Raw genomic sequence first — 144,179 nt, forward strand, 5'->3', positions numbered from 1 at the left:
AATATAAATGCATTATATTTTAAGATTAATTTTTAATTAAGTCCTGCTAAGGCATTATTACATTATGGATGCTTTGCCATTAGCTAATGACTCTCACATGCACGTGTATGAATTTTAAATGTATTCATGTTGTACAATTAGAATAATTTGGAGTTAGGCAAAGAAGGAAAAAGAAAAAGAAAAGAAAAATCTACAATAAGAAAATGCAAGCTACTGTATCAAAAAAAGAAAAAGAAAATGCAAGCTACAGACACTATCATCCAAATCCTCCATTTCCTATGTAAAACTTTATTCTCAATAATTTTTTAACACTTTTATAAAATAACCAAGGATTTTTTTGGTGAGTAATAAGAGGGAATAAAAGTACATATTAACAAGAATAAATAAGCTTACCACACCATAAGGAATCTATGGTTACAGAATAATAGATAAGAACACTTATCACTTTAAGAAATCTACCTAAGAATCAGAGTTTAATAAGAGAAGAAATCTTCTTAAAACCTAAAGGCCAAAAATAATACTCAATATTCTCTGATTTCCATCTATATATATGAGATTGACCTTATATATAGAATCAACTTGGAATAACAAATACAACTAATTAACAAGACCCGTTAATAAGAGTTAGGAATTGAAAAGGAAACTTTAGAAAACAAGTAGACACAACTAGAAGCAAAAGAATACAAATCTTGCTATTTTTGGAGTGCATTCTATCAACTCAGAAAGTTTGCAGTAAAATGATCATAACATCCACCAAAAAACAAATTGAACAGTTTGATGTGTAGAAACTAGAGACACAAAACCTTTCAATGATATATAACTTGCTACAGGCTAATTTTTCGGGATAATTCTAGAATTTAGTTTGAAACTAACCCAAAAATGCTAAAACAAGTTTTGTTAAGACTTTACCAATTTGATGTTCAATTTTACCTAAAGTTTTTAACACTTTTACAAAATCATTCTATGTCTAACACTATCCCTAAATAATTGAAAAGCACCTTCCTTTGTCATAACTTTTGTGCTGAGCATTCGAGCATTTCGTTGTTGTACCCACAAAATAGTATGAGAAGTAGCCTTGGCCAGCTTGTAGGGGTTGTTTTGAAAATTTTACCTTTTAGCTTGTGATTATGACACAATGCATGACATCAATGTAATTTTTTATATATACCAGCTATCAACCATACAGTTGCTTGCTAAATCCTTTCAGTAAATGAACATTCAAAGATCATACGATTACAACTTTTTTTGTTGGGGCCAAAGAAACACCAAAGATTACCATTGTATCCCTTCTTGTCTTTCTTGTTTAAGGTGTTTAGTCTTCCCTACAATCCAACATATATATAAGAGGACACTATAAGAAAAAATGTTTAGTATAATGAAAAAAAATCGTTGCAATAATATTGGAGTCATTACAATAGTTGATGTAATGTGTTACAATAAAATATGTGATAATATATTTGTACAAAAAAAAAATTCCATTGCAATAAATTATATAAATTTTAATGAAACTTTTGATATAATAATATATATGTTGTTGCAATAAACAATTTATTGCTTCTAATGTACCTTTTAGCAATAGGTTATTACTACACAAATCTTATTGTAATGGATTACAAATAATCAAAAATAATAATTTGATCAAATTATTGCAACGAAACTTTTGTTGTAATAGATAATTATTTTTTATTTGTCATTACAATAGATTGTAAAATAATTAATATTAGGTTATTCTTCTTCTTCTTCCTCAAAAAAAGATTATTGCAATAATATCTTCGTTGTAGCTTCATATTTGACATTGTAATAGATTGTAAAATAATTTATATCAAGTTATTGCATTGATAACTTTGTTTCAATGAGCTATCATTTCAAAATTTTCATTGCAATAAACTGCAAAAATAATTGGCATTAATTTATTACAACAATTTCTTCATTTTAAGTTATTGTAACAAATTTTTCTAATGCAGTATGGTATTAAATCCTCTATTACAACAAAAAATTATAAGTTCTTGTAACTAATTATTATTGATTTAATAATTTATCAATTTTGAGTTACTATTACAACAACTTTTAACTTGTAGATGCAATCAATATGGAATTGCCTAAATAATTTAAATAACATGTTGTTAGGATTAAGACATTAATAATTATGTTATTTGGTTCAATAGTTTACCATCTGATGTCGATCAATTAAATCAGTTGTAATGTGTTTTCTTTTTTCATCTTTTTAATAAAACTAATTGCCAGCTTCTCAAAAAAGTTAGTGTAATAATATTTGAGATGTTATATTTCTTTCGCAGGTCACAACATGTTTGACAAACCATTTGTCAATATATATCCACCATCTTACCTTATGGTACCATCTATCTCTACGGAAAAATATATTATGCATCGGATACATGAGTCCTTCATCTCACATAAGGGTCCACCCTCATATGAGAGGAAGAACTCAAGCACTCGATGCATGATATACCTTCTCCATCTCCACATCACTATTCCATGCTCCACCATCCCACCTTTACATTGAACCATCTTGTACCACTCACCTCCACGTCGCCATCTCATCCTGGCCACCATGGGAGCTTCATGTGGGTGGTGGTCTTACTGCTTATTTTGGTGCGCTATTTGTATGGGTAATTTTTCACCCATGCAAATAGTGGTTGCATACCACCTTCAGCCGTGAAGCTTTATGAGGATATATATGTCATATCTAGTTGCCCAACATCTCCGGTGTTTGATTTTTTTTAATTTTCTTACGATAAATAAAATTCAATTGTACAAAACGATGGTTAAATAACAAAAACTACCCTTTGCGGATGCAACATCTTATAGCGTTTCATTTATTTATAAATTTTATAACTTTATAAGTTTGGTAGTCATGTACCACTATAAGAAAAAAAAAGTTTATTACAATGTGAAAAATCGTTACAATAATATCAAATTCATTACAATAGTTGATGTGAGGTGTTGCAATAAAATTTAAAGTAATAGGTTTGTGCAACAAAAAATTTTGTTGCAATAAACATTAAATATTTTTAATGATAACTTTGATGCAATGATATAAATGTTGTTGCAATAAATAATTTATTAATTTGAATATCTTGTAGCAATAGGTTATTACTTGACAAATCTTATTACAATAGATTGTAAATAATTGACAAAAATAATTCGGTTAAGTTATTGCAATGATATATTCATTGTAATAGATAATTGTTTGATGTATGTGAAGCAAAATTGAAATAAAACTCAAATTGAAATAGAAATCTTATTCAACTAAAACACTAAGAGAGTAAATATCTGAAATGTATATTCAAATGGAAAGATAAGAGTGAAATAGTGTTTGGGTTGCATTGGGTTTTTTCACTCTGCAGGATTTTTGTGTGGTTCACTTATCTAAAGATCTCAAGTGGGATATTTAAAGACTCACAAAAGTTGTCAACGTTCATTTCAGTTCCTACAAATTAGGACATGAACGTTAAAGTTTCTAACATTTATTTAGACGTTAAAATCAGATCTCTTATCCACCTCACTGCCCTCATTCGAAAAGAAATCTCAACTGCATATTTGACTAAGTCAAACGCCACACAGCCAATCATAGCCAAAACATGCAATTCCATTATTCAAACAATTTTATTAATAATAATCATCTCATATAGAATATTGTGTAAAGTAATTTCTTTTGAGAATTACACACATACACATTGTGGGTTATTTAACCACACAGTTCAACATCCATATTGTGGGCTATTTGGCCACACAATCCAACAGTATGTCATTATAATATGTTGTAAAATAATTGATATTAAATTATTACAATGATATCTTTATTGTAGTTTTATGTTTGTCATTCCAATAGATTGTAAAATAATTGATATTAAGTTATTACAATGATATCTTCATTACAATAAGTTATCAATTTGAAATATTTGTTGTAATAGATTGCAAAAATAATTGGTATCAAATAATCAAGTTATTACAATGATTTTTTCATTTTAAATTATTGCAAAAAAAATTTCCTAATGCAGTACGGTATTAAAGTCTCTATTGCAACTGATAATTATAAGTTATTGCAAGCAATTATAAGTTATTTTGGTGTAGTGATTGCTGATAAAAATCAAACTCGTTTACCTTATTCAATTTGTTAGGTTTAAGAGGGGAAAATTCTCTGATAATGTAATTTAAATAGAGTTTGTAACATGTCCTCAAGTGTTCAAGATCTAATTGTGGTAAAGCAGCTCAAGAAGTTCGTTCTATCTAGTTTCGATAGCCACTTGATCAAGTCTAGATTGTTCAAATTTTAGAATTTGACATTTCCTCGAATGATGTACGATCAATTGACAAATGGTGTTTGGCAGTGGTGTTTGGCAGTTTCTCAATTGATCGTGATTCACATAGTTAGTCTATAGTTACTGGTTTTAATTAAAAGATAGTGCCTTTGTTTTTAAACCCAACACATGTTTACTAAACAAAGAGAAAAATATATACTCCATCCCAAGTTAGAATAGACATATTCATTGGGTGTACATCAAATATGTGTGATTAAAGAGTTTGAAACCACATCCTACTAAAGTTCATTGCGGTATCAAATCATTGAGGAAGTGCCTTAGAGTCAATTAGAGGTTCAACCGTTAACACAATCGCGTTGTTCATGAAAGGGTTCATGTATGAGAAGTTCCGAAATTTGAAAGCTATTGCAGGTCACAACAATGAGTTCTCATGGTGATTTTTCCTTGAGGAGACGTGCTGCATCGATTTTTCACTTTGTCACCAAGTGTTTATTACTTTATTTGGCTAAAAGCATAGCTTTTTTTTTTTTGGATAATTTTAAAATTATAATATTAATAAAAAAAACTAGCTTTTAAAAATTTTTAAAAAAAGATGAAACTTTTGGTTTTTTGTCATATAGTCAACAATCTTTTGATAAACACTAAACAAATAAGTTATCAAAAACTACAAGGTTTTGCACACCAAATTCTATATGTTCATTATTTTATGTTTATTTCTTTATGATTTGATGTGCTGCGCGCTATTTGTGGTCTATTGTATTGAAATTGTGATTGCAAAATTTTGAGATAATTGAAGATTAATTCATAAACCCTCTGCATAATCAATTAGGGTCTATATATCGGTCTTCTCACAATCTGTCCTAGCTTACTTCTTGTCTCATTTTCCAAGGTAAATGAACTTCCTAGATTTTAGATGGAATTCAAATATCCAGTTAATTGTATTTGCCTAAGCCAGCTTAAATGGCCATTAACTCTTCTAATCTAGCATGTTACTAATGCCATACTCTCTTGAATGGCGTTTGATACTTTGATAAACATAGAGCTTGTAATACCAATCATCCTATCACCAAACCCGAATTTTAGCTTTAAGAGATTAAAGCATGAATAATAAAAAAAGGCTTTTAGAAGTCAAGAATGAAAATTTATTAAAATTCAAGACTAAATATACTATAAAATAAAAATAGAACTAGTATCCATGTAGCTTTTTTTTTTAAAAAAAAATTAACAAAGTTACAAATAGAGAGAGAAAAAGAGAGAGAGATAGAGAGCATTTTGCAAATGGCAAATATAGAGGATCTAGTGCGCTGTCGTGTTTTTCATGCAAAACAAAGTATATCTTGATGCGTTTTTGTCCTCTATATATAATAATGTAGCACTTTGTTTATGTTTTCTACTGTACGTTCTCATACAACTTGGTGTTAATATATTATAATATGACCAGTACATAATTGAGCTGGCCGGTGTCACTCTTTGATTGGTGAGGTGTTTAGTAGTTTCTATATATATACACATATACATACTAGCCTCATCACACGTATGATGAATTTTTTTTTTTTTTTTTGGGTCTAGTGTCATAATTTTATTTTTATTTAAATTTTGAATATTTTTATTTTAAAAACATGGATTAATAGTAGAGTGTCTTATTTTGTAAGCATTTTAAGTGTTGAAAATTTATTTTTACCAGGTGGTTCTCAAGTTTTGTCTTTAAAGTTTAGAACCTTAAGGTTTAGAAGTCTAAACCATATAAAAATCCCATCCAAAGAGGAAAATTGTTATATATATATATATATATATGTATGTATATGTCATGTAATGCATGGGATGGATGCTTGCATGAGAAAGCTCTCATATAATTGGGTTTGTTTCCATTACCGTTCATTTCAAATCTTATTATCCCCCAAACATAAATGTGGTGGTTGAGAATTCAGAGAGAGATTTTCTAGGATTCATCATCAGAATAAGAACAATAGATTAATACACAGAAAATAAATTTATTAGGATTTTATTTAATTGCAGGAAAATTGAGCTTTAAAAGTAAGAGAAAGAAGAAAATGAAAAATTCTTATCCGTGTTGATCTAAAAGCGCGGAGAAATCGCTCTGTTTAGGTGGGCCCACCTAATTCCAAATCGCTCCATGTATCCAAATTCCAAATCTGAAGGCCCACCTAATAGCATTAATTGTGATTTGAGTGTCATCCGATCCAATTATAGAGCTTCACTTTTTCTTGTTTGTATACATTTCATTTTCAATTTTCCTTTATTTATACATTTAATATTTTAAGTACCTTAATAAAGGCTTTAAATCTCCTTAAAAGGGTGAGGTTGTAGGAATATTGATTTAGTTCTCTTATTATTACACATTTGGTTACAATTTGATTATATGTGCAATGTGATTGGTAAACCATCATTTTCATATGAATCTATTGTTTTTTTCTATAATTTTCAGTTACACGTGTCAGAGTTATGGCACAAAAATTTTGTATTTTTCATCTAAATTATTGAGGGTGTTCTTCATCTTCCACGCTGAATGCTTCTAGTTTTATTAAATAGTACAATAATTAGTACATTTCTAGTTCAGGAAAAGAGTGCATGACTTGCCACACCATACTAAGTACAATATTCTTAAGTTAAATGTTAACTTCAAATAAGAACAAGATGAGTAGAAGACAAACATTGATCTTCTGCAGCGCAATTCTCGGACCAACTTCAGAAATTGTCAAATAAGTCAAAACAAGGTCCATGTCCAATCTAACCAATATCAACATATTTAGTTCATAGGGTACAGATTCCTCGTCCTCACCCTCCTATCTTCCTCTTCTTCCTTGAGTGTTTTCACACTTTTTGTGGGTTCACTGTATCCTGGTGCAATAATTTCCCATGCATCACAATATATACTATGTAGTTCTTACATCAAGGTAGAATACTAGACTTCACATATTTAAAGAGAAATTTTGTATATACCAAATGCATGAGATACACCACATAGTACTATCTCATGGAAAACATTCGGGTCAAGCCCATTCAAATAGCTTTTGACTCCCATGGAACCCATCTGATTTTGCAAGATAAGATTGTGACAATTGGATATATCATCGAGCTTGAACAGTGTTGGAGTGACACCAAAAAGCTGGCTTATTGAGCCACATATTCCTCCCCCCATCGCTGTATTGGCAATATCTCTTTCCAGTTGATGATGATTAGCACTACTGTAACATAATATCACCACTATAATCAGTTTTGCCTTTTCTATGTAACTTCACTGTTGCTTGACAGGATCCATTTCCTTTGCTTGGTCAATAATATTTGAGCCTTGTAGAAGAAATTTTCTTTTCATTTGCATTGCTTCAATAAACAAGATCACAATTGATGTCTTCCTCGCTGAGTCTATGAGTAGATTACGACAGATTAATTTTCATTCGTCCTATCTGCAATAGACAAGTCTCATTCCCATGATATACACACTCAGTGTAAAGGGTGGACATCCTTGAAAAAAAGTGGATATCTGGCTTTACAAATGTGGACATTGTGCAAACTCGTGTACATCAAGTAGTGTAAAACAACAATTAGTGTTTAAGAAAAGGGCAGCGAGAACATATCTGAATGCTAGCCCAGTACAAAAAATCTCACCCTCAATAGCTCATTGTAATCAGAATACCAGACTAGAGCAACCACAACCTCTCTTCTACCCAATGGGCCAGACTAAGATCCGGATATGCGTGATACGGAAGACTTCAAGCCTGTCTCCACACTCTTATGACAAACCATGTTGTCAAGGACTAGTGCAAATTCAGACTCTAATTTATGCAGGCAATACATGTTCCATTATTAATTTGTTCCACTATAAAAATTATAGGAATCAGCAGAAGTGCATTATAGCTACACAATTATATCCGCACCTCAATTTCTCCCATTCCTAAACCTCTTTACAACACCTCTCATAAGCCTCCTAACATAAATTACTACAGTATAATGGCAGTAGCACTTACCCCCATAAACGAAGGGTAATGAGCAAACAATACAGAATGATATAAAGTAAAATAAAAACTATTAACTTATACCCCCATAAACGAAGGGTAATGAGTAAACAATACAAAATGATATAAAGTAAAATAAAAACTATTAACTTAGCTATCCCCTGTCCCAACATCTGTGCCACTTGCTACAAATGGCAAATGTGACACCTGAGCCTGAGGCTGGGCATCAGCTTGCATCTGAGTTTGTGCATGATTCTCTTCGGAGCAACCTATAATCTCAAGCAACTGAACAGCCTTCCGCTTACCCCTTTCTGTGCCACTTTCGGCGAGGTCCGACAGGAGAGTCATCACACCAAGTTCCTTGGCCTCAGAGAGATGCTGAGGATCAGCACAAAGGTGCACCAGCACTGCAGTTGCATTCTCCCTATTCCTAGGAGATCCATTCCCAATTAACTCCACCAAAGTTGGCACAGCATTCAAAGCTCCAATTGCCATTTTTCCATCAGGGTGACTGGCCAGTATTGCCAATATGGCCAATGCCTCGCCCACCATGTCACCACTAGGTTCTGTAAGCAGTTTCATCAGCATGGGCACCACTCCAGCCCTGATTGCCCGGCCCTTGTTCCCTTGAAAAATGCATAAATTGAAAAGTGCTGTAGCAGCATCCACCTTCCCCCTTTGGCTACCTTCACTCAAGAGTGTTACCAGTGCTGGGATTGCTCCAGAATCACCAAGAGTCACCTTGTACTCATCCACCACAGACAGGCTGAAAACAGTGGCAGCTGCATTTTCGCGTGCCTGCATATTCCCATTCTTAAGTACATGAAGGATTCCAGGAACAGCCTCAGAAGATATGATGCACCCTTTGTTATCCTGACATATTGACAGGTTCAGGAGAGCAGTAACCGCATGCTCTTGGGTGCGAGAGTCAGGTGAAAAGAGGAGACCAACAAGGAGGGGTATGGCACCAGCCTCAGCAATTAACACACGGTTGTCACCATTGTGCTTGGCAAGAAGACGGAGCTCAGCTACAACAAGATTAGGATTTGTCAGAAAGTAATTATAGTTGTAACAAAAGGACCTGTGTTTCTGAGATCCAAGAGAAGAATTTAAAATCCTAATCCTGACATACTGGGTACAAAATAAAATTGACAAAGAAAATCACTTTATCTACATAGATTACAGTAATCATATTTTGAACCTATCCATCTTTTGTAAACAAAGAGAGAATGAATTCACTGACAGGAAAATATCAACTGAAGTGTCCAATCATATAAGCTTGGAGAGATATTTGGAATCCCAAGAGGTGAAGTACATAGTATCGGGATCCTCTCCATTTGAGATGGTTCCGTTTTATGATTCAGATTAATTATTACAAATCTAAAGGTTTATCTAGAGTCACGTCATTTAAAATTTGAAATGACATGGCATTCAGATTCTATACACTGTCAAATTTAGCAAATAAAACTTTAGCCATGAAATGGACTCTTTCCATTCCATAGGATACTGTTCCATGTGGTTACAACCCAAAATTAAAGAATCTAAAATTACACTAGAACCAACGAAATAAAACCCTGTTGTAAGCACCTTTCAAGTCTACCGACAAAGAAAGAAATTGCAACTATATGTCAGTGAAAGTTGCAGAAGAAGATAGAGAATTCTTTCTGGAATAGAAATTGCAACTATACAAAGAAAATTACAATATTCAAAATTATTAAGACTTCAACAAAATAAAAAAGGAACTAGATTAGGAAAAGGGAGAAAGGGGGGGGGGGGGGCACTAAGATCCCAATATGCAGCAATGTATTCTTTTTTTATTTCCCCTTTCATTCTGAAATGAATAAATTTTTGTTTCTATTGTCACCTGCAGCAGATCGCTGGTCCTCAATGTTGTCAGAGGTGAGCTTGCTCAGAAGAATATCTAGCTCCACACCTTCAGCAGAACCAGTAGACACAACCCTTCCTTGGTGCGAATTGCCTGGCCGTTTAGAGGGTTCCACCCCATTCATCTCACACCAATTGGATATTAGACTCGATAAAACATAGTTGGGAGTGAGGTTAGTTCTGGAAAGGATCTGTTGTGTCTTTGGACATGTTCCATGTCCTCCTTCAAGCCATTTCTTAATGCAAGCTCGTTCATAAGTCTACAAAATGGAAAGACCCTTGTAAGAAATTTATACTTAAAATTAGCACTCTCCTAACAGGCTGTTTTTGGGGGGGGGGGGGAAGATGATGGGAATGGAATGGTGGCATCCCCGTTGGGAAGTTTTTTGGGAGGAAATGGAATGAGTCTCATTCCTTTCCATTGCCCTCAAGCCTACTTTTTGGGTCCCCCCAAAAGTGGGTGGAACACAAGGAAATAGGGAGCACATTAAGTGCTTTACTTACAAAATTACCTTTATAACCTTTAAATTTCATAACAAAACAATCTGTCTACATTTTAGAAAAGGGTATAATAATTACATTGTTCTAATCATGCTACAAAACAAGAGATACTGATTTTCTTTACAAATATCCAAACAGCAGAGGATCTGAAAGGAACAGAACTATAATCCTTCTGTTCCTTTCCATTCCCTCTTCATTTTAATTTCTCATCCTTTTCTACTCTCTTATTAACTTCCAAACACACCATAAATCAGACACTGGAAGTTTACAATCAACAATTTTTTTTTCTTTTTTTCAATTGGTAAATTACACAAGTAGATGGGATTTCATTAGCACCGGCTTCCTACTAGTTCTCTCAAAACTTAATATAGAAGGCAAAACCTTTCCTAAACATCCAAAAGAATGTTATGAGGAACCCATTAATCGATGACTCAAATGATTGTTTTAAGAACAAACCTGCCCTGTGGAAATAATTACATAAGGAAATAGAAAGCACATTAAGAGCTTTACTTACAAAATTACCTTTCTAACCCTTAAATTTCATGACAAAACAATCTCTACATTTTAGAAAAGGGTATAATAATTATATTGTTCTATTCATGCTTCAAAACAGGAGATACTAATTTATTTTCTTTACAAATATCAAAACAACAGAGAAACTGAAAGGAACAGAACTACAATCCTTCTGTTCCTTACCATTCCCTCTTCATCTTAATTTCCCATCCTTTTCTACTCTCTTATTAACTTCCAAACACACAATAAATCAAACACTGGAACTTTACAATTGACAATATTTATTTATTTTTTAATTTTTTCAATTGGTAAGTTACACAAGTACCCAATTGGGTCTTGAACCCATGACCTCACTCTCTAGCTAAAACTTATAAGGTAAGGTGGTGCCAGTTGAGCTCATTGGTAGGGAGAGATGAGAATTTATTAGGATTAACTAAGACTTGTTAAATCTCCTAGATGGAACCCATTGGGGACAAGGTATTGGACAAAGAAGTTCAACATTAGCACTGGTTTCCTATTAGCAATTTTCTCAAAACTAAATATAGAAGACAAAAAATTTCCAAAACATCCAAAAGAATATAGCGAGAAAGCCATCTAATCAATGTCTCAAAATGATTCTTTTAAGAACAAACCTGCCCTGTGGAAATAATGACAGGATCTTTCATCAACTCAAGTGATATTGGGCAACGAAAATCATCTGGGACAACTGGTGATTGGGAACACTGATCAGTGCATGCCTGATCACCGCAACAGGGAGAACAATCATTACTTGCAGAAACACCCATGTTGCTGTATCCTGCTTGCACAAAGTTTTCAAATTTTTTGAGCAGCATTGACATCTTCTTTACACTTTCCTCCAGATTTTCACCCCCTGAACCAATTATCTCCTGCAGAGCTAGTGATTCTTGTTTGATGTCTTTAACTTCCCTAAACTTTAGTTTTTTGCATAATATACATAGAATCCCAGGGTCAGTGTCCACATCATTGCTCTGGTTGTACATGGATAACAGATCCTCATACAGCTCCAAGTCAGGAGCATCAATCCGTTCCTTGCATCTTTTAAATTGAGTATGAACAAGCTCAACCTGAAAATAGCAACATTTATACAACTAACATTAAACATCAACAGAATAACCTGAGCAAAACTCTAATAGAGCATCATTTTATAGGTGACTGCAAATTCTAAAGTGAATACAAACAGGAAATGAGTGCTTCCAAGATTCACTTATGGCCTATTTGGATGGAGGGAGGAAGGAGGGGGAGTGGAGGGTAGTAGAGTAGTGTTGGCTAAAAATAAGCTAATTTTGTGCTAAATCTACCCTACTCCCCCTCCCTCCCCCTCAATCCAAACGGACCATTAAGCTCCACACTAAAAAAAAGGGGACTTAAGCACGTTGTTGGTCGCTAAAGTATAGCACTCGAGGAATTTTAGTCCCTAAAGTTTAAAGGGATTGCTTTTAATCATTTAGATGACATCACCAATCTAAAAACTGACACATTATCACTCTATAGGACTAAAGCAATCACTTTAAATTAGGGGTGTCAATTCGGGTTAGTGTGTCGGATTCGTGTCGGGTTCGTGTCGTGTCGTGTCGAGGAAGGGGTATTCGACCAAATGACTCAACCCTAACCCGACCCATTTAATAATCGTGTCATGATCCTTCAACCCTAACCCGACCTATTAATAAGGCGGGTTGACCTGACCCAACCCATTTGACACACTTAATAAACGAGTCGTGTTGGGTTGACATGAATGTGACATAATCCATTTCAACCTGCATAATATTAAATATAACATCCACCTAGAAATAATTTTTTTTTACATCCCAAAAAGCAGTGCATACACTTCAAGTCTTCAACTCACATTCAAAATAATATAGTTCAACAAAGATATAACATTCATCTAGAAAATAAGTTCTTTACATTCCAACAGAAGTGCATACACTTCAACCCAAATTCAAAATAACAAAGTTTAACAAAAATAAAATAACATAGTTCAACAAAAATATAATATCCTTGGAACTCGCCAAATGCGAAGCATCAATATTGAAAGAATTTGAGCAAACAGTAGACTAATCTGACTATGACCACGATTATCATTCATAGATTCTTTGTTGATGTCCAAATTCATAACATCTTTCACAAGCTCATCCAATTTCATTTGTGCAAGTTCTATGGCAAAAAAAAAATATATATATATATATTAGTAGTTCTAGGGTCTGTAAAGTTTCAATTTCCAATTATATCCATTGTAAATTTTTGTAATTACTCAATTTTTTTTTTGAATTTAAAATATATGTTGGATATAAAAGGTATTTGACAAATCTAAAATAAAATAAATATTTATTTGTTATACGAGTTAAACGGGTTGTGTTAAGTGGGTCATTTCGGGTTGACACAAATAAATTAACGTGTCAAACGTGTCTATTGCGGGTTGCGCGGGTTGACCCACTTATGACATGTTTCTTTTCGTGTCGCTTTTGGGTCGACTCGTTTAAGACCCAAACCCATTAAGGCCCAACCCTAACCCGATAAAAACCCGTGTTGGGTTTGTGTCGTGTTCGCGGGTTGGGTCGAACATTGACACCCCTACTTTAAATTTGTTAGGAACTAAAATCGATCACTTCAAATTTTTTTGGGGCTAAAAATGATAACTTTATGTTTGTAGGGAGTACAAGTTATCACTTGAAGTTTGTTAGGAACTACAAGCAATCACTTTAAACTTAAAAGTACTAAAATTGCTCGTGAGCTAAATACCAACAATTTATTTTGGCCATAAGAAAGATATATGAAAAACGTTGTACCCAGTACGCAAATACCCAAAAAAAAAAAAATTGCAATTATGTTTAAAAAAGGTCATACCCCCAAAATTATTAATAAAAAAAAATGTTTTATTAACGGGTGCCCTTAAGAGTTTAGGAAAGTTTTAACACCACTTTCATGGGAAATATAAAAGGTTGTCAAAAAAATTAATTACTTTTTTCTTTTCCCATCAAAAGTTTCTAAAAATATTTCCTAAACATTAGCTTAGGCATACATTAACTTTTTCCATAAAAAACTCCCTGGTTAGGTCTTTTATGACAAGAAAACATAGTTCCTACAAGATAACTGCACTCTGTTTGATGCTGTTAGACGTATTATGACCCAAGTGGCCCAAATCAATTGTAGGCTCATGTACTTGTAGAACAAGCAAATTAACCTTAAGTTAGTCTATGGTTAGCCTAGGGTTAATATTCTCTAGCATATAAACCCTACATTGGGCTCGTTGTAACATCAAGAGCTTTCTCACTATAGGAGTAAGCCGAACCAGGAAAACCTTTTGTGTGCTTTCTCTTTCATGCTTCCGCTCATTATTCAATTATCACACACAATCACACAACAAGTTTAATAGATGCAAAGAGCTCCTTCTTTTTATGGTTCCCCTAATCAATTTTATATATATAGTACATTACTAAATTCTGTATAGAAGAATGAAACATAAGCGAGCTATTTCTCACTAGAGCAAAGAAACTTGCAATTATGAATAATTACCTGCTCCTTAACTTCATCTGAAATGTCAAATTTGTCATAGGAAATATCACTTAATGCTCTTTCAAAATGAATTGTAACCTCCTCAAATTTACAGTTTATTTCTTCTCTCTTCAGCACCTGTAACCACATAAAAGCCATTCATACCTCAGAGAATTGAAAAAACACAAACAGCATTAATTTTTTTTTAAAGGAAAGGTAAGAAATTGGTGGTGACCATGTGAAGCTTGCTGCCTCGGCTTCCAAATAGAAGCAAATCCTTGGCTTTGTCCAAAGCTTCCGTTAAAAAAACGAGAGCTTTGACAGTGTCTTCGGAGATTTGGAGCTCGATCTCTTCCAAATCTTCGAACAAAGGCTTCAGGAGCCTCAATCTCCTGCTGAGATCGTGACACTGCTTCCTGAAAACGCATCTGAAGTCTGAGATCTCGGAGATCTCGTCCACGACGTCAATGAGGTTCTTGAGTAGCACAGCTTTTTGGTCCTCCATGAGGAATAGGAATAGGAGTAGTAGCTTTGCTTGGTGCCATTTTTGTTTTTTGTTTTTTCCAGTTGTAAAATACTAAAAGTTTGTACTTGTTGTAATTTGGGTTAAGCTTAAGCACAGTATTATTATTATTATTATTAAGGTTGTAGTTGGGCTAATTAAGGTGGGTTTAATTACTTGTTTACCGTATTAACTACTATGGTGACTTTGTGTGCGGCTTTGGTAATGACTAAGTCGTCGCTATCAAGGATTCAAGGTCGCTGCACGGACAACCTACCTAAGATCTAAAGCCGTGTCCATAACTACACCACGTTTAATATTATGAAGGTTAGAAACAGAATAGTTAAATTAGTATAGTAAGATCTATAAAAAGTACCAAAACATGCAATAGAATTCATAAAATAGTAGTAAAAATAAACTAAATAATAAAAAAAATTTGATTTTTTAAGCTAATGTCAAACACAACCTATACCATATACACGACAAGTAATTTACTGCTATTGAGTTTATGTCCTTAAGAGGAGGCAAAAAAAAAAAAATTTGCTCAAAAAAAAAAAAAGAGTAGGCAAAAATGGCTTAATAGTTTAATTTTTAAATTATATAGTGAAACAACCCATTTTCAAACTATATAGTAAAATACTACTACTTTGGAATCCAACATTGTTAATATCGAGTCCTAGGCAGAACTCAATATAAGCAATGGAGTTTTATATGTATTTTGCCACTTTAATTTTTTTGAAAATTTTGTGTAGAATTCGACATTAGAGAATGTCGAGTTCTACTTAAAAATATGTATAAAACTTAACATTGCTAATATTGAGTTGCAATCGGAACTCAATATTAGCAATGTCAAGTTCCAAAAGAGTGGTATTTTTGTTAGATGGTTTTGAAAAGGGGGTTGTTTGGTTACATAGTTTAAAAATTAAAGTTATTTAGCCATTTCCCCCTTATAAGGATGTGAGTGGAGTACTAGATTTGGGAGCTAATCTAGCGGGCCTTTTAAGTAGAATTGATGCTCATATAATTATGGAAAAAGTTTGGCTCCAAATTCCAAGAATGTTATATTTTATCATCTTAAACTATACCCTAGATTACAATTAGCACCATAAACTTTTCGAATGCGCATTTTGCACTATAAACAATGACTCTTGTTACACTTTGCACCCCAACATTAAGTTTGCTATTAACTTGGATGGAAATTTAAAGTTTATAATGCAAAGTATAATCAGGAGTATAGTTTAGGGTGGTAAAGTATAATTTATTCTTTATTTTTAAGGGATTGAGAAGGGTGCAAATGGGTCTTTTCACATAATGTCATACTTTTCCATCCAAGTCAACCGAAAACTTAACATCCGAGTGCAAAGTGTAACAAATGTTATAGTTTATGGTGCAAACTATAATCTTAAATATAGTTTAGAGAGTTAAAATGTAATTCCCCTCCAAATTCCTTTTGAGCTATCTTGATATGGCGATTGAAGAGATCATTCATGAGTAATTTGGAGTTATCTTTTCCAACTTACTATATGGCAATTTTATAAAACAATCCATTTGTATTATTTAAACAAGCCACATAATTTTATTAAAAAAATGTTGTGTATTGAAATATTTATCCTATTTAGTAAATTATTTATATTTTGAATAACTTTGTTTATGTTATGATACGTAAACTGTGGTTTTTTTTTTGCAAATTAGCCTACTCACAGTTTAGTATGTCAGACTATGTTATGTGTAAGACCCCTTACCATTAGGATTAAAATGATGTACCACTAAAAAAGCAATATGGAAACTTACTCTATTTATGTGTGTATGAACAAAACAACATAATTTGAACACATTATAATTACGTTATTTTGAGCTGATATGACACTTACCAGATACATAATTAGTGAGTATGGACGGAAGAGCTATTTTCCAAACATTAGAGGTACAAATTTAAAATTTAAAATTTAAGTGAAAAAATCAAAATTAGCCCTAAATTTGAAGAGTGCAAATTACATTTAGTTGAATAAAAAATTAAAAAAAAAAGTTTAAACTTCCTTTCTACCATACTCAAGAAGAACAAAGCGTTGCATAACACAACTATTCATTGCTTGCCTTCTTCAGGAATGAAAAAAATTCTACTATTTGAAGTGATAGTGAATCCTTTTTTTACTATTATTTGAACAAAAAATCATTTCTTCTATATTTAGATGAAAGAAAATGAGGGAAGAGTAAAGGAGAAGAGAATAGAACATGACTAAAATGTACTAAATTTTAGTATATTCCAACTACCTTTCTGATACTGGAATCATATGAGGTAACCCAAATTTATCTTATTTGATAAATGAGGGCAAGGTAGATGTATATATTTTTATATTTTCTAGTTATATGAAATAAGAAAACACTCAAAAACTAAAATGATAAATAAGCTCACCACCAAAGCAAATTCAAAGGGATATAGATATTACTACCTAAAGGAATTTAGCTAAAGATACATAACTAGATTGGCTCACCAGTCACCACTTAATGGGATACAGAATATCACTACCCAAAGAGATACAAAAACTGAAACTCGCCACTCAAAAGAATCCACCTAAGGGATAAGAGTTAATTTAGAAGAAATCCATCTTCTGAAAAGCACAAAGGCTAGTTCTGAGAACACTCTATAATATGATTTTATTCAATTCAGTCAAATGGCTTACATAACGCTTAGAACAACCCTTAAAGCATGGGAGAACAAAATTATCACTTAAAAACATTACATTTTTAAGACCTTAACTCATAGGAACTATAACAAAGTAAATGACTTGTCTGCCAAGGAGAACTAAAACATAAAAGCTAAATATTCCCCAATTAAATGTTATTTGACTTCTTGGACAAAATAACCTATTAATCTTCAAATTATCTTCTAAAAGTGTGGGAAAATTCATTCAAAATAATGGCCTTATTTGCTGCCACTTTATTCCTGTGTCACTTTGCCTCTAGTCTCCCCTCTCCTTTCCCTCTATCTCCAATTCTCCACATGTTCTAAACATTGTTATCGGTAGCCAAAGCTTGAGGGCTTCTGGTAGCCGCAGAAAGATACTACATGAGCATGGTCGGTCTTTGTGCAAGGAAGATTAGGTTCTATCTCGTTTCATTTATTTAATCCGTTTGCTTTGCAAGGAATGAAGGCATATTGATGTGACAGTTAAAAGTTTCGGGTCAAGTTATGGGCACACGAGGTCTCAAGTAGCATCATATACTAGAGAAGGTGAGTCACTTGAAAGAGGGAGGGCTTCTGTAACCGACAGTTGGGGGCTGAACTAAGAGATCTGTGCAAATTTACAAAATACATCAAGCAAAATTTGTGATCAACCGCAATAAAATTTGCAGAAGAAACTGTTAAATAAACCAGTGAATAAGATAAATTCAAATCATATCATTTATCAAATAGTAACATCCCTCCAAAATCTCCCACTAGAATTGTTAAGTTCCATCTTACAAGAATGGTTTTGAGGTCAGATGATAGAGGTCATGGCACAATTGAGAATGCAAACTTTTTTATTTTTAGTTAAATTGAGAATGCAAACTTTAAAAAAGTGATCATGCAGACACACCTTCACTAAAGACAGTCCCATATATGGACTCGAGGGTCATGGGCATTCCTCTGTTTCTCCCTTACCTGTTCCCGTGTTCAGGAACCAAGTTGGTCATTTTTAAAAAATCTTGAATCTAGTATTAGCCCAAATCTTAGGGTAATTTATTAGAATTTACCCTTGATTATATAATGCACTGCTGTACCATTAGATCAGATACCCAACACAATAAATAAAAGGATGTTAGAAACTGTATTTCGAGAAGATCATGACATAGTACAGTTTTAAGGTTTTAACTTACAACTACCCAGAACCATAAACAAAGATTGGCAAACTTGCCAGTCCCCTTCTATGCAAGCAATACCAAAGCCCAACTGGCCCTATGGAGGAGCACCCATTTGAGCTTTCTTGATCTTTTTTACGAGCCAACAAGATTATTATCCAGCATATATTGAGTATATAAATGCTTCAACCTAAAGCTAACATTCTAGTGACAAATGATCACTAGCAAATTAGATAAGCTAATCAATCATGGAGACAAAACCAAAGTTAATCTTTCCTCATTTCAAGCACAAACTACTTCCATTCTTTGGCAAGTTATTTTTAAACAAACACATCAAATAAAAGTGCCCATACTATAAACTAAATTTTGTAGCAGATATCACACGTGTTACTAGAAAGAGTAATCAAACCTTCCTTGTTCAAAAATAAGTCTCAAAATAAATGCTGATTATAATAAATTAACAATATCAAATTAAAGGGAGAAAACAGCCTACCAGGCAGAGCTAAATACCAAAAAGTAGGCCTCCAGAATGTTACAGAAACCATGCAGTACTCATTGCAGATTGTAAGAAACACAGCATATTTAAGAGTTCCGCCAATTGAAAACCAATATCAAAATCCTTTCATTTATTCTTCTTCTGCATCTTTATTCTTGTTTCTTCTTGCTAATATAAGCAACACCATCACCAGCACCATCAACAATGGCAGTGGACTATGCAGCATTAAAATGCTCAGCCTCTGTTTTTATTCCCCATCTTCCTTTAAATCTTAAGGTCTAGTCCTCTCTAATGTCATTTATTGGTTTGCTCAGTTCACTTTGCAAGAAAGGGAAGGCATTGCAGAAGGAAGTTAAAGGTTGGGGTCAAGCTATGGGCACAAGGAACTAACATGTAAGAGAAAATGTGATTTGAAGAGGGATTGCCTATATTCACAAAACAATTTGAACTCACTCAAGGTATGCGAAATTACAAATGAAAACAAGCTGCTTCTTTTTTCTTTTTTTTATAAGTACAAATGCAACCAAGCAAATTTTGCAATCATTAGTAACATAATTTGCAGGAAAAAAAATATAAAATAAAAAAGTTAAGAAGATAAAGTTAAAGCCAATCAAGTTGAAACAGCACACAAGTCTCCAACTATTACTGGGAAGTTCATCTTACCAAAAAGGTAGAAAGAGGTGTGAAGTCAGATGAGAGAGCTCGTGGCATAATCTAATATTCAAATTCTAAGAATCATTTCTTCACACAACTTACCTAGGAGCTGTCCCATGCCATGACTCATGAAAGTCTGATGTTTTGAGAAGAAATTCGAACAACAAACACAATTAAAACTAAGAAAAAGATAATTGGATTGAAATTGGGACAATCAAATATCAATTTCTAGGCTCAAAGAGCTCAAAAAATTATTCAAGTTTGAAACTCCATAAAATAGATTAGAAAAGGCTTCATACAATGACCCAAAAGAGGCTTATTTATAATAGCCTTTAATAATCCTAGAATCCTGAGCTTTCATCTTACATATAAGAATTAAATCCTAGCCATCCAACTTCATTAAAATTCATATACTCACATGACCTAATAAAATATTGAAGACAAGTAGACAACTATAAATTTAACATAACATAGAGAGATTAAAGACAATAAACCAATGAGTGTCTTTTTTTTATTTTGGGCTTAAATTTTCCTACATCAGCCAGGGTCCATATACCTCTCTCCTGTTTCTGCTCTTCTCCCGTCTATGTTCATGACTTTAGAATCAAGACTCCACTAGTAGAGAGAAGGCATTTCTTAGCTAGCTCAGATGTCCCACAGAGTAAATAAAATGGAGGAAACCAAATTTCATGGAGATCAAAGATGAATTAGAAATAAGCTCTCACATAGAAGACCACATGTTATGATGTTACAAATTCACTCCCATACCAAAAATCAACTGCAAAAATCAGCAAACTCGGCAGCACTTTATGCAGGCACTAACAAATTTCAATCCAGAGAGTGAGCATCCATTTGAGTTTCCTCATTCTTTAAGGCCAGGAAAGATTATTAACCAGAATACATAAGGGGGTATAGATGCCTTGACTCAAAGAAAACATTCCCAATGGCAACCGACACTTGCTGACTAGATAAGCCAATCAATCTTAGAGCCACAAAAATCCAACTTATTTTTCATTTCAAATACATACCAATTGCATCCATACGCAAGCTAATTTGAAACCATATGAGCATACATTTCGACTAGACATGCCCATTTCTAGAGACTAAACCAGGAAAAATTGGCATATGTTCCTAGTTAGGGGGGAAAATTTGACATATATTTAAATAATGAAGAATTAACAAAACCAAAATTAGAAAGAGAAAACAGCCTCAAAGCTAAACTGTGGAAATTAGGTCTTGGAAATGCATAAAAGAGTTACAAAAACTATAATAAAAATACTCATTACAGATAAGATGGGAGACAGATGGTCATACATCCATTTCTTCCACCTATTCTTCATCTGCCTCTTTATTCTTCTTCTTCTTCTTTTTCTTCTTCTCACTCAAATCAGCCTCACCATCACCATTAGCAATGCCAGTGGGCAAAGCTGCATCACCATCCTCAGCCTCTTTGCTCTTTTTCTTCTTTTTCTTCTTCTCAGACTTCTCTGCTTCAGGAGAACCAGCTTCAGCCTTATCTTTATGCTCCTTTTTCTTCTTCTTCTTCTCAGCCTTCTCATCACCTAAAGGCTCCGCATTACCGTCCTCTTTGTCCTTTTTCTTTTTCTTCTTCTCTTTCTTTCCAACTTCAACATCCACATCCTCTTCATTGATCTTCTTAACCTTCACGCTCTCTTCCTTCTCAACTTCTTGGACCTCGGCAACTTTAGCTTTCTTGGAAGATACAGGAGCAGGGCCATCAGTGCTTTCATCCAACTTCCGCTTTCGCCCTTCCCCATTTTCATCATCCTTACTTGTAATCTTCTCTTTCTTTACTTTCTCCACTAAAGCAGGTTCAGTAGTGGCGGCAAGCCCTGCAACCACAGAATCACCACCAGCTGGTAAAACTAGATTCCTTGCCCACTCCTGAGGTGTATTATCAATCGGCTTCCCATGCTTATCCAACTTCCCCTCTGCAATCAACTTCTTCTTCATCGACGCCCTTGGCCCCAACCCCCATTTCCTCGGGTAGATATCCCGATCCATCACCACCCTCTTAATCTTTGCCACCACACCATGATCACAAGTAGCCATCACAGCAGTAGTCATTTCCGCAATCCCCAATGCAATTGCTTCTCCTTTAGTAGTCATAAGCACCACTTCCTCCCCAACCTCAATATCATTCTCAAACCTCAACAATCCAGGAATCATCAACTTGGCACCATAACAAATAGCATTGACAGCCGAATCCTTCACAACCAACCTCTTATAACTCGTCAAAAGCACTTCAAGTGGCATAATCACCCTCCTCAGATAAGTCTCATCCCTATAATTCTCATAAACCCATTGTGCATCCATCACATCATGCATCGTTACCATATTATCCTTCTCCCCCGAAATCCCAGACCTCACTCTCCTCAACTCCTGCATGTGCCCCCCAACCCCAAGAATCAAACCCAAATGCACACACATAGTCCTCACATAAGTCCCAGCCTCACAAGAAATCCAAAAAACAACCAAATGCTTATCTGAGTCATACTCAAGAAGCTTACTTTCATAAATAGTCCTAATCCTAAGCTGCCTTTTCACAGCAGAAATCAAAGGGGGCCGCTGAAACACGGCCCCAGTAAGCGTCTCAAGCGCCCGGGCCACCTTAGACACATCAGGCACAGCAGAATGCAATCTAGCAACACAAACATACTCTTTCCCAGCACCCTGTTGGGATTTAACAAGCCTAGTAGCTCTATCAATACAAACAATAAGATTTCCAGTGACTTTGGGATCCAAAGTACCACTGTGACCGGTTTTCTCAACCTTAAGAATACGTTTAATCCAAGCAACAACTTCGTGAGAAGAAGGGTTAGCGGGTTTATCAAGGTTGAGAACACCATACTTGATATACTGATCGAGAGGGCGCTTGAGAGGAGAGTAACCGGAGGGAAGAGGAGTGTAGTGTCCGGTTCGCACGTTGAGGCGGTCGTAGTTTTTGAGGAGGATCGGCCACTGTGAGGTGTCGATGGAAGGAGTGAAGCTCTGGGGTTTGATCACGAAGTCCTTGTTGTCGTCGGGAACATCGTCGAGTGGAGCTAGTGGTTCTGGTAAGATTATTGGGGTTTCGTCTTTGGACTTGTGCTTCTTCTTTTTCTTCTCCGACCGTGAAAGCTCTACCTCGGACATGGTATTTGGGGTTTGGTTCGGTGGTTGCTGTGTGACTGTGTGACTCTGTGTGTGTGTGTGTTAGTGTTAATGTGAGTGTGAGAGAAAATGAGGGTTTCTAGGGTTTTAGTGAAAAATGAGGCTTTATAGGGGTTTTTGGGGTTTGGGACTAATAGTACTGATAGAGACTAGAGACTAGAGAGGCCTCTCTTCTCTTTCTTTCTGTATAATATCGGGATGGGGATGACGAGCTAGGGTTTCAACTTTCAAATTGGAGGATTGGGTCGGATTGATAGTTTAGCCGAAGCTCAAAAACTTTGATTGGTGACTCAAGATAACCCTGGCCCATGTAAAGCCCACCTCCAGTTAGGACTTGGGAAGACTCAAACTTTTTTTTTTTTTGGATTAAAAACTAGAAATATTATTTAAATACAATTATATGAATTATAGTTTTGTTCTTCTTTTTTTTTTTTTTTTAGGGTTTTAATCTTCACGCCCCAAACCCCAAAGAATCCAAAGCATGAGAAAGACATCTCAAAGTACCTGTAGATTTTTTTTTTTTTTTTTTTTGTCTGACTGACTGGGGCGTTACATTCTTCCCCTCTTACAAAATTTCATCCTCGAAATTTTACATACCTTGATTTTGAAAAAGACTTGGGTATCTCAACAACATATCATCCTCACGCTCCCAATATGCCTCTTTCACTGAATGATTCTTCCAAAGTACTTTTATCCAAGATATTATTCTATTGCATAGCACTTGCTCCTTATGATCTAAAATCTCTATCGGAACTTTTTCATATGACAAATCATCTCTAATTTGAAGAGGCTGCTCAAAACATGTGAAGAATCAGGAATGTAATTCCTTAACATAGATTCATGGAAAACATTATGAATTCCTGAATTATGAAATCTGCTTTTGATAATGGCATTCTTTATCATCAGACCAAACTTCAATCGGTTTTTAATGTAGGCGGTGTTTTTTGAATTAAAAAAAAAACTAGAAATATTATTTAAATACAAGTATAAGAATTTTTTTTCAATTATTATTATTTTTTTTAAAGAATTTCAACTTATGAAATCTGCTTTTGATGTTTGCGTTCTTTATAAGACACCAATCATTTTTTGTGTAGGAGAAAATTAAATCTCAAATCTCTTATTCAACCATAAGAAATTTTACCAATTGAGTTAATTGGATCCTATTTTGTTCCTGTTATTTAGTCTTTATTATGTTTATATGTCCAAATCAATCTCATTAATGGCCTTTTAGAGTTTTTAGACTAACTCTACCATTAGGTTCTCAAAATTCTCTTGATCCATTTTGAAACGAGTAGATAGGATTTTACCACATTATTAAAATTTAAAATAATATTTACTATCATTGTTTTGGTTTCTATTTAAATAATTAATAATATGGTAAAATTCAATTAGCTCATTTCAAAATAAATGGATAATATCCTAGGAACTTCGTGGTGGAATTAAACTAAGAACTTTGGAGGATCATAATCTATCAAATGCAACTTTCATTTATTACACCAATGACATGGTTAATGAAATTAAGGATTAGCGTACAAAAATTATGAGTTGACCTATATTTTATTTGAACTAGGAATATTTATAAAAATAATCAATTCAATCAGTTTTTATATATATATATATATATATATATATATATATAATATGAAACTTGAAATTTGTATAACTTATTTAATTATAGAAACATTGTCATTAAAATCGTGAATATAAATTTAATATTATTTTTACCTGTTTATACTTTATTGTCTATTTATACTTTGATTGAAGATTATTATTTTATAGTGTCAACATTTTCCCAGCTTGATCTAGAAGCGGGGTCAAATTTGTTAACCTTTACATTCTTTAGGTGAAAAGTTAATATTTTGATCCTTTTGATTACGAGTTTTTGTATAACATTCGAAATTCTCGATACTATATATAATAACAAGCTAGAATGCTATATGCATTTCAAGGAATCCTGCAATCCGATCAGATTACTTTTGTTATCTTCTCTTGTTTATCTTTCCTCTGACATAGCTCACACCAAAATGGACACAAATATTCAATAGCTCAAATTCCATAGTAGTAGATGATGTAATCATGCCACTGCGTACTTAAAAGTTGAGGTTGAGTGGTTTAAGACCATAAACTAGTTCACAATTTTTTTGTTACAACTCTAAGAACAACCGCATTAGATAGTGCATAATTTCAATCTATCTTACAAGAAAAAACATTTTTATTTTTATTTTATACACTCATTTTTACAAAACACCCACATCAGTTTATCTATTATACACTTTATTTTATATAAATAATATTTTTTTTATTCTACTTTCTCCTAACCCACAAAGTCTCTCCGCCTCTCACTTTCCCCTAACCCACAAAGTCTCTGCCTCTCTCATCCCTCAAAGTCTTTGCATCTCTTTTTTTTTCTTTGATAGTTCGAAAGCTACAAGGAAGAGAGAAGATGATTATGATGATGAAAAAGAAGAAGCTAAAAATGATTGAAACATAAGGAAATCATTGACTCCACATGCATTCAAAGAGAAAAGAGGGGTTACGGATTTCAAAGAGATCTCCACCCCTCTTCTCTTCCTCTAAGAGCAGAACCTCATTAAAGTCTCTACATCTTAAATCCCTCATCTCTTTTCTTAATTCTCAAATCCCTTAAGTCTCTGTTACCATTGGGTTTGTATTTGATTTTAATTTTGGGTTTGGGTTATGGGTTTTCAGTTAATGGTTTAATTTTGAGTTGATTTTCTGTGGATTTTGCGTTGATTTTGGGTTTTCGTTATTTTAATGGGTTTTGGTGGTGGTGGTGGTTGGGTGGTGATGGTTGGACAGTGTGGGGTGGATGGTGGGATTTGTGTTTTAATGGTGGTGCTCTTGTAGGTTCTATGAGACGAGATGGTGGGTTTTGAGTTTTGTGCATCTCTGTGTTAGTTTGTCTGTGTGGGTGTATTTGTGTGTATTAAAGGAAGAAGAATATGATGAGAGAGAGAAGTATGAGTTGGTTTTGCAGATAGAGAAGAGAGAAAAAAAGGAGCGAAATGATAAATTAATAAAATAATATGATACGCAACTACTGTAATCGTGTATATATGCACAATTACTGTAACAAATGTATAAATATGTATAGTTTAGAAGGATTGATATAGAAGATTTTTAGGATAAAATGTGTATAATTGGTTACTTTTTGTATTTTACAAATGTTTACATCCACTGATGTGGATGCTCTAAAATGTCAGAATAATTACCTATTACTTAAATAGTTGTATAATTAGCTTGTGCCATTGTTGGTAGTACCAGATTTATTCTTAAAAGTTACAGGATACTAAATCTAAAAAAATACCAAAAATTGCACAATTTTAGTCACAACTCTCCACTCTTGGTTGGCTGTGATTAGTGAAAAAAAATTAACACGTTCATATGAAAGTGACATGCAACCAGTCACAACAACTTGCTGCGAAAAGTTGTGAAATTGTTTGTAGTGCCCAAGAACTCAAAAAAGTAAGCTACTAGGATACCAGAAATAGAAGTGCATATCACAGGTTCTCCATAAGGGAAATACCAGATCAGGCAGAATTCCTAACTTCTGCAGAACCTCATGTAAAACACTTCATGTTCATCTGTTAAACAAGTCTATTGGAATATGTCTGGTTAGTGAAATCTATAATTTTTATTTAATTGTGAATTTCTGAAATTTCTGCCAAACCTGAGTTTAACATCTTGCTAAACAACACGGAGGATTTGCGCTTTTGGGTAGAGGACAAGTAGCATCAACATTCTCAGGAAGCAACATTTGGATGGTTTTGTACAACTAAACGTACAATTTAAATTGTTTCGTTGCATTCCATAAAAGCATTAAGCAAGACCATGAGGAAAGCATTCACCAATTAAGCAGCACCCATTACAATTCCATGGCACAAAATAATCAAAGCACATACATATCCAAGGCTCCAAAGTCCAAAATTTGGTGTTGTAGCTAACATGAAAAGAGCATGATATTGCAATCACTCAGCACAGCAGAGGTTAAAAAATATCAGAATAAACAAAAATGATTGCAACGTAAGTAGGGATACAACAGAATAAAGTAAGAACAAAGATCAGATCATGCGTGCCTAATGCCTATTCCAGTAGAGACAGGAAACCTTCTGCAGAGTAAGTCCCGCGCGCGCACGCGGGGGGGTGGGGGATAGAGGAATTTTGTCACCATCAATAATGAGAGATTAAAGGGTGAGACTAGTGTTTTTGAAATGACAATATATATAGACATATGTGTGTGTGTGCATGCATGCTCATGTCAGGCCAAGCAAAACCCATCCCTGCCCCATCCATTCTTCAAGATGAGGAAAACCCACACAGGCAAAATAAGGGAAGACAGCTCAGCCCACCCTTTACATAAGCATTAAAATCACTTTAAAAAACACTGCAGCCTCCACTCCCCTATCCCCTCCAAATGAATGATAATCATCATAGTAAAAGACGACAACACCTAGCATCTATATAGATAGACTAGGCTTACGCAACCAAACCAAAGCCGATAATGAATGGCAACAAAATTTGACATTCACATCTAAGACTCACCTTGTAGCATGGTGATCCTTCCATAGCCATAAGATTTCTTCAGGCACATAATCCAAACACCCTTTATAAATCAGATCAATCTTAGACAGCTGGCAAACAAGTACTAGATGCAATAGAAATTCCAGTGATCTCAAAGGTTTCAAAAATTACAAAATTCTACCATCTTTATAGAGGTTTTAGCAAAATGCATAATCAAAATAGAAAGCATAATTGAGCTACAAAAATAATTCCAGCCACTTTATGAGGTCAAAATTTCAAATGCTATGTTCTTCCCTCATTTCTTCTTATCGGAAGCTCCACCAGACCTGCACATGGCAAAAATCCGAAACCATGCATCAAGACAAAACACCATAAAAAAATCCATCAATGCCCACCTATGTCAATGGGATGACCAAACAATCAATTTCTAGTTGAATCTAGTATCTTCAATTATGTAGAGTGAAAATTTAAATTGACTACTATCCCAATCATGGCCGAAGCAAAAATCACCATGGAAACAGACTATTTAAATCCTGAATAGCTAAGGCTATGCTACCAGCAGTATAAAATTCTAAATTTATTTAAATTTAGATCACAAATGCTGAATTCAACTTTAGATTTATTCAATCATTTCAATGACCCGGTAAACTTAAGATTTCTTTGCAATTATCTTCCTAATATACATTGAGTGCGATTCACATAAGAAGCAGATATGACTAAAACTCAAATATAGCCACATTGAAAAAGTTACAAAACAAGGCAGAACAAACAAAACCAGAAAAAGGTAAGAGAAGGGCAGAATGAACAGCTCACCTCATCTTGCGAAGAACATTGGACATCTCCTCTCTCTTCCTCTTTGCCCTCTTGTGGGTACCCAACTTTCTCTTAGCCACTTTCAGAGCACGCTTATCCTTACCCACCTTCAAAAGCTCAGTGATCCTCTTCTCATATGGAGCTAAACCCGCAACTTCCCTAATAAGATTCCTCACAAAGAGCACCCTCTTGCTAGTTTTCTTCAAATCAAAATCCCAAACCAACAAATTATCACATTTTCACACCAAAATATCCATACAATCAACCCCGTATAATACGAAACAAAATTATAGAGCAACCTATTCAATGTATTTGGCACTAACTCACTAGATATATGGTTCAAATAAACCCATTTATTTCTATAATCAACAATTTGAAAATCTCTATTAATCAAAAAATGCATACCCCTTTTCGGTCAGATGGGCGAGGAGCCAATTCACGCCTGGTGACAATGTGCCCTTTGTTCTGTCCAACAGAGAGACCACTTTTGACTGGTAGAGGAGCCATTACCTGCACATAGCATAACAAAATTCAACACCATGTTCTCCCACGCTTACAACAACAAAGAAAGCGAAAAAAAAAAATGAAAACAACAAAACTATTAACGAAATGGGTTTTATATATATTTGATTATGGTTTTTACTTTCTAGAGCTTCTCAACTGCAAGCTTTGTAACAGTACTAATAGGATGCTAAAAACTTAGACAAAAATCAAGAACACCAACACACAGTGCCATAGTGATTCAGAGTGATAAATAAATTCTGGGTAGCTTTGATTTGATCATACCTTTGGCTCTGTCTGGACCAAACCCTAGATTTCAGCAGCAGCTAGCTGGGAGAGAGAGCCACCAAGAGTCCACACGAAGAAAAAACCCTAATGCTTTGTGTTTTATGAGCTCCAAAGACACGCGGTTTATTAAAAACTACGTAGTTTTGGAAGCCCTTCCTATGTTTTTTGGGCTTGGGTTTTTGTGCACTTGCTATTGAGGAGTTTTGCTTTATGTGACTGAATTGGGCTGCAATTTGTATCATTTTATGGGACAAAATCTAGACTTAAAATCTACCATCTACGTGGGCTTTGACTGGCCCAATGGGCTAAAGCAAAAAGTACAGCCCATGGACTCTTTTTTTTTTTTTTTTTTAAGTATTATTTTAATTAAAAGAACTCCTACTCTTCCCATTTTGTAAAATTCATGAGAAGTTGTGGTTGATAAGAATATAATGGATGGATGTATAGCTCTTAATGATGAACCAGTGGTTAGATGGGTGAAGTATCAATGGGATACCTACAAAAAATAAAGATTGGTTGGGGTGGTACTAGTAAAAGTACTGATTTAAGGGTTTCTCAATATGTAAGTGGGTGAAAATTTCATCAAGAGTCAATTTTTAAGAGATATAATGCACTCAAATTTTGGTACCTTTTATAGGCTTGGGAATCTTACATTTATGGGCTTATTATGGGTGCACATTCCTTCATTATAGCTCCCATCTTCACTCTGAATTGCTTTTATTATGGGTGTAGGTTATGTACATCAAACTTGGCCCTCTGATTGAGGGGTTGTCTTTTTAGTTTGCTCATCCCAAAAGCTTGGCATTTAAGGTCCTAGCTTTCAAAGTGACCTTACGTTGGTTAGTTCATCCAGTTTATTCTATTAGTTCGAGTTGCAGTGACAAGGCAAATTGTCTAATCATCAGCTGGCATGGCTCTTTTGGACAATCTTTTTCGTGATGTGTCTCTTGTTCAATCAAATTACCTCGAGCACATCAATCGCCAGGAGGAGTGGGTGGGAATGTCATCGATGCAAATTAGATTTATGGCATGTTTAAGAATTTGGGTGTGTTTAGATATCGTTTATTTTGTTGAAAACTGAAAATTTATTGCTGAAAATAAAAAAAAAAAAATCATTTTTGGATTACTGTTCACTCCCTTAAACACTGTTCATTTACCTTAATACATTGTTCATGTCCCATGAACAGTACAAGAGACGCTGGTAAAAAAAAAAGGCAAAACACTAGTTGTGGACGTTGGACGTGCGATCGAAATGGCTACTTTAATTAGCTCTCCTTTTCATGGAAATGCATTGGTAACTTTTTGTTAATTGTATGATTTTAAAAATAAAATGGTCAATGAACCGAAAATAAGTGCAGTGATCAGTTGAATTGCTGATTTTCCCACTTTTTACTATAACTGGTTCCTGATTAAATCGTTTGGTCTGAACCGATTTTTTAAACCATGTTTGATCTACCTGGCTATCATTTTGAATGCACTAGATGTCTGACCCCTTGGTTCTGGGTGTTTTCATTCCAACTTAGTTCTCATTCATTGATCTCGATCCTAGTTCCTCCTATTAGTATTTTTTTTTTTTATATAAGTAGATAGTGGGAGAAGAAGAGGTGAGATTCGAACTATAAATATAAGACATCACAAAAGATATCATTACCAATATACTATCATTTGAAATCCTTAAGTTTGGTATTGTTTATTGGACCAAATATATAGGTTTAATTTTTTAACATATAAGTGTCGGGAATAAAGTGTATTGAACTAATTGATATACCAACGTGTAAGGCATCCTACCTCTCGGTGGCATAAGGTTCGATTCTTTCTTGGATGGTTGAATCCTTACTCATTCCAACACAATTCTCCTCATCACCATCGCCATCACCTTCCAATAACAATGATAATGGATGCCACCCCCATGACAAGACCAAATTTCACGAAATCATATCACTCCTACAATGACCAAAATCCTATGTGTCGTTCATTATCAAGCATATTGCTTAAAGCAAAAAAATAAAAAAATGCCATTCGTTAGAGTTTTCTTTTCTTTTGTACTTGTGAATTTGTTAGGGAAACAAAACTTATGGCTTTTTTCTTTTCTTTTTTTAATAAAGACCTTCGTTAGAGTTTTCTTTTCTTTTTTTATTTATTTTTATTTTAGATATAAGAAAAACAGATTGAACACTTAAGAATTACTTTTTTTTCTTTTTCTTTTTTTTTGGTTTAAAGGAGAATTACTAGTTAAACACACAAATGATTCATTAGAATCACCATATTTATGAAGGAAATCGGTAGAGTAAGTAAACTCACCATATGTTGGGACTATTAATATGAAAATTCATAGGGAAATCAACTCATTTTTAATAAAAGATTGCAATACAAATGTAAATGCATGACTTCTTCGTTAACCCTCGCTATATTGACTTAGGCAGTTTAGCTGCGCAAACAATGGACTTACTAATTACTATATACTTTTTGTCTTCTCAAAAAAAAGACTATGTACTTTTTGGAATATTACTAAGAAACTTTTGACTTATTAACTATGGTGTTTCTCCTATTTACAGTTTTTTCATTATTATATTAATATGACGCCTAAGCTATGATTTTGGCAGTGATTTGCTTTTAGATAAAATGTTTTGTTAAGCATGCCTCGACCAACAAAAAGAAAAAGGTAGGGGGAAAAATAAAAGCAACTAAAAACATGCATGCCTGCCTGATTTGACAATTTCTTTAAACTTTTTATTTTTGTTTTATCTTTAATTAATCATTTCCTTGTTTGCCTTTACTTTTGAGCTGTATTAATTGACCAAAGAATGGAGTAGAAAAAGAAAAAGAAAATTAAAAAAAAAAAAGTAAAATGAGGAAGATAACTTGGAATGAAACACTATGAAGAGGAAGAAGTCCAAATAAGAATATTTGTTGTCCAACAATAATTTGATATGAAGCTTTTTCTTCGTTGTTGATCGCCTATAAATTTTTTATATAATTACCATCTCTCTTTTTTTCTTTTTTTTTCTTTTTTCTTTTTACTTGCCTAACAAGTACAATAATAAAAGTTGTTTCTTATATCTCACTTTTTTTTCTTTTTTCTTTTTTTCATAATTGTTAAGATATCTTAGTGCTTGCAATTGATGAAGTAGATCAATGCAATCAAGTCCATAGCCCAGTCAAAGGACTTGTAGCTAAATTAGCACCTCTCTATGTACAAAGTGTTTGGAGGTCTAGGAGGGAAAGGGTTCGAGCTGCGAGGTTAACAACATGTTGTAATTATTTCTAAAAAAAAAAAGTCCAAAACTCAATTTCATAAACTTTTCTATTTCATATTATATAACAATATAATTATTATAAAATAAATGCATGTAACCCGTAACAAAAATACTTGATTCTTCAAAAAGTTTTTAATGTTTTTATTCTTCTAAGTACTTTTATAGAAAATAATCAAATAAATTAAGTTATAATCTTCTCAAAATATATGTTAGGTGATACATGCATTGCAATTAGATTTAAAATAATTAGATTAAGAGCCTTATAGTTCAATTAGTTGGCACTGGGTTGTATTTGGCTCGATGTAAAATGTTTTCTAAGTATAAAATATTTTCAAGTGAAAATATTTTTTTTTTGGAAAATAAAATAATTTAAGGTGTTTGGTTGTATTTCGAAAAATGCTTTAGAAAATATTTTCAAATGTTTGGTTGTAATTTTGAAAATGCTCTAGAAAACACATTTTCTACTAGTTTCTCACATTTTTCTAGCTTCCAAACAAATATTATAATAGAAAATATCAATATATAAACCAAAATAAACAAAAAAAAAAATCAATCTTCATTAACCAGATGAGAGAGAGAGAGAGAGAGAGAGAGAAAGAGTGAGAGAGAGAGTAGTAGTAGCAACCAAACACTCGATGGCTCAATCTAGTTGCAGAAGCAATATGATCGATGGTTCGATCGAGAGACAGCAACGAGATCTTGTTGGGTGCTTGATCAAGGTGACGATGACAAGATCGTGGTCAAGGTGACGACAAGATCAGTGGTCTAATCAGCTTAGGGGTGGCTTTCTCGACTGGGTCACAATGGTCCAATTTGTTTTTTGGCGGCTTCTTTTTGATCTCTTAATGCTATTTCATCTGTGTTCAAGGTCTCCTCTCTTTTCTCTCTCTCTTTAGTTTTAAGGCTGGCAATGACATGTAGGAAAATAGAAGTGTAGTTCATTTTACACAAAAATTGATCCAATTTTATAGTCAAAGGGAAAATGATTTCAGGTTGATCATATTTTTTAGTCCACCCAAACACCCACAAGATTGTAAAATATTTTTAGACGAACCAAACACAACCCTAATTTAATTCCCCCTCAATGTTGTAACTATTGAATTATTTAAAAAATAAGATTAAAATTATAGTAAATACATATAGACATATATAAAGGCATGGATGGACCTAGGATTTCGAGTTAGGGGAGCCAGATTATAAGTAAAAAAAAAAAAAATCATGAAATTTCAAATAAGCATCTTGTAGGGTCAAGGGCCCAGCCCACATATTGGGCCTTGGGCTCTGGCCGAAAGCATGGTGATCCGAAGACAAATAAATGGAGGTGGCAAAGTCAAGCTTAGAATCTAATAAGTGAAATATGAATGGGAGGATAGTTCGAGGAGGAATGTCTCCTCGAATAGACTAAGCACAACTCAAATATGTCTCCTAAAAAGTCAAGGTGACCTTTGAGGAAGCTCCAGTGAAAGGGACGTGCCTCATGAATGTACAAGTAGGATGAGAGTTAGGAAATATCTAAAAGAAAGCTGCTGCCACCGCATTTAATGCCCTGCAGCTAACTTTCTGGCCATATTCATGTGGAGAAGCCCCTGAACATTGTTAGCTTGGCTACCACAACTATCAGAAGGCCAGAGGGGGTGTCTGATGGGACAGACACTCAAGTAGTGGCTCAAATAACTAATAGATGTAGGATCGAGATCATCTTGAGGGACCTATATAATGTAAGAGGTCCTCCATTGATAAGAGGGAGGGGCGGAATAGAGAAAATGCACTGTAGCAATCTAAATTGCACTTGTACTCTGTTTAATTGATTTATATGAAAACTTACCTCCTCGGACGGTGAATTCATTCAGTTTTATGTTCTTTGTTCTTGCTTAATCATCTTCTACATCCATACTAGCCATTGTCAAATTTATTAGGGCCTAGTTCTTTAACCCACTTTCTACAAATTCATTGTTTTGGACCTAAGTCCATTCATCCTGGGCTGAGTCTCGAATCTGGTCTTTACACATCTATTTAATATTAACAAACTATCCAAAAAAAAAAAAAAAAAAACACTAAGTCATTATTTCGCAATACATTATAATGCAATCATCTACTAATAAAGACAAAGACACAAAATACCATTGTTTTTTACTACATTAGGGCATTTGCATCAGCTCATGCAAAAATTTCTGTCTATTTTAGTATAATAACCTACTTTTTTATTATTATTTTATATACTCACTTTTTAAAATACCCCACATTAGATTCTTTATTTTATACTACATTTCATCAGAATACTATTTCCTTATCAAATTTTTTTACCATAATCTCTAATCATCTCTCTATTCCTCGACCAAAAACCACTGTTCTCAATCTAAATAATTTCTAAAAAATTCATTTGCATAGAAACACTAATTGTGTTAAATTTTCCAATCAACCCAAAATACACTCACACCAGTCTATGTATCATTGTACAAAAATACATTTGTGCTATAGTAATTATGTAAATTTGCAAAAATATATTTGTGTTACAAGGAGGGGCCCACTTAGTTCCATCATTCTATAAATGTTATGCATATACAAATTATTATTAGTTTTAATCTGAACCCACTGCGGAAATTAATTTTTTGCCACAAATAAAAGTCCATAACAGTTGTGGGTTCTAGTTAGCTCAACTGGTAAAGTTTCTGATTGTTGAATAAAAAATTTGGGGTTCGATCCCCGCTTTCACCAGAAACCGATTGGTGTCTTAGTTTGATGATAAAAAATTATTATCAAGAGTAGACGCCATAAATTGAAACTTAAAAAAGAAAAAAAAAGGTCCATAACAGTTTGCCCGTGGATGTAACATTTTTTTATGAACTTAAGGTTAACTAATTATGAAAAAGTTTAGGAATGTACATATGCAAGGTTCATTTAATATTGCAAATATGCAATCACACGCGAAGCATATATACTTTGAATAGTCTGCTAGAGAAAAGACGTACACGAGTTGGTTGGAGTTGTTAGATGTTAGAACTCGTTAAACCGGTTTCAGATTTGTGTATTATTATTATTATTATTTTTTATCATTTGATTCATTTCACACCAACCACTACCCAATTAATAAAGAAAGTATAAAAATACAGAACATTGATCTGGCGGCGATGAGTCAGAGCGGCAAACATTAACCGCGGTGATATAGGACTGTTCGGTCATTGTCCGATTAATATTGTTTTTATTTTTTAAAAGGGTTATGCGGTACTTAATGCATTTGTTAATAATTTATTTTAGTATTGTTTTAACATTATTTTTATGAAAAATAAAAAAATTATTAAAACATTAATTTTTTTCTTTTCTTATAAAATTTTTTTTAACTGAATTTTTAATTAGTGTCTTAAATACACTCGTTAATATTTTTTTTTTAAATTTATGTGAAAAAAATATATTAAAATATATATAATATTGTTTAAAAATTAAAAACTAAATGCCATACCAAACGACTCTGTTATCTTCAAAGAACGCGTTGAAATAAATCCATGTGGGGGGATTCCAATTTCCAAATTGGACAAAAGCTTCTCTTTCACAGACTCGGTGGACTTAATAAAAACATATATATATATTTTTTAATGTTTCAAAGACAGAAAAAATAATAATAACAAAATAATTGGCCGCGAAAATATCTCACAAGCAGCCCGACACTGTGAGTGTCTCTCGTACACATTACGGTCAAGCTGCCCGTAAAGCCATTGCGGGCAGGTACAAACTCCAAGGCTTACTAGTCCAATACTTATCTTTGGAATAGTTTGGATTGCCTATCGCTCATATAATTCAGCTGAGCAATTGTGTTTTTGTTTGTGTTTGTGTGTGTTCAGCTGCCCCGCCAATACTGCTAGCGCAACCACCGTGGAAGGTGGCGCGTGAGGAAGTGTTGGGGGCAACTCACAATGGGTCAGGAGCTTAGCTGTGGAGAACGCAGAAGAGAGAGTGGTCTGTTCCATGCGGTTCAGGATGGTGAACTGGAGTTAGTTGAGGCTATGGTAGAGGCACACCCAAGTGTGTTGGAACTCACCATTGGATATGGGAGACTCTCTGCTCTTCACGTGGCCGCTGCTAATGGTCGGATCCAGGTGAGTTTTTGATTCATTTGGGTGGTTTTCTTTATTGATCTTTGGTTTTCTTGGGAAAATTTTGATGGGTTTTGTTTTTGATGGTACATAGGTTCTTTCTATGCTGTTGGGTCGGTCTCTTAATCCGGATATCTTGAATCGACATAAACAGGTACATACAATACAGCTTTCGAGCTTGAGTGTCTAATGTCTAATGTTTGTGTTAGATCAAGATTATTTTCTTTAATTGCATGCTATTGATTGGATATTCTTATTGTTTGTGATTGGTTTAGACCCCGTTGATGTTGGCGGCAATGCATGGGAAGATTTCTTGCGTGCAAAAGCTTATTGAAGCAGGAGCAAATGTGTGTTAATTTTCCCATTGAGTTTATGTACATTTTAATAGTAAATTTCTTACTTGAACTATTAAAAGAGGTATTGATCATGGGTTTTGTATTGAATTTATCAGATATTGATGTTTGATTCTGCACAAGGAAGAACCTGCTTGCATTATGCTGCTTGCTATGGCCATTCAGATTGCCTGCAAGCTATTCTTTCTGCTGCACATTCCACCCCTGTTGCTGATTCCTGGTATCTCTCTTTCTCTCTGATTCACATACTTGTTGATTAATTGGCATTGGATGGAATAATTTGATTAATTTTCAATGTGTGGCATTGGTAGGGGATTTGCAAGATTTGTGAACATAAGAGATGGAAAGGGTGCAACCCCACTACATTTAGCTGCTCGTCAAAGACGGCCAGAGTGCGTTCATATCCTTTTAGACAGTGGGGCTCTTGTTTGTGCTTCAACTGGTGGATATGGGTAATTTTAAATTATGGTCTTGTAGATATTATAGCTAAATAGTGATCATTTGCCATTCAGATTGATGAAGGTACCATGATCTGCAGCTACCTAGGGAGTTCACCCCTTCATTTAGCTGCTCGTGGCGGTTCGTTGGAATGTGTCCGTGAATTGCTTGCCTGGGGAGCGGATAGGCATCAAATAGATTCATCTGGGTAAGATTCATAAACAGCCATGCCATGATCAGCCCTTATTATTTAAATTTTCAATCACTTTGAAATTTTGTACCAAAACTAATGATTATAGTGGACTTTTCACTTGCCTTTTGTGAACTTCTATTCAATCACCCAGATTCCTCAAAAAGGTACTCCAGGGAAACCCTTTCCATGGCAGCACCTTTTGTATTTTGAAAAATATACATCCAAGAAGTTGTTCTGGCAAGAACTTCAACCGCGTCCGTATTGAATACATGAATGAATATTTCCATAGTGACGGGGACAAATATCTAATATTTGAAAACTAACAATTTGCCCTATTGTCCTCTGAGGCTCAAATTAATCTGTACCCACCTGTCTTCATGAACTGTATTTGTCAATGGATTAGTTTGTTCTGAAACTTGAGAAAACGGGTACAATTCAAAAATTGATTCATGCTCGGCATGTATGAACTCTAAAATGAATATGGGAATTGGCTTTTTAAGGATGAGAGCAGTGGTGTGTAATTTGTTCTCCTACAGTTGGCCAGCAATGTGAACCTCACTGAACTGACCTAGCATTATGCTTATAGAATATAGATAGTATATCAATAACGTCATGGTAACTAATAATACATTTGTCATGCAACAGTACTTGAAATTGTCTTTTCCAATATGTACCATATGGAACCTCACTTGATTTTTTTTCCATGTAGTTTTCCTTCATCCTAAAATTGCTAGCATTTGATTTCTGTAATGACTACAGTCCCAATTACAAGTTTTGAAGGTCTGTTGTTGAAACTTGTAAATGAATGGATTTTTCAGGAGAATACCACACACAGTTGCTCTGAAGCACAAGCATCGAGCATGTGCAGCCTTGCTGAACCCTTCATCAGCAGAGCCTCTTGTCTGGCCATCACCTTTGAAGTTCATCAGTGAGCTTAATCCAGAAGCAAAAGCACTGTTAGAGAGGGCCTTGAAAGAAGCAAACATGGAGAGGGAGAAGACCATATTGAAGGAGACTGAATACTCTGTTCCATCTCCTTTGGATTTTGATGTTGGGGCTGACGACAATATGTCTGAGGTAATATCCTTCATTTTTTTTTTTTTTTGTTGTAGATTAAGAAATTTAATTAATATCTACAGATCTATATTTCACATGAAATTCATATTTGATGAAAGCCCAAAGCTCTACATCATGTTGAGGATGTTTGTATAAAAATTTATAATTATCTCTTGTTGAGATGGTTTAATTTTTACTTTTTAGTAGAAGAAATGTGACACTAATTAATAGGCATTAATTTAATATTTATGGGTAACCAAGCTGGCATATAAAGGGTCATTGGACACCACCTGCGACTGAGATTGTTCCACTTCATAATATATGATATTTAAGATGATCTGAACTATTGGGTTCTATTCATTTCTATGTAAACCATTTCTTGTCAAAATTTAGCAGTGCAAGTAGTGAAGTACTTCGTTCAAATGCTACAAAATAATTTCTAATCATCCAGCATTTAGGAGATGCACGTTTGTCTGCATATCTTTAACTCTTCATATAAGCATGGTTTTTGTACAGTCATGAAGAAACCCAGCTAGCTTAACTCTTCATTTTGCTTAATAAATATGGTTTTCGTACGAAGTCATGAAGAAACCCTCATAAGTGAATAATGGAGGTGAAATTTTCTCAACCAGGCTAGCGATGTGGAGCTATGCTGCATATGCTTTGACCAGGTATGCACAATTGAGGTCAGACCATGCAGTCATCAAATGTGTGCTCATTGCACTCTAGCCCTATGCTGCCACAAGAAGCCCAATCCTACAACTGCTTGTTCTACTGCCCCTGTTTGTCCATTTTGCCGAAGCAGTATTTCCCAACTAGTAGTTGCTGAGATCAAGACTAGCAATGATTCAGAACTTGAACTTAGTCCTTCCAAGCCTAGGAAATCAAGAAAGTCAAATTTCAGCGAAGGCAGCAGCAGTTTCAAGAGTTTATCTGCCATGGGCTCGTTCACCAAATTGGGTGGTCGCAGTCCAGGAAAGATTGCTGCTGGATGCAATGAGGTTGATAAGCCTTGAAGTAGCAGTTCTGGTGCATTTGCTTTCTCACACGGGGGTAAAATAGCTATCCTGAATTTGGTTCAGAGATGAGACCCGCATGGGTATGTATTTCAAACTCCAATTATATATATACGTCTTAATAGAAGCCATAAGTACAAGGCCCTTAGGTAAGTGTCGGTTGATGAATTCCATTCTATAGATTGTAGTCTGCTTCTCTAAATATTGAGAAGTGGCGATGCTTATGAAAGCTTGTTACCTAAGTACTTAAATCTATTTTTTCGTTCTATATAGTCAATTTTTGTTTTAATTGCTCAACTCTCAGTGGAAAAGTTCTAGTCTTACTGTTGTAGTCTGCTTCTCTAAATATTGAGAAGTGGCCATGCTTTTGAAAGCTTGTCACCTAAGTACTTAGATCTATTTTTTCCCTCTATATGGTCATTTTTTTTAATTGCTCAACTCTCAGTGGAAAAGTTAAAACACAGTTTTAGAGAAGTAGACCACTGTATCCACTCTTTATCTTACTAATGGATGATGGAGCGGGAATTCTGTTTGTGGCGGTGAGCTGCTGTTTCCAACATCTTACCTGTTGACACACTAATATCTGAGTATGTGACTTCAAGAGTTAAAAGAGTGCAATCTAATACTACTACAAATGGTATTTGTATAGATATCATGTCATGACCTTTGCATATTTATGTTCCTATATCATTACATGATAAAGGTCTTAAAATCAGGATTACTATTTCTCTCATAGTATATTTTTTCATGTTCTTTCCTCTTTTCCCTTTTCACTTATCACCTAGCGGGTCAGTGGTGGCTCCAAATTTTTTTTTTTAAAGGTGGTCATTATGAAACTTAAGTTCTATGAATTGGATCATAGCAGTGGCGGAGCTTGGAATTTGTCTTTGGGGGCCTAATGAAAATAGTCTAATGTAAATACTAGTAAATATATAAATTAATTACTTTATAACTCAACATTAGAATTCAAAAGTATAGTATTATTTTCTGAAATGTCATCATGAATAGATTAAATAGTTTTTAACTTGCCTATGTAATTAGATTTCAAAATTTAATTATAATCCATCAAGTATAACTAGGTTGTAACCCATCCTTACGAACTGAAATATCTGACAGTAGATTTTGTATAAAAGGTATGATACATCTCCACATTAATGGCTATGGAACTTCCATTGTCTTTTTGGTTATGTGGTAAAGAAAGTATGGAGAAGAGTGCTGGGCCTGGGATGTATAGTGTATGGAAAAACTACTAACCACTACATTAAGTATTATTACATGTTTAAGAAAAATATGCATGCATATTGGACTTTGACACCAAGGTTGCTAGAAGCCTACGACATATAAATTTTTGCATTCCCTGAGTCAGCAAGCTTTGAATGTCTTCCATTTCGGCGTCGAGCCACAACCCTCTTTCCTATAAATATATCCTCCACCAGTCTATTGCCAATTGAGAATATAATTTAATGAAGGTCTTGCTCTCTTTCTTTTTGCACCAGCACAACCTCCCAATAACCAATCAGTGCAACAATACTCTTATCGAGATCCATAAATTTCCTTCTTTTTTTTTTTTTTTTTTTTTTTTTTTAATATAAATTTTATAAAACCATGGTCTCATATAAGTGGTGGGCAAAACCAGCAAGCAGGATCCTAAATTTTTGAATTACAGAACATTAACCACTGATAATGGAGAGTTCTTTGAGAGATTATATATCAGAGAGCAAGTAGAATGACTAATTTGTCAGGTTTTTGGACTATGAAACACAAGCATATGCCTAGTATATATAAAAAATTGTGAAACATTAGAATGTGTACTACCTAGAACCAATCAATAGTCCTTCACAATTGGAAACTGACAAATTGTTAGAAAGCAACACTACCATGAAGGAAAATTTTGAGGTACCAAATTTGACGTAGCAGATTCACTAAAGATATCTCCATTGGCACTGAAAACTTGATCTAAATAAGGTCATATTAACTTATATTTGACCAAAATATTTAGGGTGAGGTTTATAAGTCTTGATTTACATTAAAGACAAACAATAACATTTTTCATATTAATTGAAAGATAAATTTATTGAAGATGAGGCAAAATCTATAAGCTACAATGTTGGCTATTCTATACCATTTATTTTATTGTTACAATCCTAGCTTGATTCGTGAATCCAACACTTTGACCCAGAAAAGCAAGAAAGAGATTGAAATAACAAACACAGGTAAAAAAAAAAAATGCAATAGACATAAAGGACAACAGATTACCAATAAAAGTTTTAGGTGTTTGTGCATAAACTTATATTAAAGGAATTATGGAACCTTTACTCTATCACCTTTGCCCTGTTCTTCCACTTTAGAATGCATTGGCCAAGAAGTTCCTTCTGGTTTTGTTTTTTTGTTTTTGTTTTTTTCCCTATATCAATATTCACAATTTCACATGTCAAAGAAAAAAAAAATCAAATAAAAGTGTATATGATTTGCCCCAAACATTATTTCACTAATCCAATCAATTCTTCCACCAAAGGAAAGATGGAATCGGGATTCACCTACCCCTATGATTTGCGAACATGTCTCTTGTGAATAGTTGTAATAGATGGAGGCATAAATGCATTGCTAAATTTTATGAGACATAATCCCCTTATCTTTTGGCCACAACTTCCAATTAAAAGTCCTAAAACAACCATCACTCTTAAAAAATTAAAACCTTGAAAACTCTTCAACCACAAAGCCCCCATAGAATTTTGGACTTATATTCAAAATTAGAAAATTTTACTCCATGTCGCACAACTATAAACGAAAATATACAAAAAGAAATGAAATAAAAATTAAGAACCTAAATCAGACTTGTTGTAAGATAGCACCAAACATAAATGAGATCCCTATTGTGAGAAGGGAGAGAGAGGGGAGGAGAGATCTAGAGCTTTTTGAGAAGAAAATAAAAATTTATGAAAAAAGCTAATACAAGAAAAAATAAACATTTTTTTTGAAAATTCTGATTGAGCTTGCCCTATGCTTAGGGGCAGTTTGCTACCCTATCAAATTGGAAGCTTCAAGAAGATAAAAAAGAGGTATGAAACCTTTACTTATAAAAAAAAAATATTAGAAGAAGAAGAAGAAAGAGAGGTATTGAACCTTTCTTTTTTATATGTTGAGAAATTCAATAGCAATATTCAGATTGGCATATTGTAATTTTCACCATCAATGTTTACTAATAGATCACAACTCATTGAGGAATTTTGTAATCATGTAATTTATAGTTGGGGGCCATAGTTGTGGCCATGGATTTTATTTTATTAGTAGGTGAGTTTAGCTTTATTGATGACACTCCCATCAAAAGGATGATTCTCTATCAATCAAATCTTTGGGGAAAATCAGCCAAAAAAAAAAAAAAAAAATCTTTGGAGAAACAATACTTTATGAACTTTGGTGAATATGTGGTCATAGAACATGCATACACCAATATTGCAAAATTGCTTGGGTTTCTAACTGCTTTTATCATACATTAAAGTTGGTTAAAATAATAATTCCAACAATAAACATAGTTTATACATACATATAAAGGGAGCAATAATCTAGTAATTTTTTATTCAAGAATGTCAAATGTCCATAACTAGGGCGGGAAATAAGGGGGGGGGGGTGCATGGCTGCCACAAATTTTTTAAAAATTAATAGTATGCAAAAGTAAGACTCACCAATTTTTTTTATATACCCCTAACAAAGAAAATAATTGGGCCCCCATTATGACATTTCCAAAGAAAATAATTTTTTTATTCAACATATAATTTTTGTATGCAATATATACGAATTATGACTCACTTTGGAATTAAAAATCCAAGACTTATGTGTGTGGGTGTTTGTGATAGTTCAATCTCGACCTCGCCAAAGTAAAAATCCTGATTACTCCCCCCCCCCCCTCTATCTATAACCACAACATGAATAGCAGACTCTTAATCCTAATCATAAATATACGAAATTCTAAAACTTAAATTAATTAATTAATACCAAATAAGATGTTTTACCTAAACTTCTAAGCCCCTTTTGAAGAGTTTTGGTGTGGAAAGTTTGGTTAAGGCATTTCTTTGAACATTTAAAGGGGGTAGATAACAATGTTATTTAGAAAGTGAGAGAGATACCTCTATGAGGTGTGTTGGTAACCCATCTTGGCTTGCAACCATATATATAACACACTTTTATCAATAGAAGCTCCATAATCTTTCTTCAATGGATTGAAATAAGGGCCTAACATAAAGTTAATTAAGAAAAATATAGCATCCACCCAAAGATTATACAAAACCCATTAATAAATAAAGATAGCATGAAAGATTAAGATTGAGAGAGAGAGAGAGAGAGAGTTTTTTTTTTTTTTTTTTTTGAAAAATAAAAAGTTAAAGTAAATTATAATAGGATATGAGCAACACTGGACAAAAGAAGAAAAAGAAAAAAAGGAGAAAGGTTGGTTGGAAATCTGGAAATCAACGGTGAAAATGGGGGAAAATTGTCCTTTGCAATAAAACCCTCTTTTCTCTCCAAATTAGAGAGATTGGTTTTTGGTAGCTGGAGAGAAAACATCCAGGCCCATCAAATTTCCATCATCTCTTCTCTTTTCAACTAAAAACACACAAAAATAATTTTCTCTCCACTTTTCTCTCCTATTTTTCATCCTCCTTAAAATTTTTCAAACCAAACGGATCTTATGAGTGTTTTTGAGTGAAAAATAAGGTGGATGGAAAATGAGAGAGAAAAAAATAGGAGAAATTTTGTGTGAAATGGGTGTTTGGTGACTTTGGTCAATCTCCCAAATTGGATAAAAAATGGGGAGGAAAAAAGGTTGGATGAAATTACTCATTTGCTCTCCCTAAAACTAAAATCAATGTTGACTCATTTTTTTATTGGTTTTTAAATTCAACATTTAGTTTGCTAATTTTATTCCAAAACAATATTTCTTTTTTCCCTTTATAAAATACTATATAAAAAAGAGTAATACTTTACGGTCACAAACTATTTTACAATATTTTTAAAAACTATTGATGTGACAAATTTTTACTAGGTCTCATTTAGGCCCACCACTATCATTTTTTTGCATACCAATAGTCATTCACCATATCAGAAATTTGTAAAATATTTTATATCTATAGCATTTTCCTATAAAAAAAAGAGTTACGCAATAGAGTATGAGAGTAAATTTATACAAACTCTATTTTTTATCTCTCTGCTTTTCCATCCTTCAATTATCAAACACAAGTAAGTAAAACTAAAGTCTCTTTTATATTCTCACATTTTCAGTTTCCTTCCCTTTTTCTATACTTGTACTTTTTTATTCTGTTATTTTCTATTCTCGTACTTTTCCATTCTGTTGACTAAACAAGTCCATATATCAACTAATATATCAATTTCAAGTCTAAACATTTACCCAATAATTATAATAATGATAATATTAAAACTGCAAAAATTCTAATACCACATAAAATGACATAACTTGTGCCACAATTATCCACGTGGTAGCTTGTGAGTTGTGGAAAAAAAGTGGTAGGTTTATGTAAGAGTAACAAGTAATCAATTATAATCTGACACGCAAGATAATTGTGGCAAAAGTTATAATGTACTAGAACTACCCTTAAAACACTCATTAAAAAAAAAAAAAAAAACCCTTAAAACAGTTTTATTTTATTAATAATGAGTCATTGACTTATGTTAATAGATGTCGTCAAGAGGCTCAGAAGCAATCGTTAATAAACCATAAAAAGTTTCCACTACTTTTATAAATATAAAAATCTATCAATATCCTTTATTATTTTATTATTATAAGGTGTGAAACTTTTTTCATGTCTCCTTTGTCATTTCCAATGCCTAATCACGTGTCTTGCTCTCGGGAAAAAAAAAAAAAAAAAATTGACCTGAAGAAGTACCAGCGGACGAAACGAAGAAAGAAGAAGAAGAAGAAGAATTAGACTCTGCCATGGCCTGGGTTCAACCTGGAAAGGTAAGGTAAGTGTTATGTTATTTTTTATTCATTAATTATTTCCTTGTTCGCCTTTACTTTAGAGCTGTAATTTATTGACCAAAGAATGGAACAGAAACGAAGTAAAACTAGGTGATAACTTGGAATGAAAGACCAGGTGCAGGTAACATGATAACTTAGTCGAAAAAAAAGCCCTCAGAATCAGGAAAAAAACAAAAACCATCAACTGTACAATTCAAATCCAACAATCCAAATCAATATATCACAACAACACATATAAAAAGCTCAGAAAAGAGAGAGAAAAAAAAGAAGAAAAAAAAGCAATAAACTAGCCGTTACAATTTGTCTTGTGGGTCATTTGACTTTACTCCAACGTTCAGCAAAAAAAAAGAAAAAAAAAAGACTTTACTCCAACGGTCATATTTTGAAATATGGCCGTTGTGCCTCTCAGCTCTCTCACTCTATATCTTTCCCTTTCCACTCCCCATTTCTCTCCAAACAAATCCACCATTTCTGAGCTTCCAAAACTCAATACCTCACATATCCCCATTTGGCCATTTGCCTAAAACCTCTCCAAATCAACTTTAGTTTATAGAAATCAGCTGAATTTGTCAAAAATCCTCAAATGGGTATGCACACCATCACTATGGGCACAGTGACTGATTCCCACTACCACACCCACAAGGTCTTCCTCTTCTGCAATTACATTCTCCTTGGTGCAGCCTCCAGTTGCATCTTCCTCACTCTTTCTCTCCGGCTCTTCCCGTCTATATCCGGCTTCTTCCTAATCCTCCTCCACATTTTCACCATAGCCGGAGCGGTCTTCGGCTGTGCAGCAGCCGGCTCATCGGGGCCTAGCCGGTGGTATGCAGCTCACATGGTGGCAACAGTGCTCACTGCGATATTCCAAGGCTCGGTTTCTGTGCTGATCTTCACGAGAACCGGGGATTTCCTTGGCCAATTGAAGTCCTATGTGAGGGAAGATGATGGTGCTGTGATACTGAAGTTGGCTGGTGGGTTGTGTGTGTTGATCTTTTGCTTGGAGTGGGTTGTCTTGACACTTGCATTTTTCTTGAAGTATTATGCTTATGTTGAAAGTGATAATGTTGGGGCTAATAGCCATGCAATGAGGAAGAGTTCCAAGGTGGGAGTCGTGGGACAAGAGGAGGACTTGAAAAATTGGCCATGGCCATTCCAAGTCTAAATTGATTGATACTTTGGTTTGAATGAACTTTTTTGTGGTCATGGGCATTGTCGTGCCACCACTGTGCCATCTCTAATCTGCGACAGGATATTTCATTATTTGTTGATTCATTGGAGTGTGAACTATTATTTATTATATTCTGATAATGTGTTTATCTTGTATCAGTCTTTTTTTTGTTTTACCTATATGAATATTTATATATATGGGATTGGTCTACAAAACTGTATTTGGTTTTGTTTTTGTTAAATTGATGGGTCTGAAATCTGTTGGCTAATTTTGCCAAATTTGTTAGATTCTTCTCTGTGGGCTTAATTCTGGAATGCCACTATTAGTTCTTCTTCGTGACTTTGTTATCTCCGGCTTTGTGACAAAGTTTTGCCATGAATCTGAGTAAAGTAGATAAGAGGTTTTGAGAAATACTCTTCAAAACTTTGTTTTTTGCAATTGCATCAATTATCTAACTTGAATTGTCTCCAACATTGTGAATCCAAAAAATTGTGAATCCAAAAATTGTCTCCAACATTGTGAATCCAAAAAATTGTGAATCCAAAAAAAAAAAAAAAATGATTGCTCTTTTGTAATCTTAAATTATGTATAAAAATATAATATCCGATTTGAAACGAAATCCAAACCATTTTTTGATCAATGCATTTTGATCTGCTTTGTCACAGATCACAGATGCTTTGTCTCCGCCGTTTGCTACATCAGCTGTAGTAGAAATGAAAACAAAAAACAAAAAAGAAAGTTCTGGGAAGGGGAGATGACCAAGGAATATTTTGAAAGACACAACCTTTAATTGAGATAGCGCTGTCTTATTTCTTATTTATACCGCACAAGACAAAATAAATAACAGTTTAATGCAGAATTGTTTTTCAAAGTTGCTGCTTGCCTCAATACTCTCACCCCCTCTGAATATAATAGAAAAAACCTCTCCTTAAAAACCTCTTCCTCTTGAAACAAATGCAATCTGAGTCTTATGTCTTTAACTCATCAAAGAAATCTAGATTCCCACAAGAAACATAAATAAAATAATACTCATCTAGAGATTATCATTTGATGAGATGGCCACGCAAGCATGAGAATAGTAATGGAATCCTATATCCATTGCTATCTAATAATTCATTGTCCGACTTTCTTGGAACACTTGATTGGGGAGCAACTTGGCCACCGACAAACAGCGAGTTTGTGTCCAAAACGGGCGGGATGGGTGAGAAATCACTAGGTCCATAAATATCTGGGCTCTGATTCCTTCTGTATACACTTGCAGTTCTCCTCTCTTCCTCAAGAAAGTGACCAAGAGATGGGGTATTGCTCTCGTTCACAGCATCAGTGCTTAGTTTTGAGCATAGTGAGAATAGCCAAGATTTGGGCTTGTGGTTCTTTCCTTCTCTTAAGGTTTCTGCTGTTCTCCCCCTTGTTGTTCTTCGTGAAAGCTCTAAAATGCTTGAAACTCCAATTAGGCTGCCAAGTGTGATGCTTTTGTCGTGGAAGAACGACCCAGTGGACTGAAACCAACCACACAGAAATTCATGGTTAAAACACAGCGTGAAAGTTCATAAAATAGTCTGAATTGATAGACATATTGTCTCTTCAGATAAGACACATTCTTACATATTTTTCTCTAGTTAAGGTACAAGTTAATGCACATTTGAGCAAGAGGCTTGGCTTATCTTTGATTTGAAATTATATATTGTAACCAATCCAATAATAATCCATAGTGAACAATGTTTAAGATGAGGCAAATTTTTAAAAAAAAAAAAAAAAAAGTTAAATGCAGTGATATGCCACTTGCGTATAAGATTTCAATGATAAATGAGACCACGTTTGGGGACCCTTCTAAAGCAAAATGTAAAATACAAATCTGCTAGGAGCTCTAAGTGCTAGTGATCATCTTTCTCGTGTTGTCACTAGATTGAATATAGCTGAAAGCTGAGTATGAGAAGCACCAAGTACAGATTTTTTTAATACAAAGAAAAACAGATCCATATCTAAAGGAGCACTTGAAGCATATAAATGTGGGCGGACGCCATCATAGAAAACCATGTGGAAAGAGTAAAGTGATTTCAACTTTAAATAGGCATGACCAAGAGAAACTAGTTAACTAACTGCACACACACATCCAACAAATACAAAATCAGGTAGGAACATAGATGTAACTTTTGTAGAAACATTTTTCTGTCCTCTAGCTCTACGTAACATACATTGAATGTGATTCTCAACAATCATCAAAAAGGGAAAATTGGTCTGAAACTGAGATGTTCATTCCAGTCAAGTTTTTTTTTTTTTTTTTTTTTTTTTAAATAATTTTTTTTTTAAAAAAAAAATTGAAGGTCATGTCATAGCAATAAATGTGTACACCTAAACATAACAAGAAAATGGAAAAAGTGGCAATTATTATTTCTATCATGACAGTCAAAAACGGTTTGCTAGCACACAACGTAAACAGAATTACAGAATCATCATAGAAGCAAGTATAAACAAAAGACGCATGCTGGGTTTTTTTTTTTTTTTTTTCTTCTCCTTCTGTGTTCCACTACTGCTTTTTATGAGGAAAATGTGTACTGACCTCAGTATCAAGATCTGAAGAAGAAACAATGGAGGAGGTGGGAGAGCCAGTGAGCAAAGTGCTGAAGGAGACTGATCCAGACAAATCACGATTTCTCACCAACCCAACTCTTGCATTCAGTGGTCTCAACCCCAAAGGCCACCCTTCTTCCTGCATTCCAAATCAATCATCTGGGTACAGTCATTTACTCAAAATCTCCAAAAAAAAGTCCATAAAAAGTATTCATTATTGTACATTTACTAAGTGTTTGTGAGTGCAAAAGAGAGAGAGAGAGAGAGAGAGAGAGAGGCAGAGGTACCTGCTGAGCCATGATTCTGTAGCCCCGAAGTAGTTAAAGAAAGCGGGACTGACTGATATACTAGGAGGTCACCTCAGAGAAAGAATGAACTGTCATTCCACCATTATCACCTAATCTGACCAAGGAATTGAAAAAAGAAGTAGAAGATAAGATTGAAAAGAAAAGGAAAATGAAATGTAGAACAAGAAAAAGAGTTCAAAAGAACAGTGATTGTTTAGATAATAAAAGAAGGGATAAAAAAGAGTAATGCTTGAAGCACAAGCTGCCGCATTGCCTGTTTGAGCATACAGAGTCAAAACAAAAACACTTGGGGGAGAGAGTGTGACGTCTTACCGTTTTTTCTATGTGTCTCTCTCTGCCTCAGCAGACAAGACTAGCTAGCGGAAGGAGATGCAACTCATGGAAATAAGAATAATTTTTGTACGGGGGAGTGACACAAAAAGGGACACAGTAAGGCAGGGAGGACCAGAGGAAGGCTACTTTCCTTTTCTTTTTTGGCTCTAAATTACTAGAATAGCCCTTCATATATTGGATTATTTTTGTTGCTTTGATTTGTTGTTTAAACAAATCACAATCGTCCACCTGGCTATATTTTTATGACTTTTATAGAAACACAAAATCTAATGCTGGTGCTTAAAAACTCACTTCCTTATTGGAGATCATTTGAAAACCATATCTCTTTTCATAGAAAAATGCTGTCAACGCTGAAAATGGAGAAATTATTAAGTACACCAAAACATTGCTAAAATGGTCCTCCTAACCAATGAAATAATGTCATATATGTAAATGTGAGTTAGATTCTTAATCAACACAAAAATAAAAAAATAAAAAAATTACTAAGCAATATCACATTTGCATAAATAGCAGAATTTTATCTGTTAAAATGACTAAGAATACCATTTCAGCAATCCTCCATGACCTAATAATTTATCCTAAAAATCAAAATTCAAGAAAGAATATCAATTTTGGTCCACGGTAGGTTATACTTGGCAGGTCCATTATTCCAATCTTTGTGGTCCATTTCATGCAGCATCTATTTTTGTGATTTTATACGTTGGCATAATAATCTCATAGTAATACATGGGGCTTGTGAAGCTAATTTTGTGGAACGTATTGCCACCACGGATGATGGGTTATTGTTTTTCAATATGGGGGAGGACAATATGCCTTGTTAAAGACTGAAAAAACTGAAAATGGAAATCGTTGTGCTTTGGTATATATCAACTGTTTCGTCATCCTGTCTTTGGAGGCCTACTTTTTCTTTTTGGTCCAAAAGCTCTATTCTCTTACTCCCTTGTCCAACACAAGCTCCCTTCGCTATCATGCAATTCTGCCCAAGCTCTGACACATTCTGCATACGTTCTCAAAAGTCTCAAACTCTTCAATTTCATCATGATTTTTGGATTGTTGCACAACAACAGCAAAAATAGACGTTATTCTTCATATTCCTGCCTTCCCTTCTTGTTCATTTCCCCTAGGAGGGGAGAAAAATGAAATTTCATCTCTTTATATATGCATGTTTCAATTGCTTTCACTTGTTGAAGGAACAATTAGGCTCACTTGAACAAGCATATAGTCATATACAGAATCTTGTTTTACCTCATTTTTACAAGGGTCCAGTTAATGTGTGCCCTTAGGGTACATATTAGTAAAATCCTTTTTACAATTCATGGTCAAATCAGTGTAAATATGTTGACTGGTGAGAGCTTTTTGCTGACACCATACCCAGTCTGAATCTGATAATTTCTTAACACAATTCAGAGGATGTGGTGGACCAGAATTGCTGACTGGATTCGAGGTTGATGTTTCTCATCTCTGGCCTTGGCTTGCACCCGGTCGATATTCTCCAATTCCAAGCAGGTCCTGCAAATGTAAAACTACAGATGTGAGCTTTCACTTTTCAGCAGAAAAGTAGGCTATATTAATAATAATAAAAATCCCCTTCTACATTTCACTTTGTTTTACAAAGATGTCTCTAATCACAAAAATTTAACAATGAGAACAAGATAGCTTAAAACTCAAATGGTGAAACAGATCCATTTCCCCATTATCCATCAAATTCTTCGGAGAAAGTGAATCATCAATATCTAAAAGAAAGCAAAATATCATTGTGGGACTGGGGAATGTCACATGCATAGTGTGCCAACTCGAGTGTGCTATGGGAAAAAAAAGGGAAAAAAGAAGAAGAATAATAAGGGAATTTCAATTGTATGCAAGAAAATCTTGATGTTACACATAGCTAATCCAGCATGCAGCAGGGTATAGACCATCAAATTGTACAAATAATGACTTCATAGCATTGGAAATGAAACAATGCAAATTAGAATCATGGGTCATGCACCATTTTCTAATGGTTAGCTAAGGAGAAGAAAGGCTCAGGTATTAGTTAATGAGGCAAGACAGCATATCCTAATATGAATGATACAAATAATGCAATATTTGAGTCATTTACAGGACAGCCAGTGAAGCTTGCAAGCATCTAAATCCATGACACATTGTTGTAGCACTTCCAGACTAAAATTATCTGAAAATGTTGTCTTTGTGTCTAGAAATCTTTCCCAAATTCCAACATTTGATCAGTGTCTTGCATAATCTTCATAATGAAAGCTCTGATACTATCTTCATACAATAGAGGTATCACCAACTTGTAACATTGAGACTTGACAACAGCTAGCTTCAAGAGACTAAAATTTTAATGCAAGCACATATTTAACATTCAGGAAAATTTTCTTAATGAAAAATACTTGAAATTTTATACTGTTTAACAAAAATTCTACTTTTGTCTTCTAGACTACATGTTGTGCAAACAATGGCAATGGCAATTGTCTGTAGACCAAAGGGCATCACCTCCCTCCTCTAAACAAAGAGTGAAGGGTGGGCCATAGGTTCAACCTAGGTGTGACATTTATCTTTGCCTTGAAGAAACAATATGTGACCAATGGCAATCAACTCAATGTAACTTACTGAGCTATACTACTTGCTCCATTTTATTATTTATGGCATCTATAGGATCCACAGAAAGAAAAGAAACGATACTAAAGCTACATACTAACAATATGATAAGACTCTACGCTGATCCAAGCTTCAGCCAATGATTATGACGCTAGTCTAACATCAAAGCTTACTGTCTATGTAAACCAGTGAAAATGCAACAATCATATGAACTGCTAGTTGTTGAATATCAATAGCATATTTAGGCACAAGCCAACTGCAAGAAGAAAAGATATACTTGGCATGATTTATTTTTCGCTCTGGTCTCTGCTGTACTGGGTATATCATGATTTGGTTTTAAAAATCTCTTCTCACGCCGCTCACATGAGCCCCACCCATCTGAGAACCTACCACCTCTAGCAACAAAAGAAAAGAATAGCAAATCATAGTCAGAACAAATAATACATTAGATATACTAACAATATGGTTTAATACTCAAAAGCCAGATAACATACTGCATGTATGCCCGAACCACAAATTCAGCACGCTGAACATTTCGATTTTCATCAAATTCAATAGTCTTGTCTCTGATTTCAAAAGAGAGGTTGAAGTAGAATGATATCTTCCTCCACCCTGCTTAATACAGACACCGGATGTTATGTTTACTGCTTCATGTTGAAACAGCAAGAGAGGAGATACCCATAATCTTTTACCTGATTTTTTTATGAAAGGGTTTCCAGAAATCATCACGTAATCACTTCTCTCCAATATCTGTCCATTGACAGCATTTGATTAGAACAAATTGCATGAAATTCCTTTGGAGTGTACGATGTGTGGCATGTGCACCCATCCATTACAGGAGCACGTAACAACTAACACTATATTGTGTCTGTGCAGATATTTTAAGTTCATTCCAAACATATGATAGAAATTCAATATTCAAGCATGAGATGCTTCAAAAATTCATCTAAACAAGCAGGGAAATAGTAACTTAAGCCTGTAGGACAGTAAGAAGTGTAAAGTAAAAGTAAAAGGGAAAACTAAGTAAATTCAAATTTAAAAAGTTGCTAGCTGAAATCCAAAAAGGCAACAGAGACATTAATGAAAACAACTGCACTAAAGTCTAAAGGGTTGTCTTATAAAAGGTACACTTGGGCTAGAAAACTTGGGTTTTACTTTTACCACTTCTTAAGTTAAACATACAACAAAAATCAAATTCACCAAAAGGCCTGACCAGAGAGAAGAAATGGGGAACATAGGAAGGTTCTGAAGAAACTTCCAACCAAAGCACAAGGGTTGTGTCACATTAGAGGCACTAGTCTACAATAGGACGTATTTCAAATTACACCAATTTATAAGACACATTCTACCATGTGCTTGTAGTTGTGTCTCATCAACATAATGCTGGTCTGAGTGCTCTCTATCACTAATCCAAAGGACACCCATTGTTACATGAATTAAAATCTTACATGTCCTATTATAAGTGAGTAACATATATTGATCATACCTGTCAAACACCAAAACACAGTGGTTTTTACTACAGTACTACTAAATTGTCTCTTCTTTAATCTTACATCAGTACTTTATACTATGAATTAAACCCTTACAACCGAATACAAATCCTCTGAAACAATAGGCAAATTTATCACATATAACATATGTCATACATTTAACAAAAACAAAAATACAATTCATTAGAATCCGAGTCCATCATTGTTGAAATGATTTAACATTTTGTGTTTCTTACGTGCCACGCTTAAAAAAAAAAAAAAAATTGATTTCACACAAGCAAAATCAACTTAATCCAATATATAACATAAAAATTAATTTTGAAACTAAAATCAAAGTAAATTACCGCCATAGCTGTATTCTGATACTCCTTAAACAGTGAAACTGAAGGGAACCTCCCAGACAAGCTATGCACCATATGCTTCTCCTCGCTCCGCCCATAGCTTTCCGAACGAGGACTAAGCTCCTTCACACTGAACTTCCCAATCTCCGGCGACAAATGCGCTTCCGGCGACGAATACACCGGAGTGGTCGGCGTGCGCTGCACGTTTTTGAGCACGATAAGAGGACTGGTCTCGCTAGCTTCCGAAGCACAAGTCCTTGCGACCTTCCGAGGCTGGCGATAGACCCAGGGTTCCTGAATCACCTCGCCTTGGACCGAAACCCTAGATTTGGTGTCGGACTGGTTGGAGTTTGGGGTTTTAGGGTATTTAGAGAGCTTTGATGGCGGCGAGGGGTTTGAGATTGGGGATAGGGATTGGAAATTGGGGGATCTGATAGCGAGGGATTTGGAGGCGGAATGAGAGGCCACGGCGGAGTCGATTACGGCCCATAAATCTGCGTCGTCGAGGTCCCTATCGTCGGAGACAGAGTGAGGAACTATGGAGGCCATTTTTTTGGTATTAAGGCTTGGGAGTTTTTGAAGACTGGAAATAGAGCTTTAGTAAATTTGTGAGAGGTTTATGATTTTGAGCTGAGAGGTAAGAAGATCTGGTTTCTTCTCAAGTCTCAATTCTGAAGAAATAAAAGGGCAGCAGTACTGGGCAGTGGTCACTGGGCACGGCGCGCGAGAAGATGTTTTTTAAATTCAAATTTGTGTGATGCGAGGAAACGGTGCCGTAACACTTTACTTTGTGTTGTTGCTGTTTGAATTTGGTGAACAAATTCTATAATAATTTCATTTTTTTTTATTATCTAATTTTTAGTGTTCAATTTTCTTAAATGACATGGCTGCCTGTACACTTTTATAGAGTTGTAAATTTGAATCCGAATTACGAAATTGGGGAAATGGACAATATTTGAAATTGAGGGATCCAATTCCAACTAACCACAGCATATGCTCATTCATTGCTCACCAATGAAATAGATTAAGGTTTCATCTTTCTTTTTTTTTTTTTCTTTTTTTTTTTGAGTAGAACACGTGGTGCACAATATGAATCCTCTAAGTTTATGCAATCTTTACACTAAATTGTAGAGAACTGAGACGGTAAATAAAATTGGTGTAAGTGATAGTATAATGATAATGACATCTTTTGTGATACTTTATATTTGTGATTTAAACCATACTAGTTTTCCTTCCCCCACTATCTATGAGTCTAAAAAAATGTAAACAAATCAAACCAAGTTGAGTATTAAAAATTCAAAATTGTTTATTTAATTAGGTAAAACTTAAATACTGAACACTAGGTTTTTTTTTTTAAAAAAAAAAAAAAATGAACATATAATTCAATTGAATTTAATTGTAGTTGAAAAAGATTTGTGTTTTATTGGTCAATAGAACAATGTGTTTGAACTTAATTGAGGAACTAAATGTACAACACCTAAGGAACTCTAAAGAATTCCTAATCAACTTTGTTTCAAACAAAGTTCATTACCAAGTTAGATTATATGTTTATGTTTAGTTTATTTTTTTGTTGATCACGAGTTACTTGATTAACATATCATTTCCCTGCATATAATATACACCAAGATTAAATATTTTGTCCTTTTATTATAAATATATGCTAATAATTAAGAAATAAATTATGATTGAAATTATATTGTTTGAGTTAATTAAATAGAATTATTTTCATAAATGAATTTATTTTAAAAATAGATTAACCAAGCATGTTACAAATTATATAAAATTTATAGTATGAAATAGACTATTTTATATTTTCAATAAATTATAAACACTAATTTGATTTTATATTAATTTATTTACAATTTTACACCATCCAATCTCAAGACTATATATATATGACTTGTTTATTAAACCTAAACGTAGACTTGAACTTGATTTGTTTAGTAAATAATTAAACGAACATAAACACATTTTCATCCCTACAGAGAAGTCTCCTCACAAGAGTTCTTCCAATCTTTTAAGATTGTATGTTTATTGTGCATGCCATATCATCCCAAAAAATCAACAAATAAACAGTTTGGATCCTTGTATTATAACTGTTAAAAAAGAAAAAAAAAATAGTAAACGTAAAAAAAAAAAAAGAAGGGCTAACAAGTTTGGTAAAAATTGATTGTCGAAATGTAATTAATCTTAGAAAGATTACTATAGTTTGGACAAGTGAGGTTTTTAATTCAAATAGTTAAAGTGATTGTATCACATAATCAATGTATATTTTCCTTGTCTTCATATATTTAATCTTGATTCAATACACAGTAAATATAATACTTACATGAACATGAATAGTAACTTTGATAAGCATCAAATCGTGTTTATTGTTCTCTACTCCACATGAGCAACCATTATGGTTGATCGAGTTCCTTGAAACGCTTTAACGCAGATTGCTCAAAACGCCGAAACGGAGTGCAAGACTCTTCACTTTCTTCTTCAATAAAATCTACTAAATTATCGTTGTTGAGATCCACGACTTGGTCGCTCCTGCTGGCATCAGCCACGAAGGCATTCAATTCATCAACAGGCCACTCAAAATCCTTGACCATGACCAATTTCTTCTTCATCTCTGGAAGTAATGGAACCTTCTGCTTCTTTACGCGACCGATCTTGGAGGAGATCGCAGAGAGAAGAACCGGATCCAAGTAATCCTCAAGCTGCTTCTTCGTCTTCTTCTTGCTGATTGAAACACCGATAAGAGTTGAATTGAACAAGCAAAATTAATTGAAATTCCAAGAAATTAATTAAGCAATTGTGTGTGAGAGAGAGAGAGAGAGTACGGGGATGAGATTGGAGGAGAGTGGAGAGAGGAAGGTCGAATGAGGCGTTTCTGAATGTCTTGGACGGTGGCGATGAGAGGACTCGATTCTTGATCTCTGCTTCCCTGCATCGTTGTTTTTTTTCCCGCCTTTTGTTTCTCACCCAATTATGAACTACGCAGGTGTGTTTGTGGTTATGCTCTGTGGAGTTGTGGTGCATTTGTTTTTTCATTTTTCACGCACTATTGATTATATATGGTGCACCCAACGTAGTCCCATTCCCACTTGGTAGCTTCTTGGGCGCGATGGTGCGCCTGTATCACAGCCGGACAAGATAATTTTGGCTTTTGTTTTAACACACTCTTAGAATTTAAGATGTATTTAAATACTGTTTATTTTGTTGAAAACTGAAAATTTATTATTGATTAAAAACACTGTAACAAAATATTTTTTATTACTGAAAATACCACTCATGCGTTTTTCATCACCTGGCTGGTCCATGAACAGTGCCATGGGACCAGCCAAAAAAAACACAACGCACACAAACGCAGAAATGTTGCTACGCAAATGCACACTTATTTATTTATTTTGGGTTAAAAAAATATAAAAAACGATTGACAATTTTATTAGTAGGGCTCAAGACATAAAAGAGTTATGTAGGTATAGCCTATAGAAATTGGTAGAGGTCAATTTATGTGTGTGTGTTTTTTAAAGGGAAAAATTAATGAATTTCTTAAAAATATTGGTTTAGAAAATATTTGTAAAAAAAAAAAAAAAAAGGAAAAAAACTCATTTTTTAACAATTTTTTTTTTAATTTTTATATTTTCTTAAAATTGTTCTTTAATAAATGCACTATTAACAAAACTTTTTTTTAATAATAATAAAATGTTACGTAATTAAGAAATTGTCAAGTCCTTACCTAATTGGACACACAAGAAATAAAAGTTAACCGAATGACTAATATCACTCTTTTTTTTAATTTTTTATTTATTTGATGGACTAATGACATTCATTAAAAAAAGAAACTTGAGGAACCATTAACACTCATTTAAAATTTAAAAGATTAAAAATGCTGGAGATGTAAACTTTGTGGTATGTTTGGCTGGATGAAAAAAAAAGGAAAGATAGAATTGGAGAAAGAAAAATGAGAATTTTCCTCTGTTTAGTATGGTTGAAATGAGGGAGAATAGACTCCCCTTTTTCTATCCTCCCAAATGGGAAGAAAAAGTGGGAGAGAAAATGTTTCTTACATGGAATTTACTATTTTGTCCATTCTAATTACAATATTTGCTATTCTCATATAAGTCATATTTGTGGATTGGATGACTGACTTGCCTTATACTAACATTGCTCATTCATCTCTTATTTTAGATTGCAGGGATTTGGTGAGGCAAATTCCAAGTGTGAAAATCAACCACTACTTTAGGGAAGTTAATCAATGTGTGCTGATTGCTGACTGGTTGGCAAAGATAGAAATTACCTTACCGCATGGATTTTGTAATTTACGATACGCCTCGCATGGAGATCAATTTGCTTTTACTTTATGACTATATTTGTATTATGAGAGGTGTTATAATAACTCTTACTTTGTTACTTAGTTTATTTTTATTTATATCAGATGCCTTCTTTAACCCAAAAAGAAAAGAAAAGAGAAAAAGAATATAAGTCATATAACAATACTTTGTTACTTAGTAAATTACATTTTCTATACTCTATTTCAAACACACAAGAAAATGAAAATGTGTATGAGTGTAGGAGGGAGAGAGACCAGAGAGGAAAAAAGAAAATTGTACATTTTTTTTTAATCCATCCTCTCTGGTCTCTATCCCTCCTACACTCACATTATCATTCTCCCAACAACCAAAACAATGTATTTCCGCCCATAATTAATTCTAATGTTTCCAGGGGTCCCCTGGCCACTATAAGGGTCCTAGACAGTGTGATATACCGAACTTGATTTAAATTCAGTTAGCCTAGCTCTCCAACTGTAAACGGTCAACTATCCCCCATACCCCATTAAAGTCTCAGCGAGCCCTTTAAAAGCTCCCACCCCATTCTTGAAAGTATCACCAACAAAACCAAAATCAAAATCAAAATCAAAATCGATTACTTTTATTGCATTGCAAATTGCAATTCCCAAATCCCAAGCAAGCATGAAGGTCACTGTTATCACTCGGAGCGGTAGAGAAATCATCAAAGGCGGCCTCGACCTCAATCACTCTGTACCATTTCTTCATTTCCCTTTCATTTTGCAAATTTAGTACTGTAGTTTGATAAGCTAATTATTTATTATTGCATTGCTTTGCATTTTAAGGTTTTCTCAGGAACCAAACATAGACTAATTTAGTTTCTCTTTCTGTTGCTCTGCACTGCAGGCTACGGTGAGTGATCTGCAGGAGGCTATACATCGACGATGTAAGTTCTGAAAAACATATGTGTGTTTGTTGTTTCTGTTGTTGATGACTAGATGTTTGTTCTATATTTATCAGCTGTCATTGATGTTGCTGATCTTAGAGTATATGTAAGAATTTCCATGAATATTTCAATTCCCAGAAATTGTAATTCTTATCATCGATTAGGTAGGAAATTTTAATTCTTGCATATCTTGTATTTGTAAAATTACTAATATGAGACATAAATTCTAGTTTTTCAACTTTATATCACCGTTAAAAACTATTATATATACAGTTAATTTTAGAAAATGAAATGAATTTTTTGATCCAAATAATGAGTTTATCATTTAAAGAAGTTATCCATAATGGTTAAATTATTACTAATGAAGTTTGTAAAAAATGATCATAAACAATTATATAATTTTAAATCTAGTATTGTCTAAAATGTGATATAAACTCAAATTCTCCATATATCTGAACAAGTGTTCTTCAGAGCGTTTGATATGTCAAACTGTATGCTAATTTGTGATCTGTTTAGCCGTTTGGAGTCAGATATTTCCTTAAAGAACATCGATATACTTAATTGATGATATCTACACATTTTTACCTTTTCTGCAGAATTATCAAAATATTTTGTTAAACAGATAAACGAAGATTTAGGAAATCATTCCATTTGTTTTAGGTTGGATCACTTCCTTATATTTTTTAGTTATCAGTTCATATTGATTACATGCTGGCTCGACAATTTCTATTGATATGTTGATAACTTATTGGTTTTGAAATTATGTATCACATTGTTTGTTTTCCTCTTAAGTTCTGGAAATTCTTAGCTGGAGTTATTTTGACTCTGGGTTGGGGCCCTTTTTTGCTAATGAAGGTCCATAATTGGTGTTTGGATTACATTTGTTAAGAAAATTGAAACTAATTTGATATTTGATCTTTTTTTTTTTATTGCTATTAGTTTCTCCCATTTAATAGAGATGTTGGTTATTAATTTTATAGTTAATTTTCCTTATTTCAGAAACCTTATACAACTACATTTTCATGTTCAACAGGCAAAAAATACTATCCTTCAAGACAGCGTATTACTCTACCCGTCCAACCTGGATCCAAAGAAAGACCTGTTGTTCTGAATCCCAAAAAAAAATTGAAGATTACTACGATGGAAAATCAGATCACTTGACTGTAATATTCAAAGACCTGGGTCCACAGGTCTCCTACCGTACACTCTTCTTCTGGGAGTATTTGGGGCCTTTGATAATCTATCCAATATTCTACTACTTTCCAGTATATCAGTACTTTGGTTATGGAGGGGAGCGTATCATCCACCCGGTTCAAACATATGCCTTGTACTACTGGTGCTTCCATTACTTCAAACGTATTATGGAAACTTTTTTTGTGCATAGGTTTAGCCATGCAACCTCACCTCTATCCAATGTGTTTTGGAACTGTGCATATTATTGGACTTTTGGCTCACTCATTGCATACTATGTGAACCACCCATTATACACCCCAGTGAGCGACCTACAGATGAAGATTGGGTTTGGATTTGGGTTGATATGTCAAATTGCAAACTTCTATTGCCATCTTATTCTGAAAAGCCTTCGCAGCCCTGATGGAAGTGGGGGATATCAAATCCCACATGGGTTTTTGTTCAATATTTTGACCTGTGCAAATTACACCACTGAGATTTATCAGTGGCTGGGATTTAATATTGCAACACAAACTGTTGCTGGTTATGTATTCCTTGTGGTGGCTGCTTTTATAATGACTAATTGGGCCCTCGCAAAGCACCATCGCTTGAAGAAGGTAAATACTAGTTGCCTTTGCTCAGATAAAGGAACTGTTTGATCATTTATATTGTTGGTCAATGCGCCTTATATTAATCTAGATTCTTGTGGGAACCATTCAAATATTGGTATTCCTGAGAGTAGCTTTTGATCTTCAGTTGATACAATCTATGTTAAGCAAATTTAGCAGAGTTGTTCCTGTGTAGCTTTAGGATAGAGGCTAAATTATGATGTCTACTGCCAAGATAATATGGGAACTTGATCAACTATAGAATACCCTAAGCAGATGTCTGTGCTTATCTCATTATTTTTATTTTATTTCTGTTTAGTTTTATGTGTCAAATGTTCCTTAGGCCCATCCCTCTTTGGAATAATTGATGTTAATCTCTGTTATCCAGAACTGCAATATGCAAACATTGAACTTGCATGATTGATTCTATTGTTTTGTAACTACAATTTTGAATCATCTTTTCTAATTATGGACGCTTCTTAATCTGCAGCTTTTTGATGGGAAGGAAGGAAGGCCAAAATATCCACGGCGATGGGTGATTCTGCCTCCATTTCTGTAAAAATTAAAGAATACTTACCATAATTGGACCAGCAGGTAATGGTGTTATTTTAAGAATGTTCAAGGACACAAAATCTTTTTTGGGTAATCATTCCATCCAAAGTCATTTCCTTAGTCTGATTTATTTATTAGACAATTGAAAAATGTAAGTTGAGCCATAGGAATGATTAACTATGGCTGGACCTCTTTTTTATAAAAATTGTGATGAGGTCTTAATGTTCAATTTTGTTGTTTTGGAGGATTCTTTCTGTATTGTTGAGAATGTACTGGTGCTACTTATATTTGACCATCCATATGCACATTCTCACTTCTAATAACAGAATGTGCAACCCAAGTTCCACAAACTAGGTTAGAAGTATGGAAAATTCATTAAACTTGAGCGTTTCTTTGGGTTTTGGGTTTTGTTTGAGTGTTTGTTGATTTAGTGCTACTGTTATCTATGCTAATTTATAAAGCCTGAACCTTTGGTTAGTCTCTCACCAAAAGTAATATTTCCGAAGGAAAAGAAACTATGTCTGGAATTGATTTCCACTCATGGATAACTATACAACCACACCAACAACTAAGTCTTAGTCCCAAAACTTTGGGGTTGGCTCTAGAGCCTCAACAAACTAGTCAGTGCTAGTATAGTTTGAGGTTTCTCTATGTTTTTGGGTATTTCTTTCACTATGGTCATAACCATTTATTTATAAGTGTTTTTAATCTCTGCGGTTACTTCATGTGTGTGTGTGTATTAAATAATCTCCACCATTTAGAAGTGATCTTGGAAGGTGACTCAGTTATGATGGTAGTTGATCTAATATTAAAAGAACCAATCTGTCCAAAGTGGGGGATATCATCGATAAAGCAAGGAGTGGTTTAAGAGGTTTTAGAAGATGGAAGTTATCTCCATGTAGGAAGGAGAGGGAAGATAGAAGCACATAGATTGGCAAGGCATGCCCAACATATGGAAGATGCTTGTGCTTTCATAGAAGATGTACCAATTTTTCTGGAAAACCATATCTCTTCTGATGTAATACAAATCAAATGAATATAAAATCTATCTTCTTCTACTAATAAAAACTTAAAATAAAGGATGTTGATCATAGTGGATACCATAACCCAGAGTTACCATAGATGAAAAATAGATGAGAACCACTAAATAAAACTTTAGGACCAACTCTCATGGTTCTCTTTCTCTCTCTCTCCAACTTGGTCAAAAGCTTCAAGAAATATCTTGCAATAAAAATGCTCACCTGTCACATGGATTGTAGGAATGAAGGAAATGCTGTCATCTTCCAACTGACAAACAACCTCCGATTTCATTTTTAGTCAAGGTTAAATGGCAAACTTTGAATGTTGTTTCACTATCAGAACAATGGTTCAACTGCTTTGGATTTAAAAAGATGAGCAGATACCTAGATGAATGTCGTTTTTTTTATCCTTTATGACAAATCGTATACACTTCCAACAGGAAAACTTCTACAGAAATATGGCATGAAAAAAAATCCAAAAAAGATGACCAGATACCTAAATGAATGTAGTTCTATTTTTTAACCATTATGACAAATCGTTTACACTTCAAACAGGAAAACTTCTACAGAAATATGGCATGAAAAAAAAAAAATCCAAAAACAAACATTGGATTATCTTTTGGAAGAAATGATTAAATGTCAAACAGTTTATGGAAAACACACTGTAGTTACCAAACAAGGACCATCCTTTTCAACGACAATCATATACAAATAACACAACACCTTTGTTTTAGGTGTATCATATGAATAACTAGTAAATGAATAATGGCCAACAAAGTTCTCTCTTCTGTTGCTCTTGCAAAGTACAACAATGGAGCTCTACGATTGTCATCAACTTGAACCCACCCTTACTCTTTTGTTGCACCCAGTGATTTTTCTTAGCCACAAATAGAATCAATGACCTTTTATTGTTTTTTCTTTCCAGCACAAACTCAGTTGTAGAAATTACTAGAATTACTTTGTTGTTTGCAATGATTTTGCAAGTAGACCAAAAGCAATAAGAAAATAACTAACAAAAGAATTATGCAAGTGAACAAAAGTACAAAACCATAAGAAAATGATCTAACCTAGTGTAATATTTAATGCGGACATGATCTGATGTGTAATTACTAGCCAGATGCTGGCACAGAATCTCCTTTGCATACAACCCTCTGACAGTACCGATCAAGGAGACCAAAAATAGAGCCTATTTTGTGAGGTATGTAATATTCATCAAGATGGAACACTAACACGCATTTATATAGGATTTGAACTCAGGAACTATCATTCATTGCCATATGTTACATGACATACAATTACATCTGATCATGGCTTCCAATGATATGTAGAAAATCAAAACACCTATGATTTGGAGTAAACACATATAGGCATCAATTATGTGGGAGTGGATCAGCTATAATTTACAAAAACTATTGTGAGGAGCTTTTGGCATATAGAATATTAAATACCAGTCCTGCAGTTTGATTTCACTGGAATGGAGCAACTCCCACATGCAAGAATTATATTCTCATGTTGCAACGCAGAAGTTTTGCCATAAAAAAGGAATGCTTCTATCTTTGCCAATAGAAATCCACTCATGTAGGGCCTCCAAAAATGTTTGTTTGGCGGCCAATCCTACGCGGTAACCCAAAATTTTGGTAAGCCCTGATCTCACCTCCCAATCCTGCTGTCACAATTACTAAGCCCCATGCTGTTGCTTGGGTGGTATGGGTCACATGGTTATTACCAGCATCAAACCAAGACCAAGATGAAGACGATGGATTGGCAGCAGAAATAGAAGGTGAATCACCGTATCTAAACAAGGCAGAAAGTGAAGTGAATGACTCGCCAATCCCAGAATCTGTACGTGAAACATAAGCAAGCTCTTCTTCTGGTGGACTTGAAACACTCTCTGAAACATTAGTGCTTTTCTTGGGAAGAGGTGGCAAGTGTCTTTTACTGTTTACAAAGTTTTCTTCTTTGGTTGGCGATCCTCCAGCAGAAGGTGTTGGAAGAGATGGCAAGTGTCTTTTACTGCTTGCAGAGTTGTCTTCTTTGGTCGGTGACCCTCCAGAAGAAGGTAGTTGTGAAGTAAGGCGTTTGGATTGTCTTTTAGATTGCACTGACATGGTTGGTGGTTCACCCTTTATGGTACCTGGCCATGGGATTGCTACTGAAACATCCTTACACTGAAAGTGCTCGTGTGATTGGGTGACTACATTTTTGGGTTTTCCTGTCCCAGCATTTCTGGGCTCTTCATGCTTCCAAACATAAACTTGAGAATCTTCACTTGCAGTAACGATATATTTCCCATCTTGACTAAAAGAAGCTGAAATTTGGCTGCTTGTATTTCGAAAACCTGCTATATATCCAACCAACAAAGCCATTAACATAACCAGAAAAAGGTTACAACACACCAGCTAAAAGGTAGAGACTTCTGCTCCTATGATTATGAAGATACCTTTGAATTTTTGAGTGACATCGGGACCATCCAAAATTCTAATCCGGGAATCAGCTGAAGTAACAAGCACTTGAGATGGATTTCCTGGGGCAAACTGTTCATAAACAAAGTTACTTGCCTCTTAGGCACACAGCATCACAAGAAAACAAAAAGGGAACAGAGCTAGAAACTGAAAGTAGAATTACCTGGAACCCAGTAATCTTTTTAGCTTGAGATTTCTTCTTTGTTTGAATATCAATCTGGCATATTTGATCTAATTTACAATCTAGGTCAACAAATACAGTGGAATCAACATATAGGCTTTGGTTTTTATATGATTATATTAGAAAGTAGAATAATGTTCAACAGGGTTCAATTGAATTCTTAGCATATATGTATAAAACAGAAACAACTAAAGGAACTCCTACCTTCTGTGCTGTACATGCGAATAATTCCTTTGTGTGAACCAATGATGGCACCCTACAGTTTCCAAAACATAAATTTTCACTAGAGGAATAAAGCCATGCCTATTGTATTTGGAAACAAAAGCTTTTGATTGTGATATTTACTAAGTTGATCCTATTTTACTGAGATTCGGTTAAACTGAAGTGAGCTTCCCTCTGAAAATTATAACTTTATTCAAGAGTATGAGACACAAAACATCCTGAAAAATTCAATTTAACTGGACCTGGCCGTCAGGGGTGTAAGATGCTGCAGTAACCATTTCATGAAAGTCAATCCAGTCCACAACGTGCCGTTCAGGTATGTTCCATATTCGAACCTTTGCATCAAGTGAGCCACTGATGAAATGGTTGTCGTCAATAGGATTGAACTGTATGCAAGTTACTGCAAAACCAAAATTCCTATGTCAAAAGAGTCCTCATAAAAATAAACTTACTTTTTCAAAAACAACAAAAAAAATCAGCAAAAAACCAAATAAACTGATGCCAAACAAACCCTATGTTACACTCAAAATAGACATAGTAAGACATCTAAGAAAAGAATACCAATGTTTGACCAAAATGAAGTCAAGATAGTATTGGAAACATGGTTAGACATCTCACCATAATCGTTGTGGGCAAACACCTTTAGACAGCTCTTGCTTTCCATGTCCCATAACCTGACAGTTTTGTCCATTGAAGATGAAAGCAACAGCTGCAAATCCATTCCAATTGGACCTGGTTATATTAAATCTCTGTATGACTATGTATATAGGAAATGTGAAGAAAAGCTATCTATACAAATACAATGAAAACAATCAATTAAGTTCTCTTTACAAAAAATGCTGAATTTCTTGAGATTTGTTTGTACATATACTACTACCACATGAAGGGTGAGAAGCAGGCTGACCTGAGATTTGGACCAGGACAGGTCCAAAACATCATCCAGATGACCTTGGAAGGAGCAGACAGGTTTTTCCAAGAACGAGAACACAGTTTCCGGAACATAAACATAGTCTGGAGCTGAGTTCCCTTTTCTTGTACTAGACTTTCCTCGTCTCTTCTTCTCTGATGGTAATGGCGTGACCTCTCCAATCCCAGGTCTATCCAGAGAACTGGAAGCACACAACGACAGTTGGAGAGGTGATATATTAGGACTCATACTCCCTTCCTCCCCTGACCTCAATGACATGACCTCACATTCCTGCACTTCCCACACATGAATTACTCTGTCTTCCCCTGCACTTGCAAGAAACCGCCCATCTTGACTGAACTTAATGCACCAAATCGACCCTTCATGACCCTGAATTTCTTGACACAAATGCAAAGCAGATAACTCCTTAAACGACTTCCCGCTCTGCCGGACTTTTGTCCATTCCGACGACGATGAATTCTTGATCGGTTTCTGCTCTACAACCGGTGAAGAAGAAACCTGCGAAAGCTCTCTCTCCTTTTCACCCATTAGCCCACTCATCGAATTGGCCAAACCTTTCACATTCTTCAACAAAGCGGCACCTCCTTTCTTGCTCATCCTCAAACTCCTGGAAAAATAAGAATTTGCACTCACTTTCCTATCGATGATCTCGTTCCTCCTGGACACGTTTTCTCGACGCATTAGCTCCTTAACAACCGGCGAATACCCAACACATTTCTCGAACTCTTCCATTGTCATCTTCTTCCCAGTTTGAAGATCACTCAACCTATTCCACATCCCATCTTCACCATATTCACTCACTACAAACTCCTTCCCTGTATCCAAACTCTTGATCAGAAAGAAAGCCCCCAACCTTCCCTTCGAAGACAATACCGACGACAACGCGCTGCTGTGTCGTATCGATCGCTTCCGTCCCAGTCTGGATCGAGCTTCGTTAGGAGAGATTGAATCCGTATAGGCACATATCCGAGCATGTTGGGCTAATATCATGGAGTAGGTTCTCGTGAGACGTTGCCTCGATATTGTACCAATGAGCTCCTCTTTCCTACGCGTGGATAGCGAAAACGAATCGCTTTGAATGTCTCCCTCTGAGCGCGAGCGTACGAGGACGATTGGACATTGAGAAGGCGAATGTGGAAGCGTCGTAGAAACAACATTGTCTTCTTCTTGTTCTTGTTCTTCTTCTTCTTGTTTATGTTGTTGTTGTTGTGGTTTGGGTGGTTCTTTTTCCGGAGAAGAAACATGATCGTGATCGTTTGTGTCGACTTTTTTATTGGAAACCACGTGATTAAAGCTGAGGGTTTTGCTGTTGCTGTTGTTGTTGTTGGGGGTGGTGGTGGCGGTGGCGGCTAAGCCCATGCCTTGGAGGAGGCGTTTCCGACGTTCATTGATGGAACCTGGTGTTGACATCCAGACATCATAATTGGGCGGCGAATTTATGAAGGAGGAGGAGGTGGTGGTGGAGGAAAGGGAGTCAAAATGGCTGAGTTTGGTGGAGCGGAGGGAGGAGACGGCGGAGGCGAATGACATACGGCTGCTTTCGAAATCGTCATCTTCCTCGTCGGAGGAGGAGCTGCAGCATGTGGCGGTGAGGTTGATGGAAACGGCAGAGGAGAAGGAGAGGCGGTTGTAGGACTCGAAGAATTGATCATCGTCGTCATTGTCGCCCAGACCCTCCCAGTTCATGGTAAGCGTTTTTCTACGTTCCATTTTAATTTTTTAATTTTTTTTGGGTGCAACGTGAGGGAAACATGTTTTTGTTTTTATTTTTGTTGTTTTTGTTTTTGTTTTTGGTTTTTTGGGTGAAAGGAATTAGTAGGAGGAAGAGGAAGAGAGAAAAAGAAGGGGGGTAAGGGTGGTCAGTGGTGGTTGTTACCGTTATGGTTTTGGTTTGGTTTGGTATGGTATTTGGGGGATTTTGATGGTAGGAAAAGAAACGGTCAAAGAGGGTTTTTATTTTATTTTATTTTCATTTCATTGCTTATATGATATGACATCTCTTCACGTCTGTTATCTTCTGTTGGGGCTGTCAACTCAACACCATTACTGCAATTGGCACGTTATTTTATTCTGTTTTTGCATTCGAGTCCTTGTCTTGGCACTCTGTCCTGCATGTTTATATTTTTTTCTTATAAAAAATTCTTAGTCATTAAAATAAATTCATTAAAAAAAAAACGTTTAAAACATTATAAAAATATATAAAATCTAATAGATCAAAGTACAACATGGAATTTTGTTGGAATGATTGGTATTGTTCGTTATTGACCGAAATTTGTATCGAAACATAACAAGGGTTTTGTTGTACTGATTTACATACCAAAACGAACAATTCCGATCCGAACTGAAGGTAATTCAATTTTTTTTTTTTTTTTTTAATGAACTCCTCCCATGTCTTATGTTTCTTTTTATAAAACCCCATGTTCAAACCGTGACTTTCGAGAGATAATGCTTTCGTTCACAGCGAGTTGGATGAGGAAGTGTACATGAGATTAATTACATCTTGGATTTTGAAGAAAGTTAAGGGGAAATCTTCTCAGTTTTGCAAAATCACTAGATCTTTGTATGGCCTTAAACTGGCCTCTCACCATTGGTCCAACAAGTTTTCTTCTACCTTGTTGCAGTGTGAGTTTGCTCGATCAATGTGTGATTACTCATTGTTCACTTGTACACAAGGTTTTATAACTATACTAGTGCATGCTGATGATATTTTAATTATAAGTAATGATCTTCCTTCTATTAACAAATTGAAGGCAGGCATTTCTTGATCAATAGTTCAAGTTAGAGGATATTGATCGAGCCAAGTATTTCTTAGGTTTGGAATTAGCTCACTCTTCTATTGGTTACTTGATTTTTCAGTGTAAATATGTCTTGAGAAATGATATATTTACAATATTTTTATAACTAATTATAAGTGGCAAGTTGTTATTGGTTGTTATTATTGGTGCAAAAAATTGTAATTTTAGTATTAAGTTCAAATTTAAACTAATAACAACTAACCACCTATGATTTGTTGTGAAAATGTTGTAAAAATATTGTAAACGTAGTATCTCTCATATGCCTTAGATATTCTATATGATTTAGGCTTTCTTGGTTGTAAGCCTACCCAAACCCCCACGGAACATAATATCAACTTATCTGCCACTGCTGGTCCTTTGCTTGATGATCCACCATTCACAGACAGCTTGTTGGTCGTCTTCTTTATTTGACATTAACATGGCCTGACTTGTCTTATTCCATGAGTCCTTCGCCAATTCATGGTTGAAGCACATGTCCCCCATCTACATGTTGCTCATCAAGTACTCCCATATCTCAAAGGCATTGTGGATTAAGGGTTCTGCTTCCCATCTTCTTGTTTTCCTCATCTTGAAGCTTTTACTAACTCTGATTGGGCTAGATGCCCTCATCCTGATGCAGCCAATTGGATATGATTTTTCAAAAACGTCTTTAATATTTCTTGAAGTCTGGTCAGTTTATTATTTAGTCCTTTATGTTGTATTTTGTGTAGAATTTAAGTTAGTCCACAAGTCCTGATTTGAGTTAATAGTCTTATGTGACATTTTGACTACATGATTGTGGAACTAGGGAGAGTATTTATTGTTGCAAGCTATCACTAGAGAATGTATGCTGCAAAGGACATCATCAACTTCTATTTGGAGAACTGTCCCAAGATTTTTCCCCAGAGCAGGTAAATCTCAATGAAATCACAATACCAAAAAAAAAGCCTTTAATTTCTTTCAGTTTTTACAATTTTTAAGGGAATTCAAAAAAAGGTGTATATTTTCCATTAAAGTTGATTCCATGGAAGCAGGCAGAAAAATTTTGTGAGTTCAGTGACAAGCTTGTTTGGTGCGGTGGTGGGGCCCAAGTATGATGGGAAGTACCTGCGGTCATTGACAAACGGGCTGCTTGGCAACCTAACTGTGAAACAGACTCTAACAGATGTGATCATTCCAACCTTTGACATCAAACGGGCTGCGGTCGTTCATGAATATGCTGATTTGTTCTTAGCAATGGTCTCACATGCTACACTTTGGGAAAAAAAAAATTACAAATAAGAATTCATTTAGCAAGGTTTATCATGAACGAGAAAAGATTGACCAATAGCATGTCGATTCCACTTTTATCACTGAAAAAAAAAAAAAAAGGATGGAAAGGAATGATTGGATATCTAATAGATAGAGGGAAGGATCTAATTATCTAAACCTGAGCTTGAGGTCAATTTTTCTGAAATTATGGGAGATTGATGCAGCAAACTGGATATGGTTTTTCAAAGATGCCTTTAAAATTTCTTGAAGTCTGGTCAATTTATTATTTAGTCCTTTGACTTGTAATTTATGTTGGATTTAAGTTATTCAAATAAGTCCTAATTTGAGATATGTATATATATATATATATATATATATATATATATATATGTCGAGGGGAAAATTGATGCCTCTATCTAAAATGTTGGGAAGCTAAGCCAAAACTCGATTATGGGCTCTTGAGATGGTACCCAAAGGCTTTCGGTGTGATGATAAAGCCTATCCAAGCAAGAAACTAAGGTTGTATTTAACAAAACAGCAACAAAAAAGCCCAATGAAAAATATGTTATAATATTTAATTAGTACATTAGTGGTCCTGGTTTGATAGTTCGAGTGAAATAAAATCTCCAGCGGTAAGGGTAAAATTACACTTAGTCTAGAAAAAACAGATTTAAACAGTCCATTGGTCAATGATTAAATAAATTTAGGAATGTGTTAACTCCTGGGGGTCCTTGTATGTCTTCGTCATGGAAGTTCATTGTACTTTCAGCCACCATTACATCAATGTGAGGGAAAAGTTCGATTGTTACATATACATTATATCCTTCAACCATAAAATAAAAAGTAAAAATTAAAGGTTCCATGGGAAGAGGGAAATGATTGGTTGGCATGGTGTGAAGGGAGAGAGGGATCTCAGCTCAGTGCAGCAAGTATTAAACTAAGATTTTGGTGGGTGTGTGTTCATAAGGCATGAATGAGACAATATGGGTTGTTTTAGTGAGTGAGATGAGATTAACTCTGAGATTAAGACTTTTGTGAGTAGTGGGAGGCATTTATGAGCTGTGTTTTTGTAAAAGAGAGGAAAGAATGTCTGAGGTTATATGAACGTGGGTTGAAAGGGATGAATAGTGAGCTTAAAGAGAGTTAAATTACTAGCAAAATGGCAAATAGACCAGGGGTTTCAGAGGGAGTTGTTCTTTTTGTGGGCTGAGGTGCTTATACTTTTATAATGGAGTTTAAAGAAGCATTAATTAACAAGCATCCAAAAAAACGTAGCTCTGATTCAAGGGAGCAGGTTAGTTGAATTAATAACCTGGATTTGGCCTAAAAATGGGAGATTTGCTTTTGGAGCTGTTTTGCTTCTTTGGACAAGGTAGTACGTGGAGTAATCTTGCATTAAATGCTAAGATTGCTGAAATTGTGTTCAGCCAATGGGATTAAGGCAAGTATTAAGAACGAATCCTAATATTGCAACTGAGATTTGGACCCTAGGAAGTAGGACTTAACACCCCAAGCCAAGTGTCAAAGTTTAAGCCCACTTCAGAGGGTTCTGCTGGAGATCCCTTTATGTCCTCTAAGCCACATGTTTCCAATTTTTTCCCCTTTAGGATTCATGGGCTTGGCACATGAATCATGTTTTGAACATTTTTAACATTTATAGCATTAATTTGTTGAAGTTTGGATAATTTGGTTTCAGCTTCCCTTCCGCTAAAGGTGCAATCTTGAGAAAGATGATGGAGTCCCTTCATCCTTTTGACTTCAGCTGATATGACAGCTCTTGGGTACTGTTCACGTCAAGTAGAGGGTGGTAGAAAACTGATGGGAAAGCCCCTAGTTCATCCTTAAAGGCTTGGTCCTCTTATAGGGGGCTCTAGTTGTTTCTTTACTTAGGGATGAACAAGGGTTGGTTGCCCACTTTCAAGCCTCTTGCTGGGACCCTTTTGGGCTAGAACTTTACTTCATTTCAGCATCTTTAGTTGGGCCATGTGGCCCTTTCTTTGCTTGGACTTTTATAAAATCACTATGGGTTTTAAGAGTAGATAATTCATAAATTCCATAAGTTTGTAATATTGTAGTAATAGGTTTAAGAATCTAAAGCATTGGTCATTATTGGACTTCTAGGTGAAATAATTATGATATAGTATTTTGCTAAATATTGATAACCTTGGGCTTCCGATAAATAGTGCCAATGTAAGTTGGACTTTTGATATTGCCAATGAGAATTGGGTTTTTGATGTTGCTAATGAGAATTGAGTTTTTGATATTGCCAATAAAAATTGGGTTTTGATGTTGCCAATGAGAATTGAGTTTTGATATTGCCAATGTGAATTGGGTTTTGGATAAATAAATTGCCATGGTTTCAAATCATGGGCTTTGATTATGGATTTGAATTCTATTGATTAAATTGTTTTGCCATGAATTTGAGTCATGGACTTTTCAGATATTGCCAAGCATAAGTATTCTTGGGCTTTAAATAGAATAAGATGTGTGTATTGGGTTCATAAGGCTAGTTTTGGGCTTACCTAAATAATGATAATAAAATTGGATAAAATATAAATTTTTGGGCTTTTTGTGATATTTTATATCATGACCCAATTTAGATAATTAGATATGAAATATTTGGGAAAACCCAATAACTTATTAGTGATATAAATATGTAGTATTCAAATAAAATTAGGTGTAAAAAAGTACCCTAACAAAATATATATATATATATATATTTTGAAAAGATCCTAATTTGAGTAAATAGTCTATATGACCTTTTGACGGCATGATTTTGGAACTAGGGAGAGTAATTATTATGCAAGTTGTCACTAGAGAATGTACTGCTATTTATATGTGGGTTAGACTTAGGTCCAATGTATAGTAGTGTAGACCCGTTAAGATGATGACATGTGTTCACTTTTAAACATGTGTATCCATATGATCGGGTCTAGTGCATTAGATGCACTGGACCTAAACTAAGTCCTTTATATGTAGTATGGGCTAACGTAAGTTATTTTTTTACCAATTAATATATCTATTTAAGATAATCATTCTCTACAGCCTTATTTTGGGTTTGTTTCTTCATCCACTCTTTCTATATATTCTCCTGTTTTTCTTTACTCTAAATTAGTTATATCATTTCTCAAAAAATAAAAAATTAGTTATATCAACCATTGGCTATTGTGGACCACATCATGTCCTAATATCAGATGCTCAATCAATGGTTTCTATATATTTCTTGGTGACTCACTCATTTCTTGGAAATCTAAGAAATAACAAGTCGTGTCATGCTCCTCAACTGAAGTTTAGTATTGTGCCATGGCTATCAGCTTTTCACATGTTTGGCGACAAGGGAATTTTGTAGCTCGTAGTCTTGTTGGATGTGCTAAACATGTATTTACATGTTATAAGTTTATTTGTGTGGATGGAAGATGTTTCTTCATACCTCAATGTTGTAATCTTAGCCAACTTAGATACCAATTCTTAATAAAATTTGCAGCTTTATTCTCCCAAAAAAAGAAAAAAGAAAAAAAGTTAAGCCTCCCAAACCTCATTTTGGAAGGTGATGCATTTAACGTTTTCAATCCTCTTCAATCCGTCTTTGTACTCCCAAACTGGCTTGTAGCACCAATATTAGAGGATTTTGATAGGTTTCAATATTTCATTTAGTTGCTGGAATATTTTAATTGTAAAAACTAAGAAGAGATACAAATAGTGTTTGCCCATAATTTGTGCCTTGTGTTGTAATTGGGACGGGCTTGTGCCCATCTCCAATCTGGCAGACTGTTTTCTGTCAAACGCAGCTGGAGATGGGTTAGTCTCATTCCTCAGTCTAAAAAATATTTCATTTATTAAAGGGACATAAAGTGTAGTAATATTTGATGGGATTAAAATGAAAGCCAGCAAGTTGCAATATCAAAAGCCCAGTGGGCTGTTGCAGCCTTGCAATTCTATTCGTTGTGGTGGTTTCATCATCCAAGAATTAGCTTTCAGGGCTGAATTAATTCAGCAAAAAAGAAGAAGGCCTTAACTAGACCAGGCTTCTGTTGGCCCAATCCAGTTACCCAAAGCCTAACCATGACCTTGTCTGCCAAACCCAAGAACCAAAGGATCACTAAGATTGGGCCAGATACGTACAATTGTACAAGAACTGGATTGAATTAGACTACATCTTTGTTCTGATTTGTTTGCCAAGTTGTCTTTTGCAAATAATTTTTTATTTTTATTTTTTAAAAACTATATTATTTAGTCTTTGGCATAAAGATAGAGTTGTTAGCATGAAAGAAGATTGAAGTCAGCTGTAAAGCAAAGTCCAATTAATGCAATTGCGTGAAATCAAAAGGCCATTTGTGGGTTCTAGTTAGCTCAACTGATAAAGTCTCTAATGGTTGAATAAAATATTCGGGATTCAATCTCCGTTTACACCAAAAACCGATTGGTATCTTAGTTTGATGATAAATAGTTATCATCAAGAGCAAATACTATAAGTTAAAACTCTTAAAAAAAAAAAAGTCATTCCAATGCTATTTCTTTGTTATAGGAATAATAATAATACTTAAAACACATATCCAAATTATATGTACGTGTTCATGTTTATATATGCAAACAAAATCACAATAAGATACCCCATCAAAAAAAGAAAAAGAAAATCACAATAAGATACAATTGAATAGATAGGCATACATAATTTAAGGTTTTGGCCGACATTGATGCTTACTTGTCAAGTGAACAGGAATGGCATACCATCATTTGAGGCTTAAGTTCGTTTTCTGATCAGGGAATAATTGTTATTTTCATACCAGACATTTGTTGCTTTCACACCATCCCATTCACATGATGGGGGCATGGGGCCCACAGGTGAATACCACTATGTAAATAGGAGTGATGTGGAAGCATCAATACTTTGGAGGGTATGAAAGTAATGCACATTGCCATGCATCCTTTCTAAAATTGATGAATCTTAGCTGGTTATGATTGTTACATTCTCAGTTAGTGTGTATATCTATATAAGAAACTACTAATATGGATTATCACCTCTCATGGAAACCCATTTAAGTATTAATTCACTAGGTATCTGATTGATGAATTGGAACTAGTAAAAAATTCTTAGATAATGGGGATGTGCCCATAAATATTCATTTACAATTCGGTATTCTTCGCAATATTTGAGTATCATCATGGAGGATGTTTGGCCCTCTCGAAAATCAAAGCTTGATCTATATAATATACACATAGAAGAGAAATTCTATAAGCACAAGAAGAGGCTAGGGATTTGAGCGCACCCCATTTGTTAAAGCAAGCCGTAATAATCAGAAGCACTAATTAAAATGTATGGTCACCTTATGTTGCAGAACAAATGGCATTGCAGTAAGGAATGAATTAGTCTTTTGCTTATTAGAGTGTCCAAATTATGAAGATACTCTACCATTATATAAAAAAATAAAAATAAAAATAAAAATGACAATGTGCAAAGCTTACCTTCTTGGCTTCTTCCTAGGATCTCATGGAACCTTATTTGAATTTGCCTAAGCGTAAAATGAAAGAAAGAATCTTTGAGAAAGAAAATGCTTTCAAATCTTGAGTGCATAAAAGATAGAAGCATAATTTTTATTCAATCTCAAAGAATAAGTTCTCTCTTTTAAGAACAGCATAACACCTTGAGTACAAAAGAACCCAAGGGTGCAGTAAAGTAGGAATTCTACATCACAACTCTTTTTTCTTGGTCTGTACTTCATCTTTGATCATCTTTCGCAAACTAACTTTAACTTTACACCTTCATCTGGGTCATAGACCAATCCCACCAAATCAAGATCTAAACCCCAGAAAGAATAAAAAAAAGAAGAAGAAGAAATTACAAAGAGGAAAAAAGAGTGAATATAGAACCAAAATCAATCTCAATTGCAGGATTATCATTCATGGGGTAGAGCCTCATTGTGCAAAGTTGATCTCTTACCAAATAATTATAACTTAAGTCTCTCTTCCTCGTCTCTTAGAGGCCGAGCTTTCTTGATCTTGCAATGAAAATCTGAGAGAAGAGAGGGAGGAAAGAGTGATTCGACTTCTTTTGATAGATCAAGTTGAAGACTTGTACGTACATTTTGTGACACTTTTCTTTTCATTGATGGCTTGGGTTTTCTTGGAGCAGGTGGGCACTGTTTGATCACTGGGACCTTGTGATCCAAAGATGTTGGAGTTTTGAAACCATCATCGTCCTCTTCGACCTTGAATTCACCTAGAGATGGCCTCACACTTTCACATACATCAGAAGGAACCGTAGCCTCGCGCTTTTCTTCTTTCTTTTCTATCTCGAATTCTTCTTTTTCTTCATGAAGCTCGGGCACGTTTGAGGCCATGGCTGGATAACACTTATCTTCATTGCTCAACGTGGGTTCCTCGAAAATGCTGAATTTGACACTTTCTTTATCGTCTTTGATGAGAAAGGTCTCTGAATTTGGCATACTTAGCAATGGTATTTCTTTGAATTCCGAGAACATGTGAGATATACACTATATAGAACTACAAAGAACAAGTGTGTGTGTGTGTGTGTGTGTGAGAGAGAGAGGGTTTGAAGAGAAGGGTACTTGTTATAGAGATCCTACATACATAAGGAATGGAATATAATGATCAAAACACTATCTTTTTCTGTTTCTGTTGAGCTTCTTTGGCTATACTTTTGGTGAGAGAGGGAGACAGAGAGAGAGAGAGAGAAGTGGAAGCGGTTTTTAACTGTGCTCATGAATAGAGAGATTTAGAGGTTTATGCGCATTGGATCCTTCGCCGAGAGTTTTTGACAGCCACCAAGTCTAACTTCTCTCTCTCTCACTCATGGACAGAGAATTTAGAATTTAGGACTAGAAAATCTGGGTTTCGAACTATACTTTTCTTTTCTTTTTTCCTGATCTCTACGAACTTTGATGCATCTATGCACGTGGTCTACCTTCGTGGGGACCATATTAGTTGGATAAGACCCCGTATTATCATCTCGTGATATTTGACCTGGTTATCCCTGTATTCTTTGTTTATCTTGCAAGTAAGGCCATTAGAAATCTGACTTTATCACCACGGGTACCCGTAGCCGTAGGTTCGTTAGTCTACTAAGATTTTTTTTTTTTTTCATTAAGAAATTTAAATTATACAAAATTTAATAAAGAGATAGTTTGAATATATCAACGTCATAAAAAAAAAAAACGTAAATACAAAAATATTATAATTGTTTTTTTGTACTAACAATGAGAATAAGAAAAAAAAATAGACTAATAAATGATAAAGTGTAAATTGAAAATACTGATATAAGAACAATAAAGTGACTACAATAATTTTATAACAAATCTTATGTAACAAGTTGTTAGCCTATTATTATGGATAAAACATGTCAATATTGAATCCGAATTAGAATTAATAACAATAATAAAGTGATCACAATAATTTCATAACAAATCTTATGCAATTAGTTGTTAGCCTATTATTGGTGGGTAAAACATGTCAATATTGAACCCGAATTAGAATTAATAACAATTTACCACATAAGATTTATTGTGAAATTACTGTGAAAATTTTGTAGATGTGGCATTACTCTTATATTTATTGAACTAAAATTCTTATGATTATCAAGTAAAGGTATTCAACATTTTTATTAGAATGATCAAAATAGATTAATTTAGTATATAATATGTTTTTTTTAAAGCATATATATACATTTTTTTTCAATTTAGGGTGGTTACCAAATATATTATTTTAAAATGATTATTTATATATATATATATATATATATATTTTACAAGTAACTCACATACAATTAGATCCACCAGTGGTCTAAACTTGACATACATTTAAAAAAAAAGTTTTTGGTTCAATTCACTATACGCACTATTTGTCCATTGAATTTTAAAGTGTTTAATGAATAGGGAGTGCGATAATCTAGTCAAAGATGAGACACCACTTTCTAATATATATATATATATATATATATATATAAAAGGGAAAAAAACACCACAAAAAAAGTTGAAAATTGCATTGTTGTTTTTTTATATTATATTTGTAATCGTTATGATTTTGTTGGATTTAACTAAAAACATATTGAATTGGAGATATTTGCTCATTTTCCAAGTATAAAGGAAGAAATTGGTTAGTTTAAAAAATAAGAGAAGAAAATTGTGAACTACTTCCCCCAAAAAATAAAGGCAGTGTTAATTATACACACCAACTTGGAATTACACACAAATACAAAAGCAACTAAAATTGTGAGTTGAATACATGATTTTAAGTTGAAAATCGTGTTTTCATCTAACGATTTTAGTTTTTGCACACCAATGTGTACGTACAAGCACGTGTGCAACAAGTTCAATCATTACAAAAAAATACTTCGTGTTAGGGGTGTCAATTTGTGTTAGTGGGTCGATTTCGTGTTGTGTCAAGTCATGAGTATATTCGGCTATATGGGTTAACTTGAACCTAACCTGTTTAGTAAATGTGTCCAGATTCCTCAACCCTAACACGATTTCTTTATTAAACAGGTTGATCTGACATGACACGTTTAACTTGTTTAATTAACAAGTCATGTAAAAGTTAATACAAATGACTCGTTTAATAATCTATTTGATTTATAGGTCACACCTAACCTAAATAACTTGTTATCAATTTCTATATATCTAAAATTAAAATACAATTACAACATAAGTATATATAGTAATAAACATAAAAATACAACCATAAATTAAGCAATAATAACAAAATAATAATAACTTTATAAGCTAAAAGGCTCAAACGGCTTCGCACGTTAAACATGAACACGTCCTATTTATTAAACGGGTTAGTTGTGTCGGCCCGAATATGACTCAAACTCATTTAGCCTCAATCCATGACTTGTTTATAAATAGGTTAGTCGTATCGGGTTCGCCAGTCATATTAGATTTTGTCACACCTACTTTGTGCTAGCTTCCTACCTTTTCACGAGGTGTACATCATTGTCATCCTCAATTTACAATGGGAAATGTCAACCAATGCCTTAAGGCATTGGCATTGGTTTAGGAGTTATTTTTAGAAACATTTTATTGGGAGAATGATAAAATAATAAATGTTGTTGATAGTTTTTTATATTTTTCATAAAAATGATGTTAAAAATTTTCTATTATGGTTTATTAAACAATTGCCCTAAAAGTATTCGTTAACATAACCCATTTACAATAGCCAACTGCATTAATGTGCGTTATGGGGGAGGGAAGTATGGATTCATGTATCAATTATTGCGTCTTAATGTAAACATGGTTTTAGGTAGAAGCTTGAAGAATATAGTTTTACATCCAATGGGGGTAGTTGATATTCTGGCATTAGTAATGGGCATTGTTGAATTTTGTGTACGGCATGGACAAGCTTCACTAGCAATATCATTGTATCTATAATCTATGCTAATGGGCATTGTTGCATTTTGTGTACGGCACTATTGGTGAAGATTGCATTTCACATTTTCACCTTTCTTTTTCATCCCCATCCCCATATTATGTTGTTCTCAGCCTTTTCTTATTATAAACCAATTTCTTTCAATTTCTAATATCTCATTAAAAGAGATTTTTGGTGTATATATATATACTTACCACTAAATTATAAAGACTTTTGAATCCTAATTTAGCACAAATAGTACTTTTTTAACCACTCCGTGAAAAAAGGTTAGTTTAACTAAACAATCCAATACAATAATGAGAGCGATTTGGGTTCTGGATTAGGTGGTAAAGAGGTGGACATTGAATGCTTATTAGGTCGAAATCTTGCCAACCAGGAAAATTTGTCAATTTGTTCATTTTAGTATCATATATACACTGTATATATGAAACAACTTGTTCGTAGTGTATAATATCATCTTGATGTATGAATTTGTCAATTTGTTCATTTTAGTATCAAATATACACTACGAGCTAGTTGTTTCATACATCAAGATCGATACGTGATGTAAATATCAAAATTTGAGCATCATGCCATGCATGAAGAAGCTAGCATCTCTGACTCTGAGCGTTATCATGTGGTTGCCATTTTGCTAAGACCATTAATTAACCACCAAATTTCTACACGATAATAACTGTGACCTATAACTCCATCGTACGTGATGGACCATTCATGCCATTGGCTCCACGTTATCTCAACAGTCAACATAAAATGCCTATCGGTTGCATTCAATTACCTCAAAAGCTAGCAAGGCCAAACCAACATTTTTATTTTGTTTTGTTTTGTTTTTTGAGTAAAAACGACAGAAAGGCAAACCAACTTTGGTAGCAGTCTTATCTTTCTGATTATTAATTAAGGCCACATGAAATCAGCTACTGCCTCATAAAGCCGATATTTTCGGGGGTAGAAAAGGGGATTTTCATCACAATTGAAAAAAAAAAAAAAAAAAAACTAAATATACTTTTCAAATTTATCATGTTAATTTTTTTTTGCTGAAAATGTGTTAAAGAATACTTATATTCTAAAAAAAGTGAAAAAAACTAATAAAAAAAAAAGATTTTAAAATACTGTATATAAAAACAAAAAAACAAAAAACTGGCTTATAGCTTTATGAGGGTAACAATCTTTAGCTATTTTGCACATCTAGTAGTACTAACAGCTAATATAATGAGTTCTAGTTATCTCAACTGGTAAAGTCTCTGATGGTTAAATAAGAGATCTAGGGTTCAATCATTGCCAATACCAAAAACCAATTGGTGTCTTGGTTTGATGATAAAGAGCTATTATTAGGAGCAGACGTCATAGGTTAAAACTCTTTAAAAAAAGAAGAAGCCAATATATGTTGTATTTGGTCCCTAGTTTACCATGGTCCTATTTCTTTCTCAATAACTCTAGTCACAAGACTCACAACAATGTTCACACAAGGATAAGGCTAAGATATAGTTCCTCTGCATTATATTAGATTCTTCAATTAAATAAAAACATACTTTGCTGCACTATATTAGATTCTTCAATTAAATAAAATACATAATTTGTATTTAATTGTTCTTAAAAAAAAATTATTTATGTTTTATAGAATCAATACAATCATGTGTTTGAATTTAATCGAGGAATCTAACGTGTTGTATCTAAATTTTACCATTCACACAATATTTTACAACAATCAAGGTGATCCGTAATTGATGGTTGATAATATAGTAATATGGGTCTAAATGCGAATTAATAAAAACATACACAGTTATTGTTATGAAATTTTTTGTAAATATATAGTAAAAGAAAGAAAAAAAACCTTTGGGTTAGCAAATTCCTCCACACAAAAAGCGAGTTAAGATCTAATGAAATTCCTTGTTTCCTACTGCTAATATTACATAACTGATACTAATTTCTTAGCATTAGGAAAAAAAAAAAAAAAACCAAGTACTATTAGTCCTAAAGCGAGATGATAAATTGACGAGAAAAAGGGAAAAATGAGAAAATCCAACATGAGTACAAAGCGGGGAACCGGTGTGTTAGAGTGCATGGTTTTCATCATCAAACAGGGAGGAGAATTTTAACTTTTACAAAAACTATCCACGCTTCTATATCTACGTGTCTATCACGATCCAATAATATAGTACCAGCTCAGCCCCAAGGAACGGTATACTCTTCTACGAGTGGCAGGTGCAACAAACCTTAAACTAAGGCACGTGATAATGAATTAATGAACCTTTTTGCTTTTGGGATTAAGTACAAATTAAGTAATTTAAATAACGTTGTTTATCGGAGTAGTGTAAAGATAGAGTACGTAAAGAATAACATTTTTAGGAACAGAAACACACACAAATTCAAGCACTCTCTCATGGAGCATCATTGCAACTCATGCACATGCCTCATTATTTTGCCCCCATTGCCAACCATCATGTCTTATGTCTCAAAATCATCTCCCACCCCCCAATTTCAACTCATACCTTACATTGTGGTTTACTTTCTTATTACCGGTACCCTCTTTATATACATGGGTGCTATAGATCATGAATACCTAAGTGTATACACTAATTAATAATTAAAAATTGGGTAAAATATATTTAACATTTTTGAGATTTGGGCTAGTGTCAATTAGGTCTAAGAAATTTTAAAATTGACTAACTTAGTTCCTAAATAACGTGAGAAAAAGAAGAGAGAAATGAGTTATGGTCTCTAACAGTGTTGGGTTTAGAGACTAAGTTTGTCAGTTTTGAAATGTTTTGAACCTGATTAACATTAACTCGAACTTTAAAGGTGTTGTCTAGCTATATTTTATCATAAAAAATTATTACTTTATATTAACAGTGTCCACACTCACCATGCGTAAAATGCATGGTGTAAACAAAGTGTAGAAATTTTTTTTGATGTGAAACAATTGGAAAATAAATAGTGTTACTAAACGACATTATCCAGGCTAGATTAAATTTCAATCAGGGACATTCCTTTTTAAGCAATATGCAGCAAGCAAACACGAAACATGTACATGTACGTCTAGACGTTCATATTCGGAAAACGAATGAAACAATTCACTAACCACAAGAGCATATATATTCTTTTACAGCCACAAATTTCTGTTGGCTCATAAGGAGTTGTCACATTCACATTCATATGTTACCAAGCAGAAGGTAAATTCGAGTTCAATCATTCAGGAGGCAGTACTTTGATTTATACCCAAATACGTATGAGGCTTACGTATGAGATATCTCGCGGCCACAAAGCGTAGTAATAGTTTATCTTGAGCATTCTTGGTGTTGTAAAAACTTGTACTAGATTCCACATACTGTCCTTAATATTTCAAATAAATTCTAGAAAATAGTTGCATCATAGAGAGTGAGTGATACATTATGTATATGTGAAGCACGTAGAAGTATATATTGACCTGGCCTGGGATCTGGGTCCAGATTCTCTGATCTGATGCACGATTCGTCCACTTTTAGCAGATGCTTGGTTGGTTGTACAATACAAAAACTTTCTTTGAGTACAAAGGCCTTTTCTTGTCCACTAACTTGTGTCGCCTGCTAGTGACTTATTATGTCAGGAACTCAAACTCACATAAATTTATCTCCTTGGTTACCCAGCTTTTTCTAACAATTATCATATATATCTTATACTTTTATTGAAGATCTTGGTCACGTCCTTGGCTATAAGTCAGGAACCATCATGCTGGGACAATTGAAATCAGCTTGTTCCTTGAAAATTAATGTGGCAGACCCAAACATATCATGAGGATGATATGTGTCTATTTGGATTTGGCATCCTCTTTTTTAGCCTGATTTATTTGCTTAAATCCTCTTTTTATCTCATTGTTTAATAAATAAATAAATAAATTTGTCTTTTTGTTGTTGTTGAAATTAAGCTCATTTATTTGTTTAAAGCCACTTTTTGTCTTATCTGTTAGTAATAAGTTAATGGAAAACATGAGATTTCAAACTCACAATTCTGGTCTCTATTGCGGCATGTGAGTTTGGATATGCACAACATGAGATAACAACAATGGATTCTACTCAGCCAATTGGGTAGATTTTTTTTGTTTGTTTGTTTTTGGGAATAACAGGTATTTTTAGGGCCCTTTTTTTTTTTTTTCCATGAGAACCATTTATAAGTGATTAACGAAATTGATAAGGAAGTTAGTAAATTATTATAAAAGTAACAATAACCAAACTTTAGTACCAATTTTTTGGGTTGACTAAACCTTTAACGTGTATCTATAGTGAATTCATTCATAGTATAGTGATCAAATTTTCTATTGGATGTCAACTACAGCCCTTCTCCTTTTATAGGACTTCAGATCAAATATTGTGAACAAAATATACGTCACTGAATACAAATATAGGCAGAGTTAAAGTTGGTAAGACTATAGAGATATGTTTTTTTTTTTTTTTTTTTTTTTTTTCTTTTTCTCTCTTTTATTACATGTAATCTGATTGTTATAGGACTATACAACTCATATCAATATCAATTAAATTTAAACTCATGTATCAGATAACCCATGCAGACGATTAATGGACCATAAGTTATGAGTCGGGTCAAATTCAGCCAAATTACTAACAAAAACCCACCACCTGGGCCTTCATGCAACAAAACAACAAACACCTTTGATTTCAGTCAAATTTTCTTGTCACATGTAAGATCCAAACTCTAAGATGAATGCATTGAACTTCTATAGGGCCTTAATAAAATAGGAAAATTACAATTTATCATATGTGATTTGGTCAATCATAATTTAATCCTAAAATTATTTAGTTACTATATGTTGACTACCTAAAGTTTGGATTAAAAAAAAAAAAAAAATCCTTAAGGGTTTACTTAAGATTTTAGTACAAAATTTTGGGGATCAAATAAATCAATTGAAAGCTTGTGAATTAAATTGTAATATGACAAAATCATAAAGAAATAAAATGTAATTTCAACTACTGTCAACTTCATTGGATAAACAATATGAAATTTCTCCTATTGGATATCGCAATGAATTAATCCTAATGAAACTCTCCCGTGTAAATTCTCCTATTGCCAACTTCATTATATAAATAAAATGTAATTTCTCCTGTTATCAAATTCATAGGATAAACAAATATGCATTGATCCCAATCAAACTCAATTGCATATCCAAACAAGGGTGAAGGACTAACATCTTTTAGATGAAGTATAGGACGGATTTAACGTTTATAGTGTTTGGGAATTCACTAGAAATGATAATTTAGCAAAGAACATACATATATTGCCAGTGCCGGCTTTGGACTGTTTTGTTAGTCGGCAGACTTCACAATAACTTACCCAGATATATATAGCTTTCAATTCCTTCCTTTTATTAGCCCCCCATTTCTCTCACACTTTGAGTGAACAAATTTAACATTTTATCTGAGACCACAGGCTCTTGGGAGAGTTCTCTGATGAAAAGCCAAACGTCTCCATGGTTAATCTTAATTTGCTTTACTTGTACCCTGCTTAATTCCTGTTATGGGGCGATTGATGATGATCGAAAGGCAAAATAATATCTCTCTCATATTTATTTTGGTGCTTTTCATTTTATTTATTTGCATGATTTGGCAAAATTTTGTGAACACAGGTTTACATTGTGTACATGGGGAATCTACCAAAGGGCGAAATCTCTGCATCATCTATTCATGCCAACATTCTACAAGAAGCTATTGGCAGGTGCAGGTTATTAACAAAAAAGACATTGATTTTTAATGACAATTTAGATTATGAGTTTTTTTTTTTTTTTTTGGGTGGTAATAATTAGAAGATAGGTACTTGCTTGGGCAGGCGATGAGTGCATTCAAATACCATAACTTTAAAATTGGACATGATAAATGCCGTTTGCTATCATAGTATATTGGACAACAAAAAGAAATGTTTCTTCTACCTCTTTCTTTTTTTTTTTTCTTTTTTTTTTTTTTTTTTTTTTTTTTTTTTTTCTATTTTTTTAATAAATTTTAATTTTTGGAGGAACAAACACACACACAAGGGATAGAGAATGATGATCTAACTCAAAGTCACACTATAGTCTCTTCTCAAACAAGAAAACATATGCATGTACCTTTTTTTTCACTGAATAAGTGATGCCATGTACTCAACTTGTCTAATGGAATGCATTGTACAGTGATGGAGTTGATTTTTTGGTATATAGCTACACGAAGAGCTTCAATGGGTTTGTGTCTAAGCTAACCATGGAGGAGGCGCAAAAATTAGAAGGTTGGTGAACTATGATTTTCTAGATATTGCTACCAACTGTTCCTTGTTTTATTTATCCATGTGCGCACACACGCGAATACTTATAACATATTCTGCTATTCATATATATATTTTTTAAAATTCTTTTTTAGATGGGTGGTCATGACATATAAACATGCATGCATTCAGATATAAACATTTATAATTATTTTAAACATTTTAACTAGACACAAGACTTGAACTCAAAATGAGATGTGTATAATAAATTATTATTTATTGATCTCAAAAGTTTAAATTTAATCACTTAATCATTCTTTCAACAATTTTTTATACTTACAGTAAAATCATTGGAGGTCGATATTATCTGAGCCAAGGAAAAATAGGTCCACATGAATTTGCTTCACCAAGAGACTCCAGAGGCCATGGGACCCATACTGCATCAACAGCAGCTGGAAATCTAGTCAGTGGGGCAAGCCTATTTGGCCTTGGCTCAGGGACAACCAGAGGAGGAGTTCCCTCTGCTCGCATTGCCGTTTACAAGATATGTTATCCTGATGGGTGTTTAGATGCTGACATTCTTGCAGCATTTGATGATGCAATCAGCGATGGAGTGGATATAATCTCTCTTTCCGTTGGAGGGTTTCCTAAAGATTATTTGAAGGACTCGATTGCTATAGGAGCTTTCCATGCAATGAAGAATGGCATACTCACATCTAATTCTGCAGGCAATTGTGGTCCTTCTCCTGCAACAATCTCCAATGTTTCACCTTGGTCACTATCAGTACGTGGCTACTAGCACCATAGATAGAATTTTGTGGCCAACGTGAAGTTGGGTAATGGTCAACTTTATGAGGTGAGTTGGATTCTCTCTCCATGTTGATAATTTTTTTTTTTTTTTTTTTTTTTTTTTTTTTTTACTCAAAATTGTAGGCTGCACGCCTACACCAATATTGACATTGTCCCTATAATCATACTAATCTTGACATCCAATTACAATGTGATGTTAAGAATACAAATATAACAAAATCATAGAAAGTTTGAAGCTTTATCAATGGAGGTTATGAACCGAGAGAGATTTGTGTAAAATGCTTCATTGAATAATTGATTAAAGGGATCTTTGCTTATATATACAAGAGATATGCTACATTTACAACATTTTTACAACAAATCACATATGGTTGTTTGCTATTGGTTCAAATTTGAACCTAACACTAAAATTACTTTTTTGCCCTAACAATAACAACTAGTAATAACCTGCCGTTTAGGATTTGTTGTAAAAATGTTGTGAATATATCATTTCTCTATATATAAAAGCGGGAAACTAGGAGAAAATAACTAACTTACAAAACTAACTTCGCAACTAATAAGGGAACAATCACATAATGATACCTGTCAACCATATACAAACTAACTCTTAATATTAAATATTTCTTAGACGACAAACAGTTACACAAAGACTTAACACTATGCGATTGTAGCTTAGCTTGTGCTTCAATCCTTGCAAATTGCAACTTGTAGCTCCGACTCTTATAGCTTTAGGCTCTATGTGCTTTAACACTTCCCCTCAAGATGGAGTGTATATATTGAGTATGCCTATATTGGAAAGAAGCTTGAAGAATTGTGCATGCCTAAGAGGCTCTGTGAAAAGGTTTGCTATTTGGTGTTTCGTGGGAACATGAAATGTTTTGATTGTTGCAAGGATCTTCTCTCTGATGGAATGGCAATTGATCTCTATATGTTTGGTCTTTTCATGGAAGACAGGGTTTGTAGCAATATACGAAGCTGCCTTACTGTCACAATAAAAAGAAGCTAAGTGCAATTAATCATACTATTTCACTTGTCATAGTATTCATTGCCCGATATTTTGACTCTGCTGATGATCTACCTACAACTTTGATTCTTGCATTTCCATGAGGTCAGTGAGTCTTCCAAGAACACACAAAAACCATAAATTGACCTTTTAGTTTCAAGACATCCTACCTAATCAGCATAACAATAAGCTTTTAGTTGCAAACTGGATAGTACAGAAAAGAAAAGGCCTTGTCCTGGTTTGTGTTTCAGATACTTGAGAACTCTATATGCTGCCTGAAGATGAGGAATTTTAAGAGAATCCATGTATTGTCTCAGTTTATGAACTAAATAGCGCTAGCTAATGTCAGATCTTATTAGGTCAAATATAGAAGTTTTCCAACTAATCTTCTATACATGAAAGGATCTAGGACATCATCCCCTTCTGTACTATTGAACTTAGCAAACTGTTCCATAGGAGTTTGCATATATTTACTACCTAAAAGACCTACATCTGACAACAACTCCAAAGTATACTTTCTTTAACAAAAAGATATTCCTTTAGAATTTCTAGCAACCTTAAGACCTAAGAAATATTTCAAAGATCCAAGATCCTTGAGTTTAAACTTGTTGTCTAGAAACTGTCTGCAACTGCTACATGATTACTTGCAATTAAAATATCATCAACATACACAAGATGACAAAAACAATGATGACTGACAACTTCTCAACCTTAATACCTTAATGAACATTGAGTAGTCTGATTTAGATTGTATAAAACCATGTTGAACATTGGTAGATGGCAACTTGGCAAACCATTGCCTACTAGCTTATTTAAGCCCATACAAAGACTTTGTCATCTTGCACACTTGTTGAGATACTACAAACTTTAATACATTGAGCATATTGAATGATATGTCACTAATCACACACACGGGCGCACACACACACATCATTTAATTATCAATGCTATAGACACAATTTCTTTACAATAAATTTCACAATTGCTAAGTTGGTTGATTGTGGGTGGTGGTCACAACTGACATTCATGGACCTACCACTTTTTTCTCCATCATCATTGTTTATTTATTAGGTGGTTGAGTTGAAGTTCACCAATCATATTCATTGACATATCAATTTGTAAGATTTATGTAATAAAATTTGGAAATAAATTTATCATTTTCCTTAATAATATATATTTTCTTTGTATGTAGGGACTTTCTATAAACACTTTTGAGCTAGAGAACAAAATGTTCCCTATTGTTTATGGTGGAGACGCCCTAAACACTAGTGCAGGTGTTGGCCCGACCCAGTCTAGGTTAATGAAGATTAGAATGTTGGTTAGGAATGTATTAAATTTTTTGCTAATGTGCTCTTAATCATAGAAAAAAAATGGAAAAAGTTTTCCTTCAAATTGGGTTGGACTTTGGAGAGAAATCTTCTTTGATATAATCCATTAAATAACAATTTATAGGAAAATCTATGAATGTTAAATCACATTATTCCTTAAATCATTTAAATAAATCACATGACTACTGAGTAGTTCACGTAATTAAAATACACATGGATAATCTTTTGAGTTGCCACAAAGTGGATTTGAGGAACAAAATAATACAAAACTATTTAAGTATGTTTACATGTTATTAAAGAGAATTACATAAAGCAATTTGTGCTAAAAAAAACACTAGGGTCTTAAAATTGAAATAGCTTTAAGCAAGCTAATGTTGAAATTTGAAAATTTAAAAAAAAAAAATGTCTGCAATTCACTTTAAAGCACTATATATTATAATTAGTCAAACACTCTAAAAAATAAAGAGCTTTATAATTAAAGCACTGGGGTTAAAACTCTATTTCGAACATCAATACCAAATAAGTATTGATTTTGAAATGCAGATTCTGTTATATCGATACATTGGACAAGAAATTGGCAGAAGGAAAAATTGTTTTTTGTGATATGGAAACATTTGGGGTTGACAGGGGGGGGGGGGGGCAACTGGCTGCAGGTGCAGTTGGTACTATAATGCAAAATACTAGATTCACTAATGTTGCCAACTCTTTCCCTTTACCTGCTTCCTGCTTAAGCTTGAAGAAAGTAAGCGAAGTCAAAGACTACTATAACTCATCTAGGTATAATGAGACTACCCTACAAGTTTTCTCAAATATTGTTGCATAATACTCTGTACATACTCTATACTAATTAATTACATCCTTAGTTTTTGATGTTTTGTTAATTACTAATTAATAGAATACCCACCGCAACTATACAAAAAAGTATTGAGGAAAATGATGGATTGGCCCCATACGTAGTATCCTTTTCGTCAAGGGGGCCTAACCCAATTACAAGAGACATTCTCAAGGTAATTTAAGTAATTCTCTATTTGCTACATAATGTCCCTCCCTTCTTCTTAGTTTTTGACTTTACATAGTTTTATACAGCTCGATTTAACAGCCCTTGAAGCATATATTTTGGCTGCATGGTCAAAGGCTACAACTATGACAAAAGTAGAGGGAGATACAAGAATAGTTCTATATAATATAATCTCTGGGACGTCAATGTCTTGTCCACATGCAATTGCAGCAGCTGCTTATGTGAAATCATTTCATCCAACATGGTCCCCTGTTGCAGTTAAGTCTGCTCTAATGACAACAGGTAATTAACGTCAAAGAAAATTTTACTAAAAAAACCTTACAAACTAATGTTTCACCAATTCAAAAGAAGTAATTCAAAGATATATTATGTTGTTCAAATCTACTAATTATAATAATTGTCACAACAATTTATAAAATTTACATAACAAAATATATTGTATCTTTCGAATTTTCCATTGTTAAATTTAAAACCTTTGAGAGATACAAAATCACTAAATGCCTAGTCCTAGAAGTCATTTTATAAAAAAGAAAAACTAGATTAGCTTCATCTTTACTCTTTAGTGAATTTGAAACTCTTTCCTTAAGGAACTAAATTAAACAAACTATTTTTATGTATAATTTGTACTCTTATGCTGTTTACAACTTATCCCATGGATGTTGACAAGAACACAGATGCTGAGTTTGCTTATGGGACTGGTCATATAAATCCCACAAGGGCCATTAACCCCGGTTTAGTATATGATGCTGGAGAGATTAATTATGTAAATTTCTTGTGTGGGCAAGGCTATAGCAACCGGTCTTTAGGACTTGTCATAGGAGATAACAGTAGTTGCTCTCAAGCAAAGAAACCTGCTTCGCATATGAACTATCCTTCCTTTATATTATCTTCCATGTCAAAATCTGTGATCACTAGCTTTTTCCCTAGGACTGTGACAAATGTTGGGTCACTAGTGTCCATATACAAAGCCATTGTGAATGCACCAACGGGATTGAAAGTTGAAGTAATACCAAATGTCCTTTAATTTGAGTCTCTTGGGCAAACGAAATTCTTTTCCTTAAGGGTCATAGCAGAGATAAATCAAAGTATAATCTCTGGCTCCTTGATTTGGTTTGATGGGGTGCATCAAGTGAGGAGCCCTATTGTTGCTCATTTTTCCTCTTAAGAGAGGTTTTGTTAATGCATGCTTATATTGGTTTTTCACTTAAGAGTGGTTAAAGAAATAAAATCCTCTCTCTCTCTCTCTGTGGTCTGGGGAGACAATTATAAAATGTAAAAATGAAAAAAAATTAATGGATATATTTTATTTTTTAAAATATTTTTAGGTTATTTAATTATATGTGATAATTAAATCCGTGTGGTAGGATTTAATGGGTTGAACTGGAACATAAGGCTGGCTTAGGTATCACTTAATGGACACATTAGTATAGCCATTAACGAATTGGTTGCTAATAAAAAAAACCCTAATGTTAATTTGATTTGTTTTTGAGAGCACAAGGTATTTTTATGGCAATTTGTAACCACGGGAATCATTTTCAATTTATTAAAGAAAATGACAAGAATGTTGGTAAACGTTTTATAAAAAACAATTACAATCAAACTTTAGTTCCAAAATTTTAGTATCGACTAAATCCTTAACATGTTTCTGTGATGAATTCATTCATAATAGAGTGATTAAAATTAAGTTATTAAAAAAAATTTATATTTGATTTTAAAAAACAATTTTTAGTGTTTTAATATTGAAAACTGTGGCCTAAAAAAAAGCGTGTTTGTTATGGGTGTTTGATTAAGAGTGTTTGAGTTATGATTCTCAATTTAGGGTGTTTAGGCACTATATTTTGAGAATACATCCGGATTAGTTTTTAGTTTTTGAGTAACAATGCTAAGTGGCATTGTTGTAAATATATTGAAAATCGTGAGACCCATATGATTTGACCAAACACTCTTTGAATGACAATTGGTGGACCCTCTTTCTCTTCCTTTCACGTTCCCCTCTTTCTTTTTTTTGTATCTCTTTTTAAAAATTCATACCTATTAATAATTTTACTATACATGTCAAATGAGCCATCATTTTAAAAAAAAAAACTCATACACATACCAAACATACAATTATGTTATTAGAAATATAGTATACAACACATTTTTTACATTATGAGTATTTTAAAGTTTAAATACGTGTTTTCAAAATATTTTTTATATCACAATTTTCACTTGAAAACACTTTTTAGATCACATTTTTCATATAATTTTAAAAATTGTTGTTTGCAATTACATATCAAATGGGTCCTAATTTAGCACTTGTGATTTTGTCAAACATAATTTAATCCTTAAATTATCAAGGGTTATTTTTTTTTGGTAAACAAAAAATGGGTAGAGGGGGCGTTCAGTGTGGCTTCCCTACCTGAGCGTGACCATAGTAGCACTCTACCCGCTCCCGAGTGAGACTCCATACTCTTGATTTGTGAGAAACTCACTTATTATTATTTTGAATTGTTTGGGATGGAAATTGGATATAAGGAGCATCAACACACAACTAATTATTAAGGCTCGAATTCAAATCCTGAGACTTACCGACCCGGTATCTTACCAACTAGGCCACCCGAATGTTGGTCAAGGGTTAGGTTTGACTCCTTTAAAATTGGAATTAATATGAAATTGTTAAAGTTGCATCTAAATTAACGTATTTTATATTTTGGTGGACCAACTTTAAATTATCACTTAGCCTCTTGTGGTTTGACTCATCCCAATTTTGTCCTACAAAGCTTTCAATTACTAAAGTAGAAAGGGCCGGCTCTAGGCCTTGGGCCCCTACCTGAGAAAGACCCGATTTGGGCTAATTTCATCACAGCCCAATTTGATCTGGACTTACCTCCTCTTATCTTAAATTATTCTCATTTGTTTTCTTCTTTTGTTTCTTGGATTCTGTTAGTGAATATTTATTTCCACTAGTTGATATTTGAATTGAGAATGCAATAAAATCGACACTTTAGCAAAGAAATATTTAATAAAACAGAGATTGAAGTGGGTCATAGTTAACTTTCCATTCGTTGATATGCTTTGGGCAATTGTGTTTGTTTTGTTGGCGGGCTTAACAAAAGCTGTTTGAGACCCAAAGTCTAAAAAATTTAGATTCAATTCTATCCGTTATAAAAAAGTCCATTTCTTTTCACAACAAGAACATTGCCAGGCTTTGGACTGTTTTGTTTGTTAGCTTACCGTTTTGAGAACCCAAAAGTCAGCTTTCAATTCCTTCCTTTATATATATAGCCCACTCGCATGCTTTGAGTGAACAACTTTAACAGTTAACTACACCACAAGCTCTTGGAAGGGTTCCCTGATGGAAAGCCAAACGTCTCACTTTCCATGACCGATCTTAATTTGCCTTACTTGTACACTGCTTAATTCTTGTTATGGGGCGATTGATGCTGATCGAAAGGCATAACATCTCTCTATTAGGCCTATTGGTATTTCTATTGCCTCTTTCCTCATCTTTTTTAATCTGATAACTCATGGGTCAGCATTATGATCAAAAGAATGACTAGCTAGGCAGCCAGGTTGCATTCAACTATTGATTTTGCAAGAATCAAAAAATTATTTTCGACTTAAAGACTTGGGCTTGGGTTTACTTTGAAATTTGATTGGGCGAAGCCTATACAAAAAGTTCCATACGCATTTTGGTGTTTTTCATTTTATATATTTACTTATTTGTATGATTTGGCCAAATTTTGTGAACATACACAGGTTTACATTGTGTACGAGGGCGATCTACCAAAGGGCGAAATCACTGCATCGTCTATTCATGCCAACATTCTAAAAGAAGTTATTGGCAGGTTATTAACAAAAAGACATTGATTTTGAATAACAATTTAGATTATGGGTACTTTTAAAAAAAAATAATAATTAAATGATAGGTGGTTGGCCAGGCGGTTGAGTGCATTAAAATACCATAATTTTAAAATTGGACATGATACATGCTGTTTGCTATCATAGATTCATAGTGACACAAAAAAATGTGGTGAAATTAAAATGCAAAAATGAGCGGTGGTGGCTCTAAGAATTTTTCTCAGGGTATTCTTTAAGAAACATAAATTATATAATCTAATAAAAAGAGAAATTTATATATTGATAACAACAACAATTAAAAAAACACGCAAATACATAAAATTTACAATTGTCTTCTATGAGTTTTTATATTTTGAAATCGTTGCATAATAATCTTATTATCAATACTACAAGCTACATCTCTTTCAATGTACACAACCAAGCAATCATTCATCCACTAAATGTAGAACAAATTATGGAGCAAAATTTAAGTTTATTGGCATAAAAAAATTGAGGGTGTTTCCAAATTTTTTTTGAAGGGTAGACAAATAAAACTTTTTAAATTATATATATATATATATATATATATAAATTTTCAGGTCACTCTGGCCTTAAGGTGGTGCCGCCCCTGAAAATGCGTATCCAAACAAATAAAGACCACCCTGACCTTAAGGTGGCGCTGCCCTGAAAATGCTTATCCAAACAAACAAATGCATTTTCTAAAGAGTTCACTAAGTGATGCCACGTACCTAACTTGTCTAATGGAATGCATTGTACAGTGATGGAGTCGATTTTTTACTACATAGCTACGCAAAGAGCTTCACTGGATTTGTGGCTAATCTAACCGTGGAGGAGGAGGAGGCGCAAAAATTAGAAGGCTAGTTTTTTGAACTTTGTTTTTCTAGAAATTGCCATCAACTGTTCCTTGTTTTAGTTATCATGAAGACATTTATGAAAGAAAGAAAGAAATTTTGGATTTTAGGGATGGAGAGAATAGTGTCCATGTTCCCCAAGAATGTCATTAGAACAATTTTTGAAAGCGACAATGTTTGACTCAAGGATTTGGACAGAGTCAGAGAGTTTCAATGATCCAATTTCACTGTTTATGCTTAATAAATTCATAACTTTAATGAACTATATACTATGATTAGCCAAACACTTGAAAAAATAAAGAGTTTTACAGTTAAAGACTGGGGTTAAAACTCTATTTCATTCAACAACATCAGACAGGTATTGATTTTGAAATGCAGATTCTATTTTACCGGCACATTGGACAAGAAATTAGTAGAAGGAAAAATTGTTCTTTGTGATACGGTAACACTTGGGGACCAAGGGGGGCAACTGGCTGGCGGCTGCCGGTGCAGCTGGTACTATTATGCAAGCTGTAAGTTACACTGATGTTGCCTTCTCATTCCCTTTACCTGCTTCGTGCTTGAGCTTGAAGAACGAAAGTGAAGTCAAAGCCTACTATAACTCATCTAGGTATAATGAGATTGCCCTATTAAGTTTTCTCAAATATTGTAGCATACAACTCTGTTCTAATAAGACACAGTATATACCAAATTATTTACATCCTTAATTTTTGATGTTTTGTTAATTACTAATAGCATACCCACAGCAACTATACAAAAAAGTATTGGGGAAAATGATGAATTGGCCCCCATACGTAGCCTCCTTTTCGTCAAGGGGGCTTAACCCAATTACAAGGGACATTCTCAAAATAATTTAAGTAAATCTCTATTTCCTACATCCCTCCCTTCTCCTTAAGTTTTGATTTTACATATTTTATACAGCCTCATTTAACAGCCCCTGGAGTGGATATTTTGGCCCCATGGTTAGAGGCAATAATTGTGATAGGAGATGAAGGAGATACAAGAATAGTTCCATATAATATAATCTCTGTGACGTCAATGTCTTGTCAACATGCAACTGCAGCAGCTGCTTATGTGAAATCGTTTCATCTAACATGGTCCCCTGCTGCAATTAAGTCAACTCTAATGACAACAGGTAATTAAGAATAAGTGATGCCAAAGATAAAATTTTTACTAATAAACGTTACAAACTAATGTTTCACCAATCTCAAAGAAATAATTCAAACATTCATATATTATGTTTTTCAAATTTACCCATTATATTAATTGTCACATCAATATATAAACTTTATGTAATAAAAAATATTGTATCTTTATCATTTTCCATTATTAAATTTAAAATCTTCTAGAAGTCATTTTATAATAAAGAAGAAATTAGATTGGCTTTTTCTTTGACTCTTTAGGGAATTTGAAACTGCATGTTTGTTTAGAGAACTAAATTAAACAGCCAATTTATATGTATAATTGATATCCTTATGTTGTTTACAGCTTATCCCATGGGTGTTGATAAGAACACAGATGCTGAGTTTGCTTATGGGACAAATCATATAAATCCCACAAGGGCCATTAACCCTGGTTTAGTATATGATGTTGGAGAGATTGATTATGTAAATTTCTTGTGTGGGCAAGGCTATAGCAACCATTCTTTAAGATTGGTTGCAGGTGATAACAGCAATTGCTCTCAAGCCACAAAGAAACCTGCTTCGCATCTAAACTATCCTTCCTTTATATTATCTTTCACGTCAAAATCTGTGTTCACTCGCATTTTCCCTAGGACTGTGACAAATGTTGGGTCACGAGTGTCCACATACAAGGCCATTGTGAATGCACCAATGGGACTGAAAATTGAAGTAATACCAAATGTCCTTTCATTTGAGTCTGTTGGGCAAAAGAAATCCTTTATCATATGGGTCATAGCAGAGATGGATCAAAGTATAATCTCTGGCTCCTTAATTTGGCTTAATGAGGTGCATCGAGTTCAAGTGAGGAGTCCCGTTGTTGCTCATGTTTCCTCTCTCTACTCTCTCTCTCTCTCTCTCTCTCTCTCTCTCTCTTAGTGTAGTTTGGGGAGAACAATTATGAAATGTTAAAAATGATGGTTTTTAGACATCTTAAAACACAATTGGATTAACATAGGTAATTAGCCAAGTTGTTACTTAGTCCAATTTAACAAATCTAGGTTATCACAGTTACAACAATCATATCATGCAATGCAGCGGAAAGATAAATAACACAAAGATATGATCACCTAGGAAACCAAACCGGTAAAAACCTGGGGAGGATTTAACCTAGCTATCCTCAAGGTAAACTTGAATCCACTATCTTGAAAGAATCGAAGTTCATACAATAAGACTTACAAACCCCCACGCTCGACTTCTTATTGCTACCCACTAGTAGAACTTACTAACACGACTATGTGCAAGCTCCGAATCCATGGACTCCTTCTTTCTTGGATTCACCACCAGATACAAGCACACCTGCTTGTGTTTTTTTAAACTTCAATGGCAGCAACTGAATTGATCATCAAAGTGTAGATAATATCTCCTCCTTGAAAACCCTAAGTTTGTGTAAAGGAAAGCTCCTCTAGATCTCACAAGAGATTTACACAAACAGCAATATGAGCCACACTAATACGTGACTAGAGTTTGCCTTTTATACTTAGGACAAATTAGAAAACCCTAAACGTTTTAAACAAACTAGGGCTGAGTTGGAATTCTGCAGAAAAACACCTCTGACCCGATTTTCGATTGATCGAGCCTAAGCTTTGATCGATCGAACTAGGCCGAGAAGCATAAAAGCCTTCTGCATCAACTTATTCCAACTTTACATAAATGAGACAACTTTGAGCAAGTCTAAACACGACTAAACATATTGTTTTGGTCATGGTTTGCCAACAATATACATTAGAGTTCTAAATACACAAAAACCTAAGTCTTTAGAACCTAACAAAAAAGAAAAAAAAATATTAATTACGTGGGATAATTAAATCCACATGGAATGATTTAATTGGTCTAACTAGCACATATATAGTAGGCTTAGGTATCACTTAATGGACAAATCATCATAGCCATTAATGGAATGACGGTCAATCAAAACTAATCCTAATTAGTTTAATTTGTTTTTGGGAGCAAATATAGGTACTAACATATAACAGTTTTTGTGCCTATATTTGCTCCCAAAAAGTGTTATATGTTAGTGATTTAATTTTAGTACAAACTTTTGGGGATCAAATATATCAATTGAAAATTTGTGAATTAATTAAATTGTAATAAGACAAAACCGTAGGGAAATAAAATGTGATTTCACCCATTGTTAAATTCATTGGATAACACAATGCATTAATCCTAATGAAACTCTCCCATGTAAATTCTCGTATTGCCAACTTGATTGGATAACAAAAATGAAAAATTTTCAATTATCAATTCATAGAATAACGAAATGCATTGATCCTAATTAAACTCAGTAGCATATCCAAACAAGAGTGAAGGACTAACATATTTTACATAAGGTATAGGACTGATTTAATGGTTAGAGTGTTTGATATATTACATTAATAAAATTATTTGAAGTGGTTATCCCTGTTTGAAAACTAAATTGATAAAAAAAATTTAGACGTAAGAATTAACAAAAGAGGATAACTAGCTTTGGACAATTCTGTTTGTTGGCGGGCTTTAAAAATAGTTGTTTGAGAACCCAAAGACTTAAAGCGTAATCTCAATTCCATCCTTATAAAGCCCATTTCTTTTCACAACAAGAACATTGCTAGTTCCGGCTTTGGACCTTTTGATTTTACACGAGTTGATATGGGTACTCTAAACCTTAGAGTACCCGTATCAACTCGTGTAAAATGGCATAAGAGTCAACTTGAGCCTAACCAATCCTAGAAATCATCCACTCCAGCTCATATATTAATTGTGCAAAATGCATTTTTGTCATAGTGCTTGTGCAAATATACGCAAGCACTATATTTGGGCATTTCAATTTTTTATTCTTCTTTTGTGTTTTCCAAAGATGAAGGAAGAGAGTGAATAGTTGTTGTGATGTGTGAAGAGAGAGAAACAATTAAAAAATCAAGACAAATTAATATTTAATGAAATAGAGGATAGAAACTTATAATAGATAATTTGATATGTATGTTTTTGAAACTAATTAGATAAAAAAAAAATTCTTATGCTAAAATAAACTTAAATTTGTTAAAGTTCTAAAGATTAGAAGAGAAGAAAGGAAAAGAAGAGCCAAATACTAAGTCTGGAGATAAATGACAAGAGTAATGGTAAAACGATGAAGACTGAATAAAGTTACAAGTAGTTTTAGTGCCTTAATTATTTCACACATGTAAATACGTGTGGCCTGTTTTCACACGTGCTATAACTAACTTAGTAGAATTGGTTAGTTAGTTATTCTTAGTGTATGTAACAGAGTATTTGGTATAGATTCATTTCAATGCAATATACAGATATTTTCCCAAATATCTCTCCAGGTTTCTATTTGAAATTCTGTTAAAATTTCTACATGAGGTTATGTGAATATTCTTAGGTGTTTGAGAACCCAAAGAGCCAAGCGTCTCTGATTCCATCGCTAATCTTAATTTTTAGTCTTACTTGTACTCTGCTTAATTCTTGTTATGGGGTGACTAATGATGATTGAAAGGCAAGTATATCTCACTAATGACTAGGATTTGTGCTCAAGCTCGCCAATGAGTTTTTTTTTGCATTTAATTGGTTTTTGTTTTTAAGTGTTTAATTTGATTGTTGGAGTTCTTTTGACTTTAAGATTGAGTTTTTGCATAATAGGTTGATTGGTCTTTGTTGAAATGTTTAATTTAGCAGCTTGAAGGTTTAGTTTTTAGGCAATGAGGTAGTGGTAGTTTGTTTGAGTTTGGTAGCTTTTTTGGGTTTTTTCGTGGTTGTGGTGGTGGTAGGAGTTGGTGGTTGTAGTGACAGGGGAAGAGAGATGAGAGAGATGGGAGAGAATAGAGATGGTTTTGAGTTATATTATTTTATTGTGTAAATATATTATTTTAATGTGTTGTACGGTAAAATAAAAGTTGGGATGTTGGGTGTATTGAAAAATGGTATTGTATAATAAATAAAGTAATTTTTGAGATGGTAAAATGAGATAATTTTTAGAAACTAGATGTGAATGCTCGGCTAATCTTGAAATATGAAATTTTGAGGAAAAATGTATGCAGTGCACTATTTATGCTTTAGAACTTCATAACTTTAAAGCACTGTATGCAATAATTAGCCAAACACTCAAAAAATTAAAAATCTTTATAGTTAAAAGAAAGCTCTAATATTAAAAGTTAAAACTCTACTTTGTACGTACAACAATTCCAAACGGGTATTGATTTTGAAATGCAAATATTGTTTTATCGACACCTCGAACAAGACATTGGTAGAAGGAAAAATTGTTTTTTATAATGTGGGATCGGGTGGGATCGATCACTTGGATGCTAGTGTAGTTGGTACTGTAATGTAGAGTTTTGGATTCCCTTATGTTGCCTTTTATAATTCTATTTACTTTTACCTACTTCCTGCTTGAGCATGAAGAACGGAATCGAGGTCAAAGACTACTATAACTCATCTAGGTATTTTCTCAAATCACAATAGTGATCTACTAATGGGATCATGTTTTCTTAAATATTGTTGCTTACATACTACTCTATTCTAATAAGAAACATTGGGTGTGTTTGGATACCGCTTATTTTACTAAAACTGAAAATATATTGCTAAAAGTACTATAGATAAAGGTAAAAGTTAGTTGAAGCTAAATAGTAAAATAATTTTAATTTTCCATCACAATCCAAACGCACACATAATAGTATTAAATTAGTTACATCCTTTTTAATGTTTTGTTAAATACTAATAGAATACCCACCGCAACTATACAAAAAAGTATTGAGGAAAAGGATGAATTGGCCCCATTTGTAGTATCCTTTTCGTCAAGAGGGCCTAACTCAATTACAAGGGACATTCTATTTTCTACATAATATCCCTCCCTTCTTCTTCTTCTTTTGAAACTGAAAACAACATTCATTCATTAACTGAAAATAAGAGAATCCTGGAACAAAGCTTCTGAAGCTGGTGGGGGAAAGTCCTCCATCTAGTACAATTCATCATGAACACTCCTAGCATATCTAGAAAGATGAATGGGCCACTCTATTAGCATCCTGTTTGACACAGTTGATAGACTTCCAATACAAACTATGAACTAGGTAGTGGACATCACCATAGACATATCCTAGCAATATGAATAGGAACTTGGGAAGAAAGTGATCTCATCACATTGGCATTATCCCTTCTATAATCAATTCTGTAAAACTAGCATCAATTGAGAACTCCAAAGCTTGTCGATATGCTAGAATTTTAGCCTTTTTGCTGTCACCTACAAGTGGTCCTTTGGTAGACATAGCAGCCATCACCTCACCTCTCTCATTGCGGATAATTGCACCAAAACCTGAGCAATTCAAGTCTGCACAAATAGCAACATCAAAGTTCAATTTAAAAATTGAAGAGGGAGGAGGTTTCCACACATTCACACTTGGTTGTGTGGTTGGCAAAGTCAGTTGCTCCTAGACTTGTTGGAATTCATTCAAATAATCCATAGTTCTTCTATTCAGCCATTAGGTTCCTTCAACTTCCCCCCATAAGTTACCGTATTCCTTTGGTTCCATATAAGCCAAGCTTGGACTAAAAACAATTCAAACTCATTCGAAGAAAGTCGATTGAACAAACTTTCAAACAGCTGCAAATTGTTAGCTTGTCCACAAGTACATTTTTTCAACTTGATTTGACTTCTAGCCCACACATCCTGGGCTACCCCACACTCCCATAATATATGAATTCCAGTCTCCAGAGCTCTCTTGCAACATTCACAAGTATTGTCTGTGATTATTCTCCTTCTTGCCAGGTTCACACAAGTTGGGAAGATATCTTGACATGCTCCCCACCCAGTTTCCTTAATCTTATTTGGAATATGGAGTTTCCACAGTTTAGACCATACATGTTGACAAGTTAGACCTAAGGAGCTTTCAGTCACATCTCCATTTCTCATGATCTGCCTAGCCAAATGATACTTGGATTTGACAGAGTATACACCACTCTTATTGATTTGCAGCCAAACAATGGAATCCATCACATTCCTATGACTCAAAGGTGTATACGGTATATGACCTCAACATCCTCTCTGTGAAAGTTTGCCATAATAAAATCACACCTCCACCATTTTTGATCTGGGTCTATAAGGTTAGAAACTCTCCTCTCCTCATCTTTTTCACACAATGGAAATAAAACATTGTTTTTGGGGTAGTTAGGGATCCACTTGTCTGAATAAATCTTGATTGAAGAACCATCACCTACTCTCTAGCAGCAACCTTTCTCCAAGATTGGCTTTGTTGACATAATGCTTCTCCACACAAAAGAGCAATTTGAAACTGCATGTGTGTTTAGATTGGCTTTTTTCTTTTACTCTTTAGGGAATTTGAAACTGTGTTTAGAGAACTAAATTAAACGACCTAATTATATGTATAACTGATACCCTCATGTTGTTTATAGGTTATCTTATGGGTGTTGACAAGAACACAGATGCTGAGCTTGCTTATGGGACAGGTCATATAAATCCCACAAGGGCCATTAACCCTGGTTTAGTATATGATGCTAGAAAGATTGATTATGTAAATTTCTTGTGCGGGCAAGGCCATAACAACCATTCTTTAAGATTGGTTACCAAAGATAACAGCAGCTGCACTTAAGCCACAAAGAAACCTGCTTTGCATCTAAACTATCCTTCCTTTATATTATCTTCCATGTTAAAATCTGTATTCATTTGCATTTTCCCTAAGACTGTGACAAATGTTGGGTCACCAATGTCCACATACAAGTCCATTATGAATGCACCAAGGGGGCTGAAAATTGTAATAATACCAAATGTCCTTTCATTTGAGTCTATCAGGCAAAAGATATCCTTTAAAGTAAGGGTCATAGGAAAGAAGGATCAAAGTATAATCTCTAGCTCCTTAATTTGGTTTGATGAGGTGCATCAAGTTCAAGTGAGAAGTCCCGTTGTTGCTCATGTTTCCTCTTAAGGGAGTTTTTTGTCATGCATGCTTATATTGGGTTTTCACTCAAGAATGGAAGTGCTTAATTCTGTTTTATCTAATAAGCAAATTAATAAAATGTTGTTTAGTTATTATTATGTTAAAGAATTAAAATCCTATTTTACAATACGTTGAATGTTTCCTCTCTCTCTCTCGTTGTTGCTCATGTTTCCTCTTAAGGGAGTTTTTTGTCATGCATGCTTATATTGGGTTTTCACTCAAGAATGGAAGTGTTTAATTCTGTTTTATCTAATAAGCAAATTAATAAAATGTTGTTTAGTTATTATTATGTTAAAGAATTAAAATCCTATTTTACAATACGTTGAATGTTTCCTCTCTCTCTCTCTCTCTCTCTCTCTCTCTCTCTCTCTCTCTCTCTCTCTCTTTCCTCTCTCTCTCTCTCTCTCTCTCTCTCTCTCTCTCTCTCTCTCTCTCTCTCTCGTAGTCTAGTTTGGGGAGAACAATTATGAAATGTTGAAAAGAATAAAAAAAAATCATTTAATAGATTAATTTTATTTAAAAAAATATTTTTAGGTTATTTAATTACATGGGATAATTAAATTTTCATTAAATGAGTTAATTGGTCTAACTGGCACATATATTAGGCTTAGGTGTCACTTAATGGATACATCAACATAGCCATTAATAGAATGACTGTGAGTCAAAACTAATCCTAGCATTAGTTTAATTTGTTTTAAGAGAAAATATAGGCACAAAAAGTGTTATATCTTAACGATTTCACTTTAGTACAAACTTTTGGGGATCAAATATATCAATTGAAATTTTTTGAATTAATTAAATTGTATTAAGACAAAACCATAGGGAAATAAAATGTAATTTCACCCATTGTTAAATTCATTGGATAACACAATGCATTAATACTAATGAAACTCTCCCATGTAAATTCTTCAATTATCCATTCATAGGATAACGAAATGCATTGATCCTAATCAAACTCAGAAGCATATCCAAACAAGAGTGAAGGACTAACATCTTTTACATAGGGTATATGACAAATTTAACGGTTAGAGTGTTTGATAAATTACATTAATAAAATTATTTGAAGTGGTTATCCTTGTTTGAAAACTAAATTGATAAAGAAAAATTTAGATGTCAGAATTAACAAAAGATGATAGTTGGCTTTGGATAATTCTGTTTTTGGCAGGCTTTAAAAATAGCTGTTTGAGAACCCAAAGACTTAAAGCTTAATCTCAATTCCATCTTGTAAAGTTGTGATTTACAACTATATTTTATGTTGGCTTTATTCCATAACAAAAAGTGTTGTAATTGTATTAATTTTGTTCCTTGAATTTTTTGGGATTTTATTGTATTGGGTTTAGTATTAAATTAGTGAAGAATTGAGCATGAAATGAAAAATCAGTGCAATTTCATGACTAACTCACAAAAAGCTCGCGAGTAAAGGTTCTCGCGAAAAGGGCACATGAGAAGCACATGTTAGAATCTGAAGAGTCATGTCAGGCTGTCAGTTTCGCGAGTGTCTCGTGAGAATGGCCAACCCATGAGATATTTGCAAAACTCTCTGTCTGGAGGATTTTGAGTGTGACTTTCTTACCCTTCACCCATATTATATATACACTTATTACCCACAAAAGCAAGAGAAGCTATTTCAAAGAGAAAAACCCTAAATAGGTTTTCTACAACACAACACACCCATCTTTTAGAGATAGAGCTACTCATCCTTAGTGAAAAATCATTGTAGCCTCTTCTCCTACCCTCTCCCATTGTCATGAAGTTTTGGGGATTTGCCAAAAGAAGCCAGTGAGGCTTGGCGGATGCAATTAGGCGTATTGCGAGATCCAAAAAACTAGTGAAAACAAGACTTCGAGAAGTTTGCTGGTAGCAAGAGTTTGGAGGGCTCAAGTACATTAGGTAGACTAGGCTTGGAGGGTCTTTTGTTATTCATGTACTCCAACTTATTTACTAGTGGATTGATTTCAACTTGGAGGGTCGCAAAGAAGTTTTTTGCCGAGTTCTTCGATTTCCTCTTCGACAACATGTCTCGATGTTATCTTGTGTTTGCATCTCTCTTCTCTTACTCTTATAGTTTACTTTATATTGTTGATAATGGAGAAATATGGCTTAGGGTAGTGATAACAGTTGTTTGCGCTTCTTACTCTTTTTCCACACTTGATATAAGTTAGAGTAATAGCTTTCTAGCTGTAATTTTTATTTGGGGGTCTAAACAAGCTCTTCTGTATTTATACAAATCCGAGCTTTCACATCCTTATAAAGCCTATTTCTTTTTACAACAAGAACATTGCTAGTTCCAGCTTTGGAACTTTTAATTGTTGGTGTGCTTCAATGTAGCTTAGAGTACCCGCATCAACTTGTGTAAAATGGCATAAGGGTCAACTTTTGCTTAAAGAATCCTAGAAATCATCCACTCCTACTTATGCATTAATTGTGCAAAATGCATTTTAGTCATGGTACTTGGGCAAATATACATTTGTGCATTTTAGTTTTTTACTCTTCTTTTGTGTTTTCAAAAAATGAAGGAAGAGAATTAATAGTTGTCGTGGTGTGTGAAAAGAGAGAAATAATTAAAAAAATAAAGAAAAATTAATATTTAATGAAATATAGGTTAGAAACTTATAATAGATAATCTAAGCTGTATGTTTTTTAAAAGTGGTTAGATAAAAAAAAGTTATTGTGCTAAAATAGACATAAATTTGTTAAAGTTCTAAAGATCAGAAGAGAAGTAATTAAGGAAGAAGATCAAAAGAAAGGAAAAGAAGAGCTGAAGACTAAGTCTGGAGATTAACGACAGAAGCAATAGCAAAATGACATGAAAACTGAATAAAGCAACATCTAAATACGCATGGCTTGTGTTCACACATGCTATAACTAACTTAGTGGAATTAGTTAGTTAGTTAGTTCTGCTCTTAGTGTATATAACAGAGTATTTGGTATAGATTCATTTCAATGCAATATACAGATATTTTCCCAAATATCTCTCTAGGTTTCTATCTGATTTCTGTTAAGATTCTGTTAAAATTTCTACATGAGGTGATTTGAATATTCTTAGCTGTTTGAGAACCCAAAAAAGCAAAGACAGCTTTCAATTCCTTCCTTTAGTAACCCAATTTCTCTCACGCTTTGAGTGAAAAACTTTCACAATTAATTAAAACACAGGCTCTTGGGGGAGTTTTCTGATGGAAAGCCAAACGTCTCTGTTTCCATCGCTAATATTAATTTTTTTCCTTACTTGTACTCTGCTTAATTCCTGTTATGGGGCGAGTACTGATGGTGATCGAAAGGCATGTATATCTCTCTCATAGGCCTATTAGTATTATTATTCCTTTATCTTTTTTAATCTGAAAACTCATGGGCCAGCATTGTGATCTAAGCAATGACTAGCTAGGCAGCCATGCAGGTTGCAATCAACTCATTGATTTTGCGAGAATCAAAAAATTATTTTTGGCTTAGACTAGGGCTTGTGTTTTACTTTGAATGGGCAAAAGCCTGTACAAAAAAGTTCCATACGCTTTAGTATTTTATTTTGAGTTTATAGTTTGATTTAAATCTGAATGTTTTTGTTAGAAACATCAGGAAATATCAATCTATTGAACTATAAGGTTCTTGGCCGTTCCATAACTATGTTGGTGCCTTTTATTTTATTTATATATTTTGCATGACTTAGCAAAATTTTGTGAACACAGGTTTACATTGTGTAAATGGGCGATCTACCGAAGGGCAAAATTTCTGCATCATCTATTCATACCAACATTCTACAAGAAGTTGTGGGCAGGTTATTAATAATAATAAAAACATTGATTTTGAACGATAATGGGTACTTTTTTTTATATATAATAATTAGATGATGGGTACTTGGGCAGACGGTTGTGAGCATTAAAATACCATTACTTTAAAATTGGACATGACATGTGCCATTTGCTATCATATTACGTTAGACAATAATTATAAATTTAAAATAAAAAACGTTGTGTAATTAAAAAGCAGAAATGCTAATCCAAACGAACACATATGCATTTCTAAAGAGTTCACCAAGCGAAACCATGTACCTAACTTGTCTAATGGAATGCATTGTACAGTGATGGAGTGGATTCTAAGCTATATAGCTATACGAAGGGCTTTAGTGGGTTTGTGGCTAATCTAACCAGTGAGGAGGCACAAAAATTAAAAGGTTGGTGAACTATATGTGATTTTCTAGAGATTGCTATCTATCAAGCGTTCCTTGTTTTAATGTTCATGAAGTTATATATGAAGAAGAACGAAATCTTGGATTATTTATAGGCATGGAGGGAGTAATGTCCGTGTTCCCTAACGAAAATAAACAACTCCACACGACAAGGTCATGGGACTTCATGGGCTTTCCCAATAATGTGAATAGAACAACTTTTGAGAGCGACATTATCATTGGAATGTTTGACACGGGGATTTGGCCAGAGTCGGAGAGTTTCAATGATCAAGGATTTGGTCCACCTCCAAAAAGATGGAGGGGTATTTGTCAAGAATCGTCCAATTTCACTTGCAACAAGTAAACCAATATATCATTGTGACATATATACATGCATGCATGCGCTTACACACAATTACTTCTATCCCAATCTGAACTATGTCCCCAATTGATGAAGTTTGAAGTTTAAATAATTCTGTAGGTTAGGATATTATTTGAGATTGTTTTAGCCTTTGTTTTAATTTCAATTTGTAGGAGTTAGTTCCTATTTTTTAGGAATAAATTGTGATGAGGTTATCACATACTTGACTATATATATATATATATATATATATAAATTGAATGCTTTTTAGTAGAGAATTAACTAAAAAAAGTCTATTACCTCTCTCAAATTCTAGAGGCTAGTCATCTCGAATAGAATAATTTATCACATCACAATCATATTTTTAGCTTTTTTAAATGGGTGATCATGACATATAAACACACATGCATGCACACAGATGTACTTGATATGATATTAGGATAAATTATTATTTGATCCCACAAGTTTAAACTTAATCACTTATCCATTCTTCTAACAATTATAATCCTTACAGCAAAATTATTGGAGCTCGATACTATCGGAGCAAAGGACAATTAATAGGTCAAGATGATTTTGATTCACCAAGAGACTCCGAAGGTCATGGGACCCATACTGCATCAATAGCAGCAGGAAATTTAGTCAATGGGGCAAGCCTATTAGGGCTTGGCTTAGGGACAACCCGAGGAGGAGTTCCCTCTGCTCGGATTGCTGTTTACAAGATATGTTGGTCTAGGGGGTGTTCAGATGCTGACATTCTTGCGGCATTTGATGATGCAATCAGCGATGGAGTGAACATAATCTCTCTTTCAGTTGGAGGGTTATTTACTAAAGATTATTTTGATGACTCCATTGCTATAGGAGCCTTCCATGCAATGAAGAATGGTATACTCACATCTAATTCTGCTGGCAATTATGGTCCTCCTCCTGCATCAGTCACCAATGTTTCACCTTGGTCACTCACAGTGGCTGCTACCACTACTGATAGAAAGTTTGTGACTAATGTGAAGTTGGGTAATGGTGAGCTTTATGAGGTGAGTTGGATTTCTTTTTTCTTCATGTAGATTAGTGTTTAATGCTGTCTTTTATATTTGAAATTGCTGGTCATATCAATGATACTTCTCAAGGCTGGACTTATCCCTGGTATCATACTAATCAGTGACATTTAATCATAGTATGATGTTAAAAATACTACAAATTTTAATACATAGTTCTGACAAATTGATATATTATCAATAATCTTACAAAAATAAAAAATAAAAAAACTACAAACAATTGTTTATCAATATTGCTATAGACAATTTTTTTTTTTTCAAGAAATTTCACAATTCCTAAGTTAGTAGACTACAAGTGGTTAATACAACTGACATTCATAAACCCACCACTTTTTTTCTATTATTGTTGTTCATTTATTAGGTGGTTGTATTTCATCAATCACATTTATTGCGAAATCAATTTATAAGATTTATATTGTAAAATTTGTAATAGTTTTAGTTTTTTTTTTGTTTTTTTATTTTTTTTAATAATAACTGTTTTCTATTTACAGGGGCTTTCTATAAACACTTTTGACCTAAAGAACAAAATGTTCCCTATTATTTATGGTGGAGACGCCCCAAGCACAGGTTCTGACCCATATGATTCCAGGTTATTGAAGATATAGAATGCTAGTTATGAATGTACTAAAGTTTTGCTAATATGCTTGTAATCATAGAAAAAAAGAATGGAAAAAGTTTTCCTTCAATTTGGGTTGGAAAGAAATCCCTTATGAGTTATGATCCAATAAAAACTATTTTAACAAGGTTCTTAAAATTGAAAACAGTTGTAGGCGAGCTAATGTTGAAACTTGAAAATTTCTAGAAGAATGTTAGAAATATAAACTCATAATTTCAAAGCACTAACATTAAAATTAGCCAAAATTTCAAAAATTAAAGAGCTTTACAGTTAAAACTCTACTTCAAACAAAAACACCTAACGGGGTATTGATTTTGAAATGCAGATTATGTCTTACCAACACCATCGACAAGAAATTGGTAGAAGGAAAAATTCTTCTTTGTGATATGGCATTAAATGGGGAGGAGCAACTGGCTGCCAGTGCAGCTGGTACTATAATGCAAGATACAACATTCCCTGATGTTGCCTCCTCTTTCCTTTTACCTACTTCCTGCTTGGGCTTGAAGAAAGTAAGCGAACTCAAAGACTACTATAACTCATCTAGGTATTTTCTTAAGTCACAACAGTGATTTACTAATGAGATTTCCCTATAAGTTTTCTACATTATTGTTGCATACTACTGTGTTCTTATAAGACACTTAGTACTAAATTAATTACATCCATTTCTTTTAATGTTTTGTTGATTACTAATAGAACACCCACAGCAACTATACAAAAAAGTATTGAGGGAAAGGATGAATTGGCCCCATACGTAGCAACCTTTTCTTCAAGGGGACCTAATCCAATTACAAGGGACATTCTCAAGGTAATTTTAGTAATTTTCCATTTTGTACATAATCTCCTTCCTTTTTCTTAATTCTAAATTCACATAATTTTGTATAGCCCAATTTAACAGCACCTGCAGTGGATATTTTGGCTACATGGTCAGAGGCTACAACTGTGACAGGAGACGAAGGAGATACAAGAAAAGTTCCATATAATATAGTCTCTGGGACGTCAATGTCTTGCCCTCATGCAACTGCAGCAGCAGCTTATGTGAAATCGTTTCATCCGACATGGTCCCCTGCTACAATTAAGTTCGCTCTAATGACAACAGGTAGAGTGATGCTAGGGATAAAAATTAAACTAAATAAATCTTACAAACTAATTTATCACTAATTGCAAAAAAAAAAAAAAAAAAAAAAAAAAAAAAAAAACTCAAATATACATCTATTTATTATGTTGTTGAAATTTACCAGTTATATTAATAGTCACATTAGTTTATAAACTTTATGTAACAAAATATATCGTACTTTTAGCATTTTCCATTATTAAATTTAGAATCTTTGTGGGATATAAAATCATTAGGGTGTCTAGGCCAAGAAATCATTTTATTGTTAGAAGAATTGGCTTAATCTTTAATGAATTTGAAACTTTATGCTTAAAGAAGTAGATTAAACAAGTTTGCTTCTCTTTAAAACTCCCAAAATTTATAACGTTGTTGAGATATGTCAATTACATTAATTTCTATATCAGTCTATAAACTTTATGTAACAAAACATATTATATATTTAACATTTTTCATTATTAAAGTTGGAACTTTTGAAGTGGATTTCAGTTAGCTCAACTGGTAAAGTCTCTTGTCATTAAATAAGAGATCTAAGATTGGATCCTCGCCTACTCCAAAAAATCAATTGGTGTTTTGATTTGATGATAATATGCAATAATTATCAAAAGCTGACGTCATAAGTTGAAACTATCCCTAAATAAAAGTCAGAACTTTTGAAGGATATAAATCACTAGGATGACTAGTCCTAGAAGCCGTTTTATAATAAATAAGAAACTAGATTGGCTTAGTCTTTAGTGAATTTGAAACTTAGTGTTTAAAGAAGTAAATTAAACAAACTTGCTTCTCTTTAAGACATTCAACATTGAAATTTGGAATGTGTACCAAATGTGATTAGAATCTAGTTTTATGAAAACTAATCTTCTTATTCTATTTACAGTTTATCCCATAAGTGTTGACAGGAACACAGATGCGGAGTTTGCTTACGGGGCAGGTCAGATAAATCCTATAAGGGCCATTAACCCCGGTTTAATATATGATGTTGGAGAGATTGATTATGTAGATTTCTTGTGTGGGCAAGGCTATAGTAGTGAGTTTTTAAGACTTGTCACAAGCGAAAACAATAGTTGCCCACAAACCACTAAAAAACTTGCTTCACATCTAAACTATCCTTCCTTTACATTATCTTCCAAGTCAAAATATGTGAGAACCCACGTGTTTCCTAGGACTGTGACAAATGTTGGGTCACGTGATTGATTGGGTTGAAATTTTAGGGGTTTTTTTGAATTTATAGGAAGGCTATAGCTGCGGCATAAATGAGTCTGGAGCTGCGTTTAAATAAACGCAGGTCTACCAAATAGAGCTAGAGCTGCGTTCTTCTAAACGCAGCTTTGACATGTCTGGAGCTGCGTTTACAACAACGCAGCTCTATAAGTTTTGAAGCTGCGTTTGTTAAACGCAGCTCTCAGATATATTGAAAAAAAAAAAAAATTTTCCAGGTTGGAACTAAAGCTGCGTTTTTGAAAACGCGGCTTCAATCCTACCAGGTTAAACGCAGCTCTAACATCAAAAAACGCAGCTTCAGAGATGGTCTATAGCCGGGTTTAATAAACACAGCTCAAACAGCATCCTGAAGCTGCGTTTAATCAAAATGCAGCTCAAAATTCGACCCTAGAGCTGCGTTTTTGGAAAACGCAGCTTAAATTACCGATTTTAGTAGTGCACCAATGTCCACATACAAGGCCATTGTAAATGCTCCAACGGGACTAAAAATTAAAGTAATACCAAATGTGCTTTCATTTAAGTCTCTTGGGCAAAAGAAATCCTTTTTGGTGAAGGTCACAAGACTCAAAACAAAGATGGATCATATAATAATCTCTGGCTCCTTTATTTGGTATGATGGGGTGCATCAAGTGAGGAGCCCTATTATTGCTCAAGTTTACTCTTAAGAGATTTTTATTCATGCATGCTTATTTGGTTTTACACTAAAGAATAGAGGTGCTTATTTCTGTCAGATCTAATGTGTAAATCAATAAACTTGGTATTTTTCATTGCATTAAAGAAATAAAGTAAAAATATCATTTTGGTGTCTACATTTTGGGGTCACGTTCAGTTTAGTCTCTACATTTTAATAGTAATCAATTTGGTCCATATTATTTATAATTTGCAACCAATTAGGTCACTATTATTTTCAATTTGTAGTCATTTTGGGTCTAAATCTTGGGTTTTTTTAGTTGCTGAGTTCAAGGACATAGGCACTCATGGACATGGGGGCAATATATACATAGGTACTAATTTTAGCAATTTTGTTTTATAAAATTATACTTTGCCTCCCTTAATAATATCATTGATTCTTTTAAAAGTAATGTTATAGCCATTAATATTTCTACAACATTTTTACAAACAGTTGAGGTAGCAAATTCTTATTAGTTCGCATCTAGGCCTAACACTTACACAACTTTTTTACTTACTAATAATCACTCACTACCTCAGCAATTTGTAAAAAATAAAAAAATTGTAGCTCTAGTATTTTCCTTATTTTAGAGGCCATAAAAAATTTTATAGATCTAAAATCTAAAATAAAATATACAACCCCAAAAAAATTAGTCCAATCAACCTACTTTACCAAAAACAAATAACTCTAACCCTTACCCAACAGCAAACACATGCAACAAAGACACCAAAAAAGAAAAACCATTAGTGGAGTCAAAGGACGTCAGAGCCACCGCACGTAGGCAACAATAGAGCAACCCTCCCTAACTCCATGTCCTGGCTCTATCCCTAGCTGAGTTGATATGTTTGTCTACCAAAGTTGGAGATGGTAAATCTGATTTGTGTCTAAATATTTTATTCACATGATGGCTACTAATTTATTTAGCTTGGCAAATTTCATGTAGTAAATCTCAATATAACAGAGATTCGAACATTTTTAAAATGAATATCTATGTAATTGGATTGGATTGCTTCTTTCATCTTAGCGTAATCTGTGGAGTATTGTTTGAGGAGAAAAAGAAAATGTGACTTGTGAATAACTGAGGTAATTGATAGGAAGAACAAGAAAGGAAAATTTAGGCTTGGTTAGACCAGCATAAAGTATAAACTTTAAAGCCTTCGTAAGCTCACTTGCTCTATTTAACACCACTACTTGGGCCTTCATGCAGCAAAACAACTAACACCTATGATTTTAGTCAAAATGTATTTATTTGTTTAGACCCCTGAACACTCAGATTTGTTTAACCTAATTAATTAACCAAGTTGATACTTAGGTTTATTATGAGATCTAGGTTAAACACAGACAATCATATCATAAATTTCCGAAAAATAAAGAAGACAAGCGATATGATTACCTAGGAAAACTATGAAACCAAACGTTTCATTATGATAGAATGGAAGTTTTACTATATATTTTTTCCCTAAAATCTAAAGCTACCTCTTGTTGTACTCACTCACACAACCATGTGCAACTCCGACTCCACAAACTCTTCTATCTGAATTTACAAAACACAAATACCCACGTTTGTGACTTTGAGATCCCACTCAAAGGTTTAGATCACCATCAGTAGTTGATCTTTATGCAGCAACTTGTCTCCACCAGTTCTTGATTTTAGATCTAGCTTCTGGTAGATGCTTGTTGAGTTAGAAGGCTACAAAAGCCTCACAAATCTCACAGGAGTAACTCACAAGACTTCCAAGAACTTCTGAAACTTATTTTAGGGTTTTCCTTTTATACGTAGTAGTATTAGATTGAAACCCTAAACATTTTCACGAGCTTTGGGCCTGATTTAAATTCTGTAGAATATGACTTTCGATTGGAAAAAGCCTTTCTTTCGATCGGTCGAGCTTCACAAAATCTGAACTCTTCTTTCTACAACTTGACTGTTCTTGAATCTTGACTTAAACAAACTTGAGCAATGTCTAACACCTAATCTAGACATATTTTTGTTTTCAGTTTGCCAACATACATAAATTTAGAATCTAAACATTTAACCTGAATATTTAGAACCTAACAGTATTATCACACGTAAGACCCATGCTCTAAGGTGAATACATTGAACTTCTATAGTGCCTTAATAAAATAGGAAAATTACAATTTATCATATATGATTTGGTCAATCATAATTTAATCCTCAAATTATCAATGAGTTTGAATTAATATTAAATTTTTAAAGATCCATCTAAATTAACAGATTTTTTTTTTTTACCAACTTTAAATTATAACTTAGTCTCTTGTGGTTTGACTTAATCACAATTTTATTCTATAAAACTTTCTAGTTACTATATGTTGACTACTTGAAGTTTGGATTAAAAAAAATTCTTACGGGTTCTGATTTAACAGTTCCATTTTAGTTCAAATTTTTAGGGGATGAAATATATTGATTGAAAATTTACGAGTTAAAAGAAAGTTTATGAATTAAAAGAAAATTTATGAATTAAAATGTAATATGACAAAATTATAGGAAAACATAATTTAATTTCACCTATTGTCAAATTCATAGGATAAACAAAATGTAATTTCCACTATTGTGAAATTCTTCTTATTTTTATTTTTTGAGAAAAATTTCGTCATGAATATTATTAAAAAAAAAAATTGGTAACTCAGCAGCAACAACTTTATTAGACTCCATCTAAACTAAAAATGAAAAAAAAAAAATTTAATTAATTTTTTTTAAAAAAGTCTTGCTTTGTTGACTAAAGTATGTGCAACGATGCATTGATTTCTCCCAACAAGAGTGAAGGACTAAAATCTTTTAGATGAAGTATAGGATGAATTTAACGTGTTTAGAGTGTTTCAGAATACACTAGGATTAACAATTTTGCAAAGAAAGATTTAATGAAACAGAGATTGAATTGTGTTAAATTACCGATTGTCCAAAAAGCTTAAGCTATTAGGAAATGGTGAATTTAATCACTTAACCATAAGTCTAACACTCCCTCTCACTTGTGGGCCTAAGCTTCCCCTTAATAAGTGGGGGCCCAACTAGGGATGTCAATTCGGGTTAGCGTGTCGGATTCGTGTCGTGTCGAGGTAGGGGTATTAGACTAAATGGCTCAACCCTAATCCGACCCATTTAATAATCGTATCATGATCCTTCAACCCTAACCCGACCTGTTAATAAGGCAGGTTGACCTGACCCAACCCATTTGACACGCTTAATAAACGAGTCGTGTTGGGTTGACACGAATGTAATACAACCCATTTCAACCTGCATAATATTAAATATAACATCTATCTAGAAATAATTTTTTTTTACACCCCAAAAAGCAGTGCATACACTTCAAGTCTTCAACCCACATTCAAAATAATATAGTTCAACAAAAATATAACATTCATCTAAAAATAAGTTCTTTACACTCCAAAAGAAGTACATACACTTCAACCCAAATTCAAAATAACAAAGTTTAACAAAAATAAAATAACATAGTTCAACAAAAATATAATATACTTGGAACTCGCCAAATGCTAAGCATCAATATTGAAAAAATTTGAGCAAACAATAGACTAATCCTGACTATGACCATGATTATCATCCATAGATTCTTTGTTGATGTCCAAATTCATAACATCTTCCACAAGCTCATCCAATTTCATTTGTGCAAGTTCTATGCCAAAAAAAAAAAAAAAAAAAAAAGTATTGTTGTTCTAAGGTCTACAAAGTTTCAATTTCCAATTATATCCCTTGTAAATTTTTGTAATTACTCACTTTTCTTTTTGAATTTAAAATATATGTTGGATATAAAAGGTATTTAACAATTTTAAAATAAAATAAATATTTATTTGTTATACGAGTTAAACGGATTATGGTAAGTGGGTTATTTCAGGTTGACACAATTAAATTGGCGTGTCAAACATGTCTATTGCGAGTTACGAGAGTTGACCCGCTTATAACACGTTTCTTATTGTGTCGTTTTCTAGTCAACCCGTTTATGACCCAAACCCATTAAGGCCCAACCCTAACCCAAAAATACCCGTGTCGGGTTGGGTCGAACATTGACACCCCTAGGCTCAACAAGTGAGAATTTAACATTTTAAATGGGAGGTAGAGTAAAGCCAAGGATCGAACTTAGGATCTCCTGCTCATATACCAAATTAAATTACCGATTGTCCTAAAAGCTTAAGCTGTTAGGAAATGGTGAATTTAATCACTTAACCATAAGTCTAACAAAGTGGGTAAAGTTAACTTCCAGCATTGGTGTCGCATTGTGAATGGCCGGTTTTGGACAACTGTGTTTATTGGCGAGCTTAACCATATCTGTTTGAGAACCCAAAGACTTAAACCATAATTTCAATTCCATCCTTTGCAAAGCCCATGTCTTTTCACAACAACATTGCTACTTCCAGCTTTGGACCGTGTTTTGTTTTTTGGCATGCTTCACAATAGCTTAGATGTCTGAGAACCCAAAGTCAGTTTTCAATTCCTTCCTTTATATGTAGCCCATTTCTCTCAGACTTTAAGTCAACAACTTTAACAGTTAACTAAACCACAGGCTCTTGGGAGAGTTCCCTGATGGAAAGCCAAATGTCTGCCTTTTCATGGCTGATCTTAATTTGCCTTACCTGCACACTGCTTAATTCAAGTAATGGGGCTATTGATGCTGATCGAAAGGCATAACATCTCTCTATTAGGCTTATTAGTAATTTAGTTTTATTATCTCTATTTTTTTCCTCATCTTTTTTAATCTGATAACTCATGGGCCAGTATTGTGATCAAAACAATGACTAGCTAGGCACCCAGGTTGCAATCAAAAATTATTTTTGGTCTTGGGGGTTTACTTTGAATGGGCGAAGCCTATACAAAAAGTTCCATACGATTTATTCTGTTTTGTTCAAAAAATCAGAAAGTGACAACCTATTAAACTACAAGCCTCTTGACCTACTGACCATTCCATAAGTATTTTGGTGCTTTTCATTTTATTTATATATTTTGCATGATTTGACAAAATTTTGTGAGCACAGGTTTACATCGTGTACTCGGGCGGTCTACCAAAAAGCGAAATCTCTGCATCATCTATTCATACCAACATTCTACAAGAAGTTATTGGCAGGTTATTACTAATAAAAAAAGACATTGATTTTGAGTGACAATTTAGATTAGGGGTGCTTTTTTTTTATAATATAATTAGATGATGGGCACTTGGGGCAGGTGGTTGAGTGATTAAAATACCATAACTATAATTCAACGACAAAAAAAAAAAAAAAAAAAAAAAAAAAAAACCATAACTATAAAATTGGACATGATAAATGACGTTTGCTATCATACTGCATTGGACAATAAAAAGAAATGTTTTGTCATTTAAAAAGCAGAAATGCGTATCCAAACTAACAAATATGCATTTCTAAAGAGATCACTATGTGAGACCATGGGGGAAATAGGCATTTATACCTAATTTATAAACTAAACAACAAAATGTCTCTATTTTGAAATTATTTAGCAAAATGTCCCTATTTTTTAAATTCTCTAAATCAAGTTTTATGTATATTTTTAAGTGAAACTCGACATTAGCAATGTTGAGTTCCACTTAAATTTTCATAAAACTTTAAGCAACAAAAATATGCATAGAACTCGACATTGCTAATGTCAGATTCCACTTATAACTTGATTTTGTTAAAATCGAGTTTCAAAAATAAGGACATTTTACTAAATAGTTTCAAAACAAAGGCATTTTGCTGCATTGTTTATAAATTAGGAGCAAATGCTCATTTTTCCCGTGATACCATGTACCTAATTTGTCTAATGGAATGCATTGTACAATGGAGTGAATTTTTTGCTATATTGCTACAAAAAGAGCTTCGATGGATTTGTGGCAAAGCTAATCAAGGAGGAGACGCAAAAATTAGAAGGCTAATTTTTTGAACTATGTTTTTCTAGAGATTGCTACCAATTGTTCCTTACAACTCCACACAAGGTCATGGGATTTCATGGGCTTCTCCTAGAATGTTAATAGAACAACTTTTGAAAGCGTCGCTATCATTGGAATGCTTGACTCAAGCATTTGGTCAGAGTCAGAGAGTTTCAATGATCAAGGATTTGGTCCACCTTCAAAAAGATGAAAAGGCATTTGTCAAGAATTGTCCAATTTTACTTGCAACAAGTAAATATTTATATAATCATCACACATTAACATACATGCACAAAAACATAAACATTTATAAGGATTTTGAACTTTTTAAAATAAGAGATAATACGAACATAATATTTAAACTCAAAAGGAATTGTTATGATATTATAATAGAATTTTACTGAATCCCAAAAAGCTCAAACTTAATCACTTAACCATTCTTCTAATAATTTTAATTCCTACAGTAAAATTATTGGAGCTCGATACTATCGGAGCCAAGGAAAAGTAGGTCAACATGATATTGCTTCACCAAGAGACTCTGAAGGCCATGGGACCCATACTACATCAACAACAGCGGGAAATCTTGTCAGTGGCACAAGCCTATTTGGCCTTGGCTTAGGGACAGCTCAAGGAGGGTTTCCCTCTGCTCGCATTGCTGTTTGCAAGATATGTTGGTCTGATGGGTGTTTTGATGCTGACATTCTTGCGACATTTAATGATGCAATTAGCGATGTAGTGGATTTAATCTCTATTTCAATTGGAGGGTTTCCTAAAGATTATTTCGAGGACTCGATTGCCATAGGAGCCTTTCAACTGACTAAAGAGTACAATACAGTGCTCTTTAGTTGGTATTATAAAGGTTTTGAACTTCTCAGGAGATATTTGGTCAAGCACCCCTCTAGAGTCAACCTAGAAAACCTGGACTTCGAGGAGGTGGACAAGGAGATGGAGGTTGACGAGGCTGCCCAAGCTGCCGCTACTATCGAAGGGAACGTTCCAGAGGAAAACACTGCTAATCCTGAGGGTGCTCCTACTAATGCCACTGGAGGGGACGAGGATGCTATTTGGAAACCTTGAAACAATTTCTTTATAGTTTTATATGTGTATATCATGTGTTTGTTTGTCTTACCTATGATGATCGTCTTCCATTAATTGCTACGCGAATTTTTTGTTTTTTGTTTGACCTTTGCCATAGGGTCTGCCTCACTTAAACTCGTCATTTCCTGTTAGGGGTTGTGCCACTTAGCTTGTCTTTCAAGTGATTTACATCCATTTAAGGAGTTTTATCACTTAGCTTCGTTAATAATTTACATCCATTTAAGGAATTTTATCACTTGGCTTCGTCAGTGATTTACATCCATTTAAGGAATTTTATCACTTAACTTCGTTACTGAGGAATTTTATCACTTGGCTTCATCAGTGATTTACATCCATTTAAGGAATTTTATCACTTAGCCGATTTTAGGTTATTTACATCCATTTAAAGAATTTTATTGCTTGACTTCGTCAGTGATTTACATCCATTTAAGGAATTTTATCACTTGACTTCGTCAGTGATTTACATTCATTTAAGGAATTTTATCACTTTCATTTTCTTTGCTTCGTCATATACTTATACACAATTTGCAAGAATATTTGTTGAATAGTACTTTTATTTTCGAATGAGGAGATTATTTTCATGGTTACATCAATGATTTGTCTTTATTGATGATACCTTTTCAAATGCTCGATGTTCCATGGGTGTGGTAGTCTTTTCTCGTCCATCGATTCCAGGTGGTAGCTTCCTTGTCTCGAATTGTGGACGACCTTGTAAGGCCTTTCCCATGTTGGTCCGAGCTTTCCTTGTGTTGAGTCCTTTGTTGCTGATGTGATCCTGCATAGAACAAGGTCTCCTGTGTTGAGTCTTTTGAGCTTTACTCTCTTGTTGTAATACTCGATCATCTTTTGCTGGTACTTGGCCATTTTCTAAGACGCTTCTTCCCTCATTTCATCCAGGCAATCCAGGTTGACCTTTAGTTGATTGTCATTACTGCCTTCTTGAAAGAATTTTCTTCTCATGCTGGTGATTCCTACCTCGACTGGTATCACTGCTTCAGTGCCATAGGTGAGTCTGAATGGTGTCTCTCTAGTTGGGGTTCTAGTGATGGTTCTGTAGGCCCACAGGACATTTGGTAATTCCTCTAGCCATGCACCCTTTGCCCCTCTAGTTGAACTTTGATGATCTTCAGCAACATTCGATTTGTTACTTCTGTCTGCCCGTTGGCTTGTGGGTGTCCTGGTGAAGAGAACTAGTTCTTGATTCCGAGTCTTGAACAAAAGGTCTTGAATTCCTGGTTGTCAAACTGATGATCATTGTCTGATATTATCGTCCTTGGTATGCCAAACCTACAAACTATGTTTCTCCACACAAAGCTCTGGATCTTCGCCTCTGTGATTGTTGATAGTGCTTCTGCTTCCACCCATTTGGTGAAATAGTCAATTGTAACTATCAAAAATTTTACCTGCCTTTTACCTTGGGGTAAGGGACCCATAATCTCTATCCCCTACTGAGCAAATGGCCATGGGGAGGTTATGGCTGTCATCTTTTCTCTTGGGATGCGTTGGACGTTCTCAAACCTCTGGCACTTGTCACATCTTTCGAACGACACAAATTCCCTTGCCTCTTTCTGCATCGTGGGCTAGAAATAACCTGTTCTAATAATTTTGCTTACCAAGGATCTCAGGCCTGTGTGGTCTCCGCATATTCCCTCATGGACCTCCTTTAGGATGTATTTAGCTTTGTTTTCCTCGACACACCTCAAGTAGGGCATGGAAAAGCCCCTTTTATATAGAATGTCATTCAAGATCGTGAACCTAGCTGCTCACTTCTTGATTTTCCTTGCTTTGTCTGCGTCTGCTAGGAGTCGTCCATCTTGGAGGAAAGAGAAGATTGGACTCGTCCAACTGCTCTAGTCTTGAATCACAAAAGTGTGGAGTTCTTTAATACTTGGATGTTTCTCTACTTCTACTTTCAAGTCTGGCGAATCTGTTCCCTCTTCTGACGATGCCTCCCTTGCTACCTCGTCTGCTTTTGAATTTTGGCTCTGGGGGCCTTATGTAAATTCTACCTGATCAAATTCTTGGATCAGTTGGTTTGTCAACTTAAGGTACTTTGGCATCCTGCCTTCCTTTGCTTCATACTCTCCCCTTATTTGCCCTATTACCAGCTTGGAAGCACTTTTGAGAAGTATGTTCTTAGGCCCCAAGGCCTTCCCGATCCTGAGCCCCGTCAGTATAGCTTCATATTCTGCCTCATTATTGGTAGCAGGGAACTGAAGTTGTACTCCATACTTAAGGATTCCACCTTCTAGAGTGTTAATGATAACCCTAACTCCTCCTTTTCTCTGAACTGACGAGCCATCTGCTTGGATCATCCATTTTTTTGAATTGTCTTGGGACTTTTCATCGTTTGACAAAGTGAACTCGATGATGAAGTTAGCTAATGCCTGGGCTTTGATTGCTATTCTGGGATGGCATTTGATGTCGAACTGGCTCAGCTCGACTACCTATTACACCATTCTTCCTATAGCTTTGGGTTTTTTCACCGCCTTCTTTATTGGTTGGTATGTCATTACCAAAATGGGGTTTTCCTAGAAGTAGGGATGAAGCTTGCGTGAAGCAGCGATTAGGACAAAGATGATCTTCTCCATCCATGGATATGTTGCCTCGACTCCTTGGAATGCTTGGCTAACGTAGTAAATAGGAAGTTGTTCCCTATTTTCTTCTCGAATCAACGCTACACTCACGGCTGTGGTTGAGACGGCTAAGTATAAAAACAAAATCCCCCTTCCTTTGATGGGCTTAGGGGGGAGGATTGCTTAAATAGCGCTTCAACTCCTAGAAGGCTTCTTCACACTCACTTGTCCAAGCAAAAGCTTGCTTTAGGGTTTTGAAGAAAGGTAGACATTTGTCTGTGGCTTTGGAGACGAACTTGTTGAAGGCTACGATCCTCCCTGTCAACTTCTGCACTTCCTTCACTATTTTTGGTGAAGTCATCTCTAATATAGCCTACACCTTCTCTGGATTAGCTTCTATTCCTCGCTAGGACACCATGAACCCTAGAAATTTTCCTAACAAGACCCCAAAGTCGCACTTGCTAGGATTTAACCTCATTTGGTACTGCCTGAGGGTCGCAAAGGTTTCCTTAAGGTCGTTTAGGTGTGTGTCTTCCTCTTTGCTCTTGACGGGCATATCATCAACATACACTTCCATGTTTCTCCTGATCTGCCTGTTGAACATCTTGTTAACTAACCTCTAGTAAGTTGCTCCTGCATTCTTTAGCCCAAAGACATCACCTTGTAGCAGTAAAGCCCTTGGCTGGTGATGAAAGCAGTCTTCTCTTGGTCTTCTTCTAATATTTTGATCTGATTGTAGCCCAAAAATGCGTCCATAAACGTGAGAAGCTTATGTCCTGCCGTGGAGTCCACGAGCTGGTCTATTCTTAGCAACAGGAAACTGTCTTTAGGGCAGGCACTGTTTATGTCAGTGAAGTCCACACACATCCTCCACTTCCCATTTGCTTTCTTCACTGAGACGACATTGGACAACCAGTCTAGGTAATAGACCTCTCGGATGAAATCAGCTGCAAGCAGCTTATCTACTTCATCCATGATGGCCTTGTTCCAATCAGGGGCAAAGACTCGTCGTCTCTGTTGGACGGGCTTTTTCTCAGGATTTAGATTCAGACGATGCTAGATGACTTCTGCTACTATGCCGGGCATGTCTTCGTGACTCTATGCGAAAATATCCAAATTTTTCTTAAGCAACTGTACCAGCTCCTTCTTTATCTGAGTACTCAAGTTTGTCTTTATCTTCATTGTATTTGTCGGCTCCGCCGGCTCTTCGTCCACCAATTCCATAGTTTCTAGGGCTTCTATCTTCTCTTTCTCCTCCTCTTTAATCATCCAGATATGGTTCTCCTTTGCAGCTAGCACTACTTGGTAGCATTCCCTAGCCAGTACTTGGTCTCCTTTCACCTCGCCTATGCCATACTCTATTGGGAATTTCACCTTTAGGCAGTATGTAGATGTTGTTGCTTTCCAACGGTTGAATGTGGGCCTTCCAATGATTACATTGTATGATGGGAAATCCACCACCAAGAAGTCAAACTACCAAGTTAATTGTAGGGGATGTGATCCTATTGTAACCGTCAGTGTTACTATCCCTCTGGGGGGCCGCAACCTCTTGGGATCCACTTTCAGTTGCTGGAAAGCTGAGAGGTAGATGATGTCAACAGAGCTACCATTGTCGATAAGAACTCGTCTAGTGTTGAATCCTTCTATCATGAGTATGATGGCCAAGGGGTCGTCGTGTGGTTGCTTCACACTTCTGGTGTCTTCTTCTGAAAACAGGATGTCCATACTCGTCTTTCTTCTTTGCTTCAAAGGAGGTGCCCTATGAACACTGTTTACCTATCTCTGCTGTGATTTCTTAAGGGATCTAAAGGATCCGCCAGTGGACGGTCCTCCAATGATCGTCTTTATCTCTCCTATCATGCTTTGTGGACGATTATGCGAATTCTCCTCGTCCTTAGGATTAGGCTCGGGCTTCTCCTTGCAATCAACTCTAGATCGACTAGACTCACCCTTTTTCACAAACTTCTACAACTTCCCTTTATGAATCAGTTCTTCTATCTGCTCCTTCAGGTCTCTGCAATTTTCAATGTAATGGTCATGATCCTTGTGGAAGCAGCAATATTTCCTCTTGTCTCGTACATTGGGTGAGGATTGAAGTGGTTTTGGCCACTTGAGGTGATGATCGTTCTTAATCTACATCAAAATTTTGTCAACAGACATTACCAGAGGAGTAAATTTTACCATCCGTGACAATTTATCATCTCTTCACTTACTTCCGTCAATGCTAGTCTAACGATTCCTCCTTTTTCTTTTGCATCCTCTTCGGTCTTCCCTAGCACTCTCCTTTTCTTTAGGCGTGCTCTCTTCTCCTATCGCAGCCAGGGCATCTTCTGCATTCATGTACTTCTAGGCTTTTAATAGCATCTTGGCCATTGTCTTCGGAGGACTCTTCGCGAGGGCAACTACAAACTCCCTGGACTTCAGCCTAACTTTAAAGGTGGTTAACTACACCTTGTCATCAGCTTCGTCAACCTCTAGTACTTCTCAGGTAAAACGTTTCACGTATGACCTTAGGGATTCTCTTTCACCTTGCCTAATGGTGAGCAAGTGATCCACCGACCTCTTCTGATGTTGTCCACCAACGAAGTGGTGCACGAAAGAATTGCCCAACTGTTCAAAGTTATCGATGGACGAGGTTGCCAGTTTACTGAACCACACTCACGCTACTCCTTTAAGGGTGGTAGGAAAAGAGCGACATAGGATTTCATCTGGGGTCTGTTGTAGACTCAGAGTCGTCTTAAAGGTGGTTATATGATCCAGCAGGTCTTTCAGGCCGTCAAATGATTCAAGCTACGGAAGAAGAAACTTTGATGGCAGGGGACATTCCAAGATTTTCGTAGTGAAGGGGGAGTCCGTCCTTCTGACCATCCCGTCCAAGTTTCTATCTGTCCTTTCCCTTATTGCGTTCCTCAGCTCGTCCATCTCCTTCCTCATGTTCCTAAGCAAATCTGAGTTTACTCCGTCTGAGGAGTGAGGTTGGTGATAGCCATCTCTTCTATGGCTGTCTTTGTCATTGTTTCTGTTAGTCCCAACCCTCGTGGGTAAGCGATTTTCTTCTTGTTGTAGCTATGTCCTTATCTCCTGGTTCTACCTAGTGAGTTCTTCCATGCTAGTTGTAAGCGTCTGGATTTGCAAAGCTAATGCTGCAAAATCTTGTGGTGTACTAGACTCCATCTAGATGTTAGAATCAAACAGAACTACACTTTCAAACAAAAGTTTGAAGTTGTCGTTCCCCACAAACAGCACCAAACTGATGATGCTAAAATTGACAGTAGTTAGGTTCGTCCTAAGGATTCCCAACACAAGCTCGTCAAAGGTCCTACAAGAGGCTGCAAATAGGAAATTCTCTCAGGTGGTCACCGGTGTGGTGCCGACCACGGAGTCTCTGATGACAAAGTCAGAAAATAGAGCTTTGGAGTTAATCGGAGAATTGAGAGAACTCGTAATAAGAGTGAATAATGTCTCTGCCTTGTCTTAAGCTTGGTTAAGCCTATAAATGGGCTCTTCTTCTTACTAGCCGTTGGCTTTCTTTAATGGTGGTTTGAATTCCTTCTCCGTAACGTCTTAGTCTTGCTTAATGTAGCCTTAATGGAGGCTACAACGATCTCCTTGTCGATACGTAACCATTGGGACATTGAATGGTTGTCTTTATGGCATTCTTCTTCGTCTAGGCTGGTTCGTCAGGACGAACATAATTATCTAGTCTATCACCAACCATTACTTCTTCACATAAATAAGGGTTACTTATCAGTCTTATCTCCAAAATACAGTGTGGTTGGGTGCTTTCAGTTCAAAAATGATTTAAAGAACCTTAAATTATATTAAATTTGGAAGGAGTCAAGTTGTTTAATGTCTTCACATGTATCACAATATGACTAATAAATTTCTTGCAGTTTCTTCAAATATAAGAACAAAATTTGAAAGAGATATGTGTGAGAGACCTCAAAAAGTGTCTCTAAAAAAAGAGAGCTTTTTGAGTGCTTCTAAGGGCATCTCTCTTTTTGGGTAAGTGGTGTGGAGTTACCACTTTTTTTTTTAATACAAAAAAAATAAGAAAAAAATTAAATACAAAATACATTACTAAATTGCCCATTCTCATTGATTGAATGAAAAAGAACACATGTTTGATAAATTGAATATTACATGGCTTTGGGTCCTAGTTACAAACTACCAAATAATTACATGGCTTTTTGTCCTAGTTACAATCTACCCAAAATAAAAATAAAGATAAAGCCTAGGTCTACCTATCCAAAGACACTAAATTTGGAGACTAGGTTATGAAATGGGAAGGTGTTAAGCACACATTCCGCCCAGACAAAGTCTAGTCTTTTAGACTCTTGTGACCGATGTACCCCTTTTATGCATGACATGAATGATATGTTGCACATATAAAAATAAAATAAAATAAACTAAATCACACAAGTTTATTTATGAATGCATCCTCTTCTTTGTTAAACAAAATTCAGATCTGTTGTTGTGATAAAAGTTGAATTGGGTTTAGAAAAATTAGATCTATTTTTGAGAACTAAAAAATGTGGTTTTTCGATGAAAGAAAAATTAGATCTGTTTTTGGGGACTGAAAGAATTGGTTTTTTTATGAAAGAAAAATCAGATCTGTTTTTGTGGACTGAAAGAATTGGTTTTTTGATGAATGAAAAATCAGATCTATTTTGTGATATAAAAAAAAAATCAGATTTGTATATTAAAAAAATCAAATTTGTTTTTATACGTGTAAACAATATTAAGAAAAAGATTTTTTTAAGAAGAGGACTTTATTCATGAAATAAATCTATGCTACATGCACTAAACAAACAAACAAAACCACTCATGACCCCCTTTTTTATTTCAAAATTTGTTATGTTAAAAAAAATCAAATCTACAAATCAGTTTTTATTTAAAAAAAAAAAAAAAAAAATCAGATCTACATCTAATGAAGATGTAAATCCATTTTTATTTTAAGAAAAAATCAAATCTGCATCTAATGAAGATGAAGATCCGTTTTAATTTTGAGAAAAATTTAGATCTGCATCTAATGAAGATGCAGATCCATTTTTATTTGAGAAAAAGAAGTGATAACATGCAAATTTTTGAAACTAAGAAATAGATCATAACAATAATAAAAAGAATCAAGAACACGTTTGAACAAAATAAATCAACAATTCATGATATGAATATTGGAAACAACTAAACTATACAAACATGCATCATCACAACAAGAGAAACATAAGAAAAAAAAAAGGGTTAATAAGAAACAACCTCTTGCATGGAGCACTCTTCTTCCTGACGGGATATTTTAGGGTTCAAAGAAATTTATGCAATTATCTTTGAAACCTAAAAACCCTAACTTAAGAAAGAATATCAAAAAGGAAGATCAGATATATGAGAAATTTAAGAGTGTGAGAAAGTGTCTCCCCTAGAGCGTCCAAGAGTGTGCTGAATTTTGGGATCCAGTCCCTATTTATAGAGACCGAAATGCTTAAAAAAATAAGCAACCACGGGTAGAATGCGAATCGGGACGCGTCTTTCTACGAAAAAGTTGAAAAGGGTGTGCCTTATTGGCACCCGAAGAGAATTGGGCCAAAGCCCAAAAGAGTGCAATTCGGCACTTTTAAAGTGCCGATCAACACTCCAAAAGTGCCGAATGGTACTCTTGGGTGCTGATCGCACTTTCATATTCGAATGCGTTTTGGATCCTTTTTTAGGTTTCCTTGAGCCGGTCCTTGCACTTAGACGTGTTTTCAATCCGTATTCTGAGATTATCTCTTTTCTGGATAAGTCAGGTATTTTCAAGAACAATTATCTTGTCGATAAATATCCTAAAATAAACTTTGATAAAGTTCAAATTATCCACAATTTTATTGTTATCCAATTATTCATTTTATTCTTATGCAAGCAATCCTATTTTAGACACTAATTGTCAACCAATCACAAAATTATTTAATTAATTTTAATTGTTTAACCAATTAGAATTAATTTAAATCAATCATGCGTGGTCGACTCTACCTAGACACAATGCAGGCTGACCGTGCAAACTTGATCATGTGATATTTTTCGATCAGACGATCCGATTTGGAAACCGAACATACCGTTGTGATCGTTAGAATCTTAAGATCATTTTTATGATATGCAATGAATGAATTAATGCATGTAATGCAATCATGATTTTTTGAGTACATGGATGGTTATTCCAGTCATCTTCCTTGATTAAATTATTAGTACAAAATCGAGTGTTTACAATATGCAAGCAATCAAGACCCAAAAATAAAAAAATAAAATTAAAAAATTGCAACACAATATGTTTATGAACACGTTTTAGTTTTTAGTTTTTAATTTGAATTTTTGTTTCAAGTAAAGTGGTTTCATCTTTCTATTTTGAAAAATGCTAAGACTATAAATTTTGTTATAATTTATTCATAATTTACTCATGTAACAAGTCGTGAACACGTTTTAGTTTATGAACACCTTTTAGTTTTTAGTTTTTAATTTGAATTTTTGTTTCAAGTAAAGTGGTTTCATCTTTCTATTTTGAAAAATGCTAAGACTATAAATTTTGTTATGATTTATTCATAATTTGTCCATGTAACAAGTCGTGACAAGTAAAGTGAAAATGGTATGTATATTTCTTCAACACTCACAGCTTACTGCGTGAGCAAATTATGGCAAAAAATTATTGTCTTAGCTTTTACTATATTTTATTTTACAGTGATCAGCAAATAGAGAAGATAAAACAGAGACCCAGTCCAGTTATAAAAGTCAAATAGCTCAGGACTCTCAGCTAACTGCAATGGCGAACTCAAGGCTTCGAGGTCTGACTTGGTGGAGGAAGTGGGCCAAGAAGGACTGGGCAATCACAGCCGTTGGCTTCTCTCTCATCGTCTTTCTTTTCACTCTCATCTCCGACTCTTGGAGCCGCCGTGATGACTCCAACCTCAACAACCCATTCGATCACACTCACGATCTCGTCGACCTCACCTTGGTGCGCAATGCCAAGAATAAAGGCGCCTGTACATGACCCCATCTCTACTTTGTTCCACACTTCTTTACCCTCTTATTCATTACAACAATTTTGATTAAAATTTCTTTTTTCTTTTTTCTTTTTTCCTTTGTTTGAATAACAAAATTGCAGTTTGTTTAGATGGGAGTTTGCCAGGGTACCATTTTCAAAAGGGATTCGGATCTGGGTCTAACAATTGGCTGCTTCACGTTGAGGTCTTTTTTTCTTTCACTTCATTTCATGTCTCTAATTTTTTTTTGGATTCATTTCTTACTAATACCCATTTATTCATTTTAAAGTATAGGGTGGAGGTTGGTGCAATACAGTATCATCATGTTCTTCGCGTAAATTTACCCGATTAGGTTCTTCAAAATACATGGAATCTCAAGTCCCCTTTTCCGGGATCTTGAGCCGTGACCCGTCCCAAAACCCCGGTAAATTTTTTGAAATGAGTGATGTGATGATGTACAATAACGAGTGTGAGAGAATTAATGCTCGTTTCGCTAACTTACTGCACCAATTGACATGATAATAACAAAATCTTATTATTATATGTGTAAAAAGTCCTTATCTTTTTTTAGTTTTTGTGATACCTTTTACCATGACTCTGTATGACTGTATTCTATTTATTTATATATATGTTACAACTGTAGTCAGGTAAATTTATGTTCATATGAATGAATGAATGATGTCTCTTAATTTCTAATGTTTGGAGCATTGTTCAGATTTCTTTAACTGGAACAAAGTCAAGATACGTTACTGTGATGGTGCATCTTTTGCTAGCCACCCTGAAAGTGAGCCCAAGGTAAAAGTGTGATAAAATTTGTGTGCATTGTTTCAGGTTAAAATAATTATTCACTATGAATTTTCCCTTTTTTGGGGGGGGGGATAAGCGAGTTTTTGGCCCCAAGGAGAGGGGATGGGGAGTTTGAACCACTTACCTCGACTTCATGAGACGTGGTTTCCAGCAAAATTTTCCTCTTGGTTATATCTAACAACAAAAGAAAGTTAGTTTTTGTTAATTATATTGTTTGTTTTTTCATGCTATAGAATGGAGAGAAACTTTTCTTTAGAGGGCAGCTCATCTGGGAAGCACTTATGGATGAACTTTTATCAATTGGATTGTCCAATGCAAAACAGGTAGCCTTCCTTGGTTTTGATATAACTCTCTCTCTCTCTCTCTCTCTCTCTCATCTAATAACATCTAAGTATTAACAGTTCTGTTTCTTATATTAATAGCTTTATGGCATATAGATTTTTTTATGCTTTGAAAAAATGAGTTGAAAATTTCAGCTTCCAAAGACTGCACTCTCGTTCTGATGTATTCTGGAACAGTTTGTCAAATACATAGAGTGAATATGAAGATTGAATGCCATTTTTCTTTGGGGATTTGTCTTATGCTATCAATATTATATTGTACAATACATATTGAAATCTAATTGCACCACGAACATTTATCTTTTGTAAAGTTCATATGAAATTTTAGTGTTCATCATCGTGAACATGATGTTCAATTTTTTTTTTCAATAAAAGTTTTATTATCTATCAAAAAAAAAGTTCATATGAAATTTTCCCATGTACATATTTGATTCAGACTAGATGTTTGATATCGTTGCAGGCTCTTCTTTCTGGATGCTCAGCTGGAGGCTTGGCAACTCTTATACATTGTGATAACTTTCGAGAACTTCTGCCAAAGGATACAACTGTCAAGTGTCTTGCTGACGCAGGTTTTTTCCTTGATGAGTATGTTTTGGTGTACACATTATAGTTTTATGCACTGATATTTTTCTCTAATCTGTTATATGAGGTTTTTCTGTTAATTTTGGAGTCCTTTAATACCTTATTTTCTGATCAAATATATATTTTTATAGGTTTGTATAAAATCTCTTCTAATTACACATTTTATACACATTTGCGGAAGTAGCATGATATATGCTGTCAAGTTAAATTGGTCAAGAAGGAAGCCGTAACATGATGTAATGAGCGTTTAGACAATTATATATATATATATATATATAGACACTCACCCACCTAGGATTTGTGATGGGGTGACAAGCTACAGCAGGAATTTTGAAACTCATCCATGCCCAGATTTAGCAGCTAGATCTTGTGTCACTTGTATTGTGCTATTTTACTAACCTTTCTGCTTAAGGTTTAAAAGAAAATTGAGCCACTTTGTCTTTTCCTCATTTCAGGAAGGATATTCTTGGAAATCAAACCATGAGATCTTTCTATAATGATGTTGTCCACTTGCAGGTTGTACTCTGCTCTTTATCAATACTAAATGATTTGTATTAACTTACTTATTACTAGTGGTCAAACAACATGATTCATAGGATCCAGCATATTGTGGATTGATGGATGAAACAAATAAAGGAGGTGCTATTTTGATTTATTTGATGTGTCATGTATGACATAGATCTTCAGCTATAATGAATTTTACTTGATCTGCATAGTCCCCTTTTGATTAGGAAATCTTTGCAGACTCTATATGAGCAGTATGTTTGTGATAGTGACAGGCTACACATTTTTAGATTCCCATTCCCAGTTGGCCTTAACTATCTTCTTACTTTTCATTAAAAATTTTTTTTTAATAAACAAATAAAATAAACAAAAAGGAAGAAGGAAATCAAAAGTTTCCCTTTTTGAAATGTTAGTATCTCGTGCTTATCTGTCATCAGGGTGTCGCGAAAAGTTTACACAAGGATTGTGTTGTGAGAATGGAACCATCTAAGGCAGGTTTTGTTTTCCTTTCATTAGATGTTATCAATGATCGATTTTTATATTCAGTTTTCACTCTGCTGCTCAATCATGATCTCTAACTAGCTGTCTCTCTCATTTGACATGAATGGAAACGGCAGTGTCTCTTCCCTCGAGAAATTATTAAAAACATAAAGACCGCAGTGTTCCTTGTCAACCCAGCTTATGACATTTGGCAGGTTACTTTTTCCTTAATAACATGCTACATTTGCTGTTTTTCCAGATTGTGACACTCCCATGCATATCTTTTGATACTAATTTGATCATTACCATCTCTAGATTCAAAATATCTTGATACCAGATGCATCAGATCCTCATGGCGACTGGCGGAATTGCAGACTAAACATTCATGATTGTAATCCTAGTCAGATTGGCATACTACATGGTAATTGATATATATCTTGGAACCATTTATCAAAAAGGATCTTGGAACCAATGTATAGTGTGAAAGTCAGCTAAATCACATTCATATAACTAATGTTGGAGTACGATATATGTGCCATAGAGGCAGGTAGTTCTAATTCCCTGTTTTTAAGGGTTATTATTCAATGATTTCGTGGTTGAAAATTGGCTAATGTTTTTAGATGTTAATTCTGTAGCATTTTTTCTTTTGGGTGTTCCTTGGTATACTTCCTGTGTACTTTGATTGCACTCCTTTTGCTCATTTAATTGAATTTACTTTACTTTAAAAAAATGCTCATGTTGCTGATCATGAGCTGGTATATTTTATTTATTTATTTATTTTGGATAAGTTATGAACCTGAATGTTTTTACATTTCAAAGGTAATCATTGGTTTTTCCTGGCTCCTCTTATTAGTTCATTCTGAACCAGAAAATTCTCAGGATCTATGTGAGACTTTACTGGTAAATTTACCCATATGGAAACAGAACTTTTGTTTCTCCACTTACAGCAGTTTTTGTTAGATTATTGGTTTATCATATTAATATTAGTAATATGACCATTTCTGGTCAAATACTGGATGACAGTTTCATAACAGATTATTGCTATCAGATCCTATTGCCTCTTATCATTTGGCAGAGAGCAACCTGAGCAGTAGTCTTATGTTTGGATGTGATCTGTTAGAGTGCCACACTGACCAGATTGACTTATTAACTTACTATATACATACAGGTTTCCGCAATTCTCTGCTCAGGGCACTAGGTGAATTCCAGAAAATCAAGGAAGGGGGAATGTTTATAAATTCTTGCTTTGTTCATTGCCAGACATGGATGGCTGAAACATGGCATTCGGCCAAATCTCCAAGAATTAACAACAGGGTAGGGAAATTTTTATTATCTGAAATGTATTGCAGAGATGGGTCTGGGTTTTTGGTTTATTAGAAGCTTGGTTTATTTCCGATGTCACTGGGTCACCATTCAAGATGTTTTACATGATTAATCTGTAATAAACCAAGCTTCTAATAAACTGAAAACCTCACCCCATCTCCACAATGTAACACTCAAGCTTTCGTTTTCTGTAAATTAAAAATAAAAAAATAAAAACTATTGAAAGTTCTGTTTCATATTGGAGGTTATTTTTATATGCTCATGTCCACATCAGTGCATGGATGTGATTATGATGTACATACTTGAGTCTGTAATGCAATGGCTTGAAATATGCCTTTCCCTGCCATCACTGTTCATGGACTTTGTGACTGAAATTGGAATACTTCAATTTCATTCTCAAGGAGTCCATGCACTTGTTAACTTCAATTTGGTTCTCAAGAAGTCCATTCACCAGTAAACTAGTCCCATTTAGTTGATGATTTATGTTACAAAAAAAGCATTATGTTTATAATGGCTCCATCAAATGGTTCATGTAATAATATTTTACTCTCCACAGAGTTGAACTGTACTGTTTGGTGCTTTGGACATCTGAACTTAGCATCATAACCTGCTTTGTAATTGGATTTTTACCATCTTTCCTTATGAACTTAATTATCTGTTTGCTTTTGGATTTTACTGCTCTTGAACAGACAATTGCAGAGTCTGTTGGTGATTGGTTCTTCGATCGAAAAGCAGTGAAGCAAATTGATTGCCCTTATCCATGCAATCCCACCTGCTATCATTTGGATTTCAGTCGAGGATGATGGATCTTAGGACCACTTCAGTGTTTCTTATAGGTCATTCTCTACTCCAGATCCCTAAATTCTCGACGTGCAGTGTGTACCCAGGTGGAATTCTTCCTCTTTATGTCGAAAGCATGATCCTGGTCCTTGGAAATTGAGATAAAGTGTCTAAAGATACTGATTGTGGTTGATGACATTTCCTGGCCTGAAGAAGGGGGCTGGGGGGAACATTCCTGAATTTGCTGCTCTGTGTTGTAGAGTCCATAGTTAACCCGATCAAGGTCTTTGCTTTCGTTAGAGTGTGGAAATCATTGCACCATTGCTCCACAGTCAGTTCAAAACTCTTTTTACTGATCTTACCTGTTGTAAATTTTTTTCATTTGCACTCTTCATCCGTTGTCTACTCTACAGTCCCTTAAAGTTTGTGGAGCAAACTAAAAATAAGAAATGCAGTGGCATACAAATTTGACTAGGCTATGAAGAGAGTATCCCCTATTTACTGTTGTGACCTCCTCAGAACTCCGTCCATTATGTATCTTTTTCTTTTCATTTGCTTTTCTTTTGCCGGTATAAAGCCATGTTGTACAGTATACTTTATTTACGGATTTTTTTAGCACAGAGGGAGGGATTCAAATGCATATATTGAAGTCAACTTTGTTATGCCTAGGAAATTTGTAGCAGGATTTGTAGTTCTTTACAATAAAAGCAAAATTCTGATCTTATTTATCGTGTAACATAACCCTTGTCTGCGACCACTTTATGACAAATAATGACGGATAAAGTGCTCGTTTGTTTCCACGTTTTGAGCCCAAAAAGGGCTTTTTGAAAAAAGCCCAGCCTAAAATTGCGTTTGGTTAAGTCCAAAACGCAACTTTTTGATAAAAGTTGCGTTTTGGGCATAGGCCAAAAACGCGGACTGAACGCGGAAAATTTATGGACCTCTGAGAGTCCATAAATAAAAACGCGCACTGCACGTTTGATGGGTTACCGTTGCTAATGATGGAATTACGGAAATACCCATGAAATTAATCAGTTCTCTCAACGCCTAACCTCACGCCTCCCATCTCTTCTCTCTGCTCTGCCCTCTCCGTGAGAAATCAACCCAAAGAACAGAGAAATCATAACCAACTCATACCCATGAGAAATCAACCCAAAGAACACACAGAAAAATCATTACCCAAAACACAAACCACAATCCAAAACTACAGAAATCAAATAGCATAAACCCACGGCCAAACCCACGGCCAAACAACCATAAACACGCAGAAAGACAAAAAGAAAGAAGAAGAAGAGGAAGACGAAGAAAGACCGAACCCATAGTGTTGGGTTCGGATTCGATTCTGTATCCAATGACTTCAAGGTCGTGAGGCTTCCCAATGTTCAGTTCAGGTCCGCGAGTAATTTGCTTCATATAAGTCAAGAAGCGGAAGTATATAGCGTTAGTAGTGGTTTGTGGAGAGCTTCTGGAAAAAAAAAAAAAATATATATATATATATATATTTATAGAGAAGAAATTGAGAGAGTCGGAGAGCTTCTGGAATCATCAAGTGGAAGTAAAGGAAAAATAAAAGAGGAAAGAATGAAAGAATAAGGAGCTTCTGGAAAGTGGAGCTGTGGAAGTAAAGAAAAAGAAAAAGGAGAGGATGTGGACAAAATAATGTATACGTGTGTGGTGGACAAAATACAAGAGAAAAAAAAAAAAAAAAGGAAACGTATGGAGGAAAAAAAAGGCAAAGAATTAGAAATCACAATTTAAAAATATTACCACAATATTTTCACAATATTTAGCTAATATTGATGAGTAAAAATATAATTTCAGTAATAAGTTCAAATTATAACTAGTAACAACTTTTCATATAAGATTTTGTTATAATTCTTGTGAAAGTATTGAAAAAATATTGTGGATGTAACACTTTTTGTTGAAAAATATAATTGTTGAGAATGAATAGAAAGAGAAAATATTAAATTAAAAAAGAATAAATTTGATTACAAAATAAAAATTAAAAAAGTGAATAGGCAAAAGATAAATGTCACTGTTGATTGTCCAAACAGCACAAAAATTTGTCTAACCTACTGGAGATGCTCTTATATATACATTGTCTTTTTTGGTAATTTATCCCTCAAACTACCACTTTTATAAGTGCTAGCCAAACACTCAGTTTTTTCAAAAAGCACTTTTTAACAGTTTTTACCAAACACTCAGTTTTTTGAAAATGCACTTTTTCAATTATGCATTTTTTGAAAACTCCACTTTTTCATTATGCACTTTTACAAAAAACTAAACCAAACTCACCCAAAATTACTCAACAAAGTAGTGGTACTGTGTATATGTATATGTATACATATATATATATATATATATATAGAGAGAGAGAGAGAGAGAGAGAGAGAGAGAGAGAGAGAGAGAGAGAGAGAGAGAGAGAGAGAGAGAGAGAGAGAGAGATTAAAATTGAGCTGTAGCTGTGGTTTCCTTTATTTTAACTTTTGTTTGTTATAGCCCACCAAGGTTAAATTCAATTTCAACCCATTGATACCATACTTTTATACTCTTATTTTGTTGTTAGGGTGTGTGAAACATGTTTTCAAACAATAATTTTCAGTTTTTAAACAATATTACACGTATTTTCACACATTTTTTCACCCATGCGTATTTTCATACATGTTTTTAAATAACAATTTTCAGTTTTTAAATGCATGTACCAAACACCCTTGAACAAGCTTCTGTTTTTTCTTTTTTTTTGCATGTTATCCCATTTGGTTATAAAATATTAAAATTTGCTAAAAGTTGAAACTATCTGTGTTTGGTAAGCTTTTGGAGCCTAAATATGCCCCCAGTGGGGCAATAACTTTTTGAAAAAATAAAAAATAAAAATAAAAAATAAAAATAAAAAATAAATAAAAAGAAGAAGAAGACATAATATAACACAGCCAAAAATGGACACATGTTACCATTGCAATGAATCTGGTATTGGCACAAGCTTTGCCCCATCAAAACAAGTCTTAGAAGATTGATGCTAGAGTAGCTTTTGGCAACTGTTAATAGGGATAAAAATAGCCAAGACATAACAGAAAAATCCAGTTAGGTAATTACTCCCAAAATAAAGGAATGACCGAGTGAGTGAAGATCCATTGAGACGTGTGTCTTAGAAGATCAATTTTAGAGTAACTCATGTCCTGTGCCAAGTGGTAATGACTTAATAATCATCAAAATAACCAAGAAAAAAAAATAGGAGTTAAAAATCAAAATCCAATTAGGTAATTGCTCTAAAAATAAAGGAATGAGCAACGATACATCGAGACATATGTACATGTCTTACAAGATTGATGCAAGAGTAACGTGTCCTATGGCAACTATTAACAATAATCAAGCCTCAAATATAAATACAATTCTCACTTGAGGATAAAAGACAACAACAACATGCTCAAATTTTGCTTATTTATCCTTAAAATCTCCCCTTTAGTTTTTTTGAAAGAATTTCAATCTATAACATCCGCTTTTGATAATAACTTTTTATCATTAGACCAAGACACCAATTGGTTTTTGTTGTAAGCCGGGGATTATATGAACCCTAGATCTCTTATTCAACCTTTAGAGACTTTACTAGTTAAGCTAACTGAAACACACATAATCTCCCCTTTAGTTTAAATTAAGCATTGATTATAGTTTTTTTTGTCATGCTAATGCAAGTGAGATTAGATTCAATGCCTTAATTTCTTTTTAACTTTTGGTTTGGTAATTTACTTATGCCTCTAGTTGTACTACTAATTCAATTTAGCATCGATCAATTTAGTTTAGCCTCGATCTATGTCATCAATTATGTTGTTTAAATTTCATACTTAGTTACCATTAATTTCATTGCTCTTGAATCTTGTTTACATGATCAATCCTTGGTTTAAGTCCTCTTAGTTGAGTTCGTAAAAAAAGAAAGTCCTCTTAGAGTCTTAATTGAGGAATTACCGAAGCCTCAAACCATTAACACACTATTAAGAATACATTTTCCACCAAGCTCAAGTCAAATAGTAGCCTCAAGTAAAAAAATTTCCATTGATCAAACATCCAGTTGATTATTCTTCCTTCTCTTAGGTCTTAGTGTGCATTTGGGTATAGATGAAAAAATGAAAATTATTTCACTATTTACCTTATTTTAGCTACTATTCATGAGCCCTATTACACTTTTTGGCACTATTCATAAGTCCCACTATACTATTTCAACTAATTTTTACCTTTATCTATAGTACTTCCAACAATAATTTTTCTGTTTCAACAAAATAAACGGAATCCAAACACACCCTTATTTAGCATTTATTATTTTGCGTAATAGTTACATGCAACATCTTCTCACATAAGGGTAACTCACAAGTGTGGGATCCATCACCATATAAGAGGGATGCATATAATGGTTACACATAATACCACCTCCTTATTTAGGGGTGTGCATTCTACCTGTCAACCTAATTAACTCGATTATCTCAAAGGGAATGTATTGATTTTTCACAAGTTGACTTTTCTCCAATAAGAGAGAGTTAATTCAAGTTGAGGGAATTAAAAAATGTAGAGGAAGACCTAACATAACATTAGTAGAAGTAAAGTAATGAAAAATGATTTATCTTGTGGGTTGATTTGGTTTGATTATTTTTGTAATAGCTAGTTGTTATTTTGTGTAATGTACAAGAAGGTTCAACACAAAAATTTTGGGTAAATTGTATTAAACTCCTTTGAGGTTTCAAGGGATGACACTCCCCCAAAACGTTTTGGGAAATGACACTCCCACCCTCAATGTTTTATAAACATGATAGATACGTCCCTCCTCATCAACACTATATATTTAATTAGCATAATCAGAGACTTTGTAAAAAAGAATCATATCTAATATATTATATAATTTTGTTTAGAGAATATCAAACTTAATTTGATAAGAATTGCTTGGTTTTGGGTTGTTTTATCTAAAAATATGGTGAATTCTAATTATTTTAGACTAACATAATATAACATTATTTGTAACTTTAAAAATCAAATTAAAAAATATATATTAGAATAATAACGTGAAAAAATGTGGGCTTTCAAAAGTTACGTAACAACTTTAGAACATGTTAACAAAAAATTAAATGCTTTTATTTTATAATATACTAGTCTTTAATTCACCCAATGCATAGAAAGGTTTGACCAAAACACAATTTATATGTGATACATATTAAATTAATAAACATCAATAAAAATAAAAAGTCAAATTAGATAATCTATAGAAAAGAACATGCTAATTTATTTAAGATTTGTTTATAGAAGATTGCACCTAATTTAATAGTTTAGCAATTGGGTTGTTTTATCAAAAAGATGGTGCGCGTTCTAATTAGTTTAAAAAATATATTTTAAAACTATTTGTAACTTTAAAAATCAAATTAAATATATATATATATTAGAGTAATGTTGTGGAAAGATATGGGTTTTCACAAACTTATGTGGTAAGATTAGAAAAAATCAACAAAAAGTCAAAAAAAAAATTATTATTATTATTATTATTATTCAAAATCTTTTAATGTGTATTAATAAATAAAGATTCTAATTAGAAAATTTGTAGAAAAAGAATGTAACTAATTTAACTATAAATTGTTTAATTAGTTAGAGAAAATCAAACATAATTTAATCAAAATTTGTTTAGTTTTAGGTTGTTTTCTCCAAAATTTATCCAAATAGAATTTGAGCTGTAACTCTAAAAACTATCATAGTTTAATATTGTTTATAACTCTAAAAACCAAATTTTATTCACACCTATCTTAGAATAATGATGCTAATTGTGGAAGAAGTCAACAAAAGAGTTAAAGACTTTTAATTTATATTATATGTAAATGTGATAGATCAAGTCACACCTAGTGTAACATTCAAAATTTTTTATTGATTAGTATTTTGAAGATTTACAATTGAATTTTATGTCAATAAGATGTTCTTTTCTATTCAATTCATTAATTTATCTTTTATATAATTTTAAAATTTAAACACTTTATGGATAAGATAACTATCGATCTCATATTAAATTGAAATGTTGTAAGGATGTTGAATGTAAGAAAAAAAAAATTAATCCAACGATGAATTTTTCAAAACTCACATTCAATAACAAAATATATAGTGTAATATTGTTTAAGTTATATTAGACGTAATTTATACTCAACTTTATATAAATATAGATAAATAAAATGATTAAAATAAGTGGATTGGTTTCAATCAAAGATTACCTCCATTTAAAAAGAAAAGAAAAGAAGAAGTCCTCACAATTGAAGCATCCCAATGTGTACACACCCAAGTCTTATTCCAAGATTGTGCCCAAATAAATAAATAAATAAAAATTGTTCAAAGTTCAAACACATGGCATATTGCGGGGAAATGGAGTTCCCAACATCCAATCCTTTTTTGGTAAAAGAAATATCCTCTTTTACTTCTGATCGAAAGTCATGGAAAATGGATTCCCAATATAGTTTGGTTGGTTGACAGGACTTATAATTCCTCAAACTCTCGGAAAATTATTAGGTATTCTCGGAGTACCATAAATGCGTACTCCCTCCTCTCACATGAATGGTGGGCCCTACCATGAATTTAATTAGTGGAACCCACCATTCATGTGAGAGGAGAAAGTACGCATTTATGGTACTCCGGGAATACACAATAATTTTCCCAAACTCTCATCCAAAACTCAGAATAAATTAACATCCTCAATAAAATAGCAATGCATTATTAATAAATTATTTAAAAATTTTGAAACTGCTTTTATTAAAAATATAAAAAGTCATACAAGAAAAAAAAATGGTTGAATATATATCTTGTCCAAAACGTCTCTAACTCTTAGCTTCAATGGCATAGCCACTTGAAGACCAAGGGGAGCTTGGGCTCCCCCAAAATTTTCAAAAAAAAATTATTTTTTTTTTTTTGGAAAATGACTTAAACAATTTGAAAATTTTTAAATAACCTTATTATTTTGGCCCCCATAACTGATAATATACATATATATTTAAGAAAGTCTAAAAATAAATATAATTTTTATTTAAACAAAATACAATCTATAAATATATATATCAACAAATTATAATAATTAAATATTCAGTACATTTAAAATGAACACATAAGTATTTTAATAATTACCTCAACAAAAAAAGGGCAAAAAAAATTATAATTTTCATCCCAAACATATAGGGCTTTACTGGTACGGTAGAAAAATTAAAAAGTCAAAAATTTTGTTAATGTGCTGCACCTCTCTCTCTCTCTCTCTCTCCTTTTTCTTTTGTACACAGGTCACAAGTGAAAGATTGAAGCTTTGTTTGTGCCGTGGGCCCCTCATCCTCATCCCTAGGTCACCAAACTATGCAACAGTGCTCTATTTATGCCCCATAGCTAACCGGCTCTATCCACACCCTAGTGCTCGTTGGTTTAAACTCTTCCCAAGTACTATTTGCTTTATTTTGATTTTTTTAAAATTTATTTTCATTGCTTTCTTTTTTATATTCCTTATAATTTTGTTGAATATTATTATGAATAAAAGTAAAACTAAAAACACAATAATTTCTATAATATTTTTTATACTATAATTAAGTAACACGATAATTTCTATAATATTTTTCAGAATAATTAGCTTAGAAATTTATTTGAGTTCTTTTATAATTACAATTTTTTTTACTTTTATTAAAAAAAAAAATTAGACAACTTTTTTCACAATTGACATGATATACTGTGAATAGTTGTTTATCACTAACACATGAACCCATTAATTTTTGTTTACTACTTACAATCAATCACATGGCACGGGAATTATGTTTACATATTTTATTGGTTTATATTGATTCCCGAGCTCTCACCATGTTATTACTTTATCATCTATTATTAATAGGGCAATGTTAATTGGCACCATAAGGTGCATGTTAAGGAATTGTTTTATGTCAATTTTTTTTACTTTATGTCAGATGTTTTATTAGTTTTATAGGGAGTGAAGTCAATGAAACCAATCTTTTGAGTTTTATTTATCACTTCAGTAGTATTTTCAACTCCTTTTACTAATTCATGCCAATTTTTTAATTTTCTTTATTAACTAACTATAAACTATAAACAAACCAGTATTTTTTTTTTTTTTTTTCATTTCAACTACCATTTATATTGTCCCCTAAGAACTCATTTGAGACTCAACATTTTGTTATTTTCCAGTCTTAATCATTTGTTTGTATTGTTACATGGTTTAAAAATATCTAGATATTTGTTTGAAAATCAGACATTGTCACAGTGGCTGAATATATATCTTGTCCAAAATGTTTCTAACTCTCTACTTTCAAACATGAAATGTTTTGGGTATTGAGTTTTAAATAAGAATCTTGTTAACAGTATCTTTAAGACAATTATTAATAAATTATTTTTAAAAACTTTGAAAGTACTTTTATGAAAAATATAAAAAGTCATATAAAAACAATGGTTGAATATATATCTTTTCCAAAACGTCTCTAACTCTTAACTTTCAAACATGAAACGCATGGGTATTGAATTTTAAATAAAGATCTTGTTAACAACTTAACGGTACCCTTTAGAGCAATTGTTGATAAATTGAGTTACGAAATTTGACACTACTTTTATGAAAAATATAAAAAATCATTAAAAAAATTAATTGTTTTTTATTTCCCCATAAAAAATTTGTACAAATTTTCTTAAATCAATGTCCTTAGGTCATCTATTAAGTACTTTTCCCTTTAAATAATAACTGTCTCAAAGACATTGCGGGATTCATTAGACTACTCATTTATCCCCAACTGCACTGTCTTACGTTGCATTTCTTAACTTAAAGATTATGGAACTCGAAACCTCTCTCTAGCAGCCTTACGCATAGTGTGTCAGACTCAAATTCCCAAACATATAACGACAGAACTTTGATGGATCATCAACCATGCATGTTCCACGCGAACCCCACTTAGGGGAACCTAAAAAATTATCTCAATAATAAAGCTGATTGACGCTTTGTTTTGTATTGCTAAGAACTCTATATGAAAATCTAGTTGGTTTGATATTTTGTAGTAGATTTGGTAACAAATTAAGAGATGCACTAGACAACTGTAAGTCGTTAAGGAGAACTGACCACCATTGAGATCACACCAACCATTCTAATCCCAAATAAGTACGATTCTAAAGCTTGATTTTCCCAGTCTGGTATGATGTTGATATACATATTGCATAAAGAAAAATTATGAATCTTCGGTCACCTCTGATAATGGTTTAAATTTAAAGGACAGGGTCAACGGTTAGGAATATTGTACCTAAAAAGAAAAGGTTCAACAGCTAAGAAAGCCTAGAGCAATTTTAGTTTTTAATTTAAATGTAGTGTTTACACACAATGTTAAAGGGTAGTGATGTTTATACTTATAGGCCAAAACTTAGGGTTTTGATGATGTAACCTGAGACTAGAGCAGGGCTGGTTCCACTTGAAGCCTAGAACCTCCTGAACTGGGAAAAAAAATTTATATATAATATTTTTCTTTGATCCCCTAAAATTATAATTAAATTTTTTTTAAACCCAGCGGAAATAAGTTTGAATATGATCTTCTTAACAATATCTTGGCATTTTCAAATGCAAAAAGAAGCCAACAAAAAACCAATTTGATCTAAAATTTGGAAAGAAAAAAAAAATTTAATCAACTCAACAACAAAGCAAATTTAGATCTTAACAAATTTGAAATAAGTCAAACAAATGGGAGATGAGTAGATCAATGATTACTTGGTTGTATATATTGAAAGAGATGTAACTTGTAGGGTTGATAATAAAGATATCATGCAATGATTTCAAAATATGAAAAAGGCAATTGTAAAACTTCATATATTTGGGTTTTTCTTTTTTTCTTTTTTTTTTTTTTTTGTGATATATATATTTAGATTCTCTTTTATTTTATATTTTGTAGAATTTATGCTTTTTATTGACCTCTAGAAAATAATCCTAAAGCCGGAAGTGGACTAAAGAAAGTCAGATGAGAGTTTGTGCAAA

General features: G+C 34.1%; 11 protein-coding genes and 2 pseudogenes across 17 annotated transcripts; 6 read left to right on the forward strand and 7 right to left on the reverse strand.

Moving 5' to 3' along the window:
- Nucleotides 1–8,100: 8,100 nt before the first annotated feature.
- LOC115953081 (U-box domain-containing protein 13-like) lies at nucleotides 8,101–15,237 on the reverse strand. Its single transcript, XM_031070561.1, has 5 exons — nucleotides 14,901–15,237; nucleotides 14,687–14,803; nucleotides 11,788–12,240; nucleotides 10,122–10,401; nucleotides 8,101–9,285 (listed from the first exon to the last, which is right to left on the reverse strand). Exons 1-5 carry the CDS (start codon nucleotides 15,168–15,170, stop codon nucleotides 8,408–8,410), a joined length of 1,998 nt encoding a protein of 665 aa, XP_030926421.1. The 5' UTR covers nucleotides 15,171–15,237; the 3' UTR covers nucleotides 8,101–8,407.
- Nucleotides 15,238–21,140: 5,903 nt separating this feature from the next.
- LOC115953134 (H/ACA ribonucleoprotein complex subunit 4-like) lies at nucleotides 21,141–23,537 on the reverse strand. Its single transcript, XM_031070652.1, has one exon. The coding sequence runs from the start codon at nucleotides 23,311–23,313 to the stop codon at nucleotides 21,487–21,489; it is 1,827 nt and encodes a 608-aa protein (XP_030926512.1). The 5' UTR covers nucleotides 23,314–23,537; the 3' UTR covers nucleotides 21,141–21,486.
- Nucleotides 23,538–27,942: 4,405 nt separating this feature from the next.
- Nucleotides 27,943–29,586, reverse strand: LOC115952203 (60S ribosomal protein L36-2-like). The gene is made up of 4 exons (XM_031069281.1): nucleotides 29,473–29,586; nucleotides 29,092–29,196; nucleotides 28,687–28,886; nucleotides 27,943–28,199 (listed from the first exon to the last, which is right to left on the reverse strand). The coding sequence occupies exons 2-4, from the start codon at nucleotides 29,191–29,193 to the stop codon at nucleotides 28,169–28,171; spliced, it is 333 nt and encodes a 110-aa protein (XP_030925141.1). The 5' UTR covers nucleotides 29,194–29,196; nucleotides 29,473–29,586; the 3' UTR covers nucleotides 27,943–28,168.
- Nucleotides 29,587–36,383: 6,797 nt separating this feature from the next.
- LOC115953486 (putative E3 ubiquitin-protein ligase XBAT31) lies at nucleotides 36,384–40,306 on the forward strand. Its single transcript, XM_031071168.1, has 8 exons — nucleotides 36,384–36,823; nucleotides 36,915–36,974; nucleotides 37,096–37,167; nucleotides 37,272–37,393; nucleotides 37,485–37,625; nucleotides 37,712–37,819; nucleotides 38,623–38,881; nucleotides 39,493–40,306. Exons 1-8 carry the CDS (start codon nucleotides 36,641–36,643, stop codon nucleotides 39,874–39,876), a joined length of 1,329 nt encoding a protein of 442 aa, XP_030927028.1. The 5' UTR covers nucleotides 36,384–36,640; the 3' UTR covers nucleotides 39,877–40,306.
- A 6,019-nt stretch (nucleotides 40,307–46,325) lies between these two features.
- Nucleotides 46,326–47,374, forward strand: LOC115953302. Its single transcript, XM_031070905.1, has one exon. The coding sequence runs from the start codon at nucleotides 46,452–46,454 to the stop codon at nucleotides 47,028–47,030; it is 579 nt and encodes a 192-aa protein (XP_030926765.1). The 5' UTR covers nucleotides 46,326–46,451; the 3' UTR covers nucleotides 47,031–47,374.
- Nucleotides 47,375–47,797: 423 nt separating this feature from the next.
- On the reverse strand, nucleotides 47,798–55,428 carry LOC115954331 (uncharacterized protein At3g17950). 4 transcript variants are annotated; one of them, XM_031072259.1, is made up of 6 exons: nucleotides 54,681–55,422; nucleotides 53,539–53,596; nucleotides 53,341–53,458; nucleotides 53,124–53,241; nucleotides 50,228–51,757; nucleotides 49,912–50,004 (listed from the first exon to the last, which is right to left on the reverse strand). In XM_031072259.1, exons 1-5 carry the CDS (start codon nucleotides 55,224–55,226, stop codon nucleotides 51,704–51,706), a joined length of 894 nt encoding a protein of 297 aa, XP_030928119.1. In that variant the 5' UTR covers nucleotides 55,227–55,422; the 3' UTR covers nucleotides 49,912–50,004; nucleotides 50,228–51,703. The 4 variants fall into 4 exon arrangements, with proteins under 4 accessions (XP_030928121.1, XP_030928119.1, XP_030928118.1 ...); XM_031072258.1 differs by having other exon boundaries at nucleotides 49,912–50,009; XM_031072261.1 differs by lacking the exons at nucleotides 53,124–53,241; nucleotides 53,341–53,458; nucleotides 53,539–53,596; nucleotides 54,681–55,422 and adding exons at nucleotides 47,798–48,535; nucleotides 49,597–49,746 and having other exon boundaries at nucleotides 49,895–50,009; nucleotides 50,228–50,697.
- A 1,531-nt stretch (nucleotides 55,429–56,959) lies between these two features.
- Nucleotides 56,960–57,682, reverse strand: LOC115952521. Its single transcript, XM_031069691.1, has 2 exons — nucleotides 57,506–57,682; nucleotides 56,960–57,404 (listed from the first exon to the last, which is right to left on the reverse strand). Exons 1-2 carry the CDS (start codon nucleotides 57,613–57,615, stop codon nucleotides 57,077–57,079), a joined length of 438 nt encoding a protein of 145 aa, XP_030925551.1. The 5' UTR covers nucleotides 57,616–57,682; the 3' UTR covers nucleotides 56,960–57,076.
- Nucleotides 57,683–59,401: 1,719 nt separating this feature from the next.
- Nucleotides 59,402–62,550, forward strand: LOC115953545 (annotated as a pseudogene). The gene is made up of 4 exons (XR_004083744.1): nucleotides 59,402–59,707; nucleotides 59,861–59,900; nucleotides 60,934–61,687; nucleotides 62,169–62,550. The product of XR_004083744.1 is annotated as a very-long-chain enoyl-CoA reductase-like (transcript).
- A 477-nt stretch (nucleotides 62,551–63,027) lies between these two features.
- On the reverse strand, nucleotides 63,028–68,812 carry LOC115953544 (WD repeat-containing protein 44-like). 3 transcript variants are annotated; one of them, XM_031071270.1, is made up of 7 exons: nucleotides 67,019–68,812; nucleotides 66,733–66,823; nucleotides 66,357–66,514; nucleotides 66,097–66,148; nucleotides 65,875–65,954; nucleotides 65,690–65,783; nucleotides 63,028–65,587 (listed from the first exon to the last, which is right to left on the reverse strand). In XM_031071270.1, exons 1-7 carry the CDS (start codon nucleotides 68,750–68,752, stop codon nucleotides 64,824–64,826), a joined length of 2,973 nt encoding a protein of 990 aa, XP_030927130.1. In that variant the 5' UTR covers nucleotides 68,753–68,812; the 3' UTR covers nucleotides 63,028–64,823. The 3 variants fall into 3 exon arrangements, with proteins under 3 accessions (XP_030927130.1, XP_030927129.1, XP_030927128.1); XM_031071269.1 differs by having other exon boundaries at nucleotides 63,028–65,590; XM_031071268.1 differs by having other exon boundaries at nucleotides 63,028–65,590; nucleotides 66,676–66,823.
- Nucleotides 68,813–76,634: 7,822 nt separating this feature from the next.
- On the reverse strand, nucleotides 76,635–77,939 carry LOC115953496 (cyclin-dependent protein kinase inhibitor SMR3-like). Its single transcript, XM_031071182.1, has one exon. It carries the CDS (start codon nucleotides 77,544–77,546, stop codon nucleotides 77,013–77,015), a length of 534 nt encoding a protein of 177 aa, XP_030927042.1. The 5' UTR covers nucleotides 77,547–77,939; the 3' UTR covers nucleotides 76,635–77,012.
- Nucleotides 77,940–86,071: 8,132 nt separating this feature from the next.
- LOC115952158 lies at nucleotides 86,072–103,267 on the forward strand (annotated as a pseudogene).
- Nucleotides 103,268–107,298: 4,031 nt separating this feature from the next.
- Nucleotides 107,299–112,794, forward strand: LOC115954191 (cucumisin-like). Its single transcript, XM_031072102.1, has 10 exons — nucleotides 107,299–107,381; nucleotides 107,686–107,777; nucleotides 107,888–108,131; nucleotides 108,647–109,163; nucleotides 109,676–109,773; nucleotides 110,126–110,344; nucleotides 110,494–110,605; nucleotides 110,683–110,896; nucleotides 111,786–112,089; nucleotides 112,566–112,794. Exons 1-10 carry the CDS (start codon nucleotides 107,308–107,310, stop codon nucleotides 112,792–112,794), a joined length of 2,103 nt encoding a protein of 700 aa, XP_030927962.1. The 5' UTR covers nucleotides 107,299–107,307.
- Nucleotides 112,795–129,050: 16,256 nt separating this feature from the next.
- LOC115953090 (pectin acetylesterase 5-like) lies at nucleotides 129,051–134,903 on the forward strand. The gene is made up of 12 exons (XM_031070575.1): nucleotides 129,051–129,362; nucleotides 129,485–129,567; nucleotides 129,657–129,786; nucleotides 130,078–130,157; nucleotides 130,403–130,492; nucleotides 130,971–131,095; nucleotides 131,548–131,608; nucleotides 132,034–132,087; nucleotides 132,214–132,291; nucleotides 132,392–132,497; nucleotides 133,245–133,390; nucleotides 134,089–134,903. Exons 1-12 carry the CDS (start codon nucleotides 129,143–129,145, stop codon nucleotides 134,200–134,202), a joined length of 1,287 nt encoding a protein of 428 aa, XP_030926435.1. The 5' UTR covers nucleotides 129,051–129,142; the 3' UTR covers nucleotides 134,203–134,903.
- Nucleotides 134,904–144,179: the final 9,276 nt, after the last annotated feature.

Source organism: Quercus lobata, chromosome 7 (assembly GCF_001633185.2).
Source record: "Quercus lobata isolate SW786 chromosome 7, ValleyOak3.0 Primary Assembly, whole genome shotgun sequence".
In the NCBI taxonomy this organism is placed as follows: domain Eukaryota; kingdom Viridiplantae; phylum Streptophyta; class Magnoliopsida; order Fagales; family Fagaceae; genus Quercus; species Quercus lobata.

Excerpts from the sequence above, each read along its gene's own strand:
- LOC115952521 (XM_031069691.1), bottom strand. The coding sequence starts at position 57,615 with ATGCAGGGAAGCAGAGATCAAGAATCGAGTCCTCTCATCGCCACCGTC. Across the intron at positions 57,405-57,505 it reads TCTCCTCCAATCTCATCCCC|CAAGAAGAAGACGAAGAAGC; the intron begins GTACTCTCTCTC and ends TGTTTCAATCAG.
- LOC115953081 (XM_031070561.1), bottom strand. The coding sequence starts at position 15,170 with ATGGAGGACCAAAAAGCTGTGCTACTCAAGAACCTCATTGACGTCGTG. Across the intron at positions 14,804-14,900 it reads GAGGCAGCAAGCTTCACATG|GTGCTGAAGAGAGAAGAAAT; the intron begins GTCACCACCAAT and ends ATGTGGTTACAG. Across the intron at positions 10,402-11,787 it reads TCATTATTTCCACAGGGCAG|ACTTATGAACGAGCTTGCAT; the intron begins GTTTGTTCTTAA and ends TCCATTTTGTAG.
- LOC115953486 (XM_031071168.1), top strand. The coding sequence starts at position 36,641 with ATGGGTCAGGAGCTTAGCTGTGGAGAACGCAGAAGAGAGAGTGGTCTG. Across the intron at positions 36,975-37,095 it reads TCTTGAATCGACATAAACAG|ACCCCGTTGATGTTGGCGGC; the intron begins GTACATACAATA and ends TGATTGGTTTAG. Across the intron at positions 38,882-39,492 it reads CTGACGACAATATGTCTGAG|GCTAGCGATGTGGAGCTATG; the intron begins GTAATATCCTTC and ends TTTCTCAACCAG.
- LOC115953134 (XM_031070652.1), bottom strand. The coding sequence starts at position 23,313 with ATGTCCGAGGTAGAGCTTTCACGGTCGGAGAAGAAAAAGAAGAAGCAC.
- LOC115952203 (XM_031069281.1), bottom strand. The coding sequence starts at position 29,193 with ATGGCTCCTCTACCAGTCAAAAGTGGTCTCTCTGTTGGACAGAACAAA. Across the intron at positions 28,887-29,091 it reads GCCCATCTGACCGAAAAGGG|AAAACTAGCAAGAGGGTGCT; the intron begins GTATGCATTTTT and ends TTTGATTTGAAG. Across the intron at positions 28,200-28,686 it reads AATGTTCTTCGCAAGATGAG|GTCTGGTGGAGCTTCCGATA; the intron begins GTGAGCTGTTCA and ends TGCCATGTGCAG.
- LOC115953302 (XM_031070905.1), top strand. The coding sequence starts at position 46,452 with ATGGGTATGCACACCATCACTATGGGCACAGTGACTGATTCCCACTAC.
- LOC115953090 (XM_031070575.1), top strand. The coding sequence starts at position 129,143 with ATGGCGAACTCAAGGCTTCGAGGTCTGACTTGGTGGAGGAAGTGGGCC. Across the intron at positions 132,088-132,213 it reads TGAGAATGGAACCATCTAAG|TGTCTCTTCCCTCGAGAAAT; the intron begins GCAGGTTTTGTT and ends TGGAAACGGCAG. Across the intron at positions 133,391-134,088 it reads CTCCAAGAATTAACAACAGG|ACAATTGCAGAGTCTGTTGG; the intron begins GTAGGGAAATTT and ends GCTCTTGAACAG.
- LOC115953544 (XM_031071268.1), bottom strand. The coding sequence starts at position 68,752 with ATGGAACGTAGAAAAACGCTTACCATGAACTGGGAGGGTCTGGGCGAC. Across the intron at positions 65,955-66,096 it reads TCGCATGTACAGCACAGAAG|ATTGTAAATTAGATCAAATA; the intron begins GTAGGAGTTCCT and ends TTGTTGACCTAG. Across the intron at positions 65,591-65,689 it reads TGTCACTCAAAAATTCAAAG|CAGGTTTTCGAAATACAAGC; the intron begins GTATCTTCATAA and ends TTGGATATATAG.
- LOC115954191 (XM_031072102.1), top strand. The coding sequence starts at position 107,308 with ATGGGCGATCTACCGAAGGGCAAAATTTCTGCATCATCTATTCATACC. Across the intron at positions 108,132-108,646 it reads TCCAATTTCACTTGCAACAA|CAAAATTATTGGAGCTCGAT; the intron begins GTAAACCAATAT and ends TAATCCTTACAG. Across the intron at positions 112,090-112,565 it reads AGGACTGTGACAAATGTTGG|TGCACCAATGTCCACATACA; the intron begins GTCACGTGATTG and ends CGATTTTAGTAG.
- LOC115953496 (XM_031071182.1), bottom strand. The coding sequence starts at position 77,546 with ATGTTCTCGGAATTCAAAGAAATACCATTGCTAAGTATGCCAAATTCA.
- LOC115954331 (XM_031072259.1), bottom strand. The coding sequence starts at position 55,226 with ATGGCCTCCATAGTTCCTCACTCTGTCTCCGACGATAGGGACCTCGAC. Across the intron at positions 53,597-54,680 it reads ATCAGAATACAGCTATGGCG|ATATTGGAGAGAAGTGATTA; the intron begins GTAATTTACTTT and ends GTCAATGGACAG. Across the intron at positions 51,758-53,123 it reads CGAAAAATAAATCATGCCAA|GACCTGCTTGGAATTGGAGA; the intron begins GTATATCTTTTC and ends TTACATTTGCAG.